The sequence below is a fragment of the Ochlerotatus camptorhynchus genome, unplaced genomic scaffold (assembly GCF_037179485.1).
Source record: "Ochlerotatus camptorhynchus isolate MF236.1 unplaced genomic scaffold, CSIRO-AGI_Acam_v1.1 ptg000176l, whole genome shotgun sequence".
NCBI lineage: Eukaryota > Metazoa > Arthropoda > Insecta > Diptera > Culicidae > Ochlerotatus > Ochlerotatus camptorhynchus.
In genome coordinates, this window is record NW_027040666.1 from 2358985 (window position 1) to 2503163 (window position 144179).

Here is a 144179-nt window from a genome sequence, read left to right on the forward strand (position 1 = left end):
GTAGGATATCAGAGAAGGGGCAGATCCACGGCCGGCCTCAACAAAGAAATCAAGCAAGTCGACATAAATTCAGCAAGCATCTTCCAAGTATGGAAATATTTCAAGTAAGCCCTACGCGCCACTGAAGGTGCTCATGATAGTTGTGTGAGTGGGACGGAATATAATCAGGACGACTGGAAGAGGATAGCTCAAGATAGACAAATATGCCGTGAAAACCTCTCTGACATTATACCAAAGGACAATTCGGATACTCTAGAAACACCAAAATGTTCCATTTATATGTAAAAATAAAATAATTTCTTGTATTTCTGGTTATGTTAAATCAATAGATCTATCCTAACTGTATACAAAAACAAGAATAAAAAAAAAGTGAAGAGAATTTAAAGTACCGCTTGGACATGCCTTCCATTTTATTTAATGATGCTTTACGCGATGTAATTTTAATACTACTCACTATGAGAAAGAAAGATCGAGATAATAAGTTGGGTTGCATTTCGGTTTCTATGCTTTTGTTAGACATTAAGTTTTCAATGTGTTGAATATTTTACCACTATATATTGCTTCGAAAATTCGCTGCACTTTGCATGAGAAAATAAACTTATTGATGCGTTGACATGGAAGAAATGATGCACAGAATGGCATGAAAATCTATTTAACAAAAAAAAAGAAACAATGTACGGATCGAGGAAGAAAAATGTTTTAGACATAAGCTTTAATAGGAAAGTACGCGTTTCGAAGAAACTGTCACAATTTAAATGGGTAGGAATAACCCGGATACTCTAATTGCGGCTACTGCATGTTTGTTATTCCTAATCCCTATTCCTGTTCATGGATTCTGCGTCTACCATTGGTGTACATGTTGTTTCGTGAACATTATTTTATTCTTACACCATCTACAGTAGTCTAGTTGCCTAAGTTGTCTATTGCAGAACATTCTGAAAACTTAAACCCAATTTCAAAGCATCTCAAAGTACGTGAATGATTTTTTGATCTACTCGATTCTCTTTCTATTGTTACATTCCGTTAGCTCATCAGTTTTAAATTTTGATTGTTTACAATAAACAATACGTCGCTCATGGAACGTAAAAAAATGATGTATTCTTATAGAGACAGTAAATAACTCAAATTGATTTTAAGTCATTGTAATCGGTCATAGTTCTTATGATATAACAAATTCCTTCCTTTCAGCATTGAAATGATTGGATTCATTCTAGTCATTTGTTCAGCCGATGCCAATGGTTAAAAAGCAAACAATATTTTTCCAATAGTTATACACAGGAGTAATAAAATCGTTTTTATCTGATAAAACCATCTCAGTGATTTGTTCTAATCAGCTTTTATTATTTTCATTTTCAGCTTTTTTTGTTGCTTGTTTTCTCGGGTCAGCTTCAATCAGTTACAAATATATAGTAAATTAAACGGAACCAACCCTAGATTAGTTAGTCTGTTATGACTCACCGTTGCCACTGTCATCGCCGTCGGCAAACGATTCGACCGAACCTTGATCGTCATCCTCGGTATCTAGATCGTAATCATCGTCGTAGAAGTCTGTCATATCGAGCTGTAAAGGGAGAAATTGAATGGCGAAAATTAGGAAAAGTTTGCTTTTTGTCTACGGAGCATAAAGGTGTTTAATATTTGAAGGTTTCCAGTTGGGAACAATTGAAAATCCCTACATTCTCTTCACCAACACAAAAACCGCTTTACTCACTGGTTGCAACTTTGACCTGTTATCGGTTTGATGCACAACAGGAGAATCGTAATCGTCATGTCGTGTTAGTCGTTTGTAGTTTTTATAGTTAATTAAGTATGTTTTAATCTGTTATTGTTTCAATAACACACTTCATGTGTACCGGTCACTTCAATCGCAGGCCGTAAAAGGTCCACCTCGTTCAATTGAGCCTACATTTATCATAAACCATCAAAGACAAATCGTAAGAAAATAACATACGGCGAAATATAGATATGACAAACCATCAGTGGATAAACACACTGATTACCACCAGTTAGTGACATATGATGCGTGAAAACACAATTTGTAAAACTTATTATTTCTACACTTTTTATGCTTTTCCAAGATTCTGCCACACGATCGGGATAACTAATCGGGTTCCATGTAACTTCCTTCGTGAGTTGTGAGCAAAAGTGCTTTTTTCCGTTCCAGTCCCATTTCACCACAATCGGCGGCAATCGTGTTCTTGTATAGAATCGCCCGTCGTAAACACTCCTTGTTCTTTGACTGCTGCAGTTCTCATGGGAGTCATTTCTCTCCGCATACAATAACCTCCACAAGAGCAGTCGCGGTAAACATTTTTCTTCGTTAACATTATTCCATTCCATCACCGACACGACACGACGGACACAGAGACCCTCGCGGCGTGTGCCATATGCCTCATTTATGGTTGCATTATTTGTAACCTTTTTTCATCTCTACAACGCAGCGCATGAAGACGGATTGATGAAAGGAAGAAACTAATGACGATTACTCACATGTGTAACATAAATGCATCAAAGGAGAAAAACGGCTTTTGCAGTGGAAGTCAAGGTACATCAATTGAAACAAGGCAACGTAAGAAGAGGGAGATAACGAAGACGACACAGAATCGGTAAATAATAATTTGGTGAAATCTAGCATGCTTCTGTATGTTGAGAATTTGAAGAAAATGCTGAGAAAAGATTTCATATTATTCGATCAATGAAGAATGGTAGGGGACGGGGCGATAACCGCAATTCATACATTAAAATATAATTTGTTCTGGTTCTTTAATGTCTGTTCTAGCGCCTAAAGATTGTTATGGTTAAGAAACATTAATTTTTACAAAATAAATTAAAACTGTAACTCTTTACGCTGCTCTCAGACACCCAAGAAGACCGGGCAGGAAGAGCACATAAAGAAAAGTTTTTTTTTTTAAATATGTTGTTTTCCAATTTTGATGAAAAATATTACTCAGTTTAGTACATCTAAATACCTACCATCAGTAGAATAAAAATAAGTTGTAACAAACACAGCTTTAAAATATTTATTTTTATAAAACGATACCTTATAACCCAGGGGAAAGTGGGAAAAGATGGACATATGGGGCAATATGGGCCGCGTCTCTAAACCACAACGTGTGACAGTTAATTTTGTAGAAATGTGTATAAATCACTTAGCTAGTAAGTTCTCATGCGGCGCACGGCAACATATTTGAAAAAATAAAATACATAGGGGTTAACATAGTGGGTAACTTATGGTAGTGTCGGCAAAGCTAGCAAAAAAATATAATATTTTTATGTTACATAATGAGATTTTATGACCGCTTTTTATTTTTATTTTTTTCTGATTCGAACATTGGTTACCTATACAATAGCATAACTGGGATGGGGTTCCCAGAGATTAACCAGTCGACGGCTGAAAGTCTCTTTAATAAAGAAAGATAAAAAAGCATAACTGCCCATAACCGTCAGTCCCATCTGCAATACACTCAGGTCTTTTTTACCAGCCCCGATCCTTCAAGTGTAGGTACATTTTTAGATTGCACATTAGCGATGATCAGAGCCAGTTGTCTCACAAAGAGCCGTAGACAGAGATGAATAAGCAGCTTGTGAATAAATGCACTTTGATGTTTGATTCTGGTAGCAGGTTGGGCAAACGGCCTCCGAAAGATTTTGACCGGATCATCAACCAAATAAAGGAAAAAAAAAACAAAAAAAAAACACAACGACCGACGCAAAATCAACACTGATCACTTCTTGGATGATTGGATATAAGTTTTGACACATACTTTAAAATATTTTGAAACTATAATTGTTCAATTTCCGGAAGGAAGAAACGCAGCTGAAAAAACAACACGTCAGATTTTCAGCGCAGCCTACTTGAATGAGTATGCCATTCGATTACCTGTAGCTTGAAACGGGTAATGTTGTTGGAATCAAGTCGATAGGTTGTATCGTTGTCGAGAAATAGTTAAAAACGTACCGTGTAAATTGCGAAAAACCGTGTAAAAAAATCGCGTAAAAAAACCGTGTAAAAAAAGACTTCAGGTGTAAACGAAAACGGCGTTCCAAGATTTTACAAGTTTTCTCATTTTACGCTTATTTGGGAGGGATAACGTGCAATGTTATAGAATGCATCTATGTTTGGGAAAACATATAGGATAAACTATCGTGAAATTTTTATTTTAAGACCAAAATCATTAACTTGTGATTACATTTAATGTCAATTAGAAAAATAACCGCAAGTCAGTCACAATGCCATGACGATGCTGCATTAGTTTAGCATAATATTGAACAGTAGAAAGACACCATGGTCCCATAGAACGTTATTAAATTGTTCTGCTGGTTCCGGAGCTACAGTTGTGTTTGATAAAATAGCAGCGCATGCCGATTTTCATACAAAATGGTCAACTTTGACATGATGTAACTTTGTTAACTTATGAACAATTGAGCTGAAATATGTTCAATTTTACGATTACAAAATATTACATTTTTGGAAGCCCCTGCCGGAAAGTGAGACACCAGGTAAAATTGTTCAAAATAATAGCAGTTTTTTTTATTAGCATCACTGTGTCAAAAGAAGAAATTAAAACCCGACTAAAACATAATAGATATAATGCATAGTATGTATGTAAAACATAGCAGCCATTGTATGTAGTCTACTTTTGCTTAACGAAATAAATAAATAAGTAAGGAGGGGCTAGACTTGATTTATTTATTCTTTTGATTGCCAACCTTAACAGGCTCAATGTTGAGTTAAAAAACAGTATTCAGATTGGTTGACAAAGGTAGCATATTTTAGAGGTACGGGACGAGTTGAGCATAATGCATAATGAGCATATCTACAAAAACGGGATGTGATGGTACTTTTGAATATTTAACGTGCTCTAATTATTAGTTAACAATTAAGAAACCTATAAGGAAGGAGGCATCGTTTTATTGTTGCAGTTCCTATCATAAAAAAAAACTCATTTTGATTTCAATTGTCGCGACATAAGTCTTATATCATATTGTGCTTTCATTATGTAGTCAAGACTTTTTAATAAAAGCAACTTAAGTTGTAGTTCTGATGTTAACATCTTGTTTAAAATTTAATTTAAGTTCATCGGTTGTTGAACTAATGATTATTATTTATTTGTTTTGTTTAACACATTTTAGGTCATTCGTGATTTGTGCGGGGTGAGATTTGAGCACAAGTCTTTCAGCGTGAGAACCATTTACAAAAGGTCCGTATTTAGTTAAACATTATGAATGCAAAATCAGTAATCAAATTGATTTCATTGAAAGCAGGATTAGTTTTCCGTTTGATTCAACAGTTTAAAATGTTGCTCTCATTTTTGCTGTATTAACCGTCAAACAAAATGAGATCAACTGGAGTCAAAATAAGTTACATTATAACAGCAAATTTTGATTTCAATTTGATCTACATCTTTGCTCGGGAAGGGACACGTGAGATTTGATAATTATCACTTGAAACATTTTTTAATACCACTTCTGTGCTTTTAATTTAACTACACTAAAATTGTAATTATTTTAATTTTTGCAAGATTGATCATTTTGGGTTATTAGGGGAAATGGCTCTAATATTGGCCTATGGATCTAAGATTGGGCCCATCGCTAACAATTTGCTATTTATCAATTTTATCTAGATGAACGCGTCATTGGGACGGTACTAATGGATGTTTTTGGTCGCTATTGAAAATTAAGTCGATCGTTGAATTTATGTATGGGCCCAAATTAGGGGCATTTAGGCCGACATTACATCCATTTATCCTATTACTTATATATGTCTTATTACTGAAAAAACGTCTTTTAATCGAAGAAAAGGTCAGAAGTCATGCGTTGTTATTATTTTGTCTAAGGTGTTATCATTCATCGAGAGTTCAAAGATGCGATAGAGCTTTATCTCAAATGCTTCGTCTGCAAAACAAATTTTCAACAAATTTTCGAAAAAGTAATGAAACTTTTATCTCCGGAGAATCAACAACTTTGTTCCATGTTGCTCAAATCCATAGTAAAAAATCAAAAACCTCTATTTCGATGCTGCAGACAGAAGATGACACCGAAGTTCGGGAAACCAAATCAAACCCAAATAAAAGAGACAAATGCTATTTCGAGACCTTATACTCTTCAGTAGACGATGAACAACCTGTTGACTTTATACCAGCCAGAGCAATCCCTGAGGATAACCCTGCAAATGAAAACCTGATGCAAGAAGCAACCCAAAACGAAGTTCTAGTAGCAATTAAAGGCAGCTGCTCTCGAAAATCGCCGGGTGCCGATGGGCTAACAAAAGATTTTTTCTAAAGGCATGGAGGATAATTGGACACGAGTTCACTAATGTCATCAATGATGCATTACAAGGGAATGCGATTCTATGATGGAATCTTGGTGCTAGTTAAAAAGAAAGGAAATGACAAAAGTGAAAAGGGGTATCGGCCAATTTCACTCTTAAACTTCGATTATAAAATCTTAGCTAGAATTCTCAAACAAAGGATGAATTGATTGCTTCCGTTCGTGTTGTCAGACAACCAGAAATGCTCAAACGGAGGAGGATCTATTTTTGAAGCAACAAATCGCATCTACGATAAAATTTGTCAATTAAAACATTTTCGTAGAAGCGCTCTGTTAGTGTCTTTCGATCTAGATCATGCATTTGATCGCGTAAATCATCAATTCTTGAAGCTAACTATGAATCGAATGAATTTCAACCCCAGTTTTGTAAACCTACTCGTCACGATTTGGAATCAATCGTTCTCAAAAATTTGGTCAACGGTCATTTGACACCGGAATTTAAAATCAAATGTTCAGTACGACAAGGTGACCCGCTTTCAATACACCTTTTTGTTGTATACCTGCAACCGCTGCTAGATGCACTCTCACAAAGATTTCCTAGTACTGTGATTAACGCCTATGCAGACGATATCTCCATGTTTCTGGACAATGTATAAGTAGTAGTTCAAGTGGTAAATGACTTCAATGAGTTTGGATTATTTTCTGGGTCTATATTAAATAAACAGAAAACTGTAGCAGTTATAATTGAAAACGTCAACCTCAGACACGGAATGGTTAAATGTTGAAAACTTTGTTAACATTCTCGGTGTACGCTACAGAGAAAATATTAAACAAGCACAGAAACTAAACTGACAGTCCGTTCTCCACGGACCCAAAAATATTAAACAAACACAGAAACTAAACTGGCAGTCCGTTCTCAACGAACCCGACTCTGGTTTCACCACCCGAGGCAGCTGAACCTGCTACAGAAAATTATTTTGATGAACACGTACATAAAACTCTGGTATATGGACTCAAATATTCCACTCACAAAAGGATTTGCTACAAAAAAGGCAGAGATCGGGAAAATCTAGAGGAGGTCTAAACCTACATTGTCCAGAAACAAAAGCGAAAGCTCTGCTTCGGATGATGAACTTCGCACAGCAACTTCCACTATTAAGCAGCTTCCTGGAGAATCCAAACACTACAATACCAGCAATTTTCAACCACGTAACTATACTGAAGGAGCAACTGTCTCACTTACCGGATCAATTGAGCAACATACCATCCTCGCAAGGGTTATATCTTCACTTTCTGACGCTGAAACCGGATCCTGGATTTGTATCGGCTGTACAACGCGACTGGAAAACTGTTTTCAAATATCTCCCCAACAAAGTTCTAACATCATTGGTTTGTGGTAATGCACAAAAAGATAGGCATAAAGAGCTGCTATTTCAACGAGGTGTAGTAGATAACACCTATTGTGAATCATGTCCGGGAGAGCTAGAAACCACGATACACAAGCTGTTCCGTTGCCAACATGTCAGATATATCTGGAGGTTCCTACGAAGAAAATTATTGCATCACGATTCTAGGTTAGCCAGATTAGAACCGGAGGAATGGATTTATCCATACTTCCGAAACAGTAATGAAACAACTAAAAACTGTATAATTAAATTATTGGGTCTTTACTTCAGCTATCTAATTGAAACCCATGAAAACTGATTCTATAACATTCCCCAGAAAACCATTCTCCAGAATTCCATTCCCCAGAAAAGCATTCCCCAGAAAAGATGATGAAATTAGTAATTTATCACTTTGCTTTGGTCATTTGATATTATATTTCAGTTTTATATTACAGAACTACCGATTACAAACTTATAACTTAATTCCACACGTTATTATCGTAAATGGTCATTACCCCGAATCCCTTCCGAAAAGCTATTGACTATATATTTTCCTTATATATTAAAAGAAGAAAATATTCCCGTCTTTATCGTTTATCCAAAGAATTAATTATTTCCTTTTATTAGATTTTTTTTTATTAGATTTTCAAACAAGGGAATATTTCCTTCTTTATCATATAGGGTAAACGCTCCTATAGTTGCGGTACGTTAGAATCTTTAGGTTCCTATAGCTGTGTATGGATACTCCGTACACAACTATACACTCAAAAAATAAATCACATTTCCGATGGAAAATATCCATTAGTATTTCACATAACATAACTGGGAATCGCACCACGAAGTCACATGAACATTATGTGTCCAATGAAGTTTATGTGATTTATCACATAGAATTCATGTGATCATATGAATGTTATGTGAATTTCAGTTGAAAATCAATAATTTTGTTATTGGAAAAATATCATGTGCGTTCCCAATGGAAACTATATGAAAACTTTTTTCAGTGTAGGAACCTAACGCTTCTAACGTACCGCAACTATAGGAGCGTTTCCCCTATTTAACGAATTAATTATGTTCTCTTTTATTTATTTAAAGAAGGGAGTATTCCCTTCTTTATCGTATATCCAAAGAATTAATTATTTCTCTTTGTTATATTTTCAAAGAAGGGAATATTCCCATCTTTTTCATGTATTTAACGAATTAATGATGTTTTTTATATATTCAAAGAAGCGAGTACACTGGAGTCGCTTTTTACGCGGTTTTTTTTACACGGTTTTTTTACGCGGATTTCGGAATTTACACGGTTTTTTTACGCGGATTTCGGAATTTACGCGGATTTTGGTTTTTTTTTGCGCGGATTTCAGAATTTACGCGGTTTATCGTTATACACTAGAGTCGCTTTTTACGCGGTTTTTTTTACACGGTCTTTTTTTACGCGGTTTTTTTACGTGGATTTCGGAATTTACGCGGTTTTTTTTACGCGGATTCCGGAATTTACGCGTTTTTTTTTACGCGGGACGTATCACCCGCGTAAAAAGCGACTCCAGTGTATATACTAAGAATTAATTATTTCCTTTTCTTATATTTTCAAAGAAGGGAAAATCCCTTGATCCATTAAGGTCTCCTAAAACCGCTTGACCCATTAAGACGTTTTTCTCTTCTTTTTATATACGCGAAAGAAGATTCCAGGAGTGACTATAATAAACAAAAATTGTCAATCTAATACATGGCATACTTTTCTGGGGAATGGTACATTCTGGCGAATGGTTTTCTGGGAAATGTTATAGAATCATGAAAACTCAATAGGATTGGATAATTTTGTATTTTATCTAGCTATTAACAACTAAGCAACTAAATATAAAGTATAACAAAAAAAAAGGTATCGGCTTTTGAAATTTAAGTTAAATCTACGTTGTTTTCGTGGTTTTTTACTTCAAATCTCCACGTACATCGTACGGGTTAGGCAAAAAGGTGTGCGTTTGACTTTGTACTGTCGCATTAATGACTCTTCGCTCATTTTCAACTTCTATTCAATTTTCATACTGCCGTACTCTAAAGGAACTATCCACCTACCCTCTTCTAAAAAAAAGATCATTCTCTTGCTAATAAATTATCACACTAAAACTTCATGTTAGCATTTCCAACCCATTCTATGTAAAACTATTTTTTTCTATCTCATCATTTAAAAACTGGGACTCTCAGCTTAGCCAAAAGGTCGATGTTTTGGGGTTTTTTGAGTTCAACTCTATGCCATGATGACTTACAAAAAATGTTTTAGCAGGTGATTTTTTAATGAAAATAAGAAAAACTGTGATTTTTTTAATTTTTGATATCTTTTTCCAATATTTTTAGAAAAATCGAAACGTAATTATTTTTTTCGGAGCGGTAAACTTTCCCTTAAGGGGAAGCAGACCGCTCCGAAAAAAAAATTACGTTTTGATTTTTCTAAAAATATTGAAAAAAGTATCAAAAATCTAAAAAAATCATATTTTTTCTAATTTTTTAAAGAAAATTCACGTGCAAAACCATGTTTTATAAGTCATTATGGCATAAAGTTGGACTCAAAAAACCACAAAACATCAACTTTTCGGTTTTTCTGAGAGTCCAATTTTTTTTCATGATGGGATAGAAAAAAAAAATTTTACATGTAATTTTTGACAAAAATCTAAGGAAGAAACTGATTTTCTTGGATTTTTGATAATTTTTCCCAATATTTTTAGAAAAATAAAAACGTACCGAAAATATTTTTTTATTTTTGGGCCGGTGAGCTTCCCCTTAAGGTAAAGTTTACAGGACCGAAAAGAATCGGCACGTTTTTATTTTTATAAAATAATTGGGAAAAAATCAGTTTTTTCTTTAGATTCTTGAGAAAATTAACATGTAAAAATATGTTTTCTATCTCATCATGAAAAAATTGGACCCTCAGCAAAACCAAAAGGTTGATGTTTTGTAGTTTTTTGAGTCTTGCTTTGTGCCACGATGAATTATTAAAAATGTTTTTACACGTTGAAAAATTAGAAAAAAATGTGATTTGTTTTATATCTTTTTCCAATATTTCTAGAAAAATCAAAACGTATTTATTTTTTTAGCCTTAAGCTGTCTATTTTAGGAAGGATTAGCTGAATAATTAATAGGACTTAACGTTAGCTTTCTATATTACGACTCGCATCTCTGTCGAATTGGGTTCTCAGACACCTTTTTTTTTAATTATTTGTCCCTTCTACACTCTTGGACAGTGTCTGTTTTTATCATTTACCATCACACGGAAGGAGTAGCGCTTCAATTCAACAAATGAGTTTATTTTACATCAACGAATACGCGTTTGTTACCCCATTGCTTGATTATACAACCCAAAGTTGTGAATATCAGAATCGATCCTCAAAAGCAGAATAATCAAATTCATTTTGGGCAACATGATTATTTGAAATATTGTCGACCCCAGAGCCTAAAACCTCGATATTATCATCAATTCAGCATGAGGCAATAATTTGTCATCGATCTGTGAAACCAACACAATATGTTCTTCAGCGCTATATTTGTACAAAATGAAAATAATCATTTTTTTTATTGAATAGTAGGCTTTGCTCGAGAGTGGTTGATTTTCGATTTGGCTGTCACGTTTTTGCTTCCGTTAGAATTTTTCCTTAGGGCCGTTGAATTTAAGTAAAAGTTTCCAATAATGTCGCGTGTTACCACCATATTCTGTGATCGGTAGTTGGTAAATTCATATACGCAAAAGTGTTTCAAAATAATCGGAATAGGAGGATCTATTCAATGCGATTCGTCTTCATAAGGGCTGTACTGCAATGGCTGCTTCTGAGCCCCGGGCAGCGTGTATTTTTACAAGTGGCTTTGAAACCAAGGTGGAGCCTCAAACGAACTCGTGACTTTCCGATATTATGATGGAGGTGTGGCGGATCGCTGAACCTATCAAAGGAGAACATTACTCGGGGAATTTCAGACAGATGAACCAGAATGGTAAATGTTGGTTCCTGTCAAGAAGTGGTTCATCTACGATTGGGATTGGCACAGCGGCTTGTTGCAGACTTGGTGAGATCGTTCTTTTTTATCGTTTTTTGTCAGTTTGTACTTTGTTTCCGTGAATCCATGTTTAAGGTTGATCATGTGCCCACGGTTTGAGAAAGAGTAGACTGGGCGTGTGATCGAACGTGACGTTTGTTTTTTTTTTATCTATAATCGGTTGCTAATCTGGTCAAAACCAGGCCCAGGAGACGATTTCTAGATTGTCAGCGAGTTCATTAAGACAGAAGAAGTCCTGCGAGAGCTGCATCTCATTGTATTTAGTTCTAGTGCGTCCCACGATTAGTTCCATCATTCGTCTCAGCGTTGAGTCGCAGCGCTGAACCAGACAATTGGCCACAAAAAGGCTTGCCAAATCACATACACTTAGATAAATTAATATAAATTTAGGTGCTCTGAGAGCGATATATACAAGCCTCAATTTTGACATAAATTTGAGTCATAACAGACGCGAAATATAGCTCAATCAAACACTTTCGTCGAGCAACGCAGTTTTCAGTGTCGGGGTACGTAATATTACATGACATGCTTGTTAACGTCTCATTTTTTATGTCAAAGATGGATTCCGTCACGTGTAAAATTAGTTATTTCTAAGTGTGCAACAAAAATCGACTACATACATCCGAACATTTTTTAGCTCAAATCAAGGAAAAACATTTCGCTCAAATATATAAACCGGACTAGTTTATGTTGATCAACACATCAACACATGTCAAGCTACCTTTTGGTTCAATTGGCTAAACTTGGTGAGTTCGTTCCACTTTGTAAATTTTTATCTTTTCAAACCAGTAACGTTGGGGGATCACCGTTTTGTGGTGCGTTACTGGTATAAGATCTACCACCGAACCCTAGTTGTTACAACTTCAAACTACGGAATCAGAATTTCCAAGTAATAAAAGGATCACATTTTAGTCCTTGTTACTTTTTATGACTTGATAATAGTGACAAGACTCGGGTAGTGGCCACCGCCGTTATGCATTTCTATATTGTATATTTCAAATCTAAAATATTGATTATGTTCATAGAGTTTGCATAATCCTTTTCGCTTTGTCCTTCTCGTATTCCTTTCCCTCTTCTCTTTTCAGAAAGCGAGCAATGGCGCTATAGCCATAAGGCATAAAAGGCTAGGACAAGAGTTAGTGCTTATGTCCCAACCGTCAGAAGAAAATGGAGCATCACTTAACCTTTCTAGCTTTGATACTTCCAACGATCAACCAATCATATAATTACCAAAATCGGAACGTACGCTACGAGATGTCCACGGCCCGATATTTTCTGAATCATCTTGCCCCTTAAATGCTGCACAGTAGGCCTGGCCGTTTTGATATGTGTGACACATCATCGATGTGAAACATGTATCAAATAGACAAGAAAAATGATGGAGGTATATCCATCATTTTCCAGGATGCTTTCAAGAACTGGCTGTGTTGGTGTTAGATTAGATTAGATTAGAAAATGAAAATAATCATTTTGCATTCAATCCTCAAAATCACCCCCACCAGATCCCCGAATATTAATATTGACAACAACAAAGGCGATAATTCTTCGATACAATCGATGGAAATATTTACAATATTTGACAAATCTCAGGTAATCATGACAGTAGTTGGTCTCTTTTCTTCATTCATATTGTTTTCAATAATCAAACGTGATGATTACCTGGGTTTTGTCAAAAAAGGTAAATATTTACGTTGTTTGTACCAAAGAATGAACATCCAGCCACACTCAAAATAATCGACACATTATTGTTACGTGAAAAATCACGTGGAGTCTCTCTTTTCACTTGTATGTCAAATTTACGTGACACAAGTAGAGTCTACGTGATACCACATACGTATCAACAGGAAGTCCCTTTAAAGTCACTGGGTTTTTTAATGAAACGCACGTGATTTGCATATACACAAATTATATGTGCATTTCACGTAAACCCTAAGTGATTTTCACATATGAAAAAATAAATGAGTGCCTCACTCAGAATGGTACACAATATGGTGGAATTGCAATGTGCATGTTTACACGCCAGTTAAAATCGTGGGGCTTATTTTCATGAGACTATTTCGTATTGTTAGTATAATGGCTGAACATTTTATCATAGGCAAATTTTATGGCGAGAATAATTTGTAATATGTTTCTTTATTTTAGTCTGACGACAAGGAGTACCATGGATTGAACTGCTAGTTAAATGGCCCTTTATCATATGTGTTCCATATCCTCCCCGAGTCCAGTTTCGCTCGAATTAATTTCTACTTCTGTATGTAGGTATATTTGCCACAATAAAGATACAATGGTCAAGGAATACTGTAGGATCTTTTTTCATTTGAAATCAAGAATACATTTGATTTAAACCGGAGTAAAAATCATTGAAAACCACCATGAATTCCATTGAAAAAATCACATAACATCTACGTGATAACCCCGTGACCATCTCGCTCACTGAAATGAGTGCTTTCATATGATAATCACGTAACACTTACGTGAAAAGTGCGATGGAAAAAATCTATGTGTGTTTTCACGTAGCATGGACGTGAAAATTATTATGAGTGCACGTATGAAAAAAAAGCAAAAAAAAATTACATCGATACGCAGAGGTTGCCTTGATCAAGAAAAAATGCTGTTATGTCAAAATTCAAATTCATGCAGGTAGTTGGTCTATCTGTTAAGGTTGTCTTTATTTTCAGTTAAGTTGAGTATAGAAAAAATGATTTTTATCAGCACTGCTCTTGGATCATTCGTGACTTGTCCGGGATGAAATTTGAACTCGTGATTTTGGCATGAGAGGTATACTGCCGATACTCGCATAATTGTCCCATCTTTGCTTGATTTCCTATTCATATGGGACAGTTATGCTTTTATGGTCAGTATAGGTATGGATAATAACTACTAGGCTGGGGCCTTCCCCCTCAGAAATAAATGTATCCGCCAATTGTTTAAGTTTGGCTCCATTTCTCTTGTCGGTCTAGAAATAGGCTACACTTACCTGAGGCTCTTGACTGCTAGGTTTCGTTTTGGATTTGATGCAATATTCTTCTAGAGTGGTAGGTACAACAATACCTTCTTTTTCCGCTTCAACTTTGGCGGCTTGTGCTTGTTTCCTAAAATTATAAGATGTGCATTAGCTACCAATTTTGTAGACCAACTTCTAAAAACTCACCTAATGATGTTTGGATACTCATTGTCTTTGCCCTGCGAGTCCCGCCATCTTCGGTACATGACGGAAGCGTCTACATTCGCTGGAGAGTAGGTGTTTGGCTCGTTAAGCAATGAGATCACGGAGAGCAGGATAGTTCTAACATTTTGAGTAGGATTCCACCTTTCACAAGGCAGTTCACCACTTTGCGGATCGTCAACCGGTGGATGAAGAATCGATATGCAGAGGTCACCATTCTAAAGATTTGAGAGAGCTATGAAAATCCCGAAAACTAGCAAGCAGCTTATGTTACAGTAATTCTTACCTCATACACATTCGGATGCCATACTTTTGTCAGAAAACGTATTGATGGTGGAGAATATGGATAGTCGGGAGGAAATTTCATATGAGCCTGAAAGTAGATAAATAACACAAATATTATTATTGTCATTATTATTTGGAATAAGTTTTCTATTTTTGTAGAGGAGGATGTAAAACCAGACCTACGTGATAGTTTATTTTTATACACGTAAATTTACATTACCCCGAATGCCGTTATCCTGAATTTCACTACCCCGAAAGTTATTCTATCAAAAGGTAGATTGCTGCTCGTTCTTTTAAAATTCACGCTAATGGAAGTCTACGTATTGGAATCAGGGAGACATTTGGGGTAATGAAGAACTATTAACAATATCTGACCGGCTTGAACCTAAGCCAACAGAGTCTTCGGAGAAGTTTTGCAGATTTTGGTATCAGATCATTTTGTTTTGCTAATTTGACTATGATGTTATATTATACATCTAAAAGATAAATCATCAAATCAAACTTTTGCAGCAATAAGAGATGAGATCATCATATTAAACGCTTAGTTTTTTTTTCTACCTAGATCGGCTGTGCAAATCTCGGCAAAAAAAGTTTTACAGTGATCTCAGCAAACATTTCATTTGTTTGCTGAGATTCAGCTAAGCAGTATCCGAGACTCAGCAATCAAATGTCACTTTTGCTGAGATCTTAGTGAAACTTTTTTTGCCGAGATTTGCACAGCCGAGCTTGGTAGAAAAAACTAATAGTGTAAATCTGCGCAAAAATATGTATAGTATTGTGCGAAAAACTTAAAATCGTAGTGACATTTCTCGCTCGCATCGCTGGTCTCGTTATGCCGATAATGTCACTAATGACGTCAGAAGTCGCTAATTTGACTAGCGCAGTGTCTTTGTTCTAACCTCAATCTACCTGTGCACCAGCTCTCAAAACGTTCACCAATCTCAAAATATTACTTGCAGTGGATACATATCAGTGAAACTAAAAGATTATGTGCATTTTGCAATCGATTTGAGTGTAATTATTGCTAGATATCACGTTTATAAAGTTGATGCACAGGTAAAAAGTGAAGTTACACGACGGTTCTATCAATAAGAATAACAAAATAGTGCACAGTCACTTTTCAAATCCACGAGACATCACAAATTAATGATGCCAGCTGGTAGAAGAAACATTCGAGAGGTGCCGTTACTTTGCATATGTGAGATTTTATTCGCGAGAAATCGACAGCTAGTGCCATTGTTTACAATTTTGCCGTTTTGAAATGACATACATAATGATAGGATATATTTGAAATGATTTCGGTACCAATGGCATTTAAGTTCCTAAATGTGTTAGAAACGCTAAAATATTTAGTGCTGTTTGTGGAAAGACGGATTTCGTTAAGATGTTTGTCAAAATCAAAGCTTCGTGTTTAAGATATAAATCAATTGATTAATTTTCAAAACGTTAAATGCATTCAAAATAAGCAAATTGTGTGATAATTGCATGAAAAAGGTTTATTTTTAGTTCTGTTTTAGGCAAAAAGTTCGAAAATAGTACATTTACCCTACCTAAGCTTTTTCGTCTAATATATTAGGTAATGCTCCCATTTCACCTTTTATTAACCGGTTTTGATATGATTTGATGATTGGGTTTGTCTGATTTTTTTGGCCATCAGATGTCACTACTGTTGTTTATGACGACATCTGTCGGAAATTACGAAATCCCTTTCACAGAACACAAAAATTTTCAACCGATTTTGAAAATTGGTGCACAGGTAAAAAGTGAGGTTACGGCACGCCTCTGCCTGTCACATGTCTGGCATCTCTATAACGTAAGGTCGCCATTCACCATTCAATCTTCCTTCACTGCTCACTGCATGCGTATTATTATTATTTTTATACAATTACAACAGATACCAATAGCTCTTTCTATCCTTTATTTAACGTCGACCTCTGTTCCGCAATCTAGTGCCAATCACCGACGGATATCGATTGCCATCCATTGACGGCAATCGAATGTGCAGGGAGGCAGCTTCCACACCTGCGTAGGATATCGCACCAATTCAACTCACATGGGCCGGGACCAACGGAGGAAAGGAAGACCAAAGATTTTTATTTCTCAGAAAAATCCCACCGACCTCGGCTGGGATTGAGCCCAGACTCATTGGGGGTGAGAAAGCAGTCACTACACCACCAGCGCCGGCGAAAAATACCAATAGTATAATTACAATTAATACCAGTAGTACCATTGATCATCATTTGCTATAATGTGCAAGTTAAGAGAAAAATTATAAAAATAAATATACAGCAAGCGGTGAAGGGACAATACGTGAGCGGTAGATAGCGACTTTACGGTATATGCATTTAGATTAACATCCGAAGTCCTTGAAATTCAAACCATTTTCACTTGTAACGTGCATTTCGATTATCCCAACAAGATTTATACATTGGAAATTGTATTGGCAAGTTGCCGGTGGGTCACGATCCATAGATTGAGAGCTGTTTTAGAACCAACTAAGAAGGTATTCATACACTATGTAAACCGATTTTGAGAAGTTGAGAAAGACCCCTCTCCCCACGCGTAATCTATTGTCCATACATTTTTTTTTTTGGGAAAATTGGATGGACCGTAGGTAATCGTTAAACCCTCCCTTCCTTTAGTGACAACCTGGTTTATGAACAGCCCCTAAGCATACCTCTCCAATAGTGCAATTTATTTTTGAAAAATCCAGCATCACAAGGGATCAATGGTTGTTGGTAAAAGGTATTTTCAACATCAATGGATGGTAGTCGTAAAGAAAAGAGACAGACAGAGAGAGAGAGAGAGAGAGAGAGAGAAAGAGTCTACCGTTAGCAAAATAATTTATGCCCAAACATTTCAATTGGAGCCATCGTTATTAAACGTATCTTTCTCAAACACCGCTTGTATTAAGAGGACGACCCATTCAGGGATGCCAATCGAAAGGATAGGAAAGATAAAAAAAAAAGTTACTGAACAACAAAAGCCACCTGGTGCCACCGACACATCAAAGACACAAATAAGTAGCAAGTTCGATAAGCACGGACGCGAGCACGCAACTGAAATAAGTTTCACGGAGAGACAAGGTGAGAGGAAGTACGAATGGCTGCAGCAACATCGGCAAGGTTATCTATGCCATAATTCGCCTTCAAAAGCTGACTAACAAGCTCACAGAGAGACTAATAGTCAAACATATACCGATACAGACGACTCAGCCAAGTGTGAATGAAAGCAAGATCGGATGTTAGGTATATCCCATTCAATTGGCAAAACCGAACAGAAGCCAGGAATTGACGATGGCTTTAAACACTACTCAATTATACAAATCGGAAGTCGGAAGAGCCAAATGAAATAATGCAATATCTATTCTTCTGGGATTATTTTTAGGACTCATGCACCTCGTGATGTTGTTGCTCTCTGTTTCACCAATCGTCTATCGACGTTTTTACTATCTCGTGCTACACGCTGTTATGCGGAAGTTGTAATTTCAAGGAAATATAATACGAATAGTGCCTTTTTTGTATTAGATCAATTGTAAAATAAGTGACATACCTTAAAATAACCGCCCTGGTAGAGCGTATCCGGCGGCCCAAAAATGGCAACCTCCCACTCGAAGAGATTGTCTTCATTCAGCAATTTGACTCGGAAACCTTCCACCGGTTCCTCCTGGAGGCTTTTATACTCCAATGACAGAGCACGGACTGCGGAACTGGACGGCTGCGAAGACATATTTTCTCTGTCGAGTCTTCCTCCTGCTCCTCCTCCGTTCACTCAATCACTGCTGTCAACGAGCAAAAACTGCACCGATGATTCACTGCACAGTATCTGTAACGACAAGGAAACAATGCACGCGATCAGCAGGGACAAAAGAATCTTTTAACTCTTGATTTTACTAGGATGCGTACAATTTTGGCCCGATTTCCCTGAATGAAAACAAAGAGAGAAAATCCTTGTCTCAAATATGTCTTGCTATACTCAAGGAATGGAAAAACAACCTATACAAGAAAACGCCAAAGCGCACTGCGATTACGACTCGAGTCAAGTGCGACACTGTGCGAGCGCGAGGTGGAACAGCGGTGCTTGGATATCGGTGTTTATGAGGAAAATTGTGATCTACTGGAAATTGGAAAAACAAAACTGTTATAACTACGGAACCAAATGTACCTTCCCGATATAATTTGGTAGAGCTCTAATATGACATTCGATCACCGACGAAATTCCATGACAAACATATACATATATGGGAAGATGGGAACAGATGAGCACTAGGGTGGGTTAAGTGGATGGTGGTATGGTGGATCACAACCCCCTGCTTTTCCGGTGTGAATCGAGGTCCCCATCAACGATCTGGATTTGCGGGAGAATTTTAAATTTTGTATGGAAAATGTAGTCTTTAACAAAGTTGTTTTGTATAGTATTATCAATCCATGTCCAAGATTTGGTGAAATTTGAGCAATATTTGGATTTTTGTTTAGCAAATCAATAGGTTCGTTTCGTTTCCCATGCAAAATTTAAAATTCTCCCGCAAATCGTGATTATAACCAAATTTGTTTAAATTGTTCGCAGTTGTTAAGGAACCTCTATACTGCCGCTATTTGCATGTCCCATAGCGAAAATCACTAAGCCGAGAAAATCGCGTTTTAAGTTTGCTTCGTACCATTGCTTCTTATGTGATGGGACAACTAATTTGACTGTATTTCCAAACTTTTTCATAACAAAGTTGTTGAGCTCATCCAGTATTCTGAAAATATGTGTGATTATCTACCATTTGCATTGAAAAACTCAGTTTTGACAAAAACAACTATGGGACCGACATGCGAAGAGCGGCAGTATACGCATGTGGGAAACAGGGAAGTTGACCCACCCTAATAATTAGATATTGTAACAAACAAAACTTAAAAGGGTTTATTGTTTATTTTAAATTATTATTACAAATAGATGAGTTTTTTCGGTAGGCAAATTTTCATCAGTTTCTTGATAATAGTTTTTTTTTTTCTTGATTCGTTTTCCGTCATTTTTGTTTTCCAATGCTGGGTGATTCCTGATATTCAGACTCCAAAGTGCACACCTACCTATCGACCCATCAAACTCATGAGACCGGGATCCAACGAATCAGAGATTTTATGCCTCAGGAAATCGCCGACTGGGATTGAACTTAGGCCCTTTGGAGTGAGAGGCGGTCACGCTTACCAGTACACCATCGGCGCCGCTAAAGTTTCTTGATAGTTAATGAATATTTCTAAACCATTTTTGGAACGTTGTAATCCATATTGGACGTAAATCATAGAACGTAAACAAACATTTCATGTCAAATTAAGTGTTCTCAAACCGAAACATCAGCTAGTCGACGAAGAGAACGTTTGATTGAATTGATTTTCGCGTTTCTTTCAACTGATTCTTAAGGCCCAAACGCAATGTGGGCGGAAACGGAACGAAAGCGGCAAGTTTGACAGTTGTCACAAATGACATCACGTTGTCTAACCGAAGTCGATTTGGTTCTAACTAGTTTTCAATCCGCCAAATAGGCTTCCTCTGATCGGGCTATTCCGTTACCGCTGCCGTTCCGCTTCCGCTGTCATTGCGCTTGGGCCTTTATGTCAAAAGGCCCGCTTACATGTGTCGGTCTCAGGGACTGACTTTTTAGTAGTGTATGTTCATCTTGCTCCGGTTGGCAACCTTGCCCCGTCTAGGTACCTAACGTTAGTCTTTGTATTCCTTACGTTAACTAACGTTAGTCTTTGTATTCCTTACGATATATAAATAATTTACTTTAAAAGTTCTTGCAAAATATTAGTGTACCTAATTACCGTGACATGCTATATAGGGTGTCCCAGAATGTCTAAGCACGACTTTGACCTGCTTGTTTCAAATGACGTTTAAACAGCTGATTATCACGCTGAATCATTGTTTATATTTCGACCAACAGTTTCGTGTATCGCAAGTGTCGGTTCTTTACATTTCCGTGACAATGTGAAGCATTTCTCCGGAAAAGCGCAAACAGATCGTGCACAAATGGTGTCCCGAGCAACGTTGGATATCAAAATAATATCAAAATGATAACAAATTATGTTTTTGAAATCATATTGATCGCATATTTTTATATACATTTTTTTAATTTTAGTTGAATTCATATTTTGATATTATTTAGATATTTCTAAAAAAATTAGTTAAAAACAAAATTTGATATTTTATGAAAAGAGCCTCCACATTTATCACTGAAATATATTTATTTTTCTTAAGAGTCAATCAGCATGCTTGCTGTTTTCTTTATAAACATCACAAAGACAATTATGATTTTTACAGTTATAGTTTACAACATTTATTGATATTAATCTACCTGGGAATTTAATTTACAAATCGATATAAGCAGCATTGCGACCTATTACAATCACGATCGTCAAACAGCTGATGGTAGTAACGCTTTGTACATTCATATCAATGTGCTCGTCGAAGCTCTCTCCATGACCATCCATCAAGTTGATGAAGGAAGTAAAAAGCAACTGGTGAATGTGATACATCACCGATCTGGTCATTCCCGACAATCACGACACTCATCTGTGCTCGTTTTGAAGCAGTTACTGCTTTGCTTGCTTATGTGAGTGTGTTGGTGAGTGAGCCCAACAGCTTCCGTTTAATGTTGCCTGCTATTTTTTGTAACTCACACAATCGCGCCTGCCGAGACGAACTTGGAATGCATAGGCATTGTTTTCATTTTCTTCTGTAGTTTCGCTTTTTCTCATGATCGTACTGCAGGAGTCTTCACTGTTTTCGTTGTGCTTTTCATCATCAGCAGCGAGTGTAACGTTTTGCTTATGAGCAGCGACCATTACTGGTGATTGTTGTTTGCCATGGCTCTAACTCTCACTGCGTGACAAAACGATCTGTCAGCGATAGTCGGTTGATGCGAAGACGAGTGTCACGTGAGTGTCATGATATTTTGCATCACTGGATATAAGATAGATACCGACAGAACTGATTGAAAAATAAGTTTGTTTTTATTTTGAATGAATGAAAACTCATTGATAATATTTTTCGATTTTGAATCTTGACATTCAGATTACTAAATTTGATATCATGATATCAAAACAATAACTAATTTAGTTTATGTTTATTTTTTGTTTTCCTTCCATAGTTATAATAACATATTGATTACTTATTTTGTTTATTATTAACGAAATTACTGATATCAAAACGCACATACATAGATTTGTTATCAAGAACATGATTTGTTATCTTTTTAATATACTTCATATGCCATTTAGATCTCATTGTTGTTATGATTACTGTTAACTCGACCAAACGGTAGGCAAAATATGTTATCACGAACGCTTATATCAAAATATCAAACTTAGTTTTCATTTTGTTTTCATTCTCTGCTCGGGGTACTATCCCCAACATTTCTCTGAGTTAATTAGCGAAATTGGAAGATGTAAGCATCGTAGCCGTTCGAAACGCGATTCGGAAGTATGGTGATGAAGCAACTTTCTAGGACAAGCAAGAATCTGGACCCTGTTGACCGAAATCTGGACCGGAAAATCGTGCAAGCTATCACTCGCAAGAAAAGTGCTTCGGTTCGAGACCTGGCTAAAAAACTGGGATCCTAGAAGAGTAACTTCCAGCGGGCCAAGGCAAGAATGGGTCTAAGGACGTATAAAAAGCAGAAGAAGCCAAAGCGGAGTGAAAAACAAGCCGCATCCGTCAAACCGAGGGCTCGGAAGTTTTTTTTTTTTTTTTTCCTTTATTTAACGTCGGTCTTTATTCCGCAATCTAGTGCCAATCACCGACGGACATCGATTGCCATCCATTGACGGCAACCGAATGTGCAGGAAGGCAGCTTCCACACCTGCGTAGGATATCGCACCCATTCAGAACACACATGGGCCGGGACCAACGGCTTTACTTCCCTTCCGAAGGAAGACGTGACCAGAGATTTTTATGCCTCAGAAAAATCCCACCGACCTCGGCTGGGATTGAACCCAGACCCATTGGGGTGTTAGAAAGCAGTCACGCTTACCACTACACCACCGGCGCCGGCGAGCGCTCGGAAGTTATACGACCAATTACGGTGCGGAAAATCGGTATGCGTGATTATGGACGATGAATCACACGTTAAATTTGATTACAAAATTCTTCCTGGTGATCAGTACTACACCGTTCGTGATGGCCGAAGTGTTGACGACGTGGATAAGTCGATTTTTACCGAAAAGTTCGGTAAAAAGGCTACGGTTTGGCAAGCCATTTGTGAGTGTAGTATGCTTACGTACGTCAGTGTTTAAACAAGCGTCTGTTACCCATGATCCGCAAACACGACGCCTCTGTACTGTTTTGGCCGGTGTTGGCGTCGGTTCATTACTCCAAGGACACGGTAGCCAGGTATAAATCCAACCAAATCCAATTCGTACTAAAGGAGATGAATCCACCAAACTATCCCCAGGCCAAGCCAATCGAAAATTTTTCATTTTCATTTTGCAGCGTTTGGTGGGGCAATGGGAGCGCAAGTCAATCCAAAGCCGAGGATAAAGGAAGGGTAATGGCTGAATAGTCTATGCGGACCACTTGAACGCCATTAGAAAAGGAAGGGATTGAAGAGGTCGGTTATTGGGTGGTTTTGAGGAAATGACACATAGTACTAGATTTGTGTTGCAAAATGTAAAGAAACCGAAAATCCATCTCCCACTGATTCATCCTTTCACATATATACCAAATTGTTATTTTAAAGCAACCATCAAAATAAACAGACAATATATGAAAAGGCTAGTTGCCTCCCTAAGCGGACCCCCGCATCCTAACTCTTTTGTTAATCTACTTAATGTTATTAGGTTGTCCAAATTTTCTTATTTAAGTTCGTTTGATGATTATGATATCTCATTATTCTAATTTAATAAATATATTGAAAATTTCTAATTTACCTAATCAATCATAACTCATGCTTTATTAAGTACCTAAACTGCTATGTAATCTAAAATTTAACGTGTTTCAAGTAATTTTGACTTTGATCTATATTTATTAAATCTTAGATCGACCCAGGGGACACCTTCAAGTGACTAAAATTCTTCACTGTGAAATTAGTTTCCTAGCTGATTTTTAAATTGTATAAGGTATATGCTCTAACTACACTCACACGTTTCCACTATGTCGTCCCACAAAATTACGTATGGATATGTCACAATAGAAGCACGCCACAGTGGAAATCCCGAGCTATAGTTCAAACACTTATCCCAAACCAAAATGAAGCATATATAAGATTAGTTGCAATACCATGTACAAAAATGGTGTTAAACATTGTTCCCTGAGTAATACCTCAATGAAAACAACAACGAAAGCTTGTCACGCAAGTAGAAGGAGTACTGTTGAGCACTTTCTGAAATATTTCAATAGTATAATTCCCGTGCAAACCCAAATAAATCTATCTGCGTAAAAATAAATAAAATAAGAGTGATTTGCGGCAAAACCCGCCAGTATCGCACCCAACGACGTCAGTGCCTATATGTAAGCGTACTACAACGCGGCTTTCAAATAAAGGAGTAACAAGTGTGATACTATCACTTCAGGCTAGAGCTTTGGTTTTCTTATGCAATGGTTCATCAGAGAGGGGAAGCTCAGTAATCCTCATCGCATGCTCATGACACTATTCGGTCATGGCATGAGCCAACGATGCCGGTTCTAAACCAACCGTATCCAACGCTCCACTATAAAGCATAAGATTAGGTTAAAAACTAGCCAAGGGGAGCCAATCGAAACTTTTTGGGCATATTTGCGGAAACATGTAAAGGCAGCGGATTCCGTTACAAAGTTTGCGAAAGACTGGGAAAAAGTATCCAACGTTGTTGGAAAGGCATCTGTGCTGAAGCTAATAAGTAGCGTGAGTGGCTTACGACTGATTGGATCTCGGATTTTCTACGTTTAACTGTAAGAGAATACTATAGAGAACATGAATACGACATAAAAATCGAATTTCCTGTAAACAGAGTTACGTTATCGTTTTTTTTAAATCGTGCTTAGACATTCTGGGATACCCTATAGTTTCGCGCTGTTATTAGAAATATTGCATTTTTCTGTTTGTTTACTCGATGTCGATTGGAATTTTGTGTGAATTTAAAAAAAATAATTGACAAGTTTTCGCTAATGCTTCTATGCGACTACCATGGGTCTCCATTGATTTATAGCGACTGCAACATGGTCAAGACGCATCGTAGTCTAGTCGCATAGGAGTATTGAGCGAAAACCCAAATCTTGATAACTTCAAAAAAATATAACACAAAAACGAAAAAAAAAACACCTGGCAGATTTTTTTATATGTTGAGTAAAAAAGCCTAAATTTTCAAGGAAAAATAAAAAAAAACAAATTGCGCCTTCTGTCTACAAACCATGAAAATCATAAAAAATACAATCAATATTTTCCCAATTTTTAATGTCATTTGATATTTTGATCTTTCAAAAAGTTAAAAAGTTATGAATTTAAAAAAAGGTAATTTTTGGAAATATAAAATCATTCCGTTTGGTGCTAAGCTGCACTAGATTAAGAAAGACTATGAGCAGCTTGTGCTTAATAGGCCGGACATGGGGTGGACAAACCTATGGTTGATAGCGATGTGTGAAGGAAACTGCGATATAAATCTACAGAACAAAATTTAGTGCATGATACGAGAAGAGGTCTTGGCATGGTAATTTTCTCACCCTTTGAGGTTCATTTTTAACTGTTTCCGAACTCAACGCTAGGGACAGAAATTCACCCATTACACCTCCATCTTACATATGAAGCACTTGCCATTAATCCCATTATGATTTATTTCCCTTGAGTACATTTTGAGACCCCAAAATCATCGAAATACCCTTTTATTTTAGTAATGTTTGCTCAACTTGCAAAAATGCAACATCAAGCATTCACAAGTTTGCAACTATATTTAATATTTTTAATGTACAACTATCCTCAAACTACACCGAGTAATTAACTTGTTTGAAATTAGCGAAGTACTTATTAATAAGTCTCTGTAATTGACCACTTTGTCAAGCAGGTTTGGCGTGACTTTCTACCAGTGATTTCACAAAACTGGACCAAATAATTTCTATTTTTTCATGAAACGAACAAATGTTGGCTTCTTTTCTCGAGGTTCTAGAAGAAAAAATCTCAAAATAATGTTTTATTTCAAAGTTCGAGTGATAGGGTAGAGAACTACTTCGGCCTAATTGCAGAAAACATCAAATAAATCCATGATTTCAGAGTTAACAAGTCAATTATGCGTTTGGTACGGTACTTTAGTTAATAAGCTACGGAACGAAGTCAATGAGAACGCGTGATATGAAGGTTTGTATTCTCAAAAACAAAAGAAGCGCTCCGACCGAATCAATTTTTATCTTCATCCGATAGGCCGAAGTGAATTCATTGCCGGTTCAATAGCGTTTCAATGTGATAGGCCAAGTTTAGAATCCGTAGGTCGAGTTTGGCGTCAAGAAGCTGTGTTAGACTTTTGACAATATCTCAACGATTGGTTTCTCTTTATCAAATCTTACGGTACATACGGAAAGGTAAATAAATTTGGAAGCTATCAGTAACAATAACATTCCGTTTGGTGCTAAACTTCGCTAGATTAAGAAAGACTAAGTGTGGGTTGTGCTTAATAGGCCGGAAATGGGGTAGTTAACCCTAGTAAACGTCATTTTAACTGCTCGAATGAAGTGGTTAATTAAGAAATATATCCCTGAATTTTTATTAAATTCGTTTATTTCCAAAAATGAATTCCCCGATATTTCCTGATTTTCCAGGTTTTTATTCAGGTAATGGGTAAACATATGCTGCCTAGAATCGCATGTCGGTCCCAACAACGTTATCCACTATCAATTAGCATCTACTTTCATATTATGTGATAAAACTACGGACTTTGATCGTGAAAAATGTGATCATCAAGTCAGTTTGTCCTGGGGGCGACCCCGGCGTAATGGTTAGCATCCATACCTCTCACGCCAAAGCCACGAGTTCAAATCTCACCCCCGGACAAGTCACGAATAACCCAAGAGCGTTAAAGTGACTATAATAATAAAAAAAAAAATGTCAGTTTGTCCCATCAAGCTAAGTAATCACAGTCGCATTCTGAAATTCCATCGTCCAGAAGTCAAATTACAGTTCTGTTTTTTGAAGGTACCATATTTTTGAAACTGATCATAACTCAAAAAAAGGGTCAATACATATGCTGATTTTTGAAATATTTACATGGACATTTCACTCCGTAACTTACTGTCATTTTCTCAATGTCTACTTTTTCCATATGGGACTGATATGCGATTCTAGGCAGCATAATTGTATCTAATACTGTGCTCTTATGGCGGTAAGCTCCAACTCGGATTAACTTTTAATACCGTCCCTGTTTGTATGATCTGAAAAATGTTTGCTCAGAGTTATGTTGATTAACTCTGATGTCAACATCAAACCAGCCGGACATTCTTGATCGGGATTTAATCCGAGGATAATACCGGTTGGAGCTTACCACCATTAAAGTTTGAAACTTAAATCAACCTTATATTAAATCATGAGGGTGTACAGAGGTTCATGGGTGTATCATGAATAGAACCTCTGTTTCTAAAGTTGCCCAGAGTCTAGTTCGAGTGATCGAGACTGTAAAACATACGTAATCTTTAAAATTTTCCGGGTTATTAATATTCAACAACTTTGAATATCTAAGAACACCACGAAAATATTAATTTTACATGTGAAGAGTTGTTTTGCTTCTTGAAAGTATCAAATTTTCATTCAAAGGTAAAGAAATTTCTAGAATTTTTGGAGAATTTTGATTGCTATTGTTTTGAAAAATAAATGTTCATAAAATGAAATATGCTCTGAATAATTCTCACAAACTGCTCAATTATTTACTTTAAAAATTCTTTAGTCGTCCCTTGGAATGCAGAATTACCTTAAGTATTCTCTAAATTATATTTAAATTCTCCTGAAAATTTCCTTGGAAACACTCCCTTTGGAATACATCTAGAAATTTCTTAAAGTTCTCTTATGCATTTAGTTGCAACTCTTCGCTGAATTAGTAATTCAAATTTTAAAACGCTCTAAGAACTCACCTCAGAATTTCCCCCGATATTCTCTAGGAATCCTCTACATAATTATTTTGAAATTATCACAAGAATTTGAAGAGAATTCTCTGAAAAATATATTAATATCATTCAAGGTCCGTCCCAACTTTGAACTTTGTTTTCAAATCTGGAAACATGAAATCTTAATCTTTTGAAAATCTGATCTCTGGAATCATAAAAATCGACACAATGAGACCATTTGTCTTAGATTGTGACACGACTTCTGGCTATCTGGGTTGAGTAGATATTATTTATTTCTTAAGATAGTTATAATATTAGTTTTACGACAGTCTGTAGTGAACAAGCAGCTTTTATCATGGTCAAGATTTTGAACGCCTTTGTAAGCCGATTTACTTGGTTTGATGTATTGGCGTGAATGAATTTTGATTCAAACAAAATTAGCTAAGATTCATCTGACTAAAGATCATTTGAAAAGTCTTCCATATGACGCATTGTTCAACGTAAAATTGAAGGAGAGGAGATTTTTATCGATGGACCAATCTTTAGGTCGATAGGCCTACATTATAGTAATTTCTCCTATATGTTTGATTCTCGAGAAATTGAAGCTCGATTTCATCAGTATTGTTTAACTTTTCAATTGATATTTTATTCATTTTATGGCCATGAAAAACCATTTTTCAGAAAAGGAGGAATATATTTTACTTTCATGACATCTATTTGCTCAAAGCAATGGATTTTAAAAGCTACATTCATACAAATAAATCTGAATTCTCGATTGAACAACGGAATTCACGACTTTTTCCCGCATTTCCCGAACGGATTGCCACCCTGTAAGCCAAGTGGGCGATCGGACCAAATGTTATAGATTGAACTAAGGGGTTGTTCATAAACTACGTAGAGTTTTTAAGATATTTCAAACGCCCTTCCCATAGCCAAGACAATCGGTCATACACATTATTGGACATTTATATAAATTGAACATAGACACTCGCCAACACCCCTGCCTCCTCAAGTTTCGACGTGGTTGATGAACAGCCCATAATAGAAATTCTTTTAAAAAACGATGAATAAATTTGAGCTCAATTTTTTCCCTCAATTCATCTGTTCGAACATTGAAATAGTTCAAGATAATCCGATGAAAAATTACTGTAATAGTTTCATCTCTGATGTTTGTGAATTGCACAAGTATTAGTGCAGAACTTTGGGTAAATTATAAGTATTAGTGCAAGAAAACTTTTGAATTCACCCAAAGTTCTGCACTAAATACTTGTGCAATTCATAAACGTCAGAGAAGTCTACGCTACCGACGCCAGGGAGGCAGCTCCCACACCTGGACCATACATATCGAACCATCAACTCATGAACCGGGGACTAACGGCTTTACTTCCCCCTTCCGAAGGAAAGCGTGATCAGAGATGTTATGCCTCAGAACATCCCGGCGGCGCCGACTGGGATTGAACCCAGGCTTGCAAGGGTGAGAGGTAATCACGCTTACCTCTACACCACCGGTGCCGCTGCAGACTTTGTTTAGTCAACCCCAATTAGTGCGACTGGCGACGTGCAACCATCCCAAGTAACTATTTTGATGTTATCATGGTTTGAAGATATTTATAAAGGCCATAGCCGGATGTATCACGAGCGGTTGTGCTACATTATCCGAATGTCACTTCCCCGAACGCCGTTACTCCACATTCGAGGTAATATAGCACTATATAATCCCCCCTCCTCCAACTTAGATAATCGTCCACACACTGATTTTTTTTTTATTTGTATGGACCGTAATGACCATAAAATCATAATTCTCGCGACACTTTTCAAATAGACCAATGTAACAAATGTAAACAAATCGAGTTAAGCGATACAAACTATTGCTCTTCTATCATTGTATGTCATACAAAAACATCCATCCAAATTTACTTTCATTTATTTAAGATAATCATTGATCAAAAATTGTCCAATGTACAGTTTGAAATGATGGGTATATGATTGTTACTTCGATCATTCGGACTGCCTAACATGATTGGTGCTCATTTTCCAAAGACGGGGCCAATCTAAAGTTAGGTACTATACTCTGAAATCTGTGAAAGGGAATCTAGTATCATGTAGACAAAACGTCCAATGTAACTCTCATTGATTATGTCAATGAGAAAAATCGTCCAATGTAACATGTCCGATGTACAACTCGACTTGTCAAAACATTCTGTGTTTTTTTTCTATGTTGTAACATGAAATTCAAAGTAAAATTGTGATTTTACCGTTTCTTCTGAGTTTTCAACGTTATTATACACTGACTACATTAAAAATAGTATTGCAAAATGTATTGATTTAAACAGTTAAAATAATAATCTGTCGAACTTCAACTTCGATTTTCTCAAAATGGTGGATATGTTACATTGGTCTATTTGAAAAGTGACGCGAGAATTGTCCCATCTTTGCTGGATTTCCTATTCATATGGGACAGTTATGCTTTATGGGCAGCGTAGACACTCGCCAAAATCACAGGTCAAAATACAATAATATGTATATAGGTGCATAGAGAAATGAACAGAGAAAATCGACGAAGATAATCTGTCAATGTTACTTAGGACCTAATGCATTGTTCAGCTTGAAATTAATTATTTTATTGTCTTTTTTAAGTTACTTTTATTAATAGCTTTTTCCCTTATGTTTATATATCAGTTACTGTGTTTTCCTTGACCTGAGCAATGGTATAACCGACAAGGCTTAGGTGATAATATAATTATCCAGAAAAGTAGTTTGGTAGCTAACCATATTTTGACATGAAAAAATTATACTAATTTATATAAAAGTCAAATTTAAAATACATATGTATAAAACTAGTTTCAACATATCCCAAGACTTAGATCATTTTGATTTAAAGAAAAACCCATACTATAAAACTAACGATAACAGCACATAAAACTGAAATTTATTTTTTATGTAAACATCTAAAATCGAAATACCGCATCGAATAAAAACAATGGCGGACATCTTACCTGCTGCTCTGGTCGACTTCAATTAGCGTGATTGTCTGGAAAATCCTTTAACAGGCAGCTTTCTTTTCAACACAACAATCGATCAACGCTAACGATCACAATTTTAACCTTATTCCAAATAAAATTCATGCACTTCAGCTGCTCACTATTTCACAACCCATCCGTTTACGGTCGAGAAAAAAGAATAATTTGGCACTTGGCTGCAGATTGGCCTTCCACAAGACTTCTCCAAACACTATCACCCAGAGGAGCGCTAGGAATATCAAACACAAATGACTTCTGGTTCCACAACCACTTACAATTTGGAGCACTTCAAATTAGTTCAACCACGATTTCCGCTAATTTCGACAAAGAGGACACGTTATTTAAGACTTTCCGAGCAAATAACGAACGACGAAAAATATTTTTCTTCACCCCGAAATGGATCCGCGAATGGTTGCGCTGCTGCGACGACGACTGCTGCGACAAAACTCGATACTTTATTTTGACAACAAAGAGATTTTCTTCTCGAACACGAACTGACAGTTGTGACAGGGCATCAAGAGCTACGTTCTCAAAGGTGAATAAAAAATTTGTTGAAGCGGGTGGATGCGGGGGTAATTACCGTAATTACACGATAAATAATTCAGTGCCAACATTTCAAAGGGGCGTAATTGCATTTGTAAACAATGGCTTTAGCCGTCGATTTTTCGCGAATAAAATCTCACTCATGAAAAATAATGACACCAGCAGGTAGAGGAATGTTTCCACTACCAGCTAGCATTGTTATTTTGGAGAGGTAAGATTTCATTCGCGAGAAATTGACGGCTCAAGTCATTGTTTACAAAAGCAATTACGCCCCTTTGAAATGTTGGCACTGAATTTATTTATTGTTGTCATAAATCTCACTCAAAACGAAACATAATAATTATTACAATTCAGTGCCAACATTTCAAAGGGGCGTAATTGCATTTGTAAACAATGGTTTTAGTCGTCGATTTCTCGCGAATGAAAGCTCACTCATAAAAATGAATGACACCAGCAGGTAGATAAATGTTTCCTGTACCAGCTAGTATTGGTAATTTGGCAGGGTGGGCATTTTTTGCGAGAAATCGACGGCTAAAACCATTGTTTACAAAAGCAATTACGCCCCTTTGAAATGTTGGCACTGAATTATTGTAGCCTAGATTGTAGCTCATTCACCCGCCGCAAAGCACATGTGGCGTAGCAGTAGCTCAAGATTTTAAAATGGCAGTTAAAAAATTTACTTCCAGCTCTAAACAAAACGAGCAATTGACAAATCGAAGTTTAATTCGGCCACCGTAGCACTGAAATCGCAGCGGTGATAAGTTCTAAATAATGTGTCAAACAGAAAACATTTTTGAAATTGCGACCAAAAACTATTATTTTCTAAACGATTTAATCTGCTGATTAATGCACCGACTGAAATTAATTTTTAAGTGGCAATAGATTTAGTCGGTGGACGAATCGGGTGATCTGGATGATGTTTGTTTATTTGGAAGATATTTTCGAAACAAAGCACGATAAAATTAATTATATGATTTGAGTAGTAGCTATACTGAAGATCCGATAGATGTCGCCCCATCAGTGGTAGGAAAATCATTTTTGCAGTATGGGGAATATCAGAAAATCCACGATTTGTGACTAAACATGCTTTCACAGAAGGAAACAAATAAACGAGTGTTTACCTTATCACCATAGTAATGTACTCGTGCAATTTTTGTGCATCTAACACTGACCATAAAGACGATAATGAATAAAAACTGAAAATTTGCATGCATTTCCAAATGGTTTCCTACCATTCCCAGGCATTCGAAAGTGACTGGCCCTCTGGATGTGGATGATGTCAAAAACAACATCACATGATTAATTCAGAATTATATACCATTATTACGAGTACTACTTTTTTGCTTGGATCATGTTTTGACTCCCACAGAAACTCGCTAGAATAAATACAAAATAATAGTTTTTTGGTTGAAATTTCAAAAATGTATTCAGTATGACACATTATTTCGGACTTATCACCGCTGCGATTGCAGCGCCACGGTGGCCGATTGAAACTTGGATTTGTCAATTGCTCGGTGTATCACTAGACGAAAAACGATTTAATCTGCCGTTAAATACACCGACTAAAATTAATCACAAGAGGCAAAAGACTTAGTCGGTGGACGAATCGGGTGATTTGGATGATGTTTGTTAATTTGGAAGATATTTTCGAAACAAAGCACTTTAAAATTCTGCACTACATACTATTATTAAGAGTACTACTTTTTTGTTTAAATCATGTTTTGACTTCCACAGAAACTTGCTAGAATAAATAGAAAATAATAATTTTTTGGTCGCAATTTCATAAATGTTTGACACATTATTTTGGACTTCTCACCGCTGCGATTACAGCGCCACGGTGGCCGATTCACAAATAGATAGATTTGTCAACACGGTAACCGCAAAATACCCAATAATGACTACAAACAGACCCCCTTCACTCTTTGGAATTTAGAGACAGATAACAGCGCCAATAGGTCTTTGGCGATACAACGTTGAACTGCAGCGTTGGAAGAAAACACGCACACCATCATCTATACATGTACGAACCCACACCACTGAGCGGAGAGTACAGCGCAAATCAAAACACGAAATGGTGTCATTACTCATCGTCATCACTCAGCTTCGGCAGCTTTAGTTTACGATTTAATTCGCCGTCATTGAAAAATACCTTCTTTATAAAATAGAAAAGTAATCATTATTCCAACGTAATTTTTGAATAGCCAATAGCGTGCAGCGTTGGCCAAGGAAGACGGCATATTTTATTACGTTTGTTTAGCAATAATTTCGATACGTTGCGTTTTTTCCATGTATACTTCTATGCAACTTCTATTATGAAGAGCAACAGCTTCATAAATCATCAATTCTCGATTACTTTTTCGAAGGGACGTATCTGCATTTATTATTGTTTTTTCAAGGTTTTCTGATGCGTATAACGCGGTAATGATTGAAAATGGATGCAATCATAACGAAGTGAGAATCTTGCTATCGCAATATAATGATGATGACATCGATCATCCTCTTCCCTCGGCTGATCATCAACGTCCACGCTGCACGGACAGAAAATTGTTTGCATTGAACCAAAAAAAAACTTTATTTGTATTTACACAAACAATTCCGGTTGAAATTATATTGCATTTTATTGTTTCGATAATATTTATTCAAATAAATTCAAAATAAGATTCTTTTTGTTTTCATAAGCCACTCTTCAACTGCAACTATTGTAAAAATAACAATATTCTTTTATCAAGCCAACAATAGTTAATTTTAATTTAACATTTATTTGTTGTGTCAATTCCCCGGGCCATGAATGCAAAAATAACTACCAACCATTCCCTCGTGAAAACCCGGACAAAAATGTAAACAATAACAAAAAAATTCTCGTTTGATTCAGCTCTAGAGGTAAGTAAGTATGCTGCTGTTGCATAATATAGACAGTTTTTCTTTTTTTCCTTGATTTTTTTCCGTCGATCTTATTTTCAGTACTGAGTACCAATGCTCCCAACGCCAGGAACACCTGGACCCTACCTATCGACCCATCAATTCATGAACCGGAGAGATTTTATACCTCAGAAAGTTTTTTTTTTAATTTAATTGTTATTCTGTTGGTAACAAATAGAAAACAAAACATAAAAATAATCGCAAATTATTAAAAATTGAATCAAAAAACATATTTTTATTTCTACTGCGTATATTTTTAGGCTTAATAAAATAAATATGATTGAATCAACAAGAAATCTCTTTTAAAAACAAACATATTTTTTGTTGACCCAGCTGCCAAATTTGACAGCTTACGTCAAAACCATAAAAGCTCTTGTAAATTCGAAAAGATTTTTTTTTTGATTTAACAATCCATGGGTTTTTAAAAACAAAGATACTGGATTGTTGAAATAATAATGATTTCATTTTGCAGCCAAAACAAAATGAAATTCTTATTAAATTTACGTCAAATATTATTACGTTTAAAATATTTTTTTCTGCGTGTGGCATATGTCATACTGACACCTGTCATTTATTGAGCCCTGGTGGTAAAGTTGGCGGGGGACTCCCAACAGTTTCAATGTGCACTCACGAGATGGCACTGCGATCACATAAGGGTGGTGTATCCATTGCCTTGTTCGAGGAATTGATTTGTGGGATATCTTGTTAATGAAATATCTTTGATAGTATGTTATTTCTGACATTCTTCCCCCCAATACCATTTAATCCCGATTAACTTTTTCTTTTCAGAAATATTCTTTACAGTATACTGCACCGAGGTGAATTTCCATATACCTTTTATGTGTGAAACCACATAGTTTTTTGCAATTAGACTTCACAAATAAAAAATATGTTTGAAGAACATAAAAATTATTTGGTTTCCCACCAATGAATTCAATGACATATAAGAAATGAATTTCATTTGCTTTGGTAAATAGAATTTATGTGTAAGGTTTATAACATTTATTTCACGGTAGAACATAAAGATTATGTGTCTAATTCGAATGAAAGTCATGGTACAAACAATAACGTTTACGCACAGACAAACAGACATAACACTCGCAACTTGTTCATCGAACAAGCATTTAACGGACAATTTAAAAGTATCGTAGTTGGTAGTACCGTCACCTGTGGCGCGCATAGTCAATTCCCTTGCGTTTGACGTTTATACACTACCGCCATCTGTTCAGTGTAGTGCCCACTACAGTGAACTCAACAGATGGCGGTAATGTTTTAGCGACGATGTTTTACAGTGAGAAATATTTAATGTGTTATGTCTGTTTGTCTGTGGTTTACGTGTCAAGTTCATATATTTTATGTGCTAAAAATATAAATAAAATAATAACAATACAGGCTCTGGTAAATTATTTATTTTCCTGAAGATTTAACAGTGGATTGTATATTCCGATGTCTGTCGAAGGCGAGGTCGAAGGTGCCTCGGAGGGCTCATCGGAGAGTCTAGCGTATACATCGCCGCCTTTAGTCTCTACGTCCTCTTCCTGCGCGTCCTCCTCCTGCACGTCATCCTCCTGCAAGGCTTCGTCCTACACGTCCTCCTCATGCATGTCCAGCAGGAAGAATCCCTGTGTAGAATTAAAAAAAAAAAGTTATTTCAAACAAATAATTTTTGTTGCACTAACTCACGTTTGCCTTGCGCCATTTAGTTAGCCGACGGAAGATTTCATTGACATTTCCTCTGATTTTAAAGTTTCTCCGAGCTCATCACGGGAGTTGTTGGCTAATGTTTATGTGATTTTTTTTTTGCTACTAACAATCTAAAATAATAGTTTTATGGTAAATAGTTAATTATAAATAAGATAAATAATTATTTACCTTTGAGAATGCTCAAGTTTTGGTGGAAGATGGAGATGATTTAGCACAATTTGTGCAAACTTATTGTCTGACGCCATATTAATAGTGTGCACTGAATTGAATCACTTAAACATTATGTGTGAAAACACATGACATTTATGGCAGCACACATATAAATAAAATTTGTCACGCATATACGTGTAATGGGCTATCTTATAGTAGGTAAGGGGTTTATTATGAATATTATAAACATAATATTTTGAATATCTTATAAAAATTGTGTAGGGCTAAGAGGGGCATAGTGAACAGGTGGGGCAAAGTGAGCATCCCGTGCACCAGCTTGGACTTCCGGCCGTTCGGAACAAACTGCCAGTTGATTTGTTTCATGCAGCTAGAGATCCAGGGCCAAACTACGGGATGCTCACTATGCCCCACCTGTTCACTATGTCCCTCCTCCTCGTACACAGACAAAATAAACATTAAGTTTAGAATTTTATTAATGTGGGAACAACTCATGTCCAGGATGGTTTAGTGCAACTTTTGAATATATCTGACGAAAGCTACAGTGAAATGTTCATTATTATATTTTTGTTAATTATGAGATCATTCTAGATCTTGTCCCATATGCATAGGAAATCAAGCAGAGATGGCATAGTTTTGCCTATTTCATAATAAGAAATTAATTATATGATTTGAGTAGTAGCTATACTGAAGATCCGAGAGATGTCGCCCCTTAGGTGGTAGGAAAATCATTTTTGCAGTATGGAGAATATCAGAAAATCCGCGATTTGTGACTTAACATGCTTTTACAGAAGGAAACAAATAAACGAGTGTTTACCTCATTACCATAGTAATGTACTCGTGCAATTTTTGTGCATCTAAAACTGCCCATAAAGACGATAATGAATAAAAACTGAAAATTTTCATGCATTTCCAAATGGTTTCCTACCATTCACATACTTTCGAAGTGATGGATGTGGATGATATCAAATACATCAAAACATGATCAATTGAAAATTGAATAATAAAATTTCGTTTCAAAATACATTCCATTCATTACTAATGTAAGGCACTCAAATTAATTATAGTTTACAGTATAATTTCATGTATAGATAATGTTACGGTGTGACTGTTAATATCAATTAACGAGACACATGAAATCTAAATGTGTCACAATTGATTTTAAAGTGCTCATGAGTTAATTCATATCATAAGATTCACACATGAAATGCATGTGTTAGGCATATTGCGCAAAATTAAGTGTGAACTACATGTCAGAGACGTATACATTTTTTTTAAGTGTAGCAACTCCCCGGCTAGCTGAACTTAATGCCTTCACGGTAACCGCAAAGAGGCATTCTCAAGGGAAACTGGGACTACCCATTAAATGAGTAAAATGTTACCCATTTATGAGTTATTATAACTACACAAATAAGTAGTAAGTATTCATTTTTGAGTAACAAATACTCATAAATGGGTAATCTTTTTACTCATTTAATGGGTAGTTCCAGTTTCCCTCGAAAATGCGTACTTTTTAGTCAATATCGAGTCTTTTATAGTACTATAGTTCACGCATCGGGAAAGACACGGGAAAGACGAAACGAGGAAACGAGTTCGGACCAAGAGCGCGTAGCGACTCGCTTCGCGCGCGAGAGGCGCGTCGCGGCGCCGCGCGCTTGGTGCGGCGCGTTACAAAAATTGCTATAACTCGGCTCCCAATACTGGTGACAAAAATGTTGAAACGGTCCTGTATGGGAAAAAAGTCAGGGAACAATTCTAAAAAAAAAGCAATCTTGTATCGCGCGGGGAACACCAAAAAAATTGCATTTGTTTATAAAAAATTGTAATTATTATAAACAAATTACATTTTTGATGAATAAATTTTAGTGATTTTGGAAGAAACATGTGTAACAGGTGGGGTACTCCCTGCCCAGCACTAATGAGACCCCCCTCTACACTACCTCAGGGTCGGCATGCGCGCTTGAATATCACGGCCAAGAAAACACTCGAATATCTAACACACACAACACTTGTTTAACTATAGGCACCTTTATTGTTCCCACGTTCGTCCCACTTTCTTATTCGCTATCTCCTACCTCGTTACGCCTGACGTTTCTTCTAATTCTTCAGCGCGGGCCCGCTGTTGGTCCTTCCACAGCCACTCCTTCACCTTCCTCAGCTTCCTTCTGGGTACTTTTCACAGGCCAGTCGGTTCCTTTCCTCGACTTAGTTCGTAAGCCGGTCGCGTACTTCGGTACTTTCCGCGACGGCTCTTCGATCTCTCTCTCTCTCTCCTCACTATACTCGTGGCGTGGCGATGGGCCTTTGTTTAATATTCCCGGATACCTTCGTATCGGAAGATGCTCCGTGTCTAACCGTATACCGAATAACGGACACTACGGGGTCTGACCACGCCGTGGATGAATTGCCAGCGGTAAACTACGGGGTCCTGGATGGTTCTGCACCTCACTCTCCTTCTTCACTTTTTTTTCACGTCCTCACGGTTTTTTACTGGTTTCGGACTTGCTTGAACTAGCTTTACGAAGTATCGCTGTTGAGTATCGCCAATCAAATAATTCTCGACGATGGCGGCTGACCTATCCTCTCTCCTCCTCGCTGAGCCATCGTCCTTCCACCCTATTTCGCCTCATCATGGCCCCATTATGCCACCTCCTAATGGCCTCCAAATCCAGTAAACAGTGCCATCTGGTGGTAGGTAGCGGATCTTCCTGTCGTTTAGGCGGTGTGGCTGTGTACTGTCCAGTGGGTGATTTTGTGGGCGATGGGTGGTGTTGGTAGCTTGTATTCAAACCTTTCCTTGGCATATTGTTATACATAAAATACGAAACACTAATCGCGACAATCTCACTAATCTCAGACAAACAGACACACCACTGGTTACACATGTCTTCTTGTGATTATATCAAAACTGGAGAAAAATTCATTGGCCCGATCTAGAGATAAGATTTTTTTTCGAAAAAGGGGCAAAAAAACTTAATTGTTTATAACTTTTGTTTAAATGCGAATTTTGCCGAAATATTTTGGGTTATTGTTTGTCGTGGTAATAGCAATATATAGACGTATTTTGAATGGAATCCAATGATTTGTGAAAAATCAGTGGTCCACTTCAGGAATTTTGACTCACTAAAGAGTTATAACATATTGCAAGGGTGTTATAATAATTATCGACAAGGATAACGTCATCTTGTCAGCCTTAGCGGCGCCGGTGGTGTAGCATGATTGCCTCTCACCCATCAGACCTGGGTTCAATCCCAGTTGGCGCCGCCGGGATGTTCTGAGACATAACATCTCTGATCACACCTTCCTTCGGAAGGGAAATAAAGCCGTTGGTCCCCGGTTCATAAGTTGATGGGTCGATATGTAGGGTCCAGGTGTGAGAGCTGCCTCCCTGGCGTCGGTAGCATGGGTGCTCAGCACGGAAAACAAGATCGACGGAAAACAAATCAAGAAAAAAAATCTTGTCAGCCTGGTGTAACATGAACAAGGCATGAGATAGGTGCCATGGTGGCGTGACAATATATGAAAGACTGTAAATAGTCCAATCCAAATGATAAACAATTATAACGGAATTTAAAGGAAATAAACCAACCCACTCAAAGCTCTTCATGTAAATAGTCGTGAAATGTGAATTTCGGATTTCTATGAGATTAGAACATGGTCAAATTTTAAATATTTATTTCATCTCGAAAGCAAAGCTACAAAATAAGTATAACATTTTGTATTAGTATATAATAAAAAGTATAAAAATGATGCGCTTTAGCTGTCTTTTATTTTATTCATTTTTTTTTTGTTTTATGGTAAGCATCAACAAGCTATTATTGCGTTTTGATTGGCAAATCATCAATCCGAAAATCATCTTCTATCGTGCATATAATAAGTGTGCTGTTTAGTAACTTTAGAAATTTTTAGGTTATCGTTGATAGCATGAGCAGGACAGCGGCCTTCGTTTTGTTGCACATATTGCGTCTTGTACGAGCTAGTGCCGTGGAATTTATTATCATCACCGAACGAAATACTCGATGCATTGGCTTTCGTTGAGCTCTTCGTCGAATTCAGTGCTGTATGGTAGTCGCGCAACACCTTGGATTGTTGTGTGCTGGAATGTTGGCCGATAGTGCTACTGCTGGTGCTGATGTTTGTCGCAGTGGTTAGCGTAGGTGGTGGGCAAGGCTGCACCTTAGTACGATTGGTAATGGTTCCGGATTCCAACGTTTTCAAATAGTTATTCATTCTGGAATCGACAGACTCTTTGTCACGACGATGCAGGGAGCTGTAGCTGGTACGATTTGTTGTTGCGTACATTGTACTATCGTTTAGATTTGATATGCTTTTGCGTTGGATTGAACCAGAAACGCTCAAGCTACTGCTGGATGGCTGTAAATTGGGTTGGTGTTGTCGGCAGAGGATCGTGTTTCCGGCACTCTCCGAAGAGAATGTACTCTTGCGATTAAAATGCTTATCAGATGTGCTACCTTGAGCGCTAGACTCATTAGTTACGACCTGCGATGATTGTTTCGATTCTGAACGCTTTGATTCACTGCTCTCAGATTTCGATGACTTCGTAACGAACGTGGAATCGGAATGAGTTATATTGTTAACAGATTTGCTTTGACCCCCGTTAACTGCTGAGACAATATTGCTACTTCTGTTGTCATTACCTGATACATGAACTAATTTTCCTCCGATTATTTTTGACGTGGTAGATTGTTTTGCGATATTGGACGATTCTTGTCCAAGAACGATATTAGAGCTACCACGATGTTGATTTCGTCCTGATTGAGATTTCTGCATACTATCAGTTTTGGAGTCAGCCATTTCCTTAACGTGAACCAACTTACCGCCAACTAACTTAGTAGATTGGCTAGTACTGGAATGCTGATTAATGCTACTACTCGAGGTGGATTTTGTAACGGAATGTTCTTGTTTGGAGACTGCGCTTTGAACCTGCTTTTCCGAGTGAACATCATGTTTGCCTGCAACCTTTTCAGTCACCGTTCTTGTGACCCATTTACCACCGACCAACTTCTTCACCTGTACCTGTGAAGTACCACTCTTATCGAGGCCATTTTTGTGATGATCGACTTGAATAGACGTACCATGTATGATATTATTTACACGTTCTTTGTCAGTAACCGTATTTGTATACTCGTGCAAGGCAGCGTGACCATCGAATCCTGTCGATCGTTTTTCGTTAAATGATTTATCGACCTTAACTACGCCATCCTGAACAACTTTTTCAAGCCCTGATTGTTGTGTAACGGCTTTGTCCGTTATCACATTTCCATCAACAACAACACGATTACTTGCAGATGAAACGCTGGATCCCGAGTAATGTTCATGCGATGTGACATGAGATCCTGGTCCACCATGAGGACCACGTAGATCATGAGGTCCATGAGCACCATGTCCACCAAGCGGACCATGAGGTCCATGTCCATCATGCGGATCATGAGGACCATGTCCGTCAAGTGGATCATGAGGACCATGTCCACCAAGTGGGCCATGAGGACCATGTCCACCAAGTGGACCATGAGGACCATGCCCACCAAGTGGACTATGTGTACCATCGATCACAGTATCTGAAGAATGAATTATCTGTTGATTTGATGAAGACGATGTATGATGAGCTGATGATTTAGACGTCTTACTCGTTACGTAATGCTGCGAAGATATATTGTTCTGCTGAACATCTGATCCTTGTGTAATATTTTTCACAGATTGGGACGTAACATGAAGTCCAGGGCCACCAAGAGGACCATGTCCACGATGAGTTCTATGTGGCTCATGTCCATCCTGTGGACTATGTGAGCCATGCGGACTACGCGGATCATGTGGGCCATATGGCCCATCAATTACTCCATCTGAAGGATGGATAATATGTCGACTTGTTGAGGACGACGAATGAGCAGATGATTTCGACGTCTGGCTCGTTGAGTGTTGTTGTGTTCCCTGCATTATATTTTTCATAGATTGTTTCTGCGTGGAGGCCATTTCCTTCATAGATGAAGAATGAGTGACACCTGAATGGACGTGCTGCTGTACATCTCGAGACATCTTTTGTTCATTAACATTTTGAATTGTTCGCGAATCAATGACGTTCTGAGTCACGTGTCTCTGATTCATTTCATCTTGGGATAGATGAGACGTTGATGACGTGACCTGCTTGTGATGCCTTTCAGAAGCATGCGATAAACTGGTGTTGTCTTCTGTTTCCAATGTCGTAGTTTTCTGACCGGTAGCTTTGGGCTTTTCACCTTTGTGAATTGTAGTTACTGTCTGAGTGGTCACAAGTACAGCACCGTCAAGAATTCCATTTTCGTGAACTTCCTTAATTTCAGCTTCCTTGCGTTGTTTCTGTTCCTTATATTGTTTCAATGAATGGTATTCACCTTCAATGTGGAGATTGTCCTGAGGTTTCACTTGCTTAGGTCTCTCGGCTGGTTGATAACCTGGTTTTTCCACCGGCCTTTCAAATTCTCCTTCCGGTCGTAGATTATCACCGTGACGAATTGGTTTTTGTCTTTCTCCTGGCTGGTATTTTGGCTTTTCAGGCATGTCAAATGATCCTTCTGGTCGCAGATTATCTTCAGGACGAATTTGCTTCGGTCGTTCCGCTGGCTTAAACTGACTCTTTTCTGGACGTTCAAAGTCTCCTTCCGGTCGTAAATTATCACCATGACGAATTGGTTTTTGTCTTTCCCCATGCTGGTATTTGGGTTTTTCAGGTGTATCAAAAGATCCTTCAGGTCTCAGATTATCTACTGGGCGAACCTGCATTGGACGCTCAGCAGGTTGGAATGGCTTCTTTTCTGGACGTTCGAAATCTCCTTCGGGACGCAAATTGTCGCCATGGCGAATTGGCTTTTGTCTCTCACCCGGTTGATACTTCGGTTTTTCGGGAGACTCAAAAGCTCCTTCTGGTTTCAAATTGTCCTCAGGACGTATCTGCTTGGGACGTTCTGCAGGTTTGAATGGAATCTTCTCAGGGCGTTCAAAATCACCTTCTGGACGCAGGTTATCTCCATGCCGAATAGGTTTTTGCCGTTCTCCAGGAGAATACGTAGGTTTGTCTGGAGTTTCAAACGATCCCTCTGTTTTAAGATTGTCTTTTGGTATTACCTGCTTGGGTCTCTCCGCTGAACGATATTGGGGTTTTTCTGGAGTTGTGAAATCTCCTTCTGGTCTGAGATTATCATCAGGCTTTATTGGTTTCGGTCGCTCACCAGCAATGTAAACTGTCTTCTCAGTACGTTCGAATGATCCTTCCAGATGCAAATTATCCTCATGGCGAATAATTTGCGATCTTTCAACTTTCCCTAGAGTGACTGGATGTGGTCTTTCAAAATCACCCTCAGGTCGCAAGTTGTCTTGCGGTCGAACTTGTTTTGGCCTCTCTGCTGGTGTGAATCCGGTTTTCTCAGGGCGCTGGAAATCACCTTCTGGGCGCAGATTATCATCATGTCGAATTGGTTTCTGTCGTTCTCCAGGCTGATATCTAGGTTTTTCTGGTGTTTCAAATGACCCTTCTGGTTTTAAATTATCCTCCGGTCGGATTTGTTTCGGCCTCTCAGCAGGTTGGTATTGAGTTTTTTCGGGAGTAGTAAAATCACCCTCGGGTCTGAGGTTGTCGTCATGCCTTATTGGTTTGGGTCGTTCTGCAGCTACAAAGATATGCTTTTCAGTCCGTTCAAAAGAGCCTTCCAAATGCAAGTTATCCTCATGGCGAACGATTTGTGCTCGTTCCACTTTACCAACGACTGTTGGTTTAGGTCGTTCAAAGTTTCCTTCTGGACGAAGATTATCTTGCGGTCTGATTTGTTTTGGCCGTTCCGCTGGTTGGTATTGCGGTTTCTCGGGAGTAATAAACTCACCCTCTGGTCTCAAGTTGTCATCATGCTTAATGGGCTTCGGTCGTTCACCAGCAATATAAACCGATTTTTCAGTCCTTTCAAACACACCTTCCATGTGCAAATTATCTTCGTGTCTGATGATTTGAGATCTCTCTACTTTCCCAATAGACACGGGCTGTGGACGCTCAAATTCTCCTTCGGGGTGAAGATTGTCCTGAGGCCGGATTTGTTTTGGTCTTTCCGTAGGTTGATACTTCGGTTTATCGGGAGTATCAAACGATCCTTCAGGTCTCAGGTTATCCTCAGGGCGAATTTGTTTCGGACGTTCAGCTGGTCGGAATGGCGTCTTCTCAGGACGTTCAAATTCACCTTCTGGGCGCAAGTTATCATCATGACGTATTGGCTTCCGGCTCTCACCTGGTTGATACTTCGGCTTATCAAGAGATTCAAACGATCCTTCAGGTTTTAAATTATCCTCAGGGCGAATCTGCTTCGGACGTTCAGCTGGTCGGAATGGCGTCTTTTCAGGACGTTCGAAATCGCCTTCTGGACGCAAGTTATCGTCATGACGAATTGGCTTTCGACTCTCACCTGGTTGATACTTCGGTTTATCAGGCGATTCAAACGATCCTTCTGGTCTCAAGTTATCCTCAGGACGAATCTGTTTCGGACGTTCAGCTGGTCGGAATGGAGTCTTTTCAGGACGTTCGAATTCACCTTCTGGGCGTAGATTATCATCATGACGGATTGGCTTCCGACCCTCAGCTGGTTGATACTTCGGTTTATCAGGAGATTCAAACGATCCTTCAGGTTTTAGATTATCCTCAGGACGAATCTGTTTCGGACGTTCAGCTGATCGGAATGGAGTCTTTTCAGGACGTTCAAATTCACCTTCTGGGCGCAAGTTATCATCATGACGGATTGGTTTTCGACTCTCACCTGGTTGATACTTCGGTTTATCAGGAGATTCAAACGATCCTTCTGGTCTCAGGTTATCCTCAGGACGAATCTGTTTCGGACGTTCAGCTGGTCGGAATGGCGTCTTTTCAGGACGTTCGAATTCACCTTCTGGGCGCAGATTATCATCATGACGGATTGGCTTCCGACCCTCAGCTGGTTGATACTTCGGTTTATCAGGAGATTCAAACGATCCTTCAGGTTTTAGATTATCCTCAGGACGAATCTGTTTCGGACGTTCAGCTGGTCGGAATGGCGTCTTTTCAGGACGTTCAAATTCACCTTCTGGGCGCAGATTATCATCATGACGGATTGGCTTTCGACTCTCACCTGGTTGATACTTCGGTTTATCAGGAGATTCAAACGATCCTTCAGGTCTTAGATTGTCCTCAGGACGAATCTGTTTCGGACGTTCAGCTGGTCGGAATGGAGTCTTTTCAGGACGTTCAAATTCACCTTCTGGGCGCAAGTTATCATCATGACGGATTGGTTTTCGACTCTCACCTGGTTGATACTTCGGTTTATCAGGAGATTCAAACGATCCTTCAGGTCTTAGATTGTCCTCAGGACGAATCTGTTTCGGACGTTCAGCTGGTCGGAATGGAGTCTTTTCAGGACGTTCAAATTCACCTTCTGGGCGCAAGTTATCATCATGACGGATTGGTTTTCGACTCTCACCTGGTTGATACTTCGGTTTATCAGGAGCTTCAAACGATCCTTCTGGTCTCAGATTATCCTCGGGGCGAATCTGCTGTGGACGTTCAGCTGGTCGGAATGGAGTCTTTTCAGGACGTTCAAATTCACCTTCTGGGCGCAAGTTATCGTCATGACGTATTGGTTTTCGACTCTCACCTGGTTGATACCTCGGTTTGTCAGGAGATTCAAACGATCCTTCAGGCCTAAGATTATCCTCGGGGCGAATCTGTTTCGGACGTTCAGCTGGTCGGAATGGAGTCTTTTCAGGACGTTCGAATTCACCTTCTGGGCGTAGATTATCATCATGACGTATCGGCTTCCGACTCTCAGCTGGTTGATACTTCGGTTTATCAGGAGATTCAAACGATCCTTCAGGTCTTAGATTATCCTCAGGACGAATCTGTTTCGGACGTTCAGCTGGTCGGAATGGCGTCTTTTCAGGACGTTCAAATTCACCTTCTGGGCGCAGATTATCATCATGACGGATTGGCTTCCGACTCTCAGCTGGTTGATACTTCGGTTTATCAGGAGATTCAAACAATCCTTCTGGTCTCAGGTTATCCTCAGGACGAATCTGTTTCGGACGATCAGCTGGTCGAAATGGAGTCTTTTCAGGACGTTCAAATTCACCTTCTGGGCGCAAGTTATCATCATGACGGATTGGTTTTCGACTCTCTCCTGGTTGATACTTCGGCTTATCAGGAGATTCAAACGATCCTTCTGGTCTCAGGTTATCCTCAGGACGAATCTGTTTTGGACGTTCAGCTGGTCGGAATGGAGTCTTTTCAGGACGTTCGAATTCACCTTCTGGGCGTAAATTATCATCATGACGAATCGGCTTCCGACTCTCACCTGGTTGATACTTCGGTTTATCGGGAGATTCAAACGATCCTTCAGGTCTCAGGTTATCCTCGGGACGAATCTGCTTCGGACGTTCAGCTGGTCGGAATGGAGTCTTTTCAGGACGTTCGAATTCACCTTCTGGGCGTAGATTATCATCATGACGTATCGGCTTCCGACTCTCAGCTGGTTGATACTTCGGTTTATCAGGAGATTCAAACGATCCTTCTGGTCTCAGGTTATCCTCAGGGCGAATCTGTTTCGGACGTTCAGCTGGTCGGAATGGCGTCTTTTCAGGACGTTCAAATTCACCTTCTGGGCGCAGATTATCATCATGACGGATTGGCTTCCGACTCTCACCTGGTTGATACTTCGGTTTATCAGGAGATTCAAATGATCCTTCTGGTCTCAGGTTATCCTCGGGGCGAATCTGTTTCGGACGTTCAGCTGGTCGGAATGGCGTCTTTTCAGGACGTTCGAATTCACCTTCTGGGCGCAAGTTATCATCATGACGGATTGGCTTTCGACTCTCACCTGGTTGATACTTCGGTTTATCAGGAGATTCAAACGATCCTTCAGGTCTCAGATTATCCTCGGGGCGAATCTGCTGTGGACGTTCAGCTGGTCGGAATGGAGTCTTTTCAGGACGTTCGAATTCACCTTCTGGGCGCAAGTTATCGTCATGACGTATTGGTTTTCGACTCTCACCTGGTTGATACCGAGGCTTATCAGGAGATTCAAACGATCCTTCAGGTTTCAGGTTATCCTCAGGGCGAATCTGTTTCGGACGTTCAGCTGGTCGGAATGGAGTCTTTTCAGGACGTTCGAATTCACCTTCTGGGCGCAGATTATCATCATGACGTATCGGCTTCCGACTCTCACCTGGTTGATACTTCGGTTTATCAGGAGATTCAAATGATCCTTCTGGTCTCAGGTTATCCTCGGGGCGAATCTGTTTCGGACGTTCAGCTGGTCGGAATGGCGTCTTTTCAGGACGTTCGAATTCACCTTCTGGGCGCAAGTTATCATCATGACGGATTGGTTTTCGACTCTCACCTGGTTGATACCTGGGTTTATCAGGAGATTCAAACGATCCTTCAGGTCTCAGGTTATCCTCAGGGCGAATCTGTTTCGGACGTTCAGCTGATCGGAATGGAGTCTTTTCGGGACGTTCGAATTCACCTTCTGGGCGCAGATTATCATCATGACGTATCGGCTTCCGACTCTCACCTGGTTGATACTTCGGTTTATCAGGAGATTCAAATGATCCTTCAGGTCTCAGGTTATCCTCGGGGCGAATCTGCTGTGGACGTTCAGCTGGTCGGAATGGAATCTTTTCAGGACGTTCGAATTCACCCTCTGGGCGCAAGTTATCATCATGACGTATTGGTTTCCGACTCTCACCTGGTTGATACCGAGGCTTATCAGGAGACTCAAACGATCCTTCTGGTTTCAGGTTATCCTCGGGACGAATCTGTTTCGGACGTTCAGCTGGTTGGAAAGGAGTCTTCTCAGGACGTTCGAAGTCACCTTCTGGGCGTAGGTTATCATCATGACGTATCGGCTTTCGACTCTCACCTGGTTGATATCTCGGTTTATCAGGAGATTCAAACGATCCTTCAGGTCTCAGGTTATCCTCGGGGCGAATTTGCTTAGGACGTTCAGCTGGTCGGAATGGAATCTTTTCAGGACGTTCGAAGTCACCTTCTGGGCGCAAGTTATCATCATGACGGATTGGTTTCCGACTCTCACCTGGTTGATACCGAGGCTTATCAGGAGATTCAAACGATCCTTCAGGTCTCAGGTTATCCTCTGGACGAATCTGTTTTGGACGTTCAGCTGGTCGGAATGGAGTCTTTTCAGGACGTTCAAAGTCACCTTCTGGGCGCAAGTTATCGTCATGACGTATCGGCTTTCGACTCTCACCTGGTTGATATCTCGGTTTATCAGGAGATTCAAACGATCCTTCAGGTTTCAGGTTATCCTCAGGGCGAATCTGCTTCGGACGATCAGCTGGTCGGAATGGCGCCTTTTCAGGACGTTCAAATTCACCTTCTGGGCGCAAGTTGTCATCATGTTTAATGAGCTTGGATCGTTCGCCAGCCACATACACGTTTTTCTCCGTTCTTTCGAACGATCCCTCAAGGAATAAGTTGTCTTCATGCCTGATGATTTGTGATCGCTCACCATAACGGACGACAACCGCTTGAGGTCGTTGAAAATCTCCTTCGGGTCGAAGATTGTCCTCTGGGCGAATCTGTTTTGGACGTTCAGCTGGTCGGAACGGCATTTTTTCAGGGCGCTCGAAGTCACCTTCTGGGCGTAGATTATCGTCATGGCGAATCGGCTTTTGCCTCTCACCTTGTTGATATGTTGGCTTCTCAGGAGACTCAAACGATCCCTCTGGCCTCAGATTATCTTCTGGACGAACCTGTTTTCGACGCTCAGCTGGTCGGAATGGAGCCTTCTCAGGGCGCTCGAAGTCACCTTCTGGGCGCAAATTATCTTCATGGCGAATCGGCTTTTGTCTCTCACCTGGTTGATATTGGGGCTTATCGGGTGATTCAAACAATCCTTCTGGTCTCAGGTTATCCTCGGGGCGAATCTGCTTAGGACGTTCAGCTGGTCGGAATGGAATCTTTTCAGGACGTTCGAAATCACCTTCTGGGCGCAGATTATCATCATGACGGATTGGCTTCTGTCTCTCACCTGGTTGATATTTCGATTTCTCAGGAGACTCAAACAGTCCTTCAGGTTTTAGATTATCCTCAGGACGAATCTGTTTCGGACGCTCAGCTGGTCGGAATGGAGTCTTTTCTGGACGTTCAAAGTCTCCTTCTGGACGTAAGTTATCATCATGGCGTATTGGTTTTTGTCTCTCAACTGGTTGGTACCGGGGCTTATCGGGTGATTCGAACGATCCTTCAGGTCTTAAATTGTCTTCTGGGCGAATCTGCTTAGGACGCTCAGCAGGTCTGAATGGTATCTTCTCAGGGCGCTCAAAATCACCTTCTGGACGCAGATTATCATCATGACGGATTGGCTGCTGCCTCTCACCTGGTTGGTAACGAGGCTTATCAGGTGATTCAAATGAACCTTCTGATCTTAGATTGTCCTCTGGACGTATCTGCTTGGGACGTTCAGCAGCTAGGAATGGAGTCGTCTCAGGACGCTCGAAGTCACCCTCTGGACGTAAATTATCATCATGGCGTATTGGTTTCCGTCTATCACCGGGCTGATATTTTGGCTTGTCGGGTGTTTCAAAAGATCCTTCTGGTCGCAGATTGTCTTGTGGGCGTATTTGTTTCGGACGATCACCTGGCTGAAATGATGTCTTTTCCGGACGCTCAAAGTCACCTTCGGGACGAAGATTATCATCATGCCGTATAGGTTTTTGACGTTCACCTGGTTGATATTTTGACTTTTCTGGAGTGTTAAAAGATCCTTCGGGCCTAAGGTTATCTTCTGGTCGTATCTGCTTCGGCCGTTCGGCAGGTTGGAAAGGCGTCTTTTCTGGTCGCACAAAATCACCTTCCGGTCGAAGGTTATCTTCATGGCGGATCGGCTTCTGTCTTTCAGTTACATACGTCGATTCTTTTATTTTAGTAATGTCGACATTTTCGAAATCTTCCTTTGTCCATGTAAGCCTACGATTGGACACGTTTTGCTCGGTACTGCTTCGTTCGATGGTTGATGCCTCTACACGATTTCGGTAGTTTTCTGCATCTTCTTTTGTCCAGGTTCGTCTGCGAACAAAGGTACTTTCTTCGTTTACTTGAGAGGATTCTGGAAAATAATACAGTAATAAAAACATGATTTAACAAGATCATTGTTGTTGAAGAAGCTTACCTTGCTGATAGAAATTTTCTGTGGTACTGACAGCTGAGGCAAACTTCGACGATGATGTCTGTTGGGTAGTTCCACTACCACAGTTGTAGCAATTATGACGACTGGAAGAAAACATAAGGCAAGATTACAAAATTAATTTGCTTTCTTTATGAGATTATATAAAAAATAGAAAATAACAGCAAATATTGCTGAATACAAATCAATATTACCAGGGCTAGATATTTTTGAAGCCCTGTGTTCAACGCATCATTTCTATAACGCCTAGCTAGACTATCAGCATGAAACGAAAATGAAAATGAAGCACGCTTAGAACGTCATGAAACCTCTGTTTATGTGTTTCATGAAAGACGAAACTATCAAAGTCTAGCGCTCTTTCACTCGTCCGAGACCAATGAAGGAACGGAAGAATGAGAGACAAGCGATTGAAAATTGGTTTGTAATTGCCGACTGAGGTTCTAGAATGCTGCAAAACTGTTCGACTTCAACAGAAAAATAAAGCTAGCAGTCTCTCCATCGCAAGGATTTTGTCAATTGAAGCTGATTTTGTGACGCCCTGGGTATTACAGATAAGCTTGTTATTTAAATGGGAAATTTACTTTAGAGCAGTATCAAAAATTTAAAGGCAGCTTTTTCGTAACCTTATTTCAGATTGCGAAAACCAATCTGAGTAAGCCTACTTGTAGGAGTGAAAACTAGTTAGAACCAAATCGACATCGGTTAGGCTTCTTGATGTCATTTGTGACAACTGTCAAACTTTCCGTTTCCGTTCCGCTTCCGTCTACATTGCGTTTGGGCTTTAACTCTTCCACATTTCTCGAAATTTCTCTCTACCTCGTCAGGCAGTTCCTTTAGATTCCCATACATCAAGTTCTCTACAGGTCGATAGTCTCTCTATCTCGAACTTTCCCTAGAAAATATTCAGGAACAAATTACCGTAATTCCCAGACAACCAGAAGTCGTATAACAATGTACACACAGTATCGTAAATAGCTACAGTTTAAGTAAAAATCGCATAAAAGAATGGCATACATCGCATTATGTTTAAGTTAAATCGTATAGAATGCAAATTTCCGACCTATATACGATGACTCAATTTTCCGTCGTACTGTATCACAAATTAAATCGGATTACATCGTAAAACTTTTCAAAATGAATTTGTTATTACAGATCAAATCGTATATGATGTTCAATCAACTCGTTTAAAATTAAATTAAAATATGCGCGTAATTGGCCTCCACTTTTGTACGAATAAACCATTTATTTGCATTCAATACGAATTGTTTTTTGTATATATGTTTGTAAATCACGAAAACAACTTTGAATATACGTGTATTCTGGTTGTCTGGGTTGCTCGAAATCCAGACAATCTTTAATATTGATAATTACTGCCTACTGTGCTCAAAACAGCAAGGAAATGTTATCATAGATTTTTAGTTTTGTTCAGAATCATAACACTTAGTTATTATGATGCAAAATAGCCAAAATATTTAATAAAAAAATCGTCCAGTATTATCCAGAAAATCGATCGAGAAGGTGTTTGTCAAAATTGATTGTCATTGAACTTCAAAAAGAAATAAAGTGTGATCATTTATACAATATCATAATCACTGTGCACTTTATCATGATTGACCAGTTTTTTACCGTTCCACCCTTTATTACATTGAAAAAGATTAATTTTTATGTTGACTGGCCTGAGCAAATAAAACTCTGAGGCATTATTTTGAGTGCATAAGTCTACTTTGGTGCAAAACGCGCAATACAAACTTGGAGAAACTTTTCCGTCACTTACAGAAATATTCAAGCTTTTAATACCAACCCTGTTTGGATGATCTTCAAAATGTTGGCTTAGAGTCGTGTTGATTAACTCTGATGTCGACATCAAAGCAGCTGGATATTTTGAATTGGAGTTTAAAAAAAGTTTAAAAAAATTGTCACAAATGAATTTTGATAATCTTTGTTGTGTATGTAAAATTATTTACGCTCGATAAAAATACTTTCTGGCATCACTGCCGTTCAGTTATGAAATGTAAAACAAAAAGATACTATCGCTTTTTCGTCGGTAATCGTTTTATTCGCTTTAGACGGTTCGACTATGATAACCGGACAATAAATATAAGTTTTAAAAAGTATTCGTGGTTGTCTTCTATATTTCCGAGATCCCAAAATACGCTACAATTTGGTGTCAGAAGTGGGATTTAGAGGCAAAAGTTTTCCGGTCGAAAGTAAAACGCGTAAGTTTCGGTCTCGCGAAAAGCAAAATGGCTACCGAAGAGCTAATGGTATCTCTGACGCGGATATTAGCCGATGCCCTAAAATCCCCCATTGAAAGTTTGGGACAAGCGAATCCCGCGAGAGAAGCGACAGCGCCATCCGTTAAGACACCCTCGTTTTCCGTCTCCGAGTTTCGTTCTTCGGAAAGCACATCTGTCTCGGATTATTTCAACCGCTTTGAATGGGCTCTGCAATTGAGCAATATTCCGGCAGCTCAATACGCACACTATACTCGAGTGCATATGGGTACGGAGTTGAACATCAAGTTCCTGGTGAGTCCCCGTGATCCGGTAGAGATCCCGTACGAGGAGCTCCGTACTGCATTAGTGCACCACTTTGCCCAGGCAAGGGACAAGTACGTTGAGAGCATCAAGTTCCGGGAAATATTGCAGCATAAGGGCGAATCGGTTTCCAGTTTTGTTCTCCGGCACAAACAAGGTGCTGCATATTGCGAGTATGGAGAATTCCTCGATAGGATGCTGATCGAGCAGCTCCTACACGGCCTTGAATCGCGCGAGATGTGTGACGAGATTATCGCCAAGAAACCGGCAACGATCAAATCGGCTTTTGAAGTTGCACACACACTTGAAGCCAGCCGCAATACGGCCAAGGACGTGCGAACGGCAAGATCATCGTTGATTCCAGAGGCGACCAACAAGCTGGGCTACGAGCGACCGAAGACGCGGAGAATCAACCCTAGCAGCTTCTCCTCGTCACATCAACAAAGACAACACCAACAAAAGTGTAGTGAAAAACTAACACACGAGCAAACCAGTGCAAGTTCCGTGATGCGAAATGCTACAACTGCGAAAGGAAGGGCCACATCTCCAAAGTCTGCAAAGCCACTAGGCAGAAATCCCAGGACCAATCCACCTCCCAAGTGCAATTGGAAGCTACCAGTTTCGCAAGTACACGAAACGAAAATCAATTATTTTATTCATGTGTTTCACTTATACATTTTGCCAAAACATCAGCCTTATACATTCCATAAGACAAACCACATAAGTCCTATAAGAATGCATAAATGGTATGTGTGACCGCTTATACATTTCATTTGACACATGATCTTCATTAACTTTTTGCAAGGCGTCTGTTTATTAATTGACTTATACATTTTATGAATAATCAGCAATAGAAATTTGCCAAAAGGTATAAGGAGATTTCTATCCGTGTAGACATCGTCGGACACGGGTTGACACGATCGACGGACACGGGTTGGAAATGGAAGTAGACACCGGAGCACCGTGCGGAATAATCAGTGAAGCCAAACTAAGGGCGATCAAACCATCGTTTGAACTGCTGCGAACAGACCGGCAATTCTCCAGTAACACTGGGCATCGCATTCAATGTTTGGGTCTTCTTCCAGTGAACGTCAGCATCGGAACGACTACTCGCAAACTTGATTTGTACGTCGTGTCTGGTGACACTGATACGCTTTGTGGCAGAGAATGGATTGCCCAGCTTACGGCTGAAGTGAATTTGAACAAGCTGTTCACCCCAACTGGTGCGGTGCATTCGATTGTGTCTGCCTCTCCTATGTTGCTGGTGGAACAACGGCAGTCTCTATCGCAACTGTTGGCAAATTACGATGACGTTTTTAGTGAGACTCCTGGTAAGCTAATAGGTCCGCCCGCATCCGTTCACCTGAAAACGGGAGCAGTTCCAGTTTTCCGCCGAAGCTCAAGACGTACCACTGGCATTAAAGAAGCAGTATGCCCAAGAAATCGACAAGAAGCTTGCAGCAGAGCTCGAGAGAGTCGACTACTCTGAATGGGCGTCCCCCACCCACATCGTTGTGAAGAAGAATGGAAAACTACGCATCACCGGTAACTACAAGCCAACGGTAAATCGCCGGATGATTATCGACGAACACCCGATTTCCAAGATCGAGTCCATCTTCCACCAAATGAAAGGAGCCAGTCTATTCTGTCACCTGGACGTGACGGATGCTTACACCCACCTCCCAATCGACGCGAAGTTTCGACATGTTCTCACGCTTAACACACCAACACACGGGTTGGTTCGTCCGACAAGAGCGGTCTACAGAGAGCAAACATCCCTGCGATCTGGCAGCGTCGAATGGAAACAGTGCTCCAAGGTTTGTCCAATGTCATTAATTTGTATGACGACGTTATAGCATAGAGGTAACTCTAAGACCAGAAGGTCCCGAAGAAACGAGCTCTACTTTTTGGCTTAGCTCTGGTACTATCTTCGGTCGGATCGATTAGCTTGATTCACCCCTCGAAACATAAGAAAATCCACTAACCCCTCATTTTATCTGTCAAACTTTCATAGCGAATCAAAACAAACATTGTGTAGTACTGAAATCTATACTAGAATGGGGTAAGTTAGTCGATTTACTTGGGACCAATAGGCTAGTCAAGTAGTGAGCCAATTTGAAATCGTTAGTTTCGTATTGATTGTTATTTATAGCCTTTGCAGATTGTTTCAAAAACCTGATGGTAGTCCTCACAGCAGTATTCAACAGAATAAAGCACCACGGTTTATGTCTAAATCGTTCGAAATGTGTCTTCGCCACCCCGGTACTCGAATGCCTGGGTCATGAAATCGATGCAAATGGGTCGAACAAATATGACCAACACATCGAACCCATACGTAATGCACCTCGTCCGTCGAATACGGATGAGCTACAGCTGTTTTTGGGAAACACCCCTTACTACAACGCTTTCATTCCCAATCTCTCCACACGATCTCGCTGTCTGCGTGACATGTTGCAAGGGGAACCTTTTGTGTGGAAACCTGAGCGGGTCGCAGCTTACAAAGACATCAAATCTTCCCTCATCTCTCCACAGGTGCTGATGCAGTACGATCCAGAACTTCCTTTGATTTTGGCCACGGACGCAAGCAAAAACGGCTTGGGAGCTATTCTCTCACACCGACTGGGAAATGGGTTAGAACGACCGATAGCATACGCCAGCTGTTCCATGTCTCCCACCGAACAGTGCTACCCACAGATTGACAAAGAGGCTCTCGTCATCGTATGGGCTGTCAAATAGTTCTTCTACTACCTATACGCTCGCCGATTCATGCTGGTCACCGATAATAAGCCATTGAGTCAAATTCTGCACCTGACGAAATCACTTCCAATTCTGTGTATCAGCAGAATTGCCAATTATGCTGATTATTTGGCACACTTCAATTTCGATGTTGTGTTCAAATCAACGAAAGAAATCGTCAATGCAGACTACTGCTCTCAAACCACACAAACACCAGCGAGCAGCGAAGTAAACAAGCTGCCTTTACATGAGGGAAGAGATGTTGGTGAAGACGAGTTCGCACAACTATCGATTCGCGCAGAGCACATCGTTCGTGAAAAGCGCAAGGATCCTAGTCTTGGAAAGATCGTTCAGTTGTTGGAAGCCGGCACTGATCTGTCACGATCTGGCTACAAAGCACCGAAGGCAAAATACTCGCTTGCTGCAAACTGCTTACTATTTGAGCATCGAGTGGTTGTACCGTCCGTTCTCCGTACGTCAGTATTAGAGGATCTCCACGTAGCACACATTGGTATTGTGAAAATGAAAGGACTCGCTCGTTCGTTTGATTACTGGCCGGAAATCGATGCGGATTTCGAAAGAACAGTGAAATCATGCTCTGAGTGTGCTCGCCAAGCGCAGCGAACATTACTGGCAGTAGCCCAAAGGCCCCTGGGAAAGGATACACGTTGATGATGCAACGAATGGCCAAGCCGAACGGTACGTTCAGACGACGAAGGATGCAATGGGAACCACAGTGTCGACGTTGCATTCAAACCTGAATGATTTCTTGCAGCAGTATCGCTTAGCTCCACATGCAACCACCGGAGAATCGCTGTCCAAATTGTTCCTTGGACGGAACCTCAGAACACGTTTAGATCTCCTCAAGCCTGAAAAAGTTCACCTGCGAGTCACTACAAAGCAACAAGCCTATTTTGACCGATATTTTCGTGAATTCAGCTCGGGACAACAGATCTATTTCCTCTCCGGTAATTCCCGTATGGACAAGTGGATTCCTGGTGTAATTGCAGCTCGACTTGGAGATCTCCGCTACGAAATCGACTACGTTGGAAAACGGTGCAAGCGTCACGTCGATCAAATTCGTTCGAGGCTCGGTACGAACGATCACCGAACGGTCGAAGCATCCGAAGCGGACGAGTCAAGTCAGTCGGCCGTACCATGACGTGTAACTGAGTAGTTCTACGACAACGGTGTGACAGTTCCTAGAGTACCACCAACTCCCGTGAACCCTAGAGAGTTTCCTGCTGAACCAGCTTCTCCAGAGTTCCATACGCCATCTGGTAGCCCGGTTCTTCAGAATGCGAATTCCTCTCCATTTTTCGTGCGTCGTTCAACAAGAGAACGCCACCCTCCCCGCAAGTACTCTCCGTAGACGATTCATTCCAAAATGAGGGAAGAAATGTTGTGTATGTAAAATTATTTAGGCTCGATAAAAATACTTTCTGGAATCACTGGCGTTCAGGTAAAACAAAAAGATACTATCATAGAGGTAACTCTAAGACCACTGGGTCCCGAAGAAAATCATTATTATTTTTGGCTCACTCAGTACCAGAACAACGGTCCCAAGCAGTCCCAAGCTATTTCACTCACCCCTGTATGTTCTGCATGAATCCACACACCCCTGATGTTATCTGTCAAACTTTCATAGCGAATCAAAACAAACATAGTGTAGTAATAGAATTTCAACTAGAATGGGGTACGCCATAGAAGTACTTGGGACCAATAGGCTACTCAAGCAGTGAATCAATTTAAAATCGTTAGTTTCGTAATGATTGTTGATACTATCGCTTTTTCGTCGCTAATTGTTTTATTCGCTTTAAACGGCTCGATTATGATAACCGGACAATATAAGTTTTAAAAAGTATTCGTGGTTGTCTTCTCTATTTCCGAGATCCCAAAATACGCTACAATCTTTAATACAAGATTTTGCAGGAATTTTAAAAAGTATTTTTGAATTTTTTTTAATAAATATTGATGGCGGTCATTATTTATACATTTACACAAAAAAAATTTAACCGTGTATATTTTTCCAGCGGCGGATGTAAGATTCGCTTACAATTATGTGAGATTCATCGTCAGAGGATGTAAGTGGAGACCGCATGAACCGAGGATGCGATATACCGAGCTGCGGTCCAATGCAAGAAAATGGAGAAAGAAAAATGTGGAGTGTATTAGCAACAATCAATACGAAACTATCGATTTTAAATTGCCTCACTACTTGACTAGCCTATTGGTCCCAAGCAAATCGATTAACATACCCCATTCTAGTCGAAATTCTAGTACTACACAATGTTTGTTTTGATTTGCTCTAAGAGGAAGAGGTGACAATTGGCTTCTTCCTCTTTTATTTCTATCTCTATCTCTATATTTATCTATCTCTATCTCTATCTTACGCACATGAAATCGGCCAATCAGGAGCTGGTTCACGTTTGACAGAAAAGTGGTTCATTTTCGCCCCCCTATTGTCACCTCTTCTCTTAGGATTTGCTATGAAAGTTTGACAGATAAAATGAGGGGTTAGTGGATTTTCCTATGTTTCGAGGGGTGAATCGATTAGCTTGGGACCGAAGATAGTACCAGAGCTGAGCCAAAAAGTTGAGCACTTTTCTTCGGGACCTACTAGTCTTAGAGTTACCTCTATGGTAATAGCAACAATCAATACGAAACTAACGATTTTAAATTGGCTCACTACTTGACTAGCCTATTGGTCCCAAGCAAACGATTAACGTACCCCATTCTAGTCGAAATTCTAGTACTGCGCAATGTTTGTTTTGATTCGCTATGAAAGTTTGACAGATAAAATGAGGGGTTATTGGTTTTTCCTATGTTTCGAGGGGTGATTCGATTAGCTTGGGACCGAAGATAGTACCAGAGCTGAGCCAAAAAGTTGAGCACGTTATTTCGGGACCTTCTAGTCTTAGAGTTACCTCTATGGTAATAGCAACAATCAATACGAAACTAACGATTTTAAATTGGCTCACCACTTTAGTAGCCTATTGGTCCCAAGCAAACGATTAACGTACCCTATTCTAGTTGAAATTCTATTACTACACTATTTTTGTTTTGATTCGCTATGAAAGTTTGACAGATAACATCAGGGGTGTGTGGATTCATGCAGAACATGCAGGGGTGAGTGAAATAGCTTGGGACTGCTTGGGACCGTTGTTCTGGTACTGAGTGAGCCAAAAATAATAATGATTTTCTTCGGGACCCAGTGGTCTTAGAGTTACCTCTATGGTAATAGTGAGTGAAATTATTCATCTCGAAAAAAAAAAGATTTTCGACTGGGGAACTCGAACCACGAACGTGGCGATTATCAGACCTGTGCTTTCTCCACTGCTCTTTTCATGCTTCGGAAAATGGATGCGTTAAAAGCAAACAAAAAGCGCATACTCGGCTTCGTTTGCTTTTTTTCTGCTAGAGAGAATCGAGGCAAGTGTGTGCGTCGTTCTACCAGGTTATGCATAAAAATCAAGGCAAATGCTTGCTTGAGTAAGTGAAAGCATAGACAGAGCATGAAATAAAAAATATTAAAAACCATTGAATCGTCTGCAAGGTCAACTTCTAACATTCGCTGCGATGTTCATGAACAGAGGATGATAGGAAACGGAGCTAACATTCATTGTAATAAATTTTTGGTTTGCGTGAATGGCCGAATTATAGCTCAAATTTGAATGATTGACTATTACAAACAGTTATGCCGAAGTTTCATGCAAATCGGGAGCCCCGGGGAAATAGCCCCCTCAAATTCGGGCCTGGTACCGAGTAAAAATTACATTTCCCTAAAGCAAGAGAAAGCATGAATCACATTTATAATTGCTAGAATGATCACCCAACCGGCGGATGTAAGATTCGCTTACAATTATGTGAGATTCATTATCAGGGGATGTAAGTGGAGACCGCATGAACCGAGGATGCGATATACCGTGCTGCGGTCCAATGCAAGAAAATGGAGAAAGAAAAATGTGGAGTGTATTGGCGTTGACGGCGACTCTGTAGCTCTTTACTCCTATGAGAAAATCCATAAGCAAACGTCAGACTGTGCGTGAAATATGGTGGACTTTGTACTATCCTTTCACTCCACCGAAAATTCCCATAAGAAACTGTCTAAATTTTCTGGAAGAGCAAATTTTTCGACGGTGCCGTCAACGCCAATTAGTGAGTGAAATTATTCATCTCGAAAAAAAAAAAGATTTTCGACTGGGGAACTCGAACCACGAACGTGGCGATTATCAGACCTGTGCTTTCTCTACTGCTCTTTTCATGCTTTGGAATATGTAAAATATAAAAATAAATTTCTACATTAAACGAAATTGACAAGCCTGTAGCTTTGACATCCCTTTGAATTTAAGTCATTTAAAATTGAAATTTATTTCCAACGTGACAACAACGCAACCCATAGTGATCAATTTCACCCGATGATCAAATTTCCCCAGGATTATGGTACATACGGATATTTGTAATCATTGAATTAGTGACCTTTCGAGTTCACATTATTTTAGACTTGACAAAAACATCATGATGAAAAATAACAGATTGAAATCGTTTGCTAAAATTGCACCTACTTAGCGTTTAGAATCATGAGAACTAATCAGCAGCGATCTTCATTCATTTTTGCTTTGTTAATTGCTCGCCTGGTTTAAAATATATCGGTGTGTTTGCTGTTGTTTGTGAATGTTTAATACAATCCTAACAATACTGTAAAAACATACTGGATAAATCTCGGATTTTTTTTTTATCTAAAAAAGAGAAATTCGATAGAGGGAATCTATTACCGCAGTGAAACCCTTAGGATTCTAAACGCTACGCATGTGCGTTACGCTATTAATTTCTAGTTCAATTCTCATTTAATTCTATTTTAACTACAAATGAGAATTTTGTACAATTGATTGAGAAAATAAAATGCTGATCATATCGTATGGAGTAATAATTCGGCAATATGTAAATGATACATGGTTCTCAGTTTTAGTATTAAAATTTCTAACATATGTGGAGGCCCCTAGACTGCCCCCATCCCCCATCTCCCACGTAAAACCAAACCTGCCCACTGCAATGCTCACCACCAAACATCCGCTCAGAGAGATAAATTTTCAGAGAAAAATAAACCAGCCTTCATAATTTTATGTAGGCATATTTTATGCTACACCAAACCGGGCACCGGTTTTGTGCAGCCGGCATATACCGTCCGAGTGCAGAAACATTGATGTTGTTGTGTTATTGTAGAATGAGTAAACAAAACAGAAAACCTGAATGATGACGACATGCACGGCTGATGATGTCATGCACTGCACAGAGAGCCGATGCCTAAATGTAAATTAACAACACGCAAGACGTGTATGAAGGAGATCTCAATTGACCATCTATGGAGTGTATATGAAGTTGCTGCGGGAAACAGGTTTTTGTGTGAGACACGATATAGGCATCGGATCAGATCAGACACTATCCAGTTAAGTGAACGAGAATGTCGTTCATTGATGTATGGTTCGGAGCATTCATTTGCGTGGTTGTCGTCGGTAATACTCACCCACAGGTGCAGATCTCACAGATGCATTGCTCCTTGGAAACTTTGTCGGTTTGCTGTTTGAATTTGTTAAGCTCATTTCTATCTTTGATGGTTACTTTGTCCTGGAATTTGAAATAGTGGAATTAGTCTCTCCGTGTCTTACTGCGTTAGCCGTGTGTACTCACAACTGTGTCAATAGACTGTAGGTTTTTTACCCTCTCTGATTCGTTCAACTCCGTGCGACCACTGCTTTCTTCAAGGTAACTGATTCTTTCTAGCACATCTGTGTGCTTTTTCTGGTCTACCGTTTTCCATTGCTTAGTTTTTCCATCGTAGACCTGTACATTTGAATAAACTTGTTAGAACCTACGATTAGAGATTAGAATCACACTTCTAGGACATACCTTTGTCAGTTGGATCGTCGTGGTAATGTTTGCCAAGTCGGGGCGTTCCACCTCCAGTTCGTGAACGATTTCCTCCGGAATGGAAACGGTAATGTCCTTTTCAAGAATGGTTTTCTGGTCCACCAGTTCCCAACGTTTCGATTTCGGATTAAACAGTTTCGCTTCGAAAGATGTTCTCGTGACATTCGTTACGTCATCCTCAATGCCCTGTATAATCACGTCCTTGGGAACAATTGTCTGATCGATCAGACTGAGGCGTTTATCCTTTTCGTCATAAGTTTTGCGTGTCAGGATTGAAGCGTTAGACTCACGCTGCTCGTAGAAATCGGTAACCTTCTTACGGGAGCTACTTCTCTCATCCATTTGCTCGAAATGGGAAGAATTTTCGTACGTTTTCATCGACTCGGTCTGTTGCTTCTGCTGCGATGACACGTCCTGTCCAGATTCGGTAATAAGATGTGTACTTTGAATCGTGTTCCCTAAGGAGTCATGCAGTGACGACAGACTAGTGATGGTATGTGCTGAAACGTCTTTAGTCAGCATGTTGGCGGCTTGTTGAGTGGCGTCTTGAATCTTGTAGTTCTCCAAAGAGGTAGAGTCGATTACAGTACCCTTCGTATTCCTGTCGCTTTGTGTGCTGGATGTCTTGATGGTACTTGAAGAAGTCTTCTGATCGGCTGAAGAAGACGTATATGCCGACGAGCTAGACACTACATGATTCGCATCATGAGCTGTCGAACTGCTTTGAATCATGTTTTCTCCAGAAGATCCAACATACGTATCTCCACTGGATTGGAATGTTGATGTGGTGAATCCTTGGGCGGAGTTTGACGAGGATTTTGTACTGGTTATTTTATTTCCGGCAGAGTCGTACGTTACCTCTGTTGTTGGAGCATTTTTCTCCGCCATAGAGTAGCTTTGACTGTCGGAATAGTGCTTTCCTCCATCACCATCGGTATGGAAGGTACTGGACTGCTGTCGAATGGAATGATTTCGTCCGTCTCGCAACTGACCTCCCGTTGTCAGTTTTGTGTCTTTTAGATTGGCATCAGACTTCAACATTTTTATATCGGAACTGTCCGAAAGGAATGTTGTAGAGCCGACCGTCGATTTCGAAGTAGACGATGATTGCATCTTTGATGATGATGACGATGATACAACGTTACTTGATTTTACAACATTGCTTGAATGTTTCTGAGCACTAGAAGAACTGTGATCACTTATCATGTTTGCACTACTCATCGACGACTGATGATTCTTTATGGCACTACTACTGTTTAGTGTGGAACTGACATTGCTGGTTTGCACCATTTTGCTACTGGACATGCTGTTTTGAACACTTGATGCACTCACGTTTTCACCGGTTTGGCTTATTGTGGATCCTTGAATGTCTGATATTGTCGCTTTTGCAACCTCATCAAAGTTGGTCAAGGCTTCGCGCAGTTCCTTGTCGCTTTTCGAACTATCACTGATTTTTTTAACGGATGAAATACGTTTTGTGGAGTCAACCGTATCACTGGCAATATACTTGATTTCTTGTATTATGTTTTCAATTTGCTTCGAACCAATCTTAGCAGCCTGGTTCGATTCACTAAACATTTGACCCGACTGCTGCGAGTCTTTCGCACTGGTGTCACTAGTAGACTTGGTTTCATTCATTTTTTGTGACTTGTCATGTGCACCACTGACCACTTGTTCAATCACACTTTTACTCGTTGAACTGGAGCTAGCTGCTTGCATTTTATTGCTACTACTACTACTACTGCTAGTAGTGTACATCGAGGAAGAACCTTGCTGTTGAACATCCGTAGTCACATTCGTACCAGCTATTCCAGCCACACTTTGTCCCGTTCCTCCAGCGACAGAACGAGACGATTTTTCCGAGTCAATCAGACTCTGACTTTTCAGCTTATCTCGTTCATCTCGCTTTTTTATCCCCATGATGACTACTTTCACACGCACAGCGGATACAATAAATGAATTTCCACTTGTTTTTTAGCTTCCTTCACTAGATTGATAAAAGCTCAACACTTTGAATCACATGCCATGAACTCGCATCTAGTAGGCACTTGCTAATATCTATTCAGAAAATTCTTCGTTTCCACTTTTACTGCCTTTTCACCCACAACTTCTCAGATCGCAATGAGGTAATCCGCTGCGCACACACACACAAAAAAACACCAGAAATGTATGTATCACTTTTTCCTTATATCTTCTTAGTAGGCTGCGCGAGCCGCCACGGTAAGTCCGGAGAGAGATCACTTGTTCACTGTTCCACGAGTTCGACGTAACTAAGCGGAGTTTTCGAAATTCATTCAATTAAATATCATCGCGAACGGTGACTGTCGCACGAAGGTCTTTTCAATCTACGGTCACAACCCGAGAGCACCGCGAGAGACTGCATCCATGAGTGGGAATATTCGACACCTACGTACGGGCTGCGTGTGCAGAGACAACCAACCGACTGATTAAGCTCTTTAAAACATAGAATAATTCGCTCAGCGCCAGCGCAATAAACCCGACTACTACTACCGGTGACACAAATCGTACTGAACACTGTGTCCACTTAAACCGTCACCGGTTTCACCCTGACGATGATCGAATGAACTATCTTTCGCTATACTAAACGCTCTCGCACTCTCCGAATTTCGTGAATCAAACTTACCTAGTTCATCGATTCTCTCCATCTGAGTTTATCTCAGATTCAAGTTAGTACACCCACAGATTCCGCGCGGTAACAAGTCATCCCGCACCAGGTTCGAACGAAAATCAAAACAAGTTTTTCACTCCGAAAATGGAAAAATTGATTCAAATTGAACTCGCTAAAACTCTCTTTGGAGCTTGAATGTCGACTACCATGGCAGTATGTAATTTATTGCACGTTGCTCAGCGCCGCCAGCTACCATAAATGCGCGGTTCTATAAATAGATGCTTGCGTAAACGAACCTTTCATCCTGTCGCTCGTGAGCTGGAGAGAGCTGACCTCCTATAGAAAGCCTCCGAACTTTGAAATTGATGTCCAAATTGAGCAGCATCGATTGCGGAAAAGAATAGAATAGAGTGAGTAAATTATACAAATTCGTTTTGAATCCAAGTAACAATGTTGGTTTTATCGTGTACAAGTAACATCATGGTTTTCAAAATCCTTATAAAAATCCAATTGCTACTTGGGTGTAGCCCTACAATTTGAGCTAAGTAGTCGCACTATATTTGACATGCCCCTGTAGAAGATAACTCCGCTTCCCTTCCCAAGTAAAAATTTTAGTTTTAAGAGGGTTCTGTAGACCATGATTTAGACTTGTAGCATGCTTTATAACTTCTATAAAAATTGCAATGTTACGAGGGATAGCAATGTGCCTCATTGAAGTCCCATTTATTGTAATTTCCGCGCATAATCGAATACAAAATAATTACCTCCATAAGAAATTATCCTAAGTAACAATTTGGGTTTTATAAGGGTTCTGTAGACCATGGTTTAGACTTGTAGAATGCTATAAAACCACGATAAAACTTGCAATGTTGCTTGGGATGTGCACTATGGGAAACTTCTCCATAAAAGAGGGTAGTCAAAAATATGTTCTTGGTTTTCTTGAATTGTTGGACTTCATTTTTATTAGTATGTGCCCAAATTGCTGGTAGATAACCTTTTCGTGATGCGTTCCTGTATAAGCTCTAACTACTTCAAACTAGGGAACATGATTTTCCAGTCATCAAAGGAACACATCTTAGTCCTTGTTATTTGTTATGCCTTGCTAATAGTAATCAGACTCAGACGGGTTCATTCGCCTCTTTGAAGAAAATTCGATTATATCTTATCATATAGCTTACATTTTTTCAGAAATTTTATAGCCTTAAATTCTTCGTTCCAATCGTTTCCTAATGTAATGCTTAGGTCATTATTGATTCCTATTTCTTCGTGAATAAGATCGTATTTTACACACTGCAATAAGATATGCTCGATTGTTAATTCGGTTTTACATACGTCGCAGTACTTTGAACCGTTTTTGTTGAATAAGTGCTCTTTAGTTAGTATAGTATGACCTAATCTTAGTCTAGTTAATACGCGTTGCTCTCGACGATCGTTTCTATCCATCCTCTTTTCAGTCGATGCGATTTTAACTGACGTGCGCATTTGGAGGGTGTTTTAACTCTTCGAAGGGTATAAATAACGGGATCTTTCAATTAGAATCGGTTCCTTGGAATAAAGGCAAGAATGACAATTATATCAAATCCGAATACTTCATCATTCGCAATAGTGATAGAGTAATAGAAACTAGGACACGGGATACTAAACTAAGGACACCACAATAGATCAAATTACTAGTTACAGTGAATTTATGTCTCGAGAAGACGGGAAAAAATGAGCTAGCTTTATATGATCCTGTAGATGTATAGGTTTTCCAAATTGATGTGGTGTTAATGTGTTGATGTTCTATAACCTCAATATGGTTTAATACGCACTTTTCCGACATATTTAATACATAATCAGAGCACTGTAAAGCCTTATGACAAAATGCACATCAAGGAATGCTATCCAAACAATTCTGAAGCTAAGATCTTGAAGTTCTACAGGCTCAAGTCTTGAACAATGTCCTGAAATTTCATATGAAACCGTGCAGCTCAAGTGAGCTTGATGACAACATACACATCATGCAATGGTATCAATTATATATTTAATGCTCTTTAAACTATCCTGGAGCTAATATCTTAAAGTTCTACAGGCTAAGTGATGTTTTGGAGAATGACTTGAAAATCATTATGAGTCCGCATAGTTCAAGAGAACCTCTTGATTACATTCACATCATGCCAATAAGATAATAAATCACTTCAAATTATGCTGGAACTAAGTTTTACTGGTTCATGGAATAAGATATTTTATGCTCACCAAACTATTCTGTGCGTTGCGTTGACGTGAATTTGACAGTTAGACAATAGATGTAGCTGTTAATTTGAAGCAATGTGTCCGGATCTTATGTGAGTGGCCTTCAAGATCTTGATGTTCTACAGGCTCAATAAAAACTTGAAAAATTCCCTGAAAATCTTTATGAGTCCGTGATTATCAAGAAATCAACATGACAACATGCACAACATGGAATGGTAACAAAAAGATATTTAACGCTCAACTATTCTGGAGATACGATTCTGAAGATCTACAGGTTCAATGAAGTATTGAAATAAAAACCTGAACAATGTCCTGAAAATCTTTATGTCCGCGAAGCTCAAGAGAGCCTCTAGACAACATGCACATCATCAAATGGTTTCAATAGGTTATTCAATGCATTCCAAACCATTCTGGGATTAATATGATGAAGTTTTAAACACTCGTAAAGTCATAAACAATGTACTAAACATTTGAACAAGTACATGATGCGCAAGAGAGGTTCAATAAGATATTTAATGCTTTCAAACCATTCTGAAGTTAAGACATTGAGTCTGTAGTCAATATCTTGTACAATGTCCTGAAAATCTTTATGAGTTTGTGACGCTCGAGAGAGCACAACATGCACCGTCACATCCGGAGCTCTTTAGCGCTTTCATTTTCGATATTTTGTTAAATTCCTTTTACTCCAGAGTATTCTGGGAAGAATTCCATGCCAAATCTGTATTGCATCCCAATGTGATTCTGACAGGATCTCAAAGATATTGTGAGTAGGACTTCATAAAGAATACTATATTGATAGTCAATTGAAATAATTATATTCATTAAAATGCTTTACAAAATATCATTAATAACCGATTTACTCCGTCCCATTTCCCAAAAAAAAATGATTTGAAGAATATCGACAACCTTGTTCAAAACAATCAATCAAACTAACCAATGTCAATTTGATTAAAAATTAATGCAGTATTAAATAGCTCTTCAAACAAGTCAAGTTATCAAATCAGTACAGGCAAGAATGAAAGTAACTTCTGAACGTTATCAACAACGCGAAAGTGTGCAATCTTATCAGTGTTTACTGTATTCGCTTTATTTCTGCACTGATAAATGCATACCTGCTGCTTTAAACTGGATTACTCGTGTACCTTTCAAGAAAAAATCATTTGAAATGTTTATCTAATACATTTGCGACAGCCGACAGGTATCAGAACACCAAATAATTTCCACATATTCCAAAAAATAAAATCATTACGAATGTAAAGTCAACGTTCGGATCTAGAGAATGCGATAAGTGAAGGAGCTATATTTATTCTAGCATACTGTAACACTGTTGGGGCCTCCCTTAGCTCAGTCGGTAAAGGCGCAGCTACAAAGCAAGACCATGCTGGAGGTGGCTGGGTTCAATTCCCGATCTGGTCTAGGAATTATTCGGGTTGGAAAATTTCTCGACTTCCCTGGGCATAGAAGTATGATTGGACTTTGCCACACAATTATACCAATGCAAAAATGGTACAGGCATCGAAAGCTCTCAATTAATAACTGTGGAAGTGCATCTAGAACACTAAGTTGAGAGCACGCAATAAGCTAAATATGCGATATGCAATAAGCTTGAAAAGAAGAAGAAGAAGAAGAAGAAGAAGAAGAAGTAACACTGTTGCAAAATACTCCGCTATTGCCTTCAAAAATAGACAACAAAACATGGCAAACTTGCAAGATAGGAGATTGATTTCGGTGCACCGAAATGTGTATGACCGACTAACTTTTTATTCAACGACCGCCACTTGATACCTTTTTAGATAACCTCACGTACTGACCAGTAGCCTGATAAGGAAATACTGGTAAGGGAACAAATTATGCCGCACCAACTTTTCAATACACACAACATGGCTAGGTAAATCTGAAAACTCTAAAACTCACTCTCATTGTAACAAAGTTCAACTAGTCTACTATCCGAGGGTCATGCAGAAACACGAAAACGAGCGAATGTTAATCGAACATCAATGAATGAACGACGATTGGCCATGTGAGAAAACTTCCAACTAAATGATCCGGCAAATGATCTCTGACACGCGAGGTTATCATCAATGGCGGCGTGGCGATGGCAAAAACGCATCAGCTGTTCGGTTGGTGGCTGAATCATCAGAATCTTTATATTTAAAAAATTCATCATAGAGTGCATTTCATTTGCCTTAATGCATTGCTCAGTGGTCCAGTAGGGCGAATTTCAGGAAATAAAATTAAAAGTCATAACAATTAATTTGATGTCTTCAGAGAAGTAAATTGAATGTTGGGTGTATGAAATCAAATTTAATGAAGCACCTTTCGGAATGAAAGATTCTAGGTCAAAAAAACAGTTCGAAATAAGAGCAGTTATTTATCCGTAATTTTTATAAAGTTATAACTAGATTGTACAATTGGCAATAGGTTAATAATTGTTTGAAATAACAGCAATCATTGCAGTATTTGGAAATTTTTTTATGGGGCGTGAGAGTTCATTAAAACATGCTGCAAGACCAAAAAAACATCAATATATAATACATTGTACCTATATAACAATTTAATCGGATATATTTAAAACAATCCCAAAAGGCCCACACAGAACGCCAGTATTAGTAATGTAAAAATTGTTAGCACATAATTAGCACAATTTCAATTTCAATACCTTGCATATTGACAGATGTACATGAAAATTGAAATTTCGTACATATCTCAACAATTATGAAAAGGATGAGTTTTACAATTCTGTAGAACATTTCAATATCGGAAATCATCAGTTACAAAAGTTAGAATTTTCCATCTTTCAACTGAAAGACACGAAATTGATTAAACGTCATCTTCATTCACTTTTTATTTTTATGTTCTTGAAATTCGCCCTACTGGACCACTGGAGCTTTCCACAAATGTTTCAATGGAACCCCGAGCGATTTGTGTTGTCAGATCAAAATATCAATACACAATACTGATATTTTTTATGTTATTTTTTATCCTAATAATTGCTACGAATTTCTATTGATTTCCCTGAACTTCCGAAAAGACTCAGTTCTATAAATCTGAAATAGTAAACAAACACCTGTTCCCAGCCGCAAATTTTAAAAGTAGATATAAAGACTTTTTGTCGATCCCCCTCCCCATACTACCGATAGTTTATGTCTTACCAGGTAGGGCCATGAACCCCCCCCCCCCCGCTCCCGCCCTCAGCTTAACATTACACCAACCGGTGGAAACTAACGATATTGGCTCACTACTTGACTAGCCTATTGGTCCCAAGCAAATCGATTAACATACCCCATTCTAGTCAAAATTCTAGACTACACTATGTTTGTTTTGATTCGCTATGAAAGTTTGACAGATAAAATGAGGAGTTCGTGGATTTTCCTATGTTTCGAAAGATGCATCGATTAGCTTGGGACCGAAGATAGTACCAGAGATGAGCCAAAAAGTTGAGCAAGTTTCTTCGGGACCGACTAGTCTTAGATTTACCTCTATGGTTACACCGAGGCATTCTGTTAGTTAAATAATTTTGAACTAATTTCATAATATAGAGTGGAAAATTAAACTTTTTAAATTTAGCAATTAAACCTCCATGCCAAACACTATCGAATGCTCTTTCTATGTCTAGAAGAGCAACTCCAGTTTGGCAACCTTCAGATTTGTTTGAACGAATTAAATTGGTAACTTTTAATAGTTGATGAGTAGTTGAATGCCCATGGCAAAATCCAAACTGCTAATCTGCAAAAATTGAGTTCGTATTGATGAGAAGCATCATTCTATTCAAAATTATCTTTTCAAAAAGTATACTTATTGAAGAAAGCAAACTTAATGGACTTGTTATTATTGGAGGATTTTTATACGGCTTTAAAATTAGAACCACTTTTGCAACTTTTTTTTTATTTGTCAAACTTTCATAGCGAATCAAAACAAGCATAGTGTAGTTCTAGAGTTTCGACTAGAATGGGGGTGCGCTTATAGATGTACTTGGGACCAATGGGCTGTCGATTAGTGAGCCAATTTAAAATCGTTAGTTTCCATCGCTTGGTAAAACGTTTATCCAAATCGATTTCCAAGAATATTACTATAGGAATCTGAAGGATCGAAGAGGAATTTTCCAAATCGATAACCAAGCAGGATTACCTCGGGTAGGATCCAATCAAGTTTCAAAGAGGAATAAGAGTCGAACAAAGTAGAAAAATTACAGGTATATCGAGCACTGAAAAGTTCAGTTTAAATTGGTTGTAGCGTTAGGTAGCAGTAACACCAACCGGTGGTAACTAACGATTTTAAATTGGTTCACTACTTGACTAGTCTATTGATCCCAAGCAAATCGATTAACGTACCTCATTGTAGTAAACATTCTAGTACTACACAATGTTTTGATTCGCCATGAAATTTTGACAGATAAAATGAGGGGTTCAGTTGAGCACGTTTCTTCGGGACCTTCTGGTCTTAGAATTACCTTTATGGTAACACTTCCTTCAGCAAAAAGTAAATAGATCCGCACGGCAAGAGAACACGATGCGGACTGATTTTGATCAAACACTGATTAAAAGGCTCGGGCATGTACTCGGGTAGAGATAAGAATGAACACGTCAAAAAATGAGCATGTCCATTCGAAAATTACATTCAACACTATCTTGCCTATAACTGGCAAAAACCCAGTTTAGAATCCTCTTATCTATAGGCTTCAAATTCAGCTGAGCGAACTTTTCTTTCTGACCGTTTGTTTTTGCAGAATGCCTTCTTTCAGTTATTTGGCTTGCTTTAAATTATGCACGTTTTGAAGTAGACAATGTAATTTCAAATAAACGCACATATTTTAAATAAGGTACCATAAAACGGGGTATCTTTGATAATGCGGGTAACTTTGATAGTATCATATAAAGATTAAATTTACCCGTTGCGCTTTTTCTAAATTAGAAATATTGCTTCCATATTGCAGTTTAGGGTATTCCCATTGATATGGTATAAAGTTTTTATATAGTATGTGCTACATATTTTACAAACATTTTAAAACACAATTTTCGTATTTTTCGCTTTTTTGAAAAAACACTCAAACCATCCCTTATGAAATGTGTTTCCGATATAGCCATCACAAATTCATATTGCCTATGATGTTTTCTGATTATATACTCATTCAAAGTTTCATATTTAAAGAAATAAAATGTTAGAGTTTCACGCATTCTTTTTTCTACAATCATCGAGCATTATCAAAGTAACCCCAAATCAAAATACTGATGTTCGGTCAAAAAACTAAAAAAATAGTGCAAATGCTTTAATTTCCGTTAAACAAATTACTAATGAATTAACTCTTGGATCCTCAGTACTTGTTTTAAAAATATAAAATTTGAAAAATATTCATTGCTGCAAAAAATATTTAGAATATACTTTTAAAAAAATATCAATGTTACCCCGTTTTACGGTACTACTTTCCACCATGAAATTCCACAGATGTCACTTTGGATGGACTTTTTTTTAGATAATAAGGATTTTAATTTTTGTTTTAGCCTGTAGACTTGGTGACATACTTCAAGTCTCCGCGTACATTGTACGGGTTAGGCAAAAGATGTGCGTTTGACTTTAAAAATTGTCGCATTAATGGCCCTTCGCTCATTTTAAACATCTATTCAATTTTCATACTGCCGTACTCTAACGGAACTATCCACCTACCCTCTTCTAAAGATCATTCTCTAGCTAATAAATTATCACACTAAAGCTTCATGTTAGCATTTCCAAACAACTCTAAAAATCGCTAACTTTGCGTATGAAGTAACATAAAAACACTTTGAATGTAATTTTTAATTTTTGTGAAATTACTAAAACCATTTTTTTAATATTTTTCCCAGTAAAACATTATTTTTCTCTAAACTTTGTCTCAGAAGTCATTTCTATCAAAAGTTTCCGTGCTACAATTTTTTGAAAAAATGTCAAAGCTGCCATTTTGAAAATTTTACAAGATCCAAACTGGCCGATTTTTAACAAAAATGTTAATCATTGCCCATAACAAACAATTATGCAAAGATTCATGCAAATCGGAGAAAATCGAGTTGCACCGTGGAACTGCTCAGAAGATCATCGATTGGAGATGAACCAGCCTCGGGCTGATAGTCTCTTTACCCTCAAATTATATTTTAGGGGGTGGATCTCTCATAGGGAGAGGTCATTGTAAAAATATAACCATGAAGTGACACATTTTGATGCTAGAGATGAATATATCACGAGGTCCCAACCATATAGCATGTTGCTTCCTTCTGCAAATATATTCAGGAATACAAGGTTTAAATACCTAAGGACTAAGTGTATGACAGAATTTCCTCACTAGATGGCGCTAAAACGAAAATCATCAAGTTGCATTATCTTCGGATGGGAAGTAAAGCCGTTGGTCCCCGAGTCATGAGTTGATGGGTCGATAGGTAGGGTCCAGGTGTGGGAGCTGCCTTCCTGGCACGTCGGTAGCATTGGTGCTCAGCACGGAAAACAAGATCGACGGAAAAAACAAACCAAAGGAAAAAAAAAAAAAAAGTTGCATTATCTTGAATGCACATTATATAACGCTATCTACAGGTCCTGCTCATGAGGATGGTTCCCGCCTTCAGCAAAGTTGTTCAGATGGAAAAGATTTAACTTAAGGTTTTTTTAAGAGTTTAGTTCAGAATTCACTCACCAGGCGGTGCTAGTGTGACATTCATTTTAAATTGTTTGCACATTGTTTAACATCTCGACTAGATAGAAGGTTCCCGTCTTGGGCAAAGTTGTTCAGATGGATAAGACCTACTTTATGGTAAAGACCTCAGAATTAACTCACCGGGCGGCAATCAGCATGCCGAGATAGCCACTTTAGATACTTCGAAATCGTATAACCGTATAACCAAACGGTGGAAACTGTTCATGTTTGAAAAAAGGAAACATCTCTTAAAATTGTTAAAATCTGTTTTTTTTTTGACGCAGGACTACGTCTGTGTTTTCTATATGGGGGTACACTTTGTGAAAACAAAATGGAACATGTAAGAACATTACTAAAGATTTTGAACGGTAATAACTCAGCTGCTCCTGGACCAATTTCAACAGTTCTATTCCTACGCATCTGTTAAATATAAGACTTTATCATTTTTCAAAATGTGACTATTGAAAATTATATGAATGTGCAACTGTTGCTATGATAATTAAAATGATCACCGATTGCCTGCGAAAAACGATTTCCCTAACACAGATTTCAAAGTTGAATTCCATCCGTTCTCACCAACGGTGTTTATTCAGTGGTGAGTGGTGGTTTCTCCAGTACAAAAAGAAAGGCTGCCTGCAAGCAGCGAGCTGCAGCGAGCTGCAGCCCACATGAGCATCCATAGAAGGAGGAAGAAGCCGCACCGCTATTGATCGGAATCAGTAGCTCTTCGTGAGTCACTCTGGGCCATCTTGACATCTTGCGCGTCATACTAAAGAGTATAAACAGAGAGAACCCCGCTCAAATTCTTATTCCTACACAAAACACAAGCTCCTGCCACAGCTAACAAATAAGATTTATTATATGATACCACGTAGTCCTACGTCACCATTGCGTACAACCCCATAGGGCTGTCCCTTGTAGTTTTTTATTAAATTTTAGAACAAGCTGCTTTTACTGTGCAAAAATAATAAGAACATTAAAACTTGTTACCGTTTTGGTTCCTGTACCCTATTGATTCACTTCGAGCGAGAAAAATCAGGAGATAGCGAGAGCGAGGAATAGGGTATATGTGTACTCATTGTGAATTAAATCAGTATGTCAGTTTCTTGTATGCAATATTGTCTTGTTTTTTAATGTAAGTATAATTAAATATGTAAGTCAAATGAAAGACCACTCCCAAACCAACGGTCCAATTAAATATTGTAGCCCAGTCACACCAACAACACATAACACAGAACAAATAACGGGAAGGAGTAAGGATGAAGGTGGGCGTTGGAAACAGGAGAAAGATATGGACAAGGGGTGGTGGAAAAGTGGGTGGGAGGTGGAAATGGGCTTAGGTCAAGGGGGAAGAACTCAACTAAACCCGAACAAACAACTTGACCACTGCCTGGAACGCCTATATGACCACCTGCACCATGACCCAGACTATCGATCAACATCAGTGACCAACGGCTACAATAAGGACCTACCCTTAAGACTATCATGGAATTTCCTTGACTGACTATCTGACAGTAAATCTGACTGCTTGGTGCGTTGAAGTTTATATGGGAATTACTATGAGAAAAGTGAACTTTTTGCTCCCATTGTTCTAGCCTTTCGTTGTAATGATTTGATGTATTCTGCAAACTTGTAGCTGGAAAATTTTCACAAAAGTACAGATAGCAAACTTTTCCATAAATCATTATAACGAAGGCCTACACAGAAAAAAAATCTGAATATTAACTATCGCGTAAAATCTCCCCTCGTTTAAGTTTGAGCTACTGTTGGCACAAACAACTAAATCGTGTTCAAGCTTGCATACAATATTGCAAATTTCAGCGATATCTCGCAGAAATTTACATGAATTTTTCAAACGGTAAAGGTTAATGAGCACAGCAATGGATCCTTAGTGATCGTCCAAATTAAGATTTATTCGAAGTGTGAAATTTTATCGAACGTGAATAACTTAATTTGTATAGCTTTTCAGATAGACTGGGACTGGGGATAAACTTTGTATCCAAAACAACATCTTCCAAACCAAGCCAGTTTTTCACAAGGATGAAATGAAGGTATCGGTCAGTTACCAAAATAAGAATGTTTTCGTTTCATCAGAAACCACCAAGCTATCCAATCTCGTCCGGCAGCTTTTCGAATGAAAAAGTCCACATTCACAAATCAGACGACAGCGTCAGAACCAGTTCGTAGGACTTACAATATGAAATCATCGCAGTTCAGTGTCTCGGAAAAGAAGTGGGCTTATTTTTTAATACAAATATGGTAACACCACCGCGACTGACTAACTCGACACCACTGCGAGTGTTTTCTTTCCGAGTTTGATCGGAATGGATATAAAGTTTTTTTTTTCTCTACTTGGAACAAACAGGCGTTTATATTGGCTTAGTAATGCGTAGACTAAATAAGTTGCGCCGTCTAACTACATGGTTCCGACTGCGGCAATAAGCGTAGGCGATTGAATGAAGCCATACTGGAAGCGATCGATTGCGTTATGAGATGGAGATGCTGACGACGGTGGCGGCGCCTCGAGAAAAGTGAGATTTGTTTAGTTTTTGCACGTGACAGTAATTACTGTTTCAGAACAAACGACGTGAGTACGTGCTCCATAGAGAGATCAAGTGAAACAGTAAAAATGAAATATGTATGGCGTGCAATTGCACTTTGCACAATTAATTAAAAAAGATTGTAAAACTAAGTTATACAAATCGTTTGAAATAACAAAAGCAGATCGTTCAATATGCATGTATGTATATGGTGTGTTGACATGAAGACCCCATAATTCAAATGTTTGAGTGCTAGGACAAGATCTATCAGATAATACCAATTTCAATCCTCTGAGAAGAAGGGGTACCTGATCATAAGCTTTAATAATTTTAGTTTTCTCGGAGAAGTTCACTCTGACAAATCGATTCATCAAAACAAATGAAAATTAGATCTTCAATTTACTAAAAATTTAAACATCACAAATAAATAACAAATAAAAAGTTAAATGTTTACAAGGTTTGTACAAATCCTAAAAGGCAAAGCACAGACAAGACAAAATATCATGTCACAACTCCACTCAGCCGATGCCGCTTACTCACCCGGGACGAAACACCGGTCTGACCACCTCCGCACATGATTCAATACAATCCGTAAGCGCAACCCTATCCCACACGATCCAACTGTCTGCTGGCACCTACATCTCCCCGAGCTCGATTATTTTCACCACGGCTTCGATGTTGTTCGTCTTCAAGGCATCTTTGAACTTGTTGATGATTGAAGCGGCAAACGTTCCAACTGCAAATGAATGAATCAACAGTATTAAATATAACTAATTTAAAAACAATGAGACGGGATTAATAAAACCTGCAAGGTTCTATCTACGTTTTGTGTCGTGCTTGTAAATACCACAACGACATTCAATTTACTACGTATGGGACTTTATCCGCATGCTTCCGGTCCTCTAACCTCCCGAGGTTATGTGTAGGTGGATGAAAAGCTAGTGGAGACTAACATCATTACGTACTTCTTATCCACAACAAAATGTTATTCGTAGTCATGGAATGTGGTAAATACATCCATACGTTGTTTTTGTGAAGCTTACACAATTCGACCAAAAACTTTAACTAAAGTTTTCTTCCAATACAGTTCAACAGACAATCTATTGAAGTCTAATCAAAAAGTGGTCTTCAGCACGTTTGTAGCGATACAATTTTCCATAAGAACAGATAGTAAACTTTTTCGTAGATCACTAAGGCTAGAACGTTGAGAAGAAAAAGTTCAATTTTCCCATCATAATTTTCATACAAATTTCAAAGGGCCAGTTCAGTATGAGTTCACGTCCAAATTTTGAGAAAATTTCAAGAACCTGATTCAGAATCGATTGAGCTTGGATATTTTGAACCACCCAGCCTTCTGATTTTTTAGAACAAGATTCGCTTAAAAATGAACTGAATAAGTATGTGAAATTGTAACCAAAAATTAACGCTTCTATTCAGCTCCGTACTCAGCAAGTGGCGAAGGTAGCATTTGCCACAAAAAAAAATCCTGAGAGCCAAAAAATAATCCAATGTTCTTCAAATGAATACTTCTTGAAAATTTTCTCAACATCTACGTAGTTCCACCAATTTCTTCTGAGTTCCATTATTATTTTTTCCAAGTTTTCTCGATTTGACCAACATCTCATATCATTTATTACCTTCTCCAAACGTCAAGAAAAACCGTAAACCTTCTCTACGAATTTTCCTAAACATCTTTCAATCTATTTTCAAATCCGGCTCGAAATCTGACATCCGAAATTACCGTGGAATTGCCATTATTTTTTGCATTCCAAAATTTTTTGAATCTATCATAAACGACGAAAGTTATCAGCAACTAAAAAACCAAATAACAAGTCAACAGCATGGCTTCTTCAAGGGCTGCTCCACTGTTTCTAATCTTCTGGAGTTTGTCTCTTTTACACTGAATGCCATGGATAATGTTAATCACGTAGAAGCTCTTAACACTAACTTCAGTAAAGCATTTGACATACCATTATTACTCTTCAAGCTGCAGAAAGTAGGGATGGAAGCCGGAATTTGAACTGGCTCCAGTCCTACTGAACAAACCGTAAGCAAATTGTACGCTTTCAAAATAAACATTCAGAACGTAGGGTCCCCCAGGGATCTCATTTAGGCCCACTTCTTTTTTATTTTGTACGTAAACGACATTGCCTTCAAACTTAAGAACATTAAAGTACTTGTGTATGCGGACGACATGAAGCTCTTCATAGAAATAAGAAATGCCTCCGACGCAGAATTATTCCAGAATTAAATAAATCTATTCTACACCTGGTGTAGCAAAAGTCTACTCCAACTCAACGTAAAAAAATGTAACGCAATAACATTTAGTAGAAATATTTGAACCCCTTTCATAAACATACAATTTGGAAACGAAATAGTAGACAAATGCCCAATGGTAAGGGTCTTAGGCGTAATACTGGAAACCAAACTTACATATGTAGAACATTATAACACTATCATAAGCAAATCAAATAGCATGCTGGGCTTCATTAAGAGATTCAGTTACAATTTTCAGGACCCATACACTATAACCTATTCTGGAATACTGCCATATAGTGTGGACCCCATACACTGCCATACACGAAGAACGCATTGAATCTGTTGTATGCTCTTCGACGACTAAATTGCACTGCATTTCCTCTACCATCCTATGAAGCTCGTGGCATGCTCATGAATCCACAAAAACTAAAGGAACGGCGAGGATTTGCAATGCTTTTCTTTATCAATGACATTATTTCTCATCGCATAGAATCTGCAGCAATACTCTCACAACTAAATTTTTATACCCCCTTTAGACCTCTTAGAACACGAAAATTATTCTATGAAAACACATGCAGAACAAATTACGCAAAAAATGGTCCCATCAATCGAATGATGTCCCTGTATAACATAAATGGCGAAGAAATTGACATCACTATGTCCAAAAACCAAATAAAAACTCGACTAAAGGGAAATATAAATAATGCATAGCATGTAAGTAAAAACATAAACATTGCATGTAGTCTATTTTGCTTGACAAAATAAATAAATATATAATCATATCGAATAATTGAAAATTAATTATCTCTTGCTAGAAAATAATGGTTGATTAAATTGAAAGGTATCTTGTTTAAATAAATTTTAATCATTTGGCCTTATTTAGCCTATAATTTAACACTTTTTCCGTTCTACTCAGGTTATAAATAAGTCAATTTGTTAAAGCACAAAGTTTTATCTCCCTAATTAAAAAATCCACATAAGTTCAGACTAGAGAGTCCAAAGTTTTCGACTGCATTCGAAGCTGTTGCTTACTTGCTCGCACGTGACCGTGACATTTCAAGTTTACGTTAAGATTGCACTAAACGTAACGGTTCAAACGGCAGCCCATCAAACCAAACAAAAAAAAACACATTTACAATGACACACATTATTTCACCACAAAATCTTGTGAATTATTCATGACCGAGCTGACCACTGCCGCCCGTAAACACCATACCCATAAAGTCGACTGTAGCGAAACGGCATATCCGACAGCCGAAAGATGACGACGACATGCTAAAATTTAGCACTACCAAACCTCATCGTCTGAATCAGAGTGACTCTTGCCCCGAACGCTAATAGTCAGCTCACCACAAAGCAGATGGTTCGTTAGTGTTCAATAAAAATAGGTGGATACTAGGGTGGTTCAAATTATCGACTTTGCTCCACCTCACTCAATCGATTCTAAATCAGGTCCTGATCATTCTCCTAAATTTTGGTTGCGATCTTCTTTGTTGCCCTGAAAGGAGTCGATTTAGCATGTCGGAAAGTTATCGGTTCCGATAAATTTTACTTAATTATCTTGAAATTCAATCAAAAAGTGGTCTCAAGCAAAATTGACGATTAAATTTCACATAAGAACAGATAGCATGCCTTCCCTTAAATTATTATAGAAAATGCTAGGACGATGAGAGCAATAATTTCAGTTTTCCCATGGTAATTTTCATATAAACATCAAAGCTCAAATTTTAAAGCAAAATCGATATTTTGAACCATCTTAGAGGATACATACTAACCTCTCAGCTTCGATGCGCTGTACAGAATGTTGTGGATGCGTTTTAATGCCAACTGGACTTCGCTTGTGTTGACCAGTCGAATCTTGTAGTTTTTCACCAGGTCTTGGTTTGTGTTCATCATCTCGTTGTGGTATTTGATAACGTCATCCCTTGAAGTGAGACGGAAATGAACAAATAAACGTATTATATTTGTATCGTTAGCTGTTGACTTGGAATGACCGTGCGGATCGTCATGCGGGGACAATCGCGTTGGTTTCGAATTTGGTTGGCAAAGAGTATTTGTGACTGACTCTCATTGGACAAACCCCGTGTAGTTTATATTTTGAAATTTTAATAAATAATTAGGTTCTTGTAAATTGAAATTTTGATTAGAAATAATCGTTTATCGACGCATATTTCGCATTATAATAAAGTTATAAGAACTTTCATCATTTAAAGTTTAAATAATCGGGAAAAATTAAAGCTGACGATGGAAAAATTGTGTGAGTAGTTTCATGAAAAAGCAACAGTAATTTTGTTCGTGTTCGATTTATACAAAAAAAAGAAGATTTGGAAGATAAAGAGAATTTTCATTCGAAAATTCGATCTCTATAATTCCTAGATTGTTTCAATAGATGTATTCGAGATCGATAATAATTGTGTTGCGGAGAAAGTAGTAATAAGCAATACCGTCCTTCAGTTTAGCTCTCTTGAAACTTTAAGGCTGCAATTTATTTAGAATATAAAAATTATGCTTCGAGCAGGGTTTGATGGTTACTCACAAAACGGTTTTCTTCTTCAGCGATAACCTAACTTTCTTTCCCCTACAACAACCCGTGTATTCGAACGCGGGTAACTTGTCCTAGCGAAAACAAATTGAATTTAATTTATGTTAACGAATTTACCGTTTAATCTTACTTTTCTTTCACTTTCTGTGACTATTCTCGTTCTTTTACTCTAATTTTAACTTCTCCAAATAATTAACTTTCAATGAATCCATCACGTTTGTTTTTCCTTCTCTGAACTTCGTTTTTCCTTTCCTACTCTTCAAACTGTCACTTTATCGAACTAGCAGTGTTACCAGTTACACCTTCTCGTCGGCCGGTCGAGGGGCCTTCCCAATAAATTGTAACAGTCTAACAGCCACGAAAGTACAATTGCAAACACTCGAAGTAAATTTATTACTTATTGCTCCGCAAGTCAAGCATGCGAAGAATACCATTCGACTGATTGCTGGTTGAACTGTGGTATATTTCAGAAAAAAAGGTTTGCTAAATATATTGCATCGAATCAAGATATTTAAATAAAATATTACCATGTCAACCACCAAACCAGTAGCATCTTAACATGTACTATACCAACGTACTAAACACGAAAAAATAAAATTTAATCCTACTATAGGGTAGAGCGCTACTTCGTCGTAATCGCCCATTTCCGTTCTATCTAGCTGAAAAGATCAATAATATCAATGATTTCACCGTGCACCAATTAATAATAGGTTTTTTTCCGATGCGTTAGTTCATTAGCTACAACATAAATCCTATTAGAGCGCCTTGTATGAATATTCACGCTCGTTGTTCTCAAAACAAAAGAACCGCTCCTAGCGATTCCCATTTTTTACGTTTATCCGTAGGACGAAACAAATCTTATGGCGTTTCAATGCGTTATGACGGAATTGAAACTCGTAGCACAATTTTTTTTTTTTTGCTTTATTAGAGAGATTTTTAGCCTTGGGAGAGGATGAATTTAGAATCAAGACGCAGTATTAGATTTTAAACAATATCTCAACAATTTGCAACTCTTTATCAAATCCAACGGTAAAAGGTGAATTAATTTAGAAGTCATATTCGACAGAAATATTCCATTTTTTGTTCAAACCCCTTCAAAAAAAGAGAGGTAAAGCGTGGGTTGTCCTTAGTAGGACGGATATTAGATCAAAAACCTTACTCGACCAGATTTCAACCAATTTTGATGAAACATGTTTCATTAGACCATACATTTATTCAAGTTTTCAAAGAATTATGTACAGTTCCGATATCTTTCATTAGGGATAGGGATTTAGCTAAATTACCATCGAAATTTAAACAGCTAAGCGAAACAAAACATAAATTCATTCGGAGATGAACTAGCGCCTACGGCTAAAAATCTCCTAAATAAAGGGAGAAAAACAAAAAAAAACCTAAATTTATTTATATAGAAACAGCTTTTTCTTAGATGTGAACTTGAATTGGTATTATCGGTACAGTTGAAAGCAGAACACTAGCACAAATCGATTTTACTCTCGTTACGTTAAACATAGTGTATGAAGTAGTGCGCGATAATTGCACAATGATGCGCTATACAGCGCACTAAATCCGACAGTATGGTTATTCCGGTTTTCAACTGTGCTGATAATATTTTACACTAAACCACGTGCGACGTAAATGTATCAAGCTTTTTTAATCGAATGGCATAGCGTCCAAATCTCATAATTTTAAAGATCTCAAATTAAAAAAATAACTTTGTATCAGAGTTAGATAATTTAATGAATTATGCAACTTAGTTTCTTATTTACATATTGAACATTTAATCATCTATAAAATCTCAGAACCAAAATTAAATTCTAAGACATTGACTTTTTTATTTTATAAACTTGTTGGCTTTGAATCATGGTAAAGTGCACATAAAATAAATATCAAACATTTAGGAGCTACGAATGTTCAAGATATATGCCAATTAACAATTTTTAAAATTTTGAAAGTTAAAATAAAAAAAAAGTAAAATAAAAACCCATGTTTTCAAGATTTTGTAACTAAAAAAAATTATATTTCTGATACAGACATTGTAAGTATAAGTGATTCGAATTCAAATGCGAACAAAAGTTAACGAAATTAGAACAACCAATTTTGTCATAATTCAAAGACTAAGATAAAATTCCAAGATTCTTGACAGTAATTAAGTAAGTCTAGTACATGAATATTTTAAAATAAAAAAATTATAATAATTATATTTACTTATTTATTTATTTGTTATTATTCATCTGACTCTATGTTATTAATAACTGACCTAATCTTATAGGGGAAATGGATGTAATGTCAGCCTGAATGCCCCTAATTTGGGCCCATACATAAATTCAGAAATCGACTAAATTTTCAATAGCGACCAAAAATATCCATAAGTACCGCCCCAATGACGCATTCATCTAGATAAAATTGATAAATAGCAGATTTTTAGCAATGGGCCCAATCTTAGATCCATAGGTCAACATTAGAACCATTTCCCCTATGCAAGTTACATTAAAAAGTCCAGCAACTAAATATGGCTGAAAAATAACGACCACTCTTTTTTTTTCTCAATACATAAAAATATCAAATTTAGGGATAAATCAAAAGTTTTGAGATCATGGGCTTAGACAAGCTTTGAATCTTTCGGACTTCAATGTCGGCATTTCAGTCATAGAAAAATCATGAAAAATTAGGTTATAATTCTATTTTTTTTTTTCTCCTTTCCGTACTGAGCACCAATGCTACCGACGTCAGAAAGGCAGCTTCCACACCTGGACCCTACCTATCGACCCATCAACTCATGCACTGGGGACGAACGTAGGTTATAATTCAATTTCCTCTGATTTTTAAGATACCAGATTTTGAATGTCAAAATTCTCATATTTGAAGAATAACCCAACTAATATTTTCAGCTTTGTAAGCCAACTTTTCCAGCGTTGTGCTGTAAAGTAGTTTAAAAAGCTGCAGATTCAGCTAGAAGCAGAAGCAAGCAAAACAGTTTTAAAGAGCATTTACTCAACTTTTTTACAACCATTATTCAATTTGTCAGTCGCCAGCCAATAAACGCTAATGTCACTTCTATGCAGATATTAATCAACTTTCAACTTGTATCTGCAAAACAAAGCTAATAAAGTGAATACATTACTCATTTGATGACTTCTGCACAACCAATCACTCTTGCTGAATAACATAAACATAAAAAGTGCTTCTTCAACAACTAAACAACCTGAACATATTCAGCTAATAGACTCTGTTAGCGCTACTTTGGAAGCACTTTTATAGTCAACTAAGTTTATTTTTAGACGTGTGTAGTTTCACAGCTTTTACTCTGCTCCTTTACAAAGCCGAAGTAACTACCCAACAAACAATTTTAGCTGCAGATTAGCTTATACAGCCAAAATTTGCCTTATGCAGCTAATTTTTGCCTGTATAAGCTAAGCTGCAGCTAAAATTGTTTGTTGGGTATAGCCTCTACTCAGCGATCTTGATGCAGAAGAGCATGTAGATTTTTTACATCAGTTCAAAGTGTTGGCGTAGCTAAGTTGGTAGTGTCAAGGTTTGCCAATGCGATTGTCTCTAGTTCGATTCTAAGTTCTGCTGTGTAGGGTAAATAATGTGGTGTTGTGCGTATAACTAATTTCGATTAATTTGATTTCACAGCAAAATAAACCCGGCTTCAAGAAAAAGCTGTGTAGTGATTATTAGATAACCGGGAAAAAGGTTGAATAAGCGCCTTTCAAGTTCACACACAACAAAAACAGCAGGATAACAGCTGTATAGAAGCGTAAATGGATATGCAATAAGAGCTTGTCCCAACCATCCCAACAGCCATAAGTAGCTAACTAAGTTCGTAAGATTTGCTTGTAAAGAGGTTGAGAAAAGGTTTCCTCATATCTTATAACGTTTGAATACAGCTTGAGACTGCATACATGAAATGAGAGAAGCGTTTACATTGTTAAAATTTGTCAAATAGGAAGGACTCACTATCTTACAAGATCATCAAATTTAACATTAATTCTAATCGAAAAGAATAAACTGAAAACTTCCATGATTTCCTGTTTGTAGCTAGATAATAATTGAATATTTTGCAACAAAAGTTTATTGAGTTATTTTAATTTATTATTTTAAATGGAATTAGTTTTGGTTTAACCCTGTCGATACCAATTTATGATTTACACGTACTTTATACGGACAAGATCTTTTGGTGTTTTTAATTTTATCAAACAATACACACAAAAAAGCAAGAATTACTTCAATGATCTAGCCATCCAAAGTATCCTGGAGTGCTATTTTTTGAAAATATAGCTAAATCACCAGGGCACGGGTCTGCCCTATAGAATATGTACAAACATGTCCATAAAATCTTGATTCATCATTCAAGATTTCATCAGAAAATATTCTAAATTTTCTAAATAATTTATGATTTCAGATAATATGATCAATATAATCATGCAGCTGAGTAGATTCATGGAGTTTATTTACATCAATTTCGATCCAATTCCTTTGTGTGGGAGATGTTCTAGCTTCAATGGGTCACCCTAGAGGTCACTTCATGAATATTATTGGGCAAAATTCTAGGGACATTTTCCCATTCGTGATATATCTAGTACGTCGTTTAATCGAGACTCATAGATATTGTTCATAAGAGATGCACATGACTAGATGTAGTCATTTTCCTAGAACCCCCAGAGAAGTGGCCACCTTCAGACAAAGTTCATTAAGTCCATGCCTCAAATCACAAGAGCATTCATTCATAACCATTAAGGCTGGTAAGTTACTGTAGCATGAGAATTCATCTATTTCCTCTAAGCTCTATGTTTAACAAAGTTGTGAAGAAGGAAAGTAAACAGAAAATCATATGTTTTAAAGTGAAAAAAATATCTACACTGTTCTGAAATCTTCGATTAGCTGGAAAACTTTCGAATACTTCTTGATTAACCTGCAGTTATGGACTAATATTTGAGAGACTTCATTTGTATTGTCTAACAGTTGGAGATCTTCAGAACTTGATCAATCTGAAGTCTTGAAAAACATCCAGAGAACTTTACTAATATCTTAGTCTATCTGGAGATCTTCAATATTTCCTGCTGTGTAGGGACGATGTCTGAAAGACTATCCTGAAACTTATGTAACGTTTCATCACCATCTACAAACCTCCCTTAAGTTTTACATAATTTCCTCAACTTCTACGAAGTTCCCTGTATTTATTCCAAATTCCACTTTTTTCCAATCTGTCTTAATTCTACGAAGATCTGTAGACAACTTTGAACTTCTGGAATGGTCCGCATAATCTACAAATATTCTTGAACATCTGGACAGTTCCTTGAAATTAACGAAGCTCCAAAAACATCCAAAAAGTTCATTGAGAAACTAAAGTGAGGATCCCTGAAGTTCTTAGAAGTTTGCTGAACTATTTTTAGATGTTCAACACCGTTTGAAAAATTCATGTAAATTTCTGCGAGATAGAGCGCACATAACATTAGAGCTAGATTTGGCATAAATTTACGCGATATTTCATTGTATGCAAGCTTGTAAACGATTTCACTTTTTATGTCAAGTATTTCTCAAAATTAAACGAAGGGAGATTTTACGCGGTAGTTAAAATTCAGAATTTTTTTCTGTGTACAGTATTCTCTAAACTTTTTCTACGTTTCTACGTGAAATTTCTTGAACTTGTTCGTAATTATTCCGGGCAGTTACAAGTCCGTTCGGTTCCCTGAAATTGAATAATGTTCCCTAAACTTCTAGGAAGATGCTCAAACATAAAAATAGTTCCCACTTCTACGTAGTTTTCTGAACTGTTCTAAAGTTTCCTGAGTTTCTACGAATTTTTCTGAAGCTCTATGAAATTTCCAGATTTTCTACTACATTTCCTGAATTTCTACCATGAACTTCTTTGAAGTTTTTCAAAATTTGTGACGTTCCCTGAAGTGAACGAAAAATCCCTGAACTCTTCGCCACTTTATAGAGCATGAAAACTTCTTATTAGTTCTTATTAATTCTGGCAGGAGGATCCTGGCTCCCTTGGCATTTCCATTAGCTACGCCAATGCTAATCTGGTTAGACCGTAACGATGGCCATAATCACAGTTGATTTTACACGGAACTGGGGTGGGAAATATACATTTATCCATTTAAATTGGTGGACAAATCATTGCATAAAGTTATGCAGAAAAAAATGGTTTCCGTTAGCAAACCTGGAAGAATTTATTTATTATTAATACTTTATTAGGGTGATTCTTAGCCACTTCTCGGTTAGTTCACCACTAAACAACCTGGAAGAATGTACTTAACTACAAAAAGTTAATTTCATCATAACCAACTTTAAACCTAATATTTAAAGTGGAAATTTAATCCATAAGCTAAATTGATCTTGATCGAAATAATTTTCATCATTTTTCCTTATTGATATTCAGACCTCTTGAAACAAAGTATGCAACATTATCTGAAAAACGAAAACCACGATTCGGGCAGTAGAGGGTTAACAAGATTTTTTTATGTTGATGGCGATTATCTACGTTTTTTGAAACTATCCTAAACTACGAATAAAAACAATGATGGTATAAATCCCATTAAGTAGCATAAATGCAATGTTTGAAACTGACAACAATGCTGACTGCAATACAATCTTACCCATTGTAGTAGCGAGCATCCTCTGCCCGTATGAGATGACTTTTAATTTGGTTTACGTTATCTAGGATTTCTGAGTTGATCTGCTTTTCAGTCTCTTGCAAGCCTTGCAATTTATTGAAAAGATCTTTGATTTCCTCGTAAACAACTGGAAAGCAAGCCACAGACTGTAAAAGAGAAAATAAATGGATTTCACACCAATAAAAATACGCCGACGCATAGGGACAACGATCACGCTCACTACTTACATTCATATTTTCGATGTTCAGAAACTGCACCAATGACTGAATGAGGTCACCGGCCAGACCAATGTCCTCGGTGTAAAAACGAGTTTTGCCGTCATTGTTAAAGTGTAGGCACACATTTTTACCGGTGCGCAGGCTGATTAGGTTCAGCTTCAACTCCGTTGCGTCAGAGTCCGATGATGTCATGTACTCAATGTCCGAGGGGAGCAGGAAATTCTGCACAAACGAAAAAAAACAAAAACAAACGGTCATCAAAGTGCGATCGAGGTTTATGACGATCGCCTGGACTGGTTTCTCGCCAAAAGAGGCTCACCTGATTGATCCATATGCAAATTCTCTTCAGGCGCTCCGTGATTCGAAATTCAGCATAACTGTCGACAGGAGTATCTTTAACCGCGAGGCCATTGATGTATGCTGTTTGTCGGAAATGGATAACAAATAATGTAATGTAGCACCTAGAACGTGACTTGAGTTCTAAACAGTTACTGGCCGCATTTTCTTGCTGTATGTTTACTATAAACTACTCCGAGTTGCTACCAACACAGTACGTACATATTTGAAAACCCCTGTGGAATGGTGTACAAAAATTCACATACTTTGTCGCCACTAAAACTGAAACAATGGCGGGACGTATAAATTGATCATAACTCAAACTGTCAACTGATTTATGGGCGTTATGCATTGTACTATATCTATTTGATAAGCTTATTTGCGATCCATCGAGCTTCCTTATGAAATGTCTTGTGATCCATCGCAGATAGAAGTAGAAATGATGTACAAATCGAGTGGTGCTTAGGAGAACTAGGGGTTAGAAGGTCACCCTAATCATAGTACGTTGATATATGTGATTCTGTATATGTGTATAGGAGATTTTGCACCGAATTGTAAGTTTATTATATTGTCTTCAATGAAACCCCATCAAAAATGTTAATGTTTTCTTGAAATGTCAAAATGCTCAAAAAAGGCAAAAGGCCATACGTCTAAAATAAAGTTATACGGATTAATGTTTATTTATAAACAACAACTTTACTATTCTTAAGCATGTCAGCAAAAGTTTTTATTTATTCCACTAAAATATTGACTTGACGCTTTTTTTATGTGTGTGTGTCAATGAATTCAAATGGTATCTATTTTTGATACTATTTTATACAAATTCTTTTGCAAAATTTCACGAAAACAATGCATATTGGCAACATAAATAACCAGTTGTGCTAATTTATGTATAATTTTTGTATAATTTGATACATAAATGTAGAAGGTACCAATCTTGCCCCGCATGAATGTTTTTTTTTTAATATAATGTATGATCAAATAATGAAAATATTTAACAATTTGTTTTTATTAATGTTTCAATCAATAATCAATAGTGGCATCTCAATGTATAAAATGTGATAAAAATAAATAGGAAATTCAGAATTCCTTAATTTACAATGTCTTATTTTTATTTAAAAAAAATGTTTTTCAATACATCAACACATTTTTTTTGCTTTTTAAAGCCTTTGTTATGGACAGAACATTCTAGAATGCTTCATAGGAATACCATGCATAAATTCATGGTGAGGTAACATTAAAATGCCTTCATTTTCAAAGTCTATCGATGGTGGCATTCCAAATTATCGTGGGATTGCTATCATTTCGTGCATTCCAAAACTCTTCGAATCAGTTATAAATAAAAACGTTTTTGGCCAAACAAAATAAAGAATAACTAGTGCACGACACGGTTTTTTTAAAGTTCGTTCAACCACCACAAACCTTTTGGAATTTGTGGACTTCGTATTAAATACAATGGACAGAGGTAACCAAGTAGAAGCTCTATATACGGACCTCAGCAAAGCGTTTGACAGAATTGATATCCCAATGCTGATTTTTAAATTAGAAAAAATGGGAATTAACCAATTCATTCGAGCAGTTAAAATGACGTTTACTACCACTCGAACTTTGAAATAAAACATTATTTTGAGTCTTCTAGAATCACGAGAAAAGTAGCCAACATTTGTGCGATTGATAGAAAAATGGAAATTACACAGATAAAAATTCTGAATTTTAATTGTGATGTAACCATTCATTCACGTAAACTTAAATTTAATTTCACACAACCGAGCAACTTGTAAACAATGTTGTTTACAAAGATGGGCTTTTGTATACAATATTTGCTACATTGCATGAATTGTGCTAGAACTTTACATGATATATTATGTAAACTTATATGATATATGACGCTCCATTTGTGTGCATCATATTTAACAGAAATTTACACTACTTTTCGAACTGTGTAGTTGGTCCAGTTTTGTGAAATCGCTGGTAGAAAGTCACGCTAAAACTGCTTAACAAAGTGGTCAATTGAGTTGAAGCTCCTCACCTGGATTAAATCGTATTTAGTTGATCGCCAGCAAATTTTTATTTTCAACGAGAAAACATCTAAGCCAATTCATGTCACGTCTGGGTTTCTTCAGGGCTCACACCTAGGTCCTTTTCTTTTTATTTTGTACATTAATGACGTCTCTCTTATTTAAAAAATATCAGAGTACTTATATACGCTGATGACATGAAGCTATTTTTAGAAATAGGAAGCGATAACGATATGAATGTGTTTCAGAATGAAATACATGATTTTTACAGATGGTGTAGTAAAAGTTTATTGAAACTAAATATTTAAAAATGTAATCTTATAACGTACAGTAGAAAACTAAACAAACAAAATATTCGTATTACATTAGGTAATGAAAATGTTCAAAAATGTGAAAATGTAAGAGATTTAGGTGTTATTCTAGATTCAAAATTGGCATTTGTGGACCATTATAACCATTATAAGAGCAGGCAATATGCTTAATTTTATAAAACGTTTCGGTCTCCACTTTAAAGATCCTTATACAATAAAATCACTTTACGTTGCTTATTTGAGGTCAATATTAAAATATTTTAGCTTATATGAAAAAGCATGAAGAACGAATAAAGTCAATCCAAAAGCAATTTTTATTATATGCACTACGTAAGTTAGTGTCGTTATATATCCCACAGTTAGGTTGGACGGCTTTTCCTCTCCCGTCATATGAAGCACGTTGCTTGTTGCTAAGCATTCAAACATTGAAAGAACATCGGGATTACGCAAAGATTTCTTTATTGAACAATATCATTTCGCAACGCATTGACTCAGCTGATCTATTGTCAAGATTAAATTTAATTTGTATGCACATTCCCGATAATTGCGCAATCGACACTTGTTCGCAGTAGATCTCCATCGGACCAATTACGCTAAATTTGGACCGGTAAATCAGATGATGACTGTTTATTATCATCATTGTGAAATGATTGACCTAAATATGCCCTCAGCAGAATTAAAAAATATATTTCAGAATACAAACAGACTGTCGCGCACGACAACGAAACGAGTGTAGTAAAAAACGTCAATAGTTTCAACCCCTGGTGCTGAACATTGTCATCATCATTGTAAGAATTCATATGATATTGACAAAATAGTTTAGAACATGGTCAGTAGAAGAAATGACAATCGCATAAGCCTTCCTACAAATCAGTGCCAACATTTCAAATGAGAGTGATTGCTTTTGTAAACAATGGTTTTATACGTCGATTTCTCGCAAATGAAAACCCACCCCTCCAAGTTACAAATGCTAGCTGATAAAGGAAACATTCCTCTGCGTGCTGGTGTCATTCATTTTCATGAGTGAGCTTTCATTCGCGAGAAATCGATGACTAAAGCCATTGTTTACAAATGCAATTACGCCCCTTTTAAATGTTGGCACTCATTGGGACATCCTTGGATGGCCTGTTTTTTGAACGATTGAATGATCCTGTTGTTGGAAGAAGATTCCCATTTATCCCATGGATGCACGTAGGCGATGGTGCCCACGGATTCACCCAACCAACAAGTGCAATTAGAGGTTATAATAAACTTGATCAAGTCGAACAGTGCGGATAGTGCACAGTCTACCGCCAGTTGTCTTGCTACAGTGAGTGGTAGCTCCATATCATATCACATAATCATATCATCATATCATATCATCATATCATATCATCATATCATATCATCATATCATATCATCATATCATATCATCATATCATATTATCATATCATATCATCATATCATATTATCATATCATATCATCATATCATATCATCATATCATATCATCATATCATATCATCATATCATATCATCATATCATATCATCATATCATATCATCATATCATATCATCATATCATATCATCATATCATATCATCATATCATATCATCATATCATATCATCATATCATATCATCATATCATATCATCATATCATATCATCATATCATATTATCATATCATATCATCATATAATATCATCATATCATATCATCATATCATATCATCATATCATATCATATCATCATATCATCATATCATATCATCATATCATATCATCATATCATATCATCATATCATATCATCATATCATATCATCATATCATATCATCATATCATATCATCATATCATATCATCATATCATATCATCATATCATATCATCATATCATATCATCATATCATATCATCATATCATATCATCATATCATATCATCATATCATATCATCATATCATATCATCATATCATATCATCATATCATATCATCATATCATATCATCATATCATATCATCATATCATATCATATCATATCATCATATCATATCATCATATCATATCATCATATCATATCATCATATCATATCATCATATCATATCATCATATCATATCATCATATCATATCATCATATCATATCATCATATCATATCATCATATCATATCATCATATCATATCATCATATCATATCATCATATCATATCATCATATCATATCATCATATCATATCATCATATCATATCATCATATCATATCATCATATCATATCATCATATCATATCATCATATCATATCATCATATCATATCATCATATCATATCATCATATCATATCATCATATCATATCATCATATCATATCATCATATCATATCATCATATCATATCATCATATCATATCATCATATCATATCATCATATCATATCATCATATCATATCATCATATCATATCATCATATCATATCATCATATCATATCATCATATCATATCATCATATCATATCATCATATCATATCATCATATCATATCATCATATCATATCATATCATATCATCATATCATATCATCATATCATATCATCATATCATATCATCATATCATATCATCATATCATATCATCATATCATATCATCATATCATATCATCATATCATATCATCATATCATATCATCATATCATATCATCATATCATATCATCATATCATATCATCATATCATATCATCATATCATATCATCATATCATATCATCATATCATATCATCATATCATATCATCATATCATATCATCATATCATATCATCATATCATATCATATCATATCATCATATCATATCATCATATCATATCATCATATCATATAATCATATCATATAATCATATCATATCATCATATCATATAATCATATCATATCATCATATCATATCATCATATCATATCATCATATCATATCATCATATCATATCATCATATCATATCATCATATCATATCATCATATCATATCATCATATCATATCATCATATCATATCATCATATCATATCATCATATCATATCATCATATCATATCATCATATCATATCATCATATCATATCATCATATCATATCATCATATCATATCATCATATCATATCATCATATCATATCATCATATCATATAATCATATCATATCATCATAACATATCATCATATCATATCATCATATCATATCATCATATCATATCATATCATCATATCATATCATCATATCATATCATCATATCATATCATCATATCATATAATCATATCATATCATCATATCATATCATCATATCATATCATCATATCATATCATCATATCATATCATCATATCATATCATCATATCATATCATCATATAATATCATCATATCATATCATCATATCATATCATCATATCATATCATCATATCATATCATCATATCATATCATCATATCATATCATCATATCATATCATCATATCATATCATCATATCATATCATCATATCATATCATCATATCATATCATCATATCATATCATCATATCATATCATCATATCATATCATCATATCATATCATCATATCATATCATCATATCATATCATCATATCATATCATCATATCATATCATCATATCATATCATCATATCATATCATCATATCATATCATCATATCATATAATCATATCATATCATCATATCATATCATCATATCATATCATCATATCATATCATCATATCATATCATCATCACTTAGAAAAATCGATGTAAATTTAGGTACTCTGAGACTTAAATATACGAGCGTCAATTTTGGCATGAAATTGAGTACGGAAAACAAGATCGACGGGAAACCAATCATGGAAAAAAATAGAATCACAATTTACATTGAAGCTAAATTTTGGATCTCAATTATCAATTTTACTGCGAAAATATGAAAACGACTTTTAGGGAGGTCAAAAATTAACAAAAAAAAATCAATCAACATCACATCGAACAAAGGAGATATGCCGAATGCACAATAGTGGGAAACCTCTTAAATACAACAACAACATATCGAGCTACGGAGAGCGCAATGCTTGCAAAATTAAAAGGACTTTGAATTTCATCGAGATAGGAATAATATCGACTAACAGAAAATTTAAAAAGGGAGAGAATAATGTTTTTCTATATTTTTCTGGAGAAGATGATTAACAGATTCAAGATTATATATTGCCAACTGTTGGCTTATTTATAGTGGTTTCCCGATTTTGGCTACATGGCTCCATCACCTTCACAGTTTTTATCAATACTTCATGTATTGGTAAACATTGTGTTGTTTGTTTGTATATTACACTAATTTACAAATAAAAGTAAATTTCACTTAAAAGTTTTTTTTTACTAAAACACAAATATCTCCGGCTGTTATAAAGCTACATCAATTATTTAAACGCCAAATTAAAGGTAAGAAAATTTTATTTCGATAAGTTGAACATTATTTGTCAGTGAAATTAGTGATATTGTTGCTAATTTAAGCAAGGTAAATACAAATGTTTGTAGTGGTTGTGCCAACAATACTACTTATCTCACTGAAAAATAGCTTCCAATTGATCGAAAGCAAATTTTCTCGCTTTTAATTTGGGCATTAAAATAATTGATATAGCTTCATTACAGCCGGAGATATTTGCATTTTAGTAAACAAAGTTTTATTAGATGAGATGTTATGCTTCAGCTGTATCTAGAAAACTATCCTACTGAGATTTTTGCTGACTACATTTTTGGATTCAGCGCATGATTTTACATGGGAAATGACCATCAGTGTACAAATTTCAAATATGCTCTAAACTAGTGTTATCGGTTATCTCTGATTCTTAAAGAATATTTTATTTAATAAAATCAAAAGATGAAGTAAGCGTCGATGGACGCAGAGCAGCCAAAAATCACGAATTGCCAAAAATGGAAAAGTACTGTAATGTTGTAGCTTCAAATAAACAACTGAGATTATGATGGTTAAAAAGTGCACCGTATCCAATGGATCAATGTAGATGGTCAAATTTAGAACCCACCCAGCATGCTTTTGGCGCTACTGCATATGGACGATCAAATGTGTGGTAGCCACAGCATAGTTCTGTCAAAACCACAGCATTTTCATTGATCCAACCTCACATTAAGCAAGAGTAAAACACCGTCAGATATACATACTTACAGATACTTTTTGGTGAACCGGTGAGACTCTGAGGGATGGTATACATTGCAAACTTTGGCAACTGGCGGGTAAGCTCGAACACGTGGAACTGCACGCTCGTGGGATAACCAACGAATGCTTTGATATGAATGTCCTGAGCATTGTCCTTCAATGTTTTCAGCGGTATCAAGATTCTCGAAACATCCTTCGTCAAATGAGCTATCAAAGTTTCCTCCTTAAAAAGTTGGTCTGCAAAGATCAACACCGCCCGAATAGTGGTGGCATTATTCGTTGACACTGTTATGTCAATGTTCATATCGTTGCTATCATAACTGGTTGATATGCCAATTTGCAACCGTGTGTTCGATGGAATTACACCTACATTGTCCGGAACACTTTGAACCAGTTGTGAATCAATGTTTCCCATTATTTCCTTGTTAAATTTGATGTTATTTTCGTAATGCTTCAGTTCTAATAACAGTTTCTGCTTCTGAGACAAAAGACCGTTCATTTCCTCATCAGCGATGTTATGTAAATTCAACAGGTTTACGTGCGGTGTGGTGTACCCACGAACTGCAATAAACAAACACAAATTAGCTCTAACTTTTCTCTGCTTTTGGGCATAACGTCTAATACTTTCGCCATCTGCTGTAATGACCACCAGATCGAGAATGCCAATCCCGCGGTAATCGTTACACGTTATCCCACACACGAAGTCGTTCAATTTCATTTTGAATAGCACATCTCCGTTCTGGGAGTCGCGCACGTCGATTTTGCCACTCTTCCAGCCGACTATAATTTGTTTATTTTCGCAGCCCAATATGTCGTACATGGCCATCGCCGTGACCCTGGTCTTCGACTTTATTCTCCACATACGAACACTCTCCTCAAACACGCCGATGGTTCCGTTTTTGACACTGTACATAAACTGGCTGGGGCTGATCGTCATAAGATTTTGAATCTCGTTACCCTCGGTAAACTCATGCAGTACCGAATCCTTTTTATACATTTTGATACACCCATCGTCGGTGCCTACGATTAGCTGAAAACCGTAATTTTTTCACATGATTAAATGCATAGATAACGAACTCGTGAATTGCCCACTTCACCCATACGCAAAACAAACGGCAAATACATCAAATGTAAGTGTGAAACTCTTACCTCCTCTCAGTTTCGCAATCAGGATTTCTGTCTGGGGAGGGAGTCAAGATTTAATAGTTGTGTTAAGTTCTTCCAGGGAAACGATTCACGCGAATTTTACGAAATACCGTTTCCCAATTCTAGGGAAGCTAGCTCAAAACATTTATATCTCACTAGCTGAGTGTGCCCGGTCTTGCTCTGGATTCAATATTAGCTTGAGTTTACGCGCCAGTTAAAAAAAGGCTGCTATATTGTATCTAAGGGGCTACCCCATATGACCTCCACATACCAAATTTGGTTCCATTTGCTTGATTAGTTCTCGAGTTATGCAGAAATTTCTATTTCATTTGTATGTGAGCCCCCCTTACGGAGGGGGAGGGGTCTCGAACCATCATAAGAACCTTTCCCTACCCCAAAATCCCCTGAATACAATTTTTTACGCCGATCGGTTCAGTAGTTTCCGAGTCTATAAGGGTCAGACAGACAGACAGACAGAAATTCATTCATATATATATATAGATACTAGCTGAGTGTACCCGGTCTTGCTCGGGATTCAATATTAGCTTGAGTTTATGCGTCGATTTAAAAAAAGCATGCTATATTGTACGTAGCCCCCCCCCCCTATTATCTAAGGGGCTACCCCTATGATTATCTCCTTATACCCCCAGACTCGCCCCCACATTCCTAATTTGGTTACATTTGCTTGATTAGTTCTCTAGTTATGCAGAAATTTCTGTTTCATTTGTATGGGAGCCCCCCCTTACAGAAGGAGGAGGGGTCTCGAACCATCAAAGGAACCTTCCACGGCCCCAAAAACTCCTGTATACAAATTTTCACGGCAACCGGTTCAATAGTTTCCGAGTCTATAAGGGTCAGACAGACAGACAGACAGACAGAAATTCATTTTTATATATATAGATAGATAGATAGATAGATAGATAGAAGATAGATTGGAATAGCTTCCTTTGATTTTTGACGTTTGAAGATTGTAAACAGATCTATCTCAATCATTTTATAGTCATATAGAAATCCAATAGCAAACATTTGTTTTGGCATAGTTTTTGGGATGAATATTGTTTGGGCGTGCTAAATATACATTTTCACTGAAAATACAGTACACGGACCAGGAATTTCAGTTGAAAAAATTTCCACAGAACTCCCCCTTCCTTTCAACTTCGGGGGAAGCTACCAGAATTTTTCGGGAGAGCTATATCCAGGAAATGTAAAAGTGCTTTTGGGACAAGTCGGAGAGAGGGTTTAGAGAAACTTGCGGAGGTTGTCAGAAGACAATTTCGGGACACCTGGAGAAGTTAGAAGGAGCTTCCAGAATAAAATGTAAAAATCTCCCGGTAGCATACTGAAAAAAACTTCTAGAATAACGGCTTATGTAGGAAGAAGTTCTAGCGGAACCGGTCTCTACGAGAAGTTGGGAGAATCTTCTGGTGGAAATAGTAAAAAACATCTATATGCGCCTGGAACTAGCTTCCTTGGAAAGATGGAAGAAATTTCCGGGGAAAATTGGAAGAGTCTTCTTGGAAAAATCAGAAAAAAATTTAAACCGGGAGTAGTCTGAGGAACCTTTCAAATGCAATGAAGAAACTTCTGAAGGTAATTAGAAGAAGCTTCTGAAGGAAACCAGATAAGCCGGGGATTTGAAAGAAAATATTTCCTCGTGCATCTTAAAACCATTTCAATTTTGATATTTTTCATACAAATAAGTTGAATAAAAATAAACCATAGCATCAAACGCTCAAATTGACTCAAATGATGCACAAACAACTCTCCCGTATGTGATAATGACGGAACGTATAGTTCAAGTTCAATCATAAAAAAGTGGGCAATTTATAGGTTCATTATTCTTTATACAAACCTCGTTTTGACCATCTTTATCAATATCCATCAGCAGTAATGAGTTAACACCTCCAGCCGTAATCAACCAAAGAATTTCGTTGCCTTCGGAGTCGAATCCTTTAATTATTGCTAAAAAAAGGGAAATATTAGTCTATGATTGAATTTTAAACGTTATGTTTTGAAAAGAAAAAGAAACACATTCATTCAAGTAATTATGAAACTATGGATGCAGCCATTCCATAGCAAAACGATATAGTGGTTTTCAGAATTTCGTAGAAATTGGTAGTTCCATTAGGGTGACCATCTCCATGTAAGGGTGGTCCAAAAAATCGTTTTTTTTTTTTCAAAAATGCCTTTTTCAGAAATTCATAACTTTTGAACCACTGGGCGGATTTCTAATATCAAAATATCAAATGAAAGGTAATTAAAAATATAATAATATTAATTGGGATTTTGTGTTGAAAAACTTTGAGCGAATAAGTGCCCTAGGTCACCCCCGGGGAAATCACAAGTTTTTGACATCGTGCAAAGTCCATCATGCTACACCTTAAATCACAAGAGAATTCAAAAACAAGATCAATTGTGGCAATTGAGAACCAGGGACCATATTGGCCGCATACGAATATGCTCCGGTGCATCCTGAGTAGTTTCCTGTTTTTGACATGATTAATACTCTACCGATTCTTGAGTCAAGTATGAGTACTCTGAGACACTGCAGAAGTCTGCACATTGTAGACATAGTACGCGTATCTGACGCATTTCGCGCCAAATCGAATCGAAGCTGGCAGCAGCCTCTCAGATTTCAATAAAATTTTCTGGATGTGTAGACTTTGACTAAATAAGCCACATACTTAGTTTTTCCAAAATTTATCTAGAATAACATTTGAGAAGGGCCAAACTTTTTCTGCCAATTTTTTTCAAAAAAATATTATGGAAAAATGACAACTCCAACAAAAATATGTTGTATGGATGACTTTTAGGAATTTGACCAAATTATCGAAAAAAAATACTGAAAAAAAAATTCATTTGAGACCTACACTAAAAAAAATCGATTTTTAAAATTTAAAGTCGATTTAAAAAAAATGGCCATGTTTGATTTGGATGAAACTTTGCCTCCAGATAGGTAATTATGTTTACTACCATCCGTCGATACATCGCGAGATGGGCACTTTTAAGGAAAAAAATTTTTTCTTACAAAAACTTTTTCATGTGTGAAATGATTTTTTTAACGTACCATTTTTACACAAAACTAAACCAGTGAAGCTCAAAATCATCTCAGAACCCAATGAAGCTCCATTTGTGATTCAATTTTGTCTAATCAGCAACTTATCACTTGGATTAATCGAGAATTCCATATGAAAGGGCTTATACACGCAGAGAAATGGTTTTTAAGTTCAAATAGATATATTTTTGACTCAGGGCCTTATATATTTTTGATATTGTTTCAAATATATTATTCGGTTAATTCAAAGAAAAATATTTTTGAATCAACAAACCGGTTGTAGAGTCAATAATCTGTTTGTGGATTCTAAAAACCATTTTGTTGAATCAAAAACATGTTTTGTTGAAATAGTGATACAATAAGTTTGAAACAATAACAAAATACATTAGGCCCTGAAACAAAAATCTATTTTTCTGCGTGTATCATTAGAAAATAATGTTATTGATAATATTGTCTACTACTGAGGCAAAATCCGATACTCCTAGAGCAACTTAGAATTCTTCGCTACTAGTATACATAATGTATGTATTTATACAATTCATGAAAATGTAAAATTAATAATCAACAGTTTAAGAATTATGTCACAAGATGCAATAATAGAAAAAATGCTTTGTAATATTTCTACTAGAACAACTGATTGCTGTTTCCGTGCTTGTGAAAAGTGTGCTTCCAATAAACATATTGAAGAGGAACTTACTTTGCTATTAGAATCAAATAACAAACAAGATGTTGTGTTTCAACAGTGACTGTTGATGAATTTGTTCCGTATCTCATTGATAAAATTAACAAACTCATAACTCATGACTTTATTTACAAACAACAGTCATTTTTTCTAAGAAAAAAAAAGAATCATTAAATGAAGGCGAAATTCTAGCAATTTGTGATTTTTCTGAAAATTATTCATTCATTTTCCAAAACGCTGCTCAAGGATATCACTGGAATAATTCTCAAGCAACAATACATCCATCTGAAGTTTATTATAAGAAAGACAATAAACTTGAAAATGTTAGCTTCATTATCATATCAGAAGTAATGACTCACGATACAGTTGCAGTTCAGTTGTTCATCTCAAAAATGACAGATTTTATTAAACAATCAATAGATTTTTCTAAAATTACTTTTATGTCAGATGTGGCAGCATCACAATACAAAAATAAAAAAAAACTTTGCTAGTCTGTGTAGATTTCAGTCAAAGCATGGATTAAAAGCAGAATGGCATTTTTTTGCAACGTCTCATGGAAAAGGTCCCTGTGATGCCATTGGTGGCACTCTCAAGCGAATGGCAAAGAGAGCTAGTCTTGCTCGAGATTATGGAAACACCATAACAACTCCACGAGAATAACTGGGCAGTTGAACAAACAGATAAAAATATCACAAAACTACGTTTCGAGTACATATCCACTGAACAGTACATCGAAATGTCAGAAGAACTCGAAGAACTATATAACAGCACAAAGACAATATCTGGCACACAGAAATTCCACAGTTTTGTGCCTATAACTGGTGATAAAGTAGCGGCAAAAAGGTATTCTAATTCAGAAGATGAACCAAAAATATTTAACTTGATAGGAAAAAGGAAAAATAGCATGTATGAAAATAGGTTTAAAACATTGAAAATATATAAATAAATGATGTGTGAAAAATTTTGTCTTTTTTCTCTCACATATTATCAAATTTTGCATCAGTAGTCGACAACAGAATAAGGGAATGATATTTTTTTTGACAAGGTCTACATGTCTTAATAGTTTTATTGAACTCTGAGAGGGTGCTGCCAATTTCAAAAAAGATTTGTCGAGAAATGCATCATGAGCCCTTTTCATATGAAATTCTCGATTAATCAAAGTGAACTTAAGTGCTGATTAGACAAAATTGAATCGCAAATTAAGCTTCATTGGATTCTGAGATAATTTTGAGCTTCACTGGTTTAGTTTTGTGTAAAAATGGCAAATAAAAAAAAATCAGTTCAGACATGAAAAAGTTTTTGTAAGAAAAACTTTTTTTTCTTAAAAGTGCCTATCTTGCAATGTATGGACGGTTGATAGTAAACATAATTACCTATCTTGAGGCAAAGTTTCATCCAAATCAAAAATGGCTATTTTTTTTAAATCGACTATAAATTTTAAAAATCGATTTTTTTCAGTGTAGGTCCCAAATGAAATTTTTTCCAGTATTTTTTTTTCGATAACTTGGACAATTTCCTAAAAGTCATCCATACAACATATTTTTGTAGGAGTTGTCATTTTTCCATAATATTTTTTTGAAAAAAATCGGCAGAAAAAGTTTTGCCCTTCTCAAATGTTAGTCTAGATAAATTTTGGAAAAACTAAGTATGCAAAGTGGCATTTTTAGTCAAGGTCCACACATCCAGAAAGTTTCATTGAAATCTGAGAGGGTGCTGCCAGCTCCGAATACGATTTGGCGCGAAATGCGTCATCTATCAAGGACAAGTATGGAAAATCACTTACATTCATTTCGAGCATGCATTTACATTAATTTGCCTCTAACTGTTTTCAACAATAGAATTCCATAAAATTATGTATGAAGCCTTTGTAGGTCTTGGAATCAACTACAATTCAAATCTGTATCTCTGTATGTGCATGACGAAGTAGAGCGAACATAACTTATTATTGATTTTCAGTGAATGTAAATTTGTGATAATGAAAAAAGTTAGAACTTACTGAATCCGTTTCTTTATTAACCTTTGTACGAGACGGATTTTTAGGTTTTCCTGCACAAAGTTATTTAAATGCTATCTGGGTACCATTGAGCTTCGTCACTTACATAAACGTTAACTTGTTTGCTTTATTTTTTCCATTATAAACTGGTAACAGTTAAATATTTAACAAATAGGATAGCAAACAAAAGATGTGTTTTTTTATAATTTTACTTATATGATTCTTCGCCGAGGACTAGGGTAAGTGTACCATTTGCTGGCCCTAGAGGTCTTCTAATAAGGTTAGATAATAGATTTTGCCATAACATACCATGAAACTCGTTTTCAAATTCGTGTTAGGCGCTAGGGCCAAAAACTGAAGCACTAGTGCCATAACTGGCAAACTTACCCTAGTTCATCAGAAAGCAAAAAAAAATGATTTTCCCCGATATATTTAAATTAGCCTTGCTGAAAACAAATAGGAGAAATTCTGGCCTCGGCACTTTATAACCTATTATCGTCAGGGGGTGCCCCGTAACGTGGGTAGATCACCTTTTCGTGGTACGTCACGGGATGTAAGATCTACCACCGATTCCTAGTCCTGACCACTTCAAACTATAGGGGAACAGGATTTTTCAGTAATCAAAGGAACACATCTTAGTCCTTGTTACTTTTTATTTATTTGCTCACAATCTTCGACTACGTCGTACAGACTGATTACTTAAAACCTTATTTAATCTAAGCCCCTTATTCTAGAACTAAACACATGCTTGTATAAAATAAATCAAACTCGCAAACAAGAATTAAAACAACTCTTGAATCCAAAGTTCGTTCTGTGAAATGGACTTGCAAGTAACGGGGAATAACGGAATCGTCGAGGAGTAATATTCCACGGAATCAGTTCCAGGAGTCCGGGACAGTCCACGTTACCTGTTATGAGGTCGAAGATAACCAGTCGTTGCAATTTAAGACACCTGGCAGAGAGGGATTCCAAATCAATCAGCTTGCTTCGGTCGGGATAACTTGGAAGATTGACTGGATCATTCCAGGGAAGCTGATGTAAGGCAACCCTTATAAAACTTTTCTGAATCCTTTCAACCGCAAGGATATGCGTAACGTAAAATGGAGACCAAACCGGGGAAGCATATTCTAAAATGCTGCGAACCAGCGAGCAGAATAGGTGAAACCAGAAGCATGCCGACGAATAAAACCAAGCAGAGTATATGCTTTAGCTCGAGCGTAATACCTAGATCACAGATTGAATTTGCACGTTCTAGAGAATCCGGCCCCATGTAATATTGATGATGAATATTAGGATATTACTTTGCACTTTTTACTGTTTACGCGCATACCGTTTTATGCCTTGTTGATAGTGACAAGACTCGGCTTTTTCCACCGAGGATGATCTTGAAACAAGGAAAAAAATGAGATAGTTAGATAGATAGATAGATTTCTATGTGATTCCTAATCTTCTATTCGTTGTTCTCTAGGTTGAAGTGGTTAAGACTAGGGTTCTGATGCATGATCATTATCGGTGTCATTCTTTAATTTTGTTGCTAAGGAATTCAATTTTGACTGACAAAGGAGCGCGCCTTTGGAGGGTGTTTCAACTAGAGTCAATTAAATCTGTAAAACTGCAACTGTAAAAAAAATCGAATACTTCATCATTTCTCAATAGTGATGGAGTAATACGACATGCACTATACTAAGGACACGGCATATACTACAATAGATCAAATTACTGGCCACAGTGGTGTTAGGTCCCGAACAGAGGAAAAACAAATCGTCGGGGAGTAGATGAAGTCCTTGAGCGCTGATTTTCTGCATGATGGTGCATCAAATATGAAATTTTTGCTCCACAGTGCTCACACGGTTCCAATTTGGGTCCTGATAAGCCTCCTAAAATTTGAACCTATTTAGTAAGAAACTGAATTGGCACAAACCATGAAGTTTATATGGAAATTACTATGCGAAAACCATTTTTTTTCTTCACATCTATCTAACAATTCACCATATCGCTATCTATGAAAATGATAACTGTGCTTGTAGGAAATTTACTCAGCTACAACTGAAGACCACTTTGCGATCAAATGTCAAAAGTTGGTATTGATTTAAGTTGCTGGCCTTATGATTATGCTCAATCAAATGTTCAGCATGCAAAATAAAGTGTTGCCCAAAAACAGCTGCTTGATCATGCCATAGGGTTATCAATCTCTTAAACCATTAATAACAATTTAATTTGACGTTTGACGAAAAAACAAATTATCCCCAAAGTTGCAGCTGACAAAATTTAACATAAGAATAGCTATGGAACTTTCAAACAGAACAATATGGAAAAAGGCTGGTAGACAATGAACAAAAAAATTGGTTTTCCCATACTAATTTTCATATAAACTTCGAATGGTTTGTGCCAAGTCAGTGTCTTACTAAATGAGTCAAATTTTTGGGAGGCTAAACAAGACCCAATTTGAAACCGTTAAAGCACTGTGAAGCGAAAATTTCAAATTTTGCATCAGTCTATTTAGTGCATCATACTACAGAGCATCGTTTTGCATAAAATGAACACTCTAAGACTTCATTTTACCCCCTGACGATAATTGGTAAAGAAGCCCCAAATCTGTCATTTCCTCTAATTTCTAAAAAAAAAGCATTGTAAATGTGTACTTACCGTTTCCGCCTACAATCAACGTATTACCCGGAAAGCTACCAAACGCACCAATCAGTAGCGATCGAACACCTTCATGGAAATCACGTTGAAATAGATTGTAATTTTCATCCACATGGTAAGCTGTTGAAATAATCCCATTGTAATCGGAACTGCTCTTCCATTCGTCAATATAAACATACCAAGAAAGTGAGATGAACTCCCAATAACCAGAATGTCTCGATCATCGTCTCTCTTCAGCTTTCCGGCGATGATGGCCCGAATGGGAAAGTTCATATTGAGCATCGCGATGTCATTCTTGATTTCCGATATTGAAAGTTTCGAATTTTGCAATCCATACCGTTTGTGAGGAGTGTGTATCAATATCTGCGAGTTTAAAAAATAGCCAATGATCAACAGCAACATTCGATCGAATCAAGCCACGACCAAGTTTGCGAATTTGGGCAAACGGGCCTCAGACAGTCCCATTCAAAGCATTCAAAGGTAACCAGTTTTTTATGCATTTTACGGATCCACAGACAGGAATTCTCCTTCTTACCTTATCCGCATTGGTCACCACGGTCAAACATGAATGTATGCCATCGTACTTGCCACAAGTCACCAACTTCTCAAACACCTTATAGTTTAGAGAGAACGAAAAAACTGGCTTTATGGAGATGTCCATTTTGGATAGAATCGATCTTTTTTATTCCTATTTTAAAAATGAGTTTGCATCGCAATGCACGTCCAATGAATCACTTATGGAATTAATGCAAATAGATTTGCTTACTTTAGTGTTTTCATTGCATTCCGCGCCATGGAAACTGATTTCGATTCCATCGGTCATGCGTATTGGCAGATTTGGACGATGTAGTTCTTTTGCCGTAAGAGCACTCAACGTGTTGCATTGTCCATTTTGGAAACTACTTATACCTACTGTACAGAACAATCCAAAATCATATTTGCTTGCTCAATCAAGGTTTCCAATACTTATCATTAATTAAACAGGGTTCCGGACGTTAATAATCTTTTGTTGAATATCTCTCATTTCTGGATGATATTTACCAAGTTTCAAATCAGAAACTCTCAAACATGTTTTCTCCTCAAAGAGTATGTACTAGGGTGGTTCAAAATATCTACTTTGTTCTACCAAGCACAAGCACCAAGTTTCTGAGAACGATCTATTAAAATATGTGCTCATTTGATTGCGATCTCATACTACACTGGCCCTTTAAAGTTTATATGGGAATTACTCTGGGAAAAGGGAACTTTCTATTCTCAACGTCCTAGGGTCTGTACACAAATTACATAAAGGAAAAATATCAGATTTATACTCCACACCCTCCTCCATGTAACCAAACATAACAAATTTATCAATACCCCCCCCCCCCCCTCTCCCCCTTCTCCAGGTCAAACGCGTAACAATGAAACTTTTCTCAAGTAAAAGAAGGTATAAATCGCTAAGAGAAGAGGTGACAATACGGGGGCGAAAATGAACTACTTTTCTGTCAAACGTGAACCAGCTCCTGATTGGCCGATTTCATGTGCGTAAGATAGAGATAGAGATAGATAAAGATAAAGATATAGATAGAAATAAAAGAAGATGAAGCCAATTGTCACCTCTTCCTCTTAGATAAATCGCATTTAGGTTCATGTACGTGAAATGCATGTCTTTTATACAGGACTAGCTGAACCCCGTGCACAAAAGACGTGGCGTTCCTGTTTTATCGGAATGTATGCTTTTACAATCCTATGTAACGCACTGGTACCGCTCGGTGCTGCTTATGGGTTGTCCTGTCTTCGTTGCTGATTTTGGTTGTTCTGCTGGATTGGCTTCTGTTTCGGCTGAAATTTCTGTTGATTATCTTCACTCTGAATTTTGTTCCTCTCAGGTGGAATTTGGTTACCTTCGGGTTTACAATTTTGGTTAAAATTTTGTCCTTGGTATCCTCCTGTGTACCCTGACGGATATCTATTTTTCGACCCATTCCCACCTCAGTATTGGTTCTGCTGACTCGACTTTCCTCGACTTGACCATTTGGATTTTCAAATCTACTCTCCTTTCTGGTAGTCAATGTCTAAAGGTAAGAACTCGCATTAAAGTTCAGTTACCAGATTCTTCCACGATCCTAACTCATTGTTCCCATTGACTTCCATAAACCACGACCTAGCTTTCCGCGTAAACAGATGATGTGCAGATACGAACAATTCTGCTTCTGTGCATCCTTCCGACCTTAAATTAAATTCAACTTCTTTGAGGAATTCGTTTAGTTTTCTCCCATTGTCCATCCCATCCATCCCATCGTACCTTGCCACTATTTATGCACCGGTAGTTCTTGTCTGCATGATGGTTAAAAGTTGTCCTAGCTCGCTTGTCTAATATCTATATACAATCTTCACACTGCCGTACTCTAACGGAACTATCAACTCTATGCTTTCATCTACTCCATCTATCGTATAAAAATCACCACTACAGTCTGTTATTTGAAATTAGCATCTTCAACTATGTAAATCGTTGACTTCACGTAGAAGTAATACTAATAAAAAAAACATATAGTCAAAGTGCAATTTTTTTTTTGTTGACCCTGCTGCCAAATTTGACAGCTTGTAAATTCGAACAGATTTTCTTTTTGATTTAACAATCCATGGGTTTATAGAAACAAAGATACTGGATTGTTGAAATAATAATGATTTCTTTTTGCAGCCAAAACAAAATGAAATTCTTATTAATTTTGTTCTTGCAGTAGAATGCTCTTCAATTATGGTACCGGAACTTTCAAGTTCTTATAACGACTTAAAAATGAGGCTGCTTAAAATTCTATAGACTACCTTCAACCAAGCTGCTTAAGTCACAAATAGTCTTTTATCAGAACTTTCGTGACGATATTTTAAAGGATAATTTATTTGGGATCGTCCAGCCAAGAATTCCTGTGAAGTCTATATTCAAGCAACGAATGTAGAAGCCAGTTTGTCCATTTGCTCAACTCGTACCAAACTAATCACTTCCATTTCGCCAAAGTAAATCCAGACACATCCAGAGGTAGTTCTAGTAAACGGATCAGCCCTTGCAGCGGTAAGAGCCCACCGCTACCGTCTCTAGCGGTCACTTAGGCCATGAGAGTCTCCGCTCCAGGTAAGTTGTTTTTTGTTTCATAAATTCAAAAGAAAAATCACCCTATTCTAGTGACGAACGATGCCCATCCATACCGTCATCAAAGACAACGGCAGGACAGTCAGGAAGATCTCCTACGGTCGATTGATGTCCAAGAAATCGATAGAACCCCTAAGGCACACTACCGTCTAACTGACATGCAATCCGTATGGAACAAGTTGACGTAACGAAGACAAATTGGTGGCTGGAAGAACCAAATGTGGTGTTCCGAGAGCCAACGGCATCCAAAGACAAGAGTCCAACCGTTGCAGAAGCAAGTAGAATCAACTCAGTGAACCCAAGAATAATTTTAATTCGTTCGATAGTTAAGATTTGAAATAAGTTAAGGATTAGGATTGAAATCCAGTAGGCTTCAAGGCGGTCGGCATATCAGCGAACCGATAAGTAAAAGTGATTTATTATTATCTTTAAAAGTGACTCACTCTCTCGATATTGGTACGTATACACTGAAACAAATCGGCATATCCATCTTACAGCATATCAATGTCTGAAGGTTTGATGTGTTATGTGATGATTGATAGATTCCATTGGATTATCAGTGTTGAAAACTGCGACTGCGATATGGAATGATTTCTATCGAAATTTCACAAACTTAGTCATGACATTCCTTTGTTTTGAACGATGGGTAAGATGTATATTAGACTGGCGCACAAAAATAAAAGTTCTAATTTTCCCCAGGCCAACATCTAGATTTGTGCCATTATCTGAAAGTTTCAGCCCATTCGATTCTAAGATGAGCTGGTGCTTTTAGTTTGAATTTTGTTTGGGGAATTTGATTAAAATACATGAAAAAATGACTCTCCTACACTCTATCGACCATAAAAAAGTTTACTTATTTATTCTCAATTTGATTCAGATTTACAAAACTTGTAGTTCAAACAATGAGTAACAACCTTGCTGAAGATTGCATAATTAATCCAGTTAGTTTTATGGAGATATTCGCTTTTGAATGCATATGAGCATTTTGTACATGAAAATGTCAACCAAATCTCCTATATGAACATTAAACCAAAAGCGCCAGCCCGTGTAACGTCAAAAAGAGCTGAAACATCCAAAGAGTGGTTATCTCACCTACTGACACAAGTCAGGATGTTGGCCTGTGGAAAATATCTCGGAAAATTATTATTATTATTTAGCTTTATTAAGGAGGCTTTCAGCCTTGGGCTGGTTCGCCTCCAAATCTCGGAAAATATGAACTTATATTTTTTTACTTGTAATCTAATAAATTTTAAATCAAAAGCGCAAGCTCGTGTTAAATCCGAACGAGCTGAAATTTTGTAGAGAGTGGTTGTCTCACCTAATGGCAAAAATCTGAGGGTTGGCCGGTTGAAAAAAATGATAAAAAATTACCCCTTTTAAATGTGGGCCAGTCTAATGTATATGAATATTTGTTGTCCGATATGAAGAACTGTCTATATGTCATGGGTGAAACAAACATATAGAAGCTATCGGACAGTCATATAAGTTTGCTCTATTAGAAAATCCAGTAAAAATACCTGTTTTCGTGATGAATATCGCTCACTAAACAATTATCTTATATGACGATCATGTATATTTTATTAGAGTGCTTTTAAAGACTTTTATGTCTCATATGTCTAGCGTGTAAATAGACATGTAGAAATTATTGGAAAGTAATTTAAGTTTGAACTTTAGGAAAATCCAGGCTGTAAACAGATCTATCTCAATCATTAGATAGCCATATAAATTTGCCTTTTTAAGAAAACCAACAGCAAATATTTTTTTTTGGCATGATTTTTGGGATGAATATTGCTCCCAATAAAATACATCTACACAGCAAAAAAAGTTGTTGAATATTACATCGAAACTGCTGCAACCAGGTCAATCCATCGGTTGTGTAATATCACATTGTACGATGTACATCGATTTTGCGAACAAAATTACATCCATTGATGTAATATTGTATCTGCGTTTTGCTATTACATCATTATTTCATACATCAGCTTGAATTACGTTGATCGATATTACATTTTTTTTTGCTGTGTAATATGATTGTTGAAACCACCATCAAGATAGCGCTATAACATGTTATAACCACAAACGAAGTGACAGACGACTAACTGGCGAAGGAATCAATTAAAATAATGTGGTTCGCTGTAGTAGAATTTTCTTAGAAGCTTCTGCCATCATCCACCAGATGGGATAGTATTTTTGTTTTGGTTTTGCACAAAGTTGATTTTGTGTACAATGATTCTTTGACAGTGTGCAAAGAGTGCGTATCATTTTGTCATTTTTTTATGCATTTCAGTTTTGAGTAGAGTGAAAGAGATAGAACCAAAACATTCTAATACATTTGGTAAAAATGCTAGTACAATCCAGTAGTAGTGTTGCCATGTGGTACAGTCTAGTCACAAACGAAGTGACAGACGGAGCGGCTCGAAATTTGATTTGACGCACTTACATTTGAAGTTTTCGAGTGTACCTCACGGCAACACTATCTACTCATATGTACTAGCTTAAAGTAGGAAGTACCGTATGTTATCTCTTTTTCTCTAACGAAAATTTAAAGGGAGAGCCTGTTGTCAAACAGCATGTCATTATGACGTTTAGTTGTTATCTGTTTTTCTTTTGTATAACAAAAGATTATATGCCAAAATGATTAGGGGTGAACACATCGGGTTAACATTTGCTTAGAAGTAAACGATGTTGAGCTGCCAATGACTCGCGTTTGTTGCCATTGTTGCTACAGATTTCTTCAGTCCGTGCTTCTAACCAAAGTTAGAGTCAACCGCGACCGAGAAGACATCGACGAAATGTTATTCTTACTGATGGCTTCCAAATTTATTTACCTTTCTGTACGTACCGTAAGATTTAATAAAGAGAAATCGTTGAGATATTGTCAAAAGTCTATCACTGCTTCTTGATGCGAAACTCGCCATGAAACGCCATTGAATTCACCGGCCTATCGGATGAAGATAAAAATTGATTCGGTCGGAGCGCTTCTTTTGTTTTTGTGAATTATGGGTGCAAAGCTTCAAATCACGCATTCTCATTGACGTTGTTCGATAGCTAATTGACTAAAGTATCGTACCAAACCCATAATTGACTTGTTAACTCTGAAATCATGGATTTATTTGATGTTTTCTGCTTGATCGGCCCAAAATAGTTTTGTGGTTATGCTTTAAAAATTATAGAAAATGTATATAATCTATATACATCGATTCAGACTTGTAACATGAAATGTATTGCTTATACATTTTATATCTCTGCCCAATCCAAATTATCTCTGTGTAGAGATGCTATTTTTAAATAATTGTCATATGAAAACAAATGATTATTTTGTTTATTGAAATAACAATCATTTACAATAGATTTTACCATAGGTACAGTTGAATTTACTCTCGTACTATACGTTATACATAGTTTCGAAAGTAGTGCGATGTATTCGCGCAATGACGCGCACTATTTCCGAAACTATCACCTCTATTGTGTATTTCGTTCAAAACGAAATTCCCGTACAAAAATTTTTTTTTCAGGAATTTCGTTTCGAACGAAATACAGAATAGGGGCTAGGTAAAATTGAGTAAACATAAAAACTCAATTTTGAATAATTGGAAGTGCATTGGAGCCCGCATAAACGCAAACCATCACTTGGCCTTACCGATAATGGTTATAAATTGTTTATAATCCCTCCTAAACTTTAACTGAAATGGTTTTGGAACCTTACATGAACGTTTGTGTGATAAAGTTTTAAACTTATGTATTATCACAGACAAACAGACGTAACTCTTCATTGTGTATCTTCGTTCATGCATTTAACGGTTGATTTGAATATTATCAGTTCCGCGAACTACTCGCCGCAGCGCTGGCATCGGATCACTTTGACGTTTCTATATATTCCATAGAACTTTTATGCAATATTGTTTACGAGTTAACGAGCAAGCTTGTTTTCCGCGAGAAGCCAGAGAGATGTCGTTACTGAGGTTATATGTTTTGAGATACTATGTTTTCAAGAACAAGTTTTTCAAAGAGTTACGTCTGTTTGTCTGTGGTATTATGGTTTTTAGGAAGCGGACCTTACAAATAATGGGTCGTTAAGAACCATTACCATTCCAAATTCTTGTTTTCTCCATACATTTTCGGAAAGAGAACTATATAAGAACTATTTTACTTATGGTTTGAGAACATTAATGATTATGGTTATGGTAATCAGTAAGGTCCATTAATCGTTTTGTATTATCGCTCAACTTTACGTGGAATATATCGCGAACTGATAATTATTAATTTACAGGCAACCAATTCGCGATATATTCCACATAAAGTTGATCGATGTTACAAAACCATTCATGGGCCTTACTGACTACCATAACCATAACCATTAATGTTCTCAAACCATAAGTAAAAACGTTCTAATATAGTTCTCTTTCCGAAAATGTATGGAGAAAACAAGAATTTGAAATGGTAATGGGTCTTAACAACCCATTATTTGTAAGGTCCGCTTCCTAAAAACCATAATACATAAGGTTAAATCTTTATCACACAAACGTTCATGTAAGGTTCCAAAACCATTTCAGTTAAAGTTAAGGAGGGATTATAAACAATTTATAACCATTATCGGTAAGGTCAATTTATGGTTCGCGTTTATGCGGGAGGACATTTTACTATTAAAACTAAATCGAGACATTTTTTAGATGGTATCTGCACAGACAAACAGACATAACACTCGAAAGTTGTTCATCGAACAAGGATTTAACGGAAAATTTAAAAGTATCGTAGTTGGTAGTACCACCACCTGTGGCGCGCATAGTCAATTCCCTTGCGTTTGACGTTTACACACTACCACCATCTGTTCAGCGTAGTGCCCACCACAGTGTACTCAACAGATGGCGGTAATATTTTAGCGACCATGTTTTACAGTGAGAAATATTCAATGTATTATGTCTGTTTGTCTGTGGTATCTGCATCATGCGATTGGTCCGGCATTTTAGGGTGTGCTAAATGATTTCTTAAAGTTTTTTTATTGTTAATACGTTATGGCATCGAATACATAAACCGCATACTTCACAATAAATATTTGCATAAAAACTATACATCTAAATATATGTTCTTTCATAACATTTCAACCAATAAATAAGCACCAACACAACCGATTGCAGAAATTCCCTTATAAACTCTTATTTATTTGCATCCTTACGAAAGTTATCATTAGTTTAGAAGTTGCTTCCGGATGGGTTAGAGCCCGTGGCGATCTAAACCATGTAACAATGGTACGTTGTACGGCGGGAATATCCCACTTCTTCTTCTGCCTTAAGGATGCCGGAGTCTGCTCGGCTGCAATTGATATTAAATTCGTAAAACTATTGGCAGCGCTTCGAGATGTTGCTGACGACCAGCCCAGTGGCAGGCGCGTAGGCAACATGTTATACTGTGACAGCGGGCCCAGCAAAGCAAAATAAACTATTTGAGCCCGGGACATGCTGCCTACTGTCAAACGTTGCTGTTGGTATAGGCCTTGTCACTGGTGTGCTGACGACTCCAAAGACGTGGACGAAACAATTTATGCGGTTGTGAACTTTCAACTAAGCACCAATACCGAACCAATTCGTTGAATATTACAACAGATAAGTTGCATATAACATATACACACTAATCCAGTCAGTAATATTTTTACTGGGTTTTTTAATTGCGGACTGTTCGATAAAAGTTTAAAACTCTGCAGAAAATTCAAAAATATTAAACTTATTCCGAACTTGTACAGATATAGTTCTGTTAATCTCATTTCTTTTTTTCTTTCTTCCTTTGATTTGTTTTCCGTCGATCTGGTTTTCCATGCTGAGTACCAATGCTACCGACGCCAGCGAGCTAGCTCTCATACCTGGACCCTACCCAAGTAACCAAAAGTTCTGATAAAAGGCCATTTGTGGCTTAAGCAGCTTAGTTAGTGATGGTCTTTAGAATTCTAAGCAGCCTCATTTTTAAGTCGTTATAAGAACTTGAAAGTTCCGGTATCATAATTGAAGAGAATTCTAAGCAGCTTCTGGCGGAACTTGAACGGGACTTTTAGAAAATAAATTAAAAAAGGTTTTTGCCCTCTACACCAAATTCTATGTTAAGTTCGCACTTTTATGAAAGTTATTTCTAAAGGCAGGTATTTATGTGTATTGATTTATCAGCATTAGTAGTTTTTGAGCTGTTTGAAGAATTAAACCCAGTCCTTCTGCGTGAGAGCCCCAGCACGAACCGCTGCGTCATCTGAAATATATTAAAGCGAGCTGTTGTCCCGCCTACTGTTGGAGTTTTCAGTGCCAGCTGACTGACTTGCATACGAAACACAATACCTTGATGAATTTGAAATTGGTATTTGCCCGCATGGTATTCCAACACATTTGTGGCGCAGTGGTTAGCGTTAGTAAATCGCATGCCGAATACACGGGTTCGAATCCAGGAAATTACTTTTTAATTTTTTTTTTTTATGTTTTAATAGAATGTTGATGCACTGCATAAATATAAGAATTATGATTTATTCGGACCACTGATCATTTAATATTTACGTACATTAAATTTAGTTACTAATAAAGACTTGTGCGGATTGCTTCATGTGGCTTGAAAGTTCTGTTGGAACTATATGTGAACTTTATGGAACTTGAAAGTTCTGTCGGAACTTTATTTGAACTTTATGGATCTTGAAGGTTCGGTCGGAACTTTATTTGAACTTTATGGAACTTGAAAGTTCTGTCGGAACTTTATTTGAACTTTATGGAACTTGAAAGTTCTGTTGGAACTTTATTTGAACTTTATGGAACTGGAAGGTTTGGTTGGAACTTTATTTGAACTTTATGAAACTTGAAAGTTCTGTCGGTACTTTATTTGAACTTTATGGAACTTCTGTCGGAACTTTATTTGAACTTTATGGAACTTGAAAGTTCTGTTGGAACTATATGTGAACTTTATGGAACTTGAAAGTTCGGTCGGAACTTTATTTGAACTTTATGGAACTTGATGGTTCGGTTGGAACTTTATTTGAACTTTATGGAACTTGAAAGTTCTGTCGGAACTTTATTTGAACTTTATGGAACTTGAAGGTTCGGTCGGAACTTTATTTGAACTTTACGGAACTTGAAAGTGATTTTAATCGTTGAATGCGGAACTTTTGGTTACTTGGGTAGCTATCGACTCATCAACTCATGAACCGGAAACGGCTTCACTTCCCTTCCGAAAGAAGGCGTGATGAGGATTTTATGGCTCAGATAATCCGGCTGCACCGATTGGGACTGGGACATTCCGCAGGCTGTGTAATATTACGCTTTGTGATATACACCGATTTTGCGAACAACATTACATGAACGGATGTAACATTGTAAGGTACAATGGTGCACGACATCTGAAGGAACGCAGAAAACGTGCGCGAGTTAACGCCGGTGCCAACCGCACTTGGCAAATTCCATCGTCGGTGCTTTCGTCAGCATCTAGGATGGATGCACAGAACGGCAACAGCAGCGAGCTTCATCAGCATTCCGCAATCGGGCGATCGATTGGACTCCGGACTTGCATAGTGGACACTTTTCGCGAGTGCTAGGTTCTCTGTAGGAATTATTGATTGAATAAAGTAGTCTTTAGGTAGCATCAGTAGTGAGTAGATCTTTTTTAAAAAGAACCTCCGACGTTCAAAACTTTAACTGGCGCCCGAATAGGGACCTGTCGAAGTGGAAATCGTATAAGTTCCGCGTTAAAAATCGTAAATTCAGTGCTAGTGCGAAACATCCTCAAAAGTGGAATATCACAGATTCCAGCGATTGGTCCAAGGAGCCAAGCACATATCACAAACGGGTACCACCAGCCCCACCGTAGCAACCAAAGCAGAAATCAGGACACCGTAGCCATCCGGCTCGATCGTCATCAGGGCCCCTAGTAGCATCGCAGCAAACAGGACAACCCCGAAGTGACTGCCTGGTTTCTCTCCACAGGCAGAAGTTTCCAGCGAAGACCATCCCAAAATCTTCCTCAAAAGTTCAACGGAAGATGTTGACAATCTTTATACTTCCAATACTATTGAGACAAACATGGACGCTACAAATACAAAAGAAAGGTGTTAGCAGAATTCAGATTCATTCCTATTATTACCTACATAATTTTAACATAGAAATCTTGAACCACCATGTAACCGATTTGAGAGATAAATTTGATAAAGTAGGAAAAACGCAGTTTACAGATATGATAGTCCAAAAATTTGACGACATAAACCTCTCACTAGGAACTATTTTACAAACCAAGAGACAGAAACGTTGGGACGCAGTAGGAAAAGTTTGGAAATTTATAGCCGGATCCCCCGACGCAGATGATTTAAAGTTAATCTATTGAACCATTAACAATCTCGTAGCAAATAACAATATACAAGTAAAGATTAACCGAGAAATGGCATTACAGTTAAAAGAGACAGTATTTAAAACAAAAGATGCTATTCAACTGTTCAATTCAAAAACTTCGGAAATATTCTTTTCAACCTTAAGGAATAAAATGATAAAATAAACATTATTGATACTATAGCCTTAGCAAAAGTAGAATTATTAAATGAAAAAATTCTATCAAAAAATGAAATTGAAATGTTTAGGAGAGATTTAGAGAAAGAAAATATTACAGTTCACTCAAATTCCGAAGTCGTAACCTATGCCAAGACAGCAATCGCCACCAACCGCAAGGAGATCGTATTATTCATCAAGATGCCGAAGTTAGACCCCAGAATTTTTCGTAGAATCTATGTTTTCCCAACATTCCACAACCAACAACAAATCCACACCACAGAGAGATCTTTCCTGATCCATCCGACACAGAAATTTATCGTCAAGAACCTAGAACCCATCATTTATCGAATTAAGGACATTGAAGTAACCGAGTCAACATGTATACCAAACCTAATAGATACGAAACCAGCCATTTGCAACTATTCATCAAATTCCATACAGCAGGAGATTGTTCCCATCGATAAGTATTATTTACTGGTGAATTCAATGAGCAATTTCACCCTATCATCAGATTGCAGCACCAATGAAAGAATTCTCACTGGATCATATCTGATTCGATACGAGAATTGCACCATACGACTCAACATTTCGTATGCCGGCAGAACTCGAACCACTGCTGGAAATCCGGTCCACCTTCATCTGGACGGAATAGCTATTTCCAAGGACAGTCATATATTGAACCTTAGTATAGAACATCTCCACAAACTGCAAACAGAAACACGGAAAGATTTGGACTTACTCCTTGACTTACTCCGTTAAAAAATTCCAGTCTGCATTTCCCACACTGGTCCCTTTTTGGAGGGATAACCATCCTCCCCATGAACGGTATCATTATTTTCCTCAGCATTTTCTCCCGCAGAACAACAAATATCAAACTAGAGACGATGCCAAACACCAACGATCATCGTGGAAAATCGGAACCTGGAAAAAACGTTGGAAACCTAAGTACATCTTCATTTGGATATACGATGCCCCTGGAGGTTCATCACTAAGGAGGGGCGAGTTAACGCCGGTGCCAACCGCACTTGGCAAATTCCATCGTCGGTGCTTTCGCCAGCATCTAGGACGGATGCACATAACGGCAACAGCAGCGAGCTTCATCAGCATTCCGCAATCGGGCGATCGATTGGACTCCGGACTTGCATAGTGGACACTTTTCGCGAGTGCTAGGTTCTCTGGAATTATTGATTGAATAAAGTTGTCTTTAGGTAGCAGCGGTAGTTAGTAGAAAAGAACCTCCGACGTTCAAAACTTTCACTCGCGCAGCAAAACGAACCGACGGAGAATCGCAATTGCTGTGATCAAAGTGATTGGTGAGGCAGAAGGAAACAAGTCAGGTCTTTCATTATCACGATGTTCTTATGCATAATATAGTGTGACGTAACGTTGGATCATGTGTAAGAACACCGTGAGAACAAAAAAGTCGACTACATTCCTTCTGCCGCACCTATAGTAACGCACACGGCTCCCGCACTGACTGTTTCTTACTTACTCACTCTAATCAAAATTTCCTTCGATGAGTGAGAAAACAGCACCCCGTCAATGCGAGCGAGAACGCGAGTTGCCAGATCATTGCACACAAAACCAACTTGAATTAATTCAAAACAAAAATACTAGCGAACCTGGCGGTGAGGGGCGGAAGGTGGACTAGAATTCTATTACAGAGAACCACATTATTTTAATTAATTTCTTCGGAGAAAGTCGTCTGTAACTTCGTTTGTGGTCTAGTAGTAGTGGTGTTGCCATGTGGTACACTGAAAAATTGAAATAGCAGGTTAGTCACCAAAGTTTTCGAGCCGCTCCGTCTCCCGAATAGAAATTGTAATGTAGGAAACATCAGCAGACATCTTCAATACATTAAATTTTAATGTGTATTGCTGTACCCTTAATGTATTCAGACTTCAGTGTGACATCCAAGTACATAAAAATACATTAGCCTCAAACGTTACATCAGAATCAAACGTCTTGACGATGTAAAATTTGACATCAGAATACATCCAATGACAACAGAACCAAACGTTACATAAGAATCAAACTTCATCACGATGTAATTTGTTGCACGCATAAAACATCAGAATACATCCAATTACAACAGAACCTAACGTTACATTAGAATCAAACTTCATCACGATGTAAATTGTTGTCCTTCGGTCCCTCGCCGCATGCAAAGTTTGTTTTGTCCTGAGTCAGCACTACACGGCGAATGAGAACACTCAAATTTGAGTTTAGTTCACTCATAAATCGCAAAAAGTACAGGAACTCAGTTTTGAGTTAATTTCCCTCTGTTTTTCCAGGTTTTCTAGGTTTTTCCAGTAAAATTTTTCCGAATATAAGAAAAGTAAAGATTGGATTCTGTGGATTTTCGTCAATCCTAATTTTCCGGAAGATTTTTGAAGTTTTCCACCGGAAAACATGAGGCAAATCTCGAGGCAAATTTACTCATCGCTGCGTTCCTGCATTTTTTGCGATTTTGAGTACACTGTATTCAAATTTGGGTTGATCACATTGACCGTGTACAGTTTTTTTTTCGCGGTGTCCGTCGCGAGTTTTGGTGGCGATTCGGTGTCCGACGTTGCGGCAAATCCTTTGGTTTGTTTTTTCCGTCGATCTTGTTTTCCGTGCTGAGCACCAATGCTACCGACGTGCCAGGAAGGCAGCTCCCACACCTGGACCCCCGCCAGTTTCGAAGATTGCGAGTCCCGCGATCGCCCTTGGAAAAGGAAGGCTGTTTTTCAGGTAAGTAAAATTTAAAATTTTTAATTAATGTAGGTACCTACTGTAATTATGTTTTTTTTTAGGAAAGTGCACCAGTGCGAAGCCGGATCCCGGTAGGGAGTCCGAAGCTGGATCCCGGCGGGGAATTCGAAGCCGGATCTCTTGCAGGTTAGTGAATGTGTTTATTGTTTTTTTTATTTGATTGACGAATAAATAAATAAATAGGGGGAAGAGGGGCATAGTGAGCATCCCGCAGTTTGGCTTTGGATCTCCAGCTGCATGAAACAAATCAACTGGTAGTAGGTTCAATATCATTATGATATTGATCCTACCACCAACCATTTTTTTTTTTTCCGAACAGCCGGAAGTTCAAGCTGGATGCTCACTATGCCCCACCTGTTCACTATGCCCCTCTTACCCCTACTAAAAGCTAAAATAAAGTGGAAAATGACGGGTTCCGTAGGCGGATCCCGATGACGGGTTCCGTAGACGGATCCCGATGACGGGTTCCGTAGACGGATCCCGATGACGGGTTCCATCGACAGATCCCGATAGGGAAACCGAATACGGGTCCCGATGGGGATTCCGTAGACGGATCCCGATGGGGATTTCGTAGACGGATTCTGATGGGGAAACCGAATACGAATCCCAATGGGGAAACCGAATACGAATCCCGATGGGGAAACCGAATACGGATCCCGATGGGGAAACCGAATACGGATCCCGATGGGGAAACCGAGTACGGGTCCCAATGGGGAAACCGAATACGGATCCCGATGGGGAAACCGAATACGGATCCCGATGGGGAAACCGAATACGGATCCCGATGGGGAAACCGAATACGGATCCCGATGGGGAAACCGAGTACGGGTCCCAATGGGGAAAACGAATACGGTTCCCAATGGGGAAACCGAATACGGATCCCGATGGGGAAACCAAATACGGATCCCGATGGGGAAACCGAATACGCATCCCGATGGGGATTCCGTAGACGGATCCCGATGGGGATTTCGTAGACGGATTCCGATGGGGAAACCGAATACGAATCCCGATGGGAAAACCGAATACGGATCCCGATGGGGAAAACGAATACGAATCCCGATGGGGAAACCGAGTACGGGTCCCAATGGGGAAACCGAATACGGATCCCGATGGGGAAACCGAATACGGATCCCGATGGGGAAACCGAGTACGGATCCCGATGGGGAAACCGAATACGAATCCCGATGGGGATTCCGTAGACGGATCCCGATGGGGATTTCGTAGACGGATTCCGATGGGGAAACCGAATACGAATCCCGATGGGAAAACCGAATACGGATCCCGATGGGGAAAACGAATACGAATCCCGATGGGGAAACCGAGTACGGGTCCCAATGGGGAAACCGAATACGGATCCCGATGGGGAAACCGAATACGGATCCCGATGGGGAAACCGAGTACGGATCCCGATGGGGAAACCGAATACGAATCCCGATGGGGAAATCGAGTACGGGTCCCAATGGGGAAACCGAATACGGATCCCGATGGGGAAACCGAATACGGATCCCGATGGGGGAACCGAGTACGGGTCCCAATGGGGAAACCGAATACGGATCCCGATGGGGATACCGAATACGGAGCCCGATGGGGAAAACGAATACGGTTCCCAATGGGGAAACCGAATACGGATCCCGATGGGGAAACCAAATACGGATCCCGATGGGGAAACCGAATACGGATCCCGATGGGGAAACCGAATACGCATCCCGATGGGGATTCCGTAGACGGATCCCGATGGGGATTTCGTAGACGGATTCCGATGGGGAAACCGAATACGAATCCCGATGGGAAAACCGAATACGGATCCCGATGGGGAAAACGAATACGAATCCCGATGGGGAAACCGAGTACGGGTCCCAATGGGGAAACCGAATACGGATCCCGATGGGGAAACCAAATACGGATCCCGATGGGGAAACCGAATACGCATCCCGATGGGGATTCCGTAGACGGATCCCGATGGGGATTTCGTAGACGGATTCCGATGGGGAAACCGAATACGAATCCCGATGGGAAAACCGAATACGGATCCCGATGGGGAAAACGAATACGAATCCCGATGGGGAAACCGAGTACGGGTCCCAATGGGGAAACCGAATACGGATCCCGATGGGGAAACCGAATACGGATCCCGATGGGGAAACCGAATACGGATCCCGATGGGGAAACCGAATACGAATCCCGATGGGGAAACCGAGTACGGGTCCCAATGGGGAAACCGAATACGGATCCCGATGGGGAAACCGAATACGGATCCCGATGGGGAAACCGAATACGAATCCCGATGGGCTGTCACTTCGTTTGTGTTATAACTCTGTAGTCTGAACGTACTATTAGCAACACTATTAGAGTTATAGTACGTTCAGACTACAGAGTTATAACATGTTATAGCGCTATCTTGATGTTGGTTTCTGTGTTGCAATTATTTGATAACCGTTATAACATGTTATAACTCTCCAGTCTGGACAGCGTTTTACCCATGGACCCAAAGGTCAGGACCAATAGCGTGGAAGGAATTTATCGAAAAATCATGGTTCTCGGTAATAGAATGGAAGTGCACGCAGTAGTAGGTTTTTTAGATTTGTGGGTAGTTATTTTTTTGAGTGCATGGGGGAATGCTGTCGGTTTGTTTACCAACAATAGCTGACGTTTTGTTTTAACCTAACAAGAAGAACAACGATATTCCGGAGGCTTCACCGCCGAAACGAGCCAAAGCAACTAACGGCTATTGGATGCCTTCCGGAACGGGAACGTGAAACTGAAGGTCTGGTAAAGTATATTGAAGACATTTTATCGGAAAATGGTTCCGGCAGTTTGTACATAAGGTAAGTAGTTGTGTTTTGCGTTATGCGAACCAGATCTGATCTGACATTTAATTGATTTTAGTGGCCCTCCTGGAACGGGAAAAACAGCTACTCTCACCAGGATTATAAGTGACCAAAAGCTGGCTAGCAAACTTAACATGGTTTACGCAAACTGCACATCAATCAGCACTGCTGGGGGTATCTATAAGAAAATATGCGAAGGACTGAAGCTTTCGGTTGGTGGAACAACGGAGAAATTCTATCTAGTAGCTATCGAAGAATACCTGAAAAAGAAGCACCGGGAGGACTGTCTGGTGGCGATCAAGCTGCTCAGTCGCGACAAGACCTACCTGAACGAGACGGTCCGGGAGCAGCAGCTGGCTTGTTTGCTCGGTTTGGCAGGGATCGGTCGCGAAAGCTGCCAGTGCCGAGCGAGCGAAGAGGTCCAGGTGGAAGTGTTGAAGTGCTTGAGCAATTTGATTTTCCAGAGCAGCAAGTGCCAGGAGCTGTGTCTGAACAATTCTTCCACCGAGGGCATTATGCGGAGGATCAAAACTTACAAGTAGGAAGGGCGATGCTGAGGGTGTTTGGGTGGACAAAGTCAAAAATGAAGTTGATATTTTTCAGGGACGGAAATGTTTGCTATGATATTAGATACTTTGATATGAAGTTGCTGTTCCTACTAACGGCAATCAACTGTGATATTCGAGCGAAGGTTCCAGAGGAACTGGATTGGTGTACCTGGTGGAAACGTTGGATCTGTTCATGGGACAGGCAGCCGAAACGAAGGAGTTTAGTGTAAGTCTTTGTATTAATTGTTTTTGCGGGTAAAGCTGATCTGAATGATTTGTTTTAGGACAAAGATCTCGAGTTGATTAATGCCCTCCCCATGGACATGGAGGTTGACGGTACTGAAGCAAAGGGTTATGTTTAATTTCTTCATATTTGCAACGATGATGATTTCCCATAGTGACACATATCACCTTCTTAATGCTTCAGTATACCTCAAACGATTAATTCTTGGTTGTTAATAGAACTTCCTTGATGCAATCGGCTGCTTCATGCAGACTGAGCAATTCTGATTATAGTATCAGATTTGTTCTGTATACAGAGGAACTGGGAGGGCTTATTAAAAACTTCTCACCAATAAAGTAATGACCTTCTAGTAAATTTTGCATATCATTTTATTAATATTTTATTTTATTTAAGCATATTATTTTTGTTACAGTCAATTAGCATTAGCATACAATACAAGAGATTTAATATTACTTGCTCGGTTTTGCGTAAAATAATCAATATGTATTTTGCTTGTAATTACCTTTGAATTTTTTTTTGTGATTTCAAAATTTTCCTAGTTTGATTAGAAGTTTCGAAGCTAACACATGTCCACAGGCCTAATAGAAAGATAGACAGACAAAGCGTATCATGAAGAATAGTTGCATGCAGGGTTGCTTCCACTCACTTTCTATAGATGAGTGATTTTCGGAGTTTTGAATTCGTTAGATGTTGTAATGGAGGTTTGTGTTGTTGGATGCGGGGGGAGATTGGAGGGCGGGTGTTTGACGCATAAAGCCTGTCAGTTTCGCTTTCAGAGTGTCGCAGTCAGCGGTTTTATGATTCGTGAGCGCTCGCGATTCGTAGAATCGTTGATTGTGATTGCCAGTGGATTTGCCGGGTTTTGTGTGTCGGACGCTTGCTTTTTGGCCTTTTCTTGTGTCTAACATGTGCAGAGTATCATTATAGCGTCTAATGGTTTTGAGATTCCTGGTTGCGTGAAATATACTTGTGAGAATATCTTTTTGAGATTTTAGTAGTCACGTTTTGTTTGTAGTTTATATGTTATTTCTTTCATGTAATTATCGTAAATAATAGTTATTCAATAATAGATAATTCATCCATATATTCAATGATAAATTTACGAATGACTATAATTTGGATACCTAACAATTGGACAGAATCACTAGCAAGAATAGGTTGTGTTCGCCTTCGAAAATATCGATTCGTTTTTTCAGGGTTGTAGTTTTGGTTTTCATCAGTGGCCCCCCGAAAAAAATAACAACAAAAATACATTAAAAAACAATGTAACAATAAGACGAAAATTATTGTCTTAACAATGATTTATATTGTTAGTCTACAATAAATTTACCTTGATTTATGTTGTACAAAACAATAAATTTCATGGTAAATGGAAAATTTACAATAAAAAAGGGGGGTTGTTAAGTATCTTAACAATGAAATTTTCGTGATTTTCCCATATAATTTTTTTTCAATAACATTATATATTATTGTTATTTTACTGTTGGTTGGTGAATTTATTGATTAATAAAAATAACAGTGTACTTTAGAGTGTATGTGTTGGCTTGACAGATCTACTTTATCGACCTTAAAAATAAATCGAGAAAATAAAACATTGCCCCGGGAAGGGAAGGGGGTGGTATGTCTGTTACGGGTGGTCATTTTTTTTACTGGTTATGGATCGAGATTCGATCCGGAACTTGTGAGAAATGCAGGCCAACTCCCCTGCGCTCGATATCCCTAGGTCACGTCTCCTTGGTGGTTGAGCGTCGTTGATAATGCATTCGACTGGAGAGAATCGCCCATGAAATATGCTTCCACCTGAGAGTTCCTTCCTGACATCTTCAAGTGGGGGAATTTTTTATTATTATTGTTTGATTATTGACTGCACGGAAAAGATCTCCATTAAGCTTTAGATAGGGTCTAGGATAAGATATGAGCGGACGCGGACTGCCTGGTTTTGAGCCAAACGAACTGTCAAAGCCAGAGCCATACGAGCAGCGCCTATCTTAATTACATTGGCAGTGTTGCTGACCCTCTCATAGTCTGCATGCTTCAATCAGATTTATTTTTATTGTTCGTGAAGTAACCCACAATGAAAATACACCAATATTTAATGCAACAACAATTTTTATTGTAATAGAGTTGTTCATTATTGTTCATGATCGAATCATGTTAACAATAAAATAAATGAAAAATACGATAAAAATCATTGTAACAACATTTTATTATGTACATTCATTGTACAGCTAGGTAGCAGTTTTGCCGTTTTCGGAAGAGTACAACATTATAACAATCATTTTTATTGTCGACAATAAATATTAATGTTAGAGCATTGTTTCCACTGAAAATTTCACTGTAATTTTTTTTTTCGGGCCGGCTCTGATTGTCAACGATTTAGGTAGTATTTTTAGGTAACTATTTAGCTTTTAGCACAACTTTGCTACTACGAATCCACAAAAGACATTAAATTGGAGGCGGATTCTGGTACGGAATTGCAGGCTGCTATTCTGAGCAACTTATCTTCATAAAATTAAAAATTACATTTAGGTATTAATTAGCAAATATGAATAGTAGTTAACTTTAACATAATTTTGATAAAACAATCATTTCATCCAGTTCACTTTAAAACAACCAAGATTGAAGAATAAAGATAAAAGCAATAAGCGCAATATTAAACGACATTAAATTTGAATCTGATACGGTAGGCCATATAACAGAGTCGATAGCCATTGCAAATCAACCATCTCTACCTGCTTATTTTCCTAACTTTCACTATTATTGCTGTTACTCTGACTATCCCCTATGTTCAACAGGTTTCCTTACTATGCGGTATCGTAAACAGGATTCATTTGACCCCTGTGGTTATTATTCTGTGATGCCAAATCTATACCTCTACCCTGGTGCAGTATGGACAGCGATTTTTCGCTGGTGACTTGGCCCTATGACCCCCTTCTGTGCTTGAAAATGAAAATGAAAATGAAATGAAATGAAGATCTCGAGTTGATTAATGAAGTACTGAAGGTTCTGTTCAATTTAACCGTTCACACACCCTTGAATGCCGTTCCGGAGGAAGAAGAAGCCAATCAATTCCATCGTTTAGCAGTAGTCGTTCACGATCTATTCTTCTATCGCACCCTGAATCGAGATACGATCATTTCTCTCCAATCGAACATTGTCAATCTCTTAACCAGTGTTCCGGTCAGCTGTTATAGCGAGCTTGTCTCACCGTTGAACCCGGAAGATCTGGATTCCAAAACCGTTGTGCCATTCGAAGGAAAGAACGTTTACGTCCTACACGTGCTGGTGGAGTTTCTGAGACGGGTTTTCCAAAAATCAGAAAAGAAGTCCGATCAGTACGAACTGTTGTCGCCTATTCTGACGGTCCTGATCAAGACGATTCGAGCGACGGCCCTTAACCGGCGTTACGTTCGATCGGAAGTGCTTCCTCCTCTGAAGAACGTTAAAGAACGACCGGAAGTCGGCACGGAGCTACGCAACTACCTTTGCTCGCTGCTAACGAGCCCGATCACTTAAATTGCCGACTTCGTCCTGTGCAAGGAAAACGTCGGTCGGATGATCAAATACACGGGCTGTGGCAATGCGGCCGGTCTGTTTGCGAATCGTGGGTTGCTGTGCGGCCGCCAGGGCAATACGGAACAGTATTCGTCCGATTCTGAGGACAGCGATACGGAAGAGTACAAACAGATCCAGCATGCCATCAATCCGGTGCTGGGCTGCTACGAACCACCGAAGCCGAACCCGCTGGAAGGCATGTCCGAGGAGCAGAAGGAGTACGAAGCGATGCAATTGGTGGCACTGATGGATAAACTGCAGCGACAGGGCATCGTTCAGCCGTGCAAGATCGGCGAGGACGGGCGGCCGCAGCCGGTGGATCATATCATGGAACTGCAGGACGAGATTCCCGAACAGCAGCGCGATCATAAGCGAAAAACCTAAAGCTTCCAAGAAAGGTAAGTATCGTGGTTTCAGTATTTATTCGAGTCCTAGCTTCGAATCGTAGCTGAGTGTACACTGGAGTCGCTTTTTACGCGGGTGATACGTCCCGCGTAAAAAAAAACCGCGTAAAAAAAAACCGCGTAAATTCCGGAATCCGCGTAAAAAAAAACCGCGTTAATTCCGAAATCCGCGTAACAAAAAACCGAGTCAAAAAAGACCGTGTAAGAAAAAACCGCGTAAAAAGCGATATACCGCGTAAATTCTGAAATCCGCGTAAAAAAAAACCAAAATCCGCGTAAAAAAAAACCGCGTAAATTCCGGAATCCGCGTAAAAAAAAACCGCGTAAATTCCGAAATCCGCGTAAAAAAAAACCGTGTAAAAAAAAACCGCGTAAAAAGCGACTCCAGTGTATTTATGTGTTCTTCGCGTGGAAGTCGAATAAAGTTATTCCAAATATTCTGCTACTACTGTTAGGGAAATGTTTCTGTCTATGGAAGTCTTAGTCAAAGCTGGCAAATCTATACATTATTGTGTAACCGAAGATGAATAATTCTATCAGAGCTGCTGTTGTGTAGATGTTGAACAACGTTTTTCCCACTTCTGATGTGCGCATTTTTAATCAACTGAAAAATTTCCGTTTCGATACCAATCATGATAAATGTGTTTCCGTACAGTAGAGCAGTCAGTATATAGTTCAGTTTTATTTATTGTCTATTGTTCTGAGCGGGGAAATAGATGCTTTTAGGTGTTGAAATTCTCCTGAGTGTCATCATTGCGAAAGAAATCGCCCTTGTTCGGATTTTTTTGTTTGAATTTTATTTATACAGGATTTTTAGATTTCACATTAATTATTTTTAAACCGATCTCAATCAGAAAACTGTAACGGTGGCAGCATGTTGCAATTGCCCCCTCCCTACTGAATAAACTGTGGTGGAGTTGGTTTCTCGAATTCGCCCGAAGCGTCTCTAAGAAAATATGACTATCAATTTTATTGTTCGATCCACTACACAGAAAATGAAACTTACCCAAAGCTTGAGTTTAAACAACTCAAATTTAAGTAAAACCGTTATAGTATCCCATTGGGTAAAAATCAATGTGTTATGATGGTTAATTTTTACTCAACGGTTGAGTAATACGTATATTACCCAAAGATGAGTAAAAACAAAAAGGAAATTTGGTGGGCCTAAATTTACTCAACGCTGAGTAACTTACTATAAAGCTTGCGTTGAGTGAAAATAACTTTGAGTTGGATGAAAAAAATGCCACGACGACGCCATTAGTGATTTTGCTCCCTTCGAATGAAGTTCAACGCGTGTGTCGTCCGGAAGTTTTTCTACCGCCATCCGTTCTGTTTTTCCCGAGGTTATTCTCCCGTGACCTGGTTCCTTTGAGACCTCATTCGAGACCATCGGTTGTTCGATTCCGAGCTCAACGTAACCTGGTGAGTCGCAAATCTAAAGCGCTAGTGGAGCAGCACATAAATAATTAATTTTTTTTAGGTATCCCAGTACTTGCAGCTTCCACCACGACTGTTGGTCTGGTTTTTTCTAGTGACCCCGGTGTGCCGTAGAAGCCAACCGTTTCGTTATTCTCCCGTGAGCCGGTTCCTTCGACACCATCGTTTGTTAAAAAATAAATAATAATAAATTTGTTATTGTCTTCACGGATGTTATTGTTTTTGATTTTTAACATTAGGAATAATTACGTGCTCGTCATGCAAGCGTCCCTTTTCTTTATAATTTATTTCGGGGAAAAAAGTGCCCGGTAAAATAACGTACCGTTGGGTTCATTTTACTCAAAAATAGGTTATTTATCAGAAAAAAAAACCCGGTAAAATAACTCATGGTTGAGTTAATCCGACCCAACGCTAGGTTTTTTTATTCGGAAAAAGTCCCCGGTAAAATAACCTATCGTTAAGTTAAATTTACCCAAAATTAGGTTTTTCCTTATTGATCAAACTTACCCAATGCAGTCTTTTCGATAATTTACCCAAAATTAGGTTTTTTCATGTTTACCCAAAATTAGCTTCTCGTACGGAACTTCGAGGTTGAGTCAAAAGAACTCTAATTTGGGTAATTTTTTATTTCTGTGTACATCTACTCGTAATACACTGCAAGTACGGTTGCGAATACAAAATACGTCGGTGCTTCGTATACAAAGTTCACGTATTCATCCTTTTCGGCATCCCACGCGAAACGCATGGACGATTTGAAGTCCTGGGAATTCTTATCTCCCACGGTCACCATGGCAGCCACTCGATACCGCTCAAAGCTGCACCGTTTGACCATATCTCGGAGTTCGACGCTGAGATTTTCCGCCAATCGCTTGGCACGTCGTGGGTTGTACTTATGATCCTCCAAGAATGAATTGAGATAACGCACTCGCTCACGATTGAACGGATGGCGCGGATATGACACACCTTAATCTGACTGCCACGGCAGCGGGTACCGCGCTTTTTTTTTGCTGGCAGTTGTGCTGTCTGTGTCACTTTTGACACCTGTTCTGGTACAAATTGCTGTCTTTTGCTCTAGTACCGGGTGCACCAGGTACACTAAAAAAAAACAGCTAGGTGAACCAAAAAAAAATCGCGTGAAGGAGGTCCTTACCCTTTGGGTCCATGGTTTTACCTCTATGGTTATAACATGTTATAGCGCTATCTTGAAGGTGGTTTCTGTGTTGCAATTATTTGACAACCGTTATAACATAGAGGTAACTCTAAGACCACTGGGTCCCGAAGAAAATCATTATTATTTTTGGCTCACTCAGTACCAGAACGACGGTCCCAAGCAGTCCCAAGCTATTTCACTCACCCCTACATGTTCTGCATGAATCCACACACCCCTGATGTTATCTGTCAAACTTTCATAGTGAATCAAAACAAACATAGTGTAGTAATAGAATTTCAACTAGAATAGGGTACGTTAATCGTTTGCTTGGGACCAATAGGCTACTAAAGTGGTGAGCCACTTTAAAATCGTTAGTTTCGTATTGATTGTTGTTATAACTCTCTAGTCTGTTACGAGTTAAATTTAATTCCGCAAATGGTTCACAGCCTTAAACCACAAACGAAGTGACAGACGGAGTGGCTCGAAAACTTTGGTGACTAACCTGCTATTGCAATTTTTCAGTGTACCACATGGCAACACCACTACTACTGGATTGTACCAACAATCAATACGAAACTAACGATTTTAAATTGGCTCACCACTTTAGTAGCCTATTGGTCCCAAGCAAACGATTAACGTACCCTATTCTAGTTGAAATTCTATTACTACACTATGTTTGTTTTGATTCGCTATGAACGTTTGACAGATAACATCAGGGGTGTGTGGATTCATGCAGAACATGCAGGGGTGAGTGAAATAGCTTGGGACTGCTTGGGACCGTTGTTCTGGTACTGAGTGAGCCAAAAATAATAATGATTTTCTTCGGGACCCAGTGGTCTTAGAGTTACCTCTATGATTGTACCACATGGCAACACTACTACCACAAACGAAGTGACAGACGACTAACTGGCGAAGAAATCCATTTAAATAATGTGGTTCACTGTAATAGAATTTTCTTGGAAGCTTGTGCCATCATCCACCAGATGGGTTAGTTTTTTTGTTTTGATTTGAACAAAGTTGATTTTGTGTACAATGATTCTTTGACAGTGTGCAAAGAGTGCGTATCATTTTGTCATTTTTTTATGCATTTCAGTTTTGAGTAGAGTGAAAGAGATAGAATCAAAACATTCTGATACATTTGGTGAAAATGCTAGTACAATCCAGTAGTAGTGTTGCCACGTGGTACAATCCAGTAGTAGTGGTGTTGCCATGTGGTACACTGAAAAATTGAAATAGCAGGTTAGTCACCAAAGTTTTCGAGCCGCTCCGTCTGTCACTTCGTTTGTGCTACTACTAGATTGAACTAGCATTTTCACCTAATGTACTAGAATGTTTTGGTTCTATCTCTTTCACTCTACTCAAAACTGAAATGCATAAAAAAATGACAAAATGATACGCACTCTTTGCACACTGTCAAAGAATCATTGTACACAAAATCAACTTTGTTCAAATCAAAACAAAACAACTAACCCATCTGGTGGATGATGGCACAAGCTTCCAAGAATATTCTATTACAGTGAACCACATTATTTAAATGGATTTATTCGCCAGTTAGTCGTCTGTCACTTCGTTTGTGGTACAGACTGGAGAGTTATAACATGTTATAACGGTTGTCAAATAATTGCAACACAGAAACCACCATCAAGATAGCGCTTTAACATATCAGTGCCAACATTTCAAAGGGGTGTAATTGCATTTGTAAACAATGTCTTTAGCCATAGATTTCTCGCAAATAATAGCTCACTCATGAAAAATAATAATACCACCAGGTAGATGAATGTTTCCTCTACCAGCTAGCATTGTAATTTTGGAGAGGTAAGATATCATTCGCGAGAAATTGACGGCTAAAGTCATTGTTTACAAAAGCAATTACGCTATGTCGCCGATACCCCTCGACGCGGCGAATTGTGGGTGAACCAACTGACCGAACCCTCGCGAGCGAAACGCCAGTGCCGGGCGAAGCGAATGACAGATCGAATGTAAAGAAACGCATATAGTTGTAGAAGTTTGCTTTGGTTTCTTTGTGAGGAAAAATAAAGAAGTGAATTCTAGTGAGGTGAAATAGCTTGTAAGTTTAGCGATTAATAATTGAAGAATTGTGATTTAAAACGTTTATTGTAATTACAGTTCGATTTGTATTTATAATTTCGCGGTTTTCCACGTAGTAAGTGGATCATTCATTAGAATTGAGGTATGTTGATCCTAAAATTAGAATAATAGTACTTACCTAGCTTGTTGCCTAACCTAAAATGGACCTAAATACCTACCGTTGGTTATAGATCGTGTCGGAATTGTCCATCCGTGGTAGACGGTGACCTGGCAAAACAAGAAGAACACTGAAAATGTAAGATTATTGTATTATAATTACCTTTGTATCATCACTAATGTTAACAATTAAATTACAGCTTTGAAGCTGCTAAGTTTGCAACTAAAAGACGGTGTTTGTTCTGACTATCGAGAACATCCTTCAAAGATTTTCATCCAGAGCTGGATGATTGCTTGTTGCCCATCGGGAAGGACATTTCACAGCAGCGAGACAGCGAGACGACCCACCGTTGAAGACGACCAACAACAACAACAACGACAATTCGCATCGATTGCGGACCGACATCGAAACTGCAGCATAATAAAGTCAGTGCCTTTTTTGATTCTGTCACCTTCGTCGGTTGTGAGTATCGTCGTTAGCATTAGAGTTAGTCGTCAAGCTTCACTAGAGACGGTTGTCAGGTTAATTTAGGTCGATCTCGAAATGTCGGACGAAAACAGTGTGACTTCGGTTAGCAATGAAAAGCATTGCAAAAAGTGCAATCGTGCGGATACCGATGATGATATGGTGTGTTGCGATGTGTGCGAATCGTGGATACACTTTCAGTGCGCGGGTGTCAGCGAGTCTATTGCGCAGCCGGAAAGAAGTTTCAAGTGCAACAATTGCCTGACAGACTGGGAGGGTGGTGCATCGAAGTCGGGTGTATCATTCAACGAGTCGTCCGTCAGTAAGAGCAGTCGAGTTTCGCAGAGATTGCAGCTCAGCCTTCAACTCCTTGAGGATGAACGGAAGCTGAGGAAGAAACGTGCGGAAGAAGAAAAGAGGATCCGTAAACTGGAAGAAGAGGCCAAGCTGAAGGAAATCGACGAAGAACAGGAGTACTTGAGGCAGAAATACGAGTTGATGATGCAGATTGTAGAAGAGAAGGATTCTTCAAGTAGGAGAAGCGGAGTCAGTGTGAAAAGTAGGCGCGAACAGCTGGAAAAATGGCTTAAAAAGGGAGCCCAACTGGACGGAGTTGGACAGTCGAAGCCCACAACGTCTGGACAGAAAGCTACCCTGTCAGTCCCAGCTGTTAGCAAGGAAAATCCCGGGATCGTGGTACCATTACCAATGCATTCAACTTCAAGCAGCCTTGTTTCGTTGAATCTTGGAGTACTTTATCCGGATCCGACCATTCCTGTTCCCAGTGGGAACGTTACCGCTCTGGCGAAGTCTTACGAGTCGAATGTCGTACCGATACCAGGAAGCGCATCATCTCATCTACCCACGATTGCTGCTGTTCCATTAACGACGGTCGTGACAGCTGGTGGAAGTTTCGTCACTTCGGTGGCCGCGGCGCCGGCGTTTACTTCGTCGATAGTATCGACTGTACCGATGATTCCAAAAGCGACTCGGTCTGGCGTTCCACTCGTATGTGACGGCTTCGCACCGGTCTATTCGTGCCCGGAAATGAAAGGCATGCTTTCGAGTGCAGCCGGGGTTATTCCGTCGATACCGTATAGTTCGAGTGACCTCATTAGAAATCCACAACATTATCTGGGTGCTGCCACAGTCGCATCGTTGCCACAGTTGCCGATTTCGACTTCGTTTCAACCAGTACCTCTCGTTTCCGTGAATCCGCCTGTTTCGTCAACGGTTGGTTCGTTCCAGTATCCTCCTTTTTCCAATGGAGCAATGCCCATAAATCCTCCGTTGTTACCAACTACAACCACCGCAAGTCTGGGACCGGGGATTCCAAACTATTCGAACGTTTACTCCGGATACTCAGTGCCGTTTCCGTACCCACCATCAAGTTGTCCATATCCCGTCATAGGACCGGAAATACCGCCCTCGGTAATACCAACATCGTTGTGCTACGGGAATATGAACCCTCCGCCAGTCAGTTTGGGACCGACCAGTGCCCAATTGGCAGCTCGGCAAGTAATGCCACGCGAGTTGCCGAAGTTCGGCGGGGATCCCCAGGAATGGCCTATGTTCTACAGTTCCTTCAAAAACACGACGGAGGTCTGCGGGTACACGGACGCCGAGAATCTGGCCAGATTGCAACGTAGCTTGGGAGGTTCCGCACTTGAGGCAGTTAGAAGTCGTCTACTCCTGCCAGCATCCGTCCCGTACGTGATGGAAACGTTGCATAAGCTATACGGAAGGCCAGAGATCCTGATTAGTTCTCTTCTGAAGAAGGTGAGAAACGTTCCGCCGCCGAAGTATGATAACTTGAACACCATCGTCGCGTACGGGTTGGTGATTCAAAATCTCGTCGATCATATCATCCTGGCTGATCAGCAAGCACATTTATCAAATCCAATGCTGCTACAAGAGTTGGTCGACAAATTACCCACCTCGCTGAAGATGCAGTGGGGTACGTTCAAACAATCGTCAGCGAACGTCAACCTAGCGACATTCAACAACTTCATGTCGGGACTAGTGAACCTTGCTGCCGAGCTAAGCATCGACGTGGAATCCGCCCAAAACTACCACAAACACCAAAAAGTGGAAAAGTCGAAGCAAAAGGAAAAGCTTTTCACTCACGCGAACGTGTCGCCAAGCGTATCGAAGAAGGAGAGTGCAAGCGGCGAATGTACGTCAAAAGCGTGTTCGTATTGTGAGAAAGATGGTCATCAGATCCTAAACTGTTACAGTTTCAAAGAGTTGGACATCGGAGGCCGATGGAAGGCAATGCGGCAGAAGAACTTGTGCCGATTGTGCTTGATACCGCATCGTAAATGGCCGTGTCGCTCGAAAAAGGAATGCGGAGTGGATAGTTGCCGAGTTCGACATCATATGCTGCTGCACAGTAGCCGCAATGATACTACTGATGGTCCAAGGTCTGGCGAGACTGTTCATCAAAATCATCACCACACGAAATCCTTTTCGCTGTTCCGCTATTTGCCAGTTACGCTGTACGGAGAGGGGAAACAAGTTGAAACTTTCGTGTTCCTGGATGACGGATCATCATCGACGCTACTCGAGGAGGAAATCGCTGCACAGTTGGGCATAGAGGGTGAACCCGATAACTTGTGGCTGAGTTGGACCGGCAAGATCAGTAGACAGGAGAAGACTTCCAAGAGAATAAGCGTGAAGATATCCGGAGCTCGGAAGAAGGAAACATTCCAACTGGGCAACGTGCGAACGGTGCGCGAGCTAGGGCTTCCAAGTCAAACGTTGGACTATTTAGAGCTGTCGAATACGTTCCCGCATCTTGAAGGTCTTCCCGTGGCTAGCTATGTCAACGCTAAGCCTGGCATGATCATCGGGCTGGAACACGTACGGTTGCTCACTAGCTTGAAGACTCGTGAAGGCAGCAGCAGCGAACCAGTTGCAACCAAAACTCGTCTAGGTTGGTGCGTATACGGGAGGAATTCTGGAACTGAAGGATCAGTTGAGCAGCTGCACATCCATGCCTGTGAAGACATTAGCAACCGCGAATTACACGATTCGATGCGAAAGTTCTTCGCAGTAGAAGATGCCGTTTTGATGCAGCAGCTCGAATCCGAGGAGGACAAACGAGCACGCAGCATTCTGGAAGCGACAACGGTACGGAGAGGAACTCGTATGGAGGCGGGTTTGCTTTGGAGAAAGGACAACGTGAACTTTCCGGGCAGCTACCAAATGGCGATCAGTAGGTTGAGAGGACTGGAAAAACGGTTGGCAAAGGATCCGGAGTTGCGTAGAAAGGTGAACGAGCAAATCGAGAGTTACGAGCAGAAGCAGTACGTTCGCAAGGTAACAGTGGAAGAGGTTGCGAATGCGAACCCTCAGCGTGTGTGGTACCTTCCGTTAGGGGTGGTGACCAATCCTAAGAAACCCAACAAAATTCGAATGGTGTGGGATGCCGCCGCGAAGGCTGGTGGAGTTTCATTCAACGACATGCTTCTCAAGGGGCCGGATCTTCTCGTATCACTCGTGGAAGTTTTGTTACGATTCAGGGAAGGCAAGATTGCGGTGTGCTCCGATATCCGCGAAATGTTCCTGAGAATCCTGATTAGGGAGGCAGACAAGTGGTCGCAGTGTTTCTTATGGCGTAGCAGTCCAGAGGATGAAGTGCAGGTCTACGTGATCAACGTAGCGATGTTCGGTGCAACCAGCTCTCCATGCACGGCGCAGTTCGTTAAAAACAAAAACGCTCTCGACTACGTGGAACTATATCCCAGAGCAGTAGATGCGATCATCAATAACCACTACGTGGATGACTTTCTCGACAGTGTCAACTCGGTGGAGGAAGCAGTACAGCTTGTCAACCAAGTACAGCTTATTCACGCAGCAGCAGGTTTCGAATTCGGCAAAATCCTGTCCAACTCGCAGGAGGTGCTCAATCGTCTAGGGGAGACTGGATCGACAGCCAGCAAGTCGCTGAGCCTCGACAAGAATGAAATTTACGAACGCGTCTTGGGTGTCGTGTGGATACCTTCAGCGGATCATTTCACCTTCGATCAGACAGGGCTCAAAGAAGTCTTGGGTAGTAACGGACCGATTCCAACGAAGAGGCAAGTACTGCGGACCGTGATGAAAGTGTATGATCCTTTGGGATTCGTGGCGCACTTCGTTGTGCAGGGAAAAATCCTGATGCAAGAGATTTGGAGAACGGGTACTGACTGGGATGAGCCCATAGCAGAACAACTGTACGAACTATGGAGTAGATGGATCGAGCTGTATGAGATGATCGACGAGGTGAAAGTTCCGCGCTGCTTTTTCGGAAGTCTTCTGCCACAGGAGGTGGACGAAATCGAGGTCCACGTGTTCAAGGATGCAAGCGTAGCGGCATGTGCGTGTGTCGCTTACCTGAGAATGATGTTCAGCGGAGGTAGCTGGTGTTCGTTGGTAGCAGCAAAAACAAAAGTTACGCCACTTCGGACGCTCTCAATTCCACGCTTGGAGCTTCAGGCTGCCATGATGGGATCCCGCTTATTGCAAAACGTGTGTTCGGCGCTAACCCTCAACATTCGAAAACGGTTCCTTTGGACGGATTCAGCGACAGTTTTGGCGTGGCTGCGCTCGGATAGCCGTCGGTACCACCAGTTCGTCGCTTTTCGGATGGGCGAGATTCTTTCGCTCACAAGCGTTGATGAATGGCACTACGTACCGTCGAAGCTCAACGTGGCAGATGACGCCACCAAGTGGAATTCGGGACCATCGTTTGATCCAGAAAACCGTTGGTTTCAAGGTCCATCGTTTCTACGAGATCCAAAAGGGCAGTGGCCTAAGCAATCAGCAGAAGTAAGCGAAGCAGACGCGGCAAGCGAAGAACTTCGAATGGTAGCGGTACACCAAACGACGGTGGAGATAGTTGATGCTGAACGTTTTTCAAGCTGGAATCGTTTAGTCCGTACGATGGCCTACGTTCACAGGGCGCTACGGTTCTGGAAGCGCACGCTGAGTGATGCACAATGGCGACAAGGTCCAGACCAAGAGGATTTCGAGAAGGCGGAGGAGACACTTTGGCGACAGGCCCAAGCGCAGGCGTATTCGGAGGAGCTTCACGAGCTGAGCAAGGGTCGCAGCGTTCGGAAACAAAGCTCACTGCAATCGTTGATTCCATTCATCGATGATCACGGAGTCATTCGGGTAGGAGGTCGGATTGGAAACGCGCCGCACATTGCATACACGGCAAAGTATCCCGTAATATTGCCAAGGGATCATCGTATCACCTTCCTTCTGGTGGATTCTTTCCACCGGCGGTTCCTTCACGCCAACGGAGAAACAGTCTTAAATGAACTACGGCAAGGGTTCTACATACCGAAGCTTCGGACTCTCGTACGTAAAGTCAGCAGAGCTTGTCAACACTGTAAAGTGCTGAAAGCTGCTCCGGTGCCACCGCAGATGGGACCACTGCCAAAGGTACGGTTGACACCATTCGTTCGGCCGTTTACTTACGTCGGTGTCGATTATATGGGACCTTTCGAAGTCAAAGTCGGACGCAGCGTGGTGAAGAGGTGGATTTGCCTGTTCACCTGTCTCACAGTGAGGGCGGTTCACCTGGAGCTGGCACACAGCCTTTCAACGACTTCCTGCGTGATGGCCTTCAGGAGATTCGTGGCCCGGCGGGGCGCACCGTTGGAAGTCTTTTCCGATAACGGCACGAACTTCGTAGGAGCGAATCGCCAGTTGTCTGAAGAGAAGCAGAAGATCCAGGACATCGTCGAGGACTGCGCTGCTACATTCACCAACGCGAACACCCAGTGGCATTTCAACGTTCCAGCGGCTCCGCACATGGGAGGACCATGGGAGCGTATGGTCAAGTCCGTAAAGGTAGCGATGAAGGCAGTATCGGATAGTCCGCGTCATCCAAGCGATGAGGTGTTGGAAACGATCATGTTGGAGGCTGAAGCGATCGTCAACTCGCGACCGCTGACCTACGTTCCCTTGGAGGCAGCAGACGAAGAGGCACTCACGCCAAACCACTTTCTGCTGTATGGGTCAACCGGTATCAAGCAACCAGCAACCGAACCTGTGAACGGTAACATCCTTCGAGACAGCTGGAAGCTTGCGCAGCACATCGTGGACGAATTCTGGCGCAGATGGGTTCGAGAATACCTCCCGATGCTAACGAGGCGTACGAAATGGTTCGATGCAGTGAAGCCGCTGGAACCTGGCGATCTAGTCGTGATAGTCGACGAAAATTCGAAGAATCATTGGGAGCGAGGACGTATTTGTGAGACCTTTCCGGACAAATCTGGGCAGGTGAGGCGTGCTACGGTACAGACAGCTAGAGGAGTGTTCGCTAGACCTGCGGTGAAGCTGGCGGTTCTGGACGTGGCAAGCAACGACAGGAGTACGGAAGCAGTCGCTCCGGAAACGGAAGTGGTTCACGGGTTGGGGGATGTCGCCGATACCCCTCGACGCGGCGAATTGTGGGTGAACCAACTGACCGAACCCTCGCGAGCGAAACGCCAGTGCCGGGCGAAGCGAATGACAGATCGAATGTAAAGAAACGCATATAGTTGTAGAAGTTTGCTTTGGTTTCTTTGTGAGGAAAAATAAAGAAGTGAATTCTAGTGAGGTGAAATAGCTTGTAAGTTTAGCGATTAATAATTGAAGAATTGTGATTTAAAACGTTTATTGTAATTACAGTTCGATTTGTATTTATAATTTCGCGGTTTTCCACGTAGTAAGTGGATCATTCATTAGAATTGAGGTATGTTGATCCTAAAATTAGAATAATAGTACTTACCTAGCTTGTTGCCTAACCTAAAATGGACCTAAATACCTACCGTTGGTTATAGATCGTGTCGGAATTGTCCATCCGTGGTAGACGGTGACCTGGCAAAACAAGAAGAACACTGAAAATGTAAGATTATTGTATTATACTTACCTTTGTATCATCACTAATGTTAACAATTAAATTACAGCTTTGAAGCTGCTAAGTTTGCAACTAAAAGACGGTGTTTGTTCTGACTATCGAGAACACGCCCCTTTGAAATGTTTACACTGAATATTATAACCGTTGAACTGCAGCGTTGGAAGAAAACACGCACACCATAATCTATACATGTACGAACCCACACCACTGAGCGGAGAGTACAGCGCAAATCAAAACACGAAGTGGTGTCATTACTCATCGTCATCACTCAGCTTCGGCAGCTTTAGTTTACGATTTAATTCGCCGTCATTGAAAAATACCTTCTTTATAAAATAGAAAAGTAATCATTATTCCAACGTAATTTTTGAATAGCCAATAGCGTGCAGCGTTGGCCAAGGAAGACGGCATATTTTATTACGTTTGTTTAGCAATGATTTCGATACGTTGCGTTTTTTCCATGTATACTTCTATGCAACTTCTATTATGAGGAGCAACAGCTTCATAAATCATCAATTCAGTGCCAACATTTCAAAGGGGCGTAATTGCTTTTGTAAACAATGACTTTAACCGTAAATTTCTCGCGAATGAAATCTTACCTCTACAAAATTACATTGCTTGCTGATAGAGGAAACATTCCTCTACCTGCTGGTGTAATTATTTTTCATGAGAGAGATTTTATTCGCAAGAAATCGACGACTAAAGCCATTGTTTACAAATGCAATTACGCCCCTTTGAAATGTTGGCACTGAATTCTCGATTACTTTTTCGAAGGGACGTATCTGCATTTATTATTGTTTTCTCAAGGTTTTCTGATGCGTATAACGTGGTAATGATTGAAAATGGATGCAATCATAACGAAGTGAGAATCTTGCTATCGCAATATAATGATGATGACATCGATCATCCTCTTCCCTCGGCTGATCATCAACGTCCACGCTGGCATATGTCATACTGACACCTGTCATTTATTGAGCCCTGGTGGTAAAGTTGGCGGGGGACTCCTAACAGTTTCAATGTGCACTCACGAGATGGCACTGCGATCACATAAGGGTGGTGTATCCATTGCCTTGTTCGAGGAATTGATTTGTGGGATATCTTGTTAATGAAATATCTTTGATAGAAGATCGCTGTGCTCAGAAAACGAAGCTCTTTCAGATGATACATAAAAACCGATATATTTTTCAAAATTAAAGAACCCAATTCTACTTGCGGTCCGAAGGATCACCACTCCAGTCTGCATCACAGTAACCAATGAGAGTTAATGGTTCATCGTTCGCAGCTGACAGTTTCAGCTTGTAGTCGGCAGTCTTCAGCAGGTATCGTACAACGCGTTTTAGTTCGACCCAGTCGATCTCCGTTGGATTGCTAACCTGCCTACTCAGGATCGAAACACTTGCGGCGATGTCCGGCCTTGTATTCAATGCAACATATAACAGCGCACCTACCAGGCTGTGGTAGTGCTGGTTCGTGTCCAGCTTCGGGCTGCCTACCCGACTGCGGTAATACCCAAGATCGAGCGTAATACTCGAGTCTCTCGCGTTCTGCAGACCGAAACGCTGCGCAAGCACCTGGATGAAAACTTTCTGGTCCAAACAGAAGTACCCTTCACGGTCTCTTGACACTCGAATTCACCAGTTCCTTGGAATTCTCCCAGCGAAGTCAAAGAAATCTTCTTCTGCAATTCAGCTTCGATCCGCTTGATCTCCTTCTGAGTTGTGCTCGCGACCACCATGTCGTTGACATAAATAACGAGGTACACGACTCCGCCGTCCGGCAACGCCTTCACGTACAGGCACGGATCTGATCCCGATTGCAAGAAACCAAGCTCTTTCAGCATCGAACGGATCGTAAAGTTCCACACACGCACCGCCTGCTTTAGGCCGTACAGGCTGCGCTCGAGCCTGCAGACCAGTTACTCTTTCTTTGGAACTACAAATCCCTTAGGCTGCTGCATGTACACTTCCTCTTTCAGCTTGCCATGTAGATAAGCAGACTTGACGTCCAGGTGATGAACTGACATCTTTTTCTGTCCAGCGACCGTTAGGAAAATCCACAAAGTCGTCTGAGTTGCCACCGGAGCGAAAACGGCATCGTAATCGACTCCGAACTTCTGCGAAAACCCTCTTGCTACAAGTCGCGCTTTGAACCGAGACACGTTGTCCACGCTGTCGTGCTTCTTCTTATATACCCACTTGCAGCTTATAGGAGCACGACCAGTAGGTGGCTCAACGAGTGTCCACGTTCGATTCTCCATCAGCGACTGGTATTCTTCCGTCACCGCGGCCTTCCACAACTCTTGCTCTGGACCGGATATGGCTTCTTCGTACGACATTGGCTCCTCCTGCACCAACATGGCTGCGTTGATTTCATAGTCGGCGAACCGCCTTGGCAGCACGCCTCGGGCAAATTTATTAAACTTCCACATAACGGGAACATGTCATATTGGTTCAGTCTACACACTTAGATTTTTTTGCCGAGATGGGCACCACCGAGTGGCTCGGCATTTTATTTTGCTGGAAATTCAGCAAAAAATATGTTTGTTAGCCGAGATCTCGGCAAAATTCCCGTTTGTTAGCTGAATCTCGGCAAGTTTTTCACTGAGATCCAGCAAAATAAAATGCTGAGCTGCTCGGTGGTGCCCATCTCGGCGAAAAAATCTAAGTGTGTACACACTTAATCTAGCTCGGTAAAATCTCCAACAGCCGATTACCTCGGTATTTACTTTTGCTGATATCTCTGCAAAATATCTGTATGTTAGCTGATATCTCAGCAAAATGTTATTTGTTAGCTGATTCTCGGCAATTTTTTCTTTCCCTTTATACGTCGGTCTCTGTTCCGCAATCTAGTGCCAATCACCGACGGACATCGATTGCCATCCATTGACGGCAACCGAATGTGCAGGAAGGCAGCTTCCACACCTGCGAAGGATATCGCACCCATTCACAACAACGCACATGGGCCGAGACCAACGGCTTTACTTCCCTTCCGAAAGAAGACTTCTCGGCAATTGTTTTACTAAATCTCAGCAAAATAAATTGCAGAATTACTCGGCTGTTGGAATCTCGGCGAAAAATTTTAAGTGTGTAGATAGCAGTAGAACACATAGGCGTAACCAGAGGGGGGCTGGGGGCAACTGCCCCCCCTAAACTCAGCAACACAAAGGCTTTCGGTGAAATGGCATTCGGCCAAATTTTCCATAGTAATTTTTTTTCGCTCCTCCCTAGCTCGAAACCTGGCTACACCCTTGGAGAACAGATGATCGAGAAATAGTTGTAAATGCACTACCGTGGACCCCCGGTAATCTGACCGTTCTTAATCGGAGCACTTTTTAGTTTGAACCCCGCTAATCTGCACGCATTGAAAACTAAAAATTGCTAAGTTGATTTTTAGACTACATAAACGCAAGCTCCACTGCTTAAATTATTCTTTGTTGTTGCAAGATCGTTGCATTATTCCGGTATGCAACACTCCTGCTCCTATAATCGCGTAATCAATGTAACGAAAATTTATTATTTCTGATTTGGTACCCAACTATGAATGTCTGATATTTCCTATTAAACATGTTTCTAAGGTTGCGTTATTAAACCTCATTAAAATTTTAACGTTTCCATTGTTTATGCCAAACGTCCAGCATGTCAAATAACATTTTCGCCAAACGGCTTTACGCAAATGGCTCAATGCCAAACGGGCGTAATGGCCCTTATTACGGGTGTCACTTCACGGTGAACACGAAGTGAAGTGGAAACTTTTCACTCACGGTGAAGTGATTCCCATTTGATTTGCCCGGGAATCACTTCACCGTAAATGAAAACTTGTCATTTAACTTCGTTTTCACCGTGAAGTGACACCCGTAACAAGGGCATATGCCGTTTAGCATGACCATTTGGCATAAATGCGGAAAACGTTTATTATCCCGATAAATATGTATATTTTGGCTATTTCAACGGATTATGAAAGAACAGCTGATGATTAAAAGAAGGATAAATAATTATTTGTTGGGTATTTTGCCTTCTTTTTTTTTGCTCCCATGGTTTTTTTTCCTTGATTTGTTTTCCGTGCAATAATTATTCAACAGGTTGGAATCTATCAAAAAGCGGAAAAAAAAATTCAATATATTGTAGACCAACAATTGAAAATATACCATCAACTTTTAAAAAACAAAACGTTGATTACCAGCATCATCGTATAGGAGAAACTTTCCCCTACCCAAAGATGGTGTTAGTTTGCGTAGGCCACCCTTGATTCACGAGAAAAGGGTTTCCGAAGTTTTGTTCGCCATAGCTGATGTGCTCTTTTCTGTTCTTGGACGTGATTTGCTCGATTGGTTCAGCTATTTGACAGCTCAATTGATTTCCGAGATTCTATCCACCATTCTATGAATATAGCGACTATAGTGAGGAAGAGGTATATGAGATTTGATATGTTGCATGAATCGTTTTTCCTCATACTTAGCTCAGTCTATAAAGACTCAAGCAAGAGAAAACTTGTAAGATGATTGAACCATCAAGGTGAAGCGAATAAAACATCAGTATTCAATGCTTACGTTACTCTATTATGAATAGTAATAGATGATTAAATGATAACAAAATTCATGGAACTCTTAACAGCCATGATACAATCCAACAAGCGCGTCCTGAATCGCTCGTAAGCATGAAATGTTGGTCCTGAAACCACCTGCTCGCTCCGCTTGCGTTTCAGCCCTAAAAAAATAAGTAGATGAAGATAATTACAAAAAGGACTTCAAGCAATGTATGCTATTGTTCACCTTATATACTTGGTATAACCCTTGCTATCAATGTCACTCATGGTCGGTTGAATTGGGCCTTCTTTCGGGTATACCTGTGGTTCGTAGATATAGGTAGGACCTTCCTCGATTTTAGGCACTGGTAGGAATCCATGTTGCGACTGGAATTTAATACCGGTCGAGAAATGAGTCGTCTTCGGCGCCGGGGGAGCCATCGGTTTCGGCAACGGAATCTGCTGCTGTTCGGCTCGTTGGGCAAACTTATCCACGATTGTGCTGGCATCTTCGTAGCTTTCCATCAAAGAATCAATGAGATCTTCCTT

At 38.8% G+C, this 144179-nt stretch overlaps 5 protein-coding genes and 1 pseudogene across 13 annotated transcripts in view; 2 read left to right on the forward strand and 4 right to left on the reverse strand.

The window, feature by feature from the left end:
- Positions 1-274: 274 nt before the first annotated feature.
- Positions 275-31679, reverse strand: LOC135701728 (ubiquitin-conjugating enzyme E2 R2). Its single transcript, XM_065222592.1, has 7 exons — positions 31182-31679; positions 18700-18972; positions 15149-15235; positions 14848-15080; positions 14674-14788; positions 1459-1561; positions 275-1386 (listed from the first exon to the last, which is right to left on the reverse strand). The coding sequence occupies exons 2-7, from the start codon at positions 18874-18876 to the stop codon at positions 1331-1333; spliced, it is 771 nt and encodes a 256-aa protein (XP_065078664.1). The 5' UTR covers positions 18877-18972; positions 31182-31679; the 3' UTR covers positions 275-1330.
- An 8518-nt stretch (positions 31680-40197) lies between these two features.
- Positions 40198-64467, reverse strand: Sdb (SAXO downstream of blistered). Of its 8 annotated transcripts, none has more exons than XM_065222624.1 (7): positions 61927-64467; positions 61708-61860; positions 61544-61644; positions 50732-50832; positions 48113-50668; positions 45281-47590; positions 40198-45106 (listed from the first exon to the last, which is right to left on the reverse strand). In XM_065222624.1, exons 1-7 carry the CDS (start codon positions 63865-63867, stop codon positions 40392-40394), a joined length of 11877 nt encoding a protein of 3958 aa, XP_065078696.1. In that variant the 5' UTR covers positions 63868-64467; the 3' UTR covers positions 40198-40391. The 8 variants fall into 8 exon arrangements, with proteins under 8 accessions (XP_065078696.1, XP_065078693.1, XP_065078690.1 ...); XM_065222621.1 differs by having other exon boundaries at positions 45281-48634; positions 48809-50668; positions 61927-64466; XM_065222618.1 differs by having other exon boundaries at positions 45281-48286; positions 48461-50668; positions 61927-64466.
- Positions 64468-76475: 12008 nt separating this feature from the next.
- On the reverse strand, positions 76476-105718 carry LOC135701748 (Bardet-Biedl syndrome 2 protein homolog). Its single transcript, XM_065222658.1, has 11 exons — positions 105534-105718; positions 105178-105361; positions 104999-105118; positions 98475-98584; positions 96101-96506; positions 95486-96037; positions 87968-88068; positions 87658-87870; positions 87413-87576; positions 80038-80186; positions 76476-76739 (listed from the first exon to the last, which is right to left on the reverse strand). Exons 1-11 carry the CDS (start codon positions 105657-105659, stop codon positions 76639-76641), a joined length of 2226 nt encoding a protein of 741 aa, XP_065078730.1. The 5' UTR covers positions 105660-105718; the 3' UTR covers positions 76476-76638.
- Positions 105719-125806: 20088 nt separating this feature from the next.
- On the forward strand, positions 125807-126966 carry LOC135701782 (synembryn-like; annotated as a pseudogene).
- Positions 126967-132295: 5329 nt separating this feature from the next.
- LOC135701783 (uncharacterized) lies at positions 132296-138739 on the forward strand. The gene has a single exon (XM_065222716.1). It carries the CDS (start codon positions 132296-132298, stop codon positions 138737-138739), a length of 6444 nt encoding a protein of 2147 aa, XP_065078788.1.
- A 4908-nt stretch (positions 138740-143647) lies between these two features.
- Mat1 (CDK-activating kinase assembly factor) overlaps positions 143648-144179 on the reverse strand; it is a 1367-nt gene continuing 835 nt past the window's right edge. For both annotated transcript variants that reach the window (XM_065222553.1, XM_065222552.1), the window contains 2 exons: positions 143878-144179; positions 143648-143812 (listed from right to left, as the gene is read on the reverse strand). The exon at positions 143878-144179 is cut by the window's right edge. In XM_065222553.1, the coding sequence (XP_065078625.1) occupies positions 143713-143812; positions 143878-144179 (402 nt within the window). In that variant the 3' untranslated portion in view covers positions 143648-143712. The remainder of the gene's footprint in view (positions 143813-143877) is intronic.

Excerpts from the sequence above, each read along its gene's own strand:
- LOC135701783 (XM_065222716.1), top strand. The coding sequence starts at position 132,296 with ATGTCGGACGAAAACAGTGTGACTTCGGTTAGCAATGAAAAGCATTGC.
- LOC135701748 (XM_065222658.1), bottom strand. The coding sequence starts at position 105,659 with ATGGACATCTCCATAAAGCCAGTTTTTTCGTTCTCTCTAAACTATAAG. Across the intron at positions 105,362-105,533 it reads TGGTGACCAATGCGGATAAG|ATATTGATACACACTCCTCA; the intron begins GTAAGAAGGAGA and ends TTAAACTCGCAG. Across the intron at positions 96,038-96,100 it reads CATTACAGCAGATGGCGAAA|TTCGTGGGTACACCACACCG; the intron begins GTATTAGACGTT and ends TGTTTATTGCAG.
- Sdb (XM_065222617.1), bottom strand. The coding sequence starts at position 63,867 with ATGGGGATAAAAAAGCGAGATGAACGAGATAAGCTGAAAAGTCAGAGT. Across the intron at positions 50,669-50,731 it reads AGAAAATTTCTATCAGCAAG|AATCCTCTCAAGTAAACGAA; the intron begins GTAAGCTTCTTC and ends ATTATTTTCCAG. Across the intron at positions 45,107-45,280 it reads TGATAACTTGCGCCCAGAAG|GTGAATTCGAACGTCCTGAA; the intron begins GTGAATTTGAAC and ends TACGCCCAGAAG.
- LOC135701728 (XM_065222592.1), bottom strand. The coding sequence starts at position 18,876 with ATGTCTTCGCAGCCGTCCAGTTCCGCAGTCCGTGCTCTGTCATTGGAG. Across the intron at positions 14,789-14,847 it reads GAGTATCCAAACATCATTAG|GAAACAAGCACAAGCCGCCA; the intron begins GTGAGTTTTTAG and ends TTATAATTTTAG. Across the intron at positions 1,387-1,458 it reads CGGCGATGACAGTGGCAACG|CTGACCCGAGAAAACAAGCA; the intron begins GTGAGTCATAAC and ends AACTGATTGAAG.